Source organism: Pseudopipra pipra, chromosome 17 (assembly GCF_036250125.1).
Source record: "Pseudopipra pipra isolate bDixPip1 chromosome 17, bDixPip1.hap1, whole genome shotgun sequence".
In the NCBI taxonomy this organism is placed as follows: Eukaryota; Metazoa; Chordata; class Aves; order Passeriformes; family Pipridae; genus Pseudopipra; species Pseudopipra pipra.
Window position 1 is genome coordinate 6,004,394 of NC_087565.1, and position 110,426 is coordinate 6,114,819.

A 110,426-nucleotide genomic window follows, 5' to 3' on the forward strand; every position below is an offset into this window, starting at 1 on the left:
GGGAGAACTGAGTATGAACTTAATTCAGTTTGGTAAATTCCAGGGCTAAAGCAAAACACAAGAGACTTAAGGATTTAATATTAGTTTTCATTTTTTCCTGATCCTATTTATACCAATATCACTGCTTATAATGCATAGATAACTTCCCACACGTGATCACAAGTAGAAATACTCAGAATGTGAATTTAGGAGAGGTAACTACATGTTTTGCCCATAATTTTATTAGATAATTCAGGGATTTGAGTCGACCCTGCACTTTTTTGAGATTTAAAAACTTGCTGCTCTTAGGAATAAGAAGAGGTATGGACCTGCTTTCTTACACAGGCAAAGTTACTTCTAATTATATAATAATAACCATAGCTGCCAACACTGAGACTGCAGGAGGGCATCAGTGGAGCTGTAATTTAGAGATTGAACAAGACTGTCCCTTTCCAGCCACAGGCAGTCAGGAAAAAATCCACGGTTCATGGCATCAGACAGAGAGTCTTTTAAGGATGTGCCATTCCGAAGCATTAGAGATGAAATCAAGCAAAATGAGCAGTGAAAGAAGCAGAAAGAATTATCACGTTTGCTGTGGTGTATTAGGAAAAGTGGTTATAGGTTATAGCTGGTTTTTTTTTTTTTAAACCCACTCAGTAATTCCATCTACTGTTGACAGTATTTGTGTCTCAGTATTTCACAAGCCTGTTAAGGTCCCTTAAGAAAAAGCTTAATGGGTTTTGATAAATCTTGACTTTTCACTATTAGCATAATTATCTTCTATGCAAAATATAACCAGAGTATACAGAAGCAACTCTTCCTTCAGCGTGAGAGGGCAAAGATCCACTGTTCTTAAATCAAGATTTCTGAATTCCTACAGAATAAAATTTAAGAACATGGTCCAAAAAATCACACGGTTAAAAAAAAATAAGGAGGGGGGACAAAGAACTGCATTTTTCTTTTATTTGAAATATCTAAGCCTAGGATTTCTCAGAACATTGCTTGAGATTCCTCAAGGAAATGGGAAAACCCAGAAATGAGTCTCAAATGGCTGTTCCCTGGCTAGTTTATACTGCTGCTTAGCTGCTACCAGCATTTAAAGATAGTTTATATTTATAGTGATCAGGAAATGTTTCAGTAATTAATTGCAGTTGTTTTGTGCTCCTCCTCCTTAAAATTACGGAAGAGCTGTGCCTCCTCTGAGGGTAAAAACTCACACGAAATCACAGCAGAGAAGGAAAAAAAATTAAGAGAAGATGACTCAAATTGGTCATTGTATAAAAACAGATAAACATGGGACCACTTTATTTTAGAATTTTTGATTAGTGAAAATTGAGAATAAACTTCACTACAATTCATAAAACAAGCCAGCATCTCCTGCAGATCCTGAATTTCAGCTATTTCTACTAGATATCATTCTCTTCATCCCATAATTAACTATCGAATGCCAAACAAGATCCAGGTTTCCAATTCAACACCCATCATGACTACAATTTTCAAATTTTGCTGTAAAACACCTGAGACACCTCCAGGTGAACAAACAAACAAAACAATCTTTCCAATGCAGCAGCCCAGAACAAATCCACACACTGTGCCCTGGCATTTTAAAAGAGAAAATAACCCAGGAAAAAAGAAACCAAGCCACAGAGATGCAATCTAATGAAATAAGATTTTATTTTTGTTCTCCTTCCAGCACAGCCCACAGCAGTTCTGGTTCCTACCACTTGACTGGGCTTTGCCCTCGTGATTGTTCTGTCTTCACATAAGTGTCATACAGTTCTCTGAGATGCCACAGCAGCTCCTCCAAGTTGTCTCCTGTCAGTGCAGACAAGGGGATGACCCGCTCAGCCACCCGCTCCCTGAGGAGGGGCAGATTGATCCTGGACTCAGCAAGGTCAATCTTATTCCCGATGACAACACAGGGCCTCTCAGACAATCCTTTGTCATACTGTTGCAGTTCATATTTCAAGTCTTGCAGCTGAACCCACGGCTGAGGCACAGAGAGATCCACCACGAACAGGAGGAAGCGGCAGCGCTCGATGTGCTTCAGGAAGGTCACCCCGAGGCCCCGGTTTTGATGAGCACCTTTGATTAGGCCAGGAATGTCAGCAACTGCAATGGGAGAAATTCCACAGTCAATCCACCATATCCAATTAAAAAAAACCCCAAATAACAAATCCCTTTTACTGGCCAGTGCAAATACATTTAGAGTTATGTCTCAGTGCATCAATATTAAAGCACGCCTCACCTTAAGTTTGCTGCTATTATCTTTTAAAACACTTAAATTTAGGTTGTTCCAGACAGAATACAGATTGCTAGTTAGATATTAAGGGTGGTACCTACAAGTGAAACATGACATGGGCTTTCAGTATAGTTTTGCTTGAAGTTCTTTAGAATTCTACAGGAACTGCTAAACTTGCTTCTGCAGCATTTCAAAGCATTGCCCAGGTGACACAAACTGCCATCAGGGTACACACAACACGCTCCAATTCTTACCTGCCACTTGCTCATAGTCTTGATAGTGGACAATGCCAACATGGGGGTTTAGGGTTGTGAAGGGGTAGGCAGCCACAGCTGGCTTTGCACGGGAGATGGCTCTCAAAAGTGAGGATTTGCCAGCATTGGGAAAGCCCACCTGGAATACAAACACTTACATTTCTGAATCTTTAAAGAAATATGCAAAATTTCACTAGACTAGACAGTTATTCTGCAGTTGTTGAAGTACAGTAAGAACACTCTGCAGCAAAGCATAACTTTAACAGCTCTACCAGCTGCTGTTAAAACATTTCCATACTCCATTATGAAAAAAGTTTAAGCCCTAAGTTGACTTGGCATTCATGTCTAAATACATTTTTCGTTTCAGAGGATGCTAAACTTGGATCTAACAAAATCAAATGTTTACTATCTTTAAAAAGAGAAAGACAGGGATGAAATATAAATTATATGAACTTTATCAATTAAAGAAAACAAGAAAACAAACTAATTTAGAAGAATTCTCTATATTGTCTTGTTCATCTGCAGAATCAACAGACAAAGCTGCTGTACCTCATCACCAATCACTGACGAATCTTGCACACTGCTTTTCTATATATAGTGTGGATTTTAGCAGAAGCAGGGCAACATCAAGTTGCAAGAGAGTGACAGCTCTGTGAATCATTGTGGACACCTTTCTACCACATAATAGCAAGAAAGCATCGAGCTGCATCTCTAAACAAGCAAGCCAGAGGCTAACGAAAATGTTATCACCCATTATTTCTTCAGTCAGTCAAGTGTCATCCTACAATGATAAGGAAGCTGAAGAACCACAGCAACTCACCAATCCTGCATGAGCTGTTGTCTTGAGTTCCAGATGAAGGACCCTTTCCTGACCTGGCTCTCCCGGAGTAAATAATGTTGGAGACCGGTTTTCATTGGAAAGAAAAAAGCGATTCCCTTTCCCTCCAGCTCCTCCATAAGCTGCAACATACTCTTCACCATGCTGAGTGAGGTCAGCCACAACTTCCCCATCCTCCTTCACCAAAGTACCTACAGGGACCTTCAAGTGAAGAGAGATGCAAGCGTTACATGGAAGCTCAAAGCCTGCAGCAGAGCTGGTGGCAGCAGGTCCTTTACCAGACAATTTCAGATCCGCTGAAAATCACTGCTCCATGTTCTCAACCTGAAGAATCCAAAAACAGAATTGCATTTCATGAAGCTCACTTTCTGAACTCAAAAGAGCACTCTCAGACATCTACCTTTCATTAAAGTGTTAGCAGAACCACAAATGTCCTTTAAGAAGCCTGAGAACAGTAGCAAGGTAAGAAACATTGCAGGTGTGCACCAAAACAGGCCAGCTGAAGAAAAGTTTGCTCCTACTTAAGAAGCTCTGTGTTCAGACTGCTCTAGGTATGATCCTTAGAAGTAAAGCAAATTGTTTTCACCAGATGCACCTTCCAAAAAAGTCTAATTTTTATGAACAACTTAAAGCAGGTTGATCTGCCCTGTGCCAACCAGCCCTGTCTCAGCAGACAGCACACAAGGCTCCCTGCAAACATGCACAGGAGATTTGCTCACAATAAGGTTCTCCAGCTTGAAAATCAGGATTGTACCAAACTAACACACGGCAGGCAACACTCATTTACTTACTTTAACATACACATATGCACCATTAGCTCCATAACAGTTTTTTCTTCCTCCTCTCTCTCCATGAAAACCCTGATAGAAGGGGAGCACTGAAGAAAGTGATTTTGTTTGCCGGTCAGCTGTAAAGCAAAACACACATATTTTGAACACAGTGTTTTGGTAAAACAGACACAGAAGAGCAACCTCTTGACTGTTCTTTCCTTTTCTGAATACTGCATGAATGCATATCTATTTACTGTCTCAATAATAACATAGCAGGGTAGACTAATGCTAATCTAAGTTGTGATGAAGTTTAACTGCCTTTGCTTATCTACTTAGGTTTATTAATGATGCACTTAATATACTGGTCATTTCAAAAGCAACCATTACAAAATACTCTGGAAAATTAATTTGCTAGATTAGCAAATTTTGCACCAGGATAGAGGCAGAAGCAGCTTTATTCATTTTAAGAGGAAAATTTAATCAGATCCCAGCCTTATCATAACACAGTCAGGCAACAGCCACTAATATATGTGCAAAATACGTTGACTTTTCAAAAGCTTTCTAAGGCTGTCAGTGTCATTTGTGCCCCCATTACCACAGCTCAGGACAAAGCTTAAAAAGCAAAGATACCTCACACAGAAGTAACCATTTTAACATTTTTGACATTTACCATTTCTTACCATCCATGCAGGGCTGGTTTTGCCGGGGTGGGATGTTAAGCAGTAAAACAACAACACGAGACAAAACAGATTTAGTGAGTTTTACCTTTCAAAATGACGTGACCCCCATCACCTCCGTTTCCACCATCAGGACCTCCAAATATTTTCCTGGGTTCGCTGTAGAAGGAAAAACCCCCTGCTCCTCCTTGTCCTCCGACCACGCGCACTTTCCGGTGATCCACGAAATATCGTGTCTGTAACAAGGGTGGGGGTTGCACACTTTAAGTACAATTTATCAGAGTCATCTTCCAAGAAGTTTTAATAATAGGCAGGCCTGCTATTTTCAGTCATGATGAGTTCCATTCAATGATAAAAATATATCAGAACTCTGCTGCCGTTCACAGATCAATGAAATGCAGTGTGCTAAATGTAATAACAAAGAAAAACAGATCTCATTTTCCAAGTATTTTTAAGAACCCCCTTAAAAGCAGATGCTTGAGGCTATGTTGATATAACTTAACGCAGCAGCTCAGGCACCAGAAATATAAAATTAATGTTAAGGGAACTTATATCAGGAGAAGTATCCTTTTAATACAGTTATACAATGCTGACAGGTAGCTCAAGACAGCTACCACACTATAAATCAAAATCACTTAAGTAATTGTGTCCCTACTCATGAAAAGAAAAAACAAATTCATAAGCTTTTTGCTTCTTAAAATTGAACTGAAATTTGCAAAAAGGGCACGGTGCTCATGTGGGAGGGATATTCTCACACCAATTCACTGCTTTCCATGCCAGGTGATGAAATTAAGGCAAACTACAATCTTCTGACAGTATAAAGTACTTGTAAACAGAATAAGCAGAGAAAATCTTAGTATATGCCACACCAACTCTTCAGGAGCTAATATATATATATATATATATAGAGAGAGAGAGAGAGAGAGAGATACAGTGTAAAGAGAATTCCAAATCTTGGCTCTATTTCTGGTATTAATTTAATATTTGACTTCTGGCAAACTAATTATGCTGCACTGTGTTTCAGCTTTTCTATCAGAAAAACAGGTTGAACGATATTTACCTATTTCCAAAAGTGGGCTGAAATTCCAGAGGGAAAATATTAGAGAAGTACATTTATACAGGCAGGTGGAATTGTTTACATAGAGAGAGGAAAAGAGAAACTCATGGTAACATTCAAATTCTGTCAGTTACTAAAGGGACTTCATGAGAATGGGCAATAAGGGTCACTTTAAATAAACAGACCAAATAGTATCTGAGGGAGAAAAAGTCTTATTAGTGTTTTGATACCAAAGAGAAGCAACTGAGAGAAAAGAAACCCTCAAAACCGAACTGTTGATAATTAAAGTTATACTAAGACCAGTGATGCCTTAAAAAGCCTCTTTTAGAAAAGTATTTGGCACCACCACATGGTAAGATGGGAAACTATGGCTTTGACTGGGAAGTGATTTATGGATCATTAAAAAATAAGAATTTCCACAGACGTGTAACTATAAAATTAAGATGAAGAGTAAATTCTAGGACCCTGCAGTCTGACATAAAATGCTACCTGTTTGGCAGCTGGCTACTATGCACGACTTAAAAAACAGTGAGAAACAAAACAATATTTTAGCTCTAAAGCTAATTTTTAAAATGTTTTATTATTTATTATTGAATGCTTTACAGCTTTACCTAAAAAAGAATTTTTGCTTTCTCGACCCTCCCCAAAGAGGCATAAAGGAAGGGTGACCGCTGCTGTGACCCCTCTGAACACCGTGATGTCGCGGGGCAGCCCCATTTCCTCACTATTCCGAGAGTTTATTATATTTTAGCCGGTATTTCCCCACAGCAGCAGCTCGGTGCGAGGAGCCGGGAGCTGTAGCTGAGGCGGGCGGGGGGTGCCCGCCCCGCAGCCCCCTCGGCACTCACCAGCTGCCGCTCCGTAATGGCTCTTTTCTGCCTCAGCCGCCTGTCCTTGGCGCACCTCGCGCAGGTCGTGGAGAAACTCGGCGGGCTGAGGAGGAGCAGGACGGGCTTCCACAGGGCGCGGCCGCCCAGCGCGGCCCCGGCAGCGCCGCGGCCCAGCCCGGCCCCGAGCGCCGGCACCGCCATGGCCGCGGCAGGGCGGGCCCGCCCCGCGCCCGCAGCGCAGCCGCTGTGGGGCCGTGAGGGCCGGGTCGGCCCGCGGGTCGCTGAGTCGCGGCATGCTTTGGGTGGGAACGGACTTTAAAGGATTATCCCGTTCCAAGCCGCTGCCTCTGGCAGGAACGCCTTCCACTAGACGGGGTTGGTCCGAGCTCCGTCCAGCCCGGATGGGGCATCCACAACTTCCCTGGGCGACCTGTGCCGGTGCCTCGTCACCATCACAGCAAAGAGCTTCCTCTTAGTATTTAATCTAAACCTGTCCTCTGCAGTGTGAAGCCGTTCCCCCTTGTGCTGTCACTCCACACCCTTGTAAATAGTCTGTCGCTCCCTGTAGGTACCGGAAAGCCACAATTGGGTCACCTCTTTTCCAGGCTGAACAATCCTAATTCTCTCAGCCTTTCCTCATACCAGAGGTGCTCCACCTTGGTGGCCTCCTCTGGACTCCTTCCAGCAGGTCCATGTCCTTCCTGTGCTGGGGTCCCCAGAGCTGGAGGCAGCAGAGGGGCAGAAATCCCCCCATCCCTGCTGCCCACGCTGTGGGATCAGCCCAGCACACGGGGGTTTCTGGGCTGGATCATGTCCAGCCTCTCACCCACTGGCACCCCCAAGTTCTTCTCCTCAGGGCTGCTCTTCATCAGTTCATTCCACAGCCTGGATTGATACTGGGGATTGTCCCAGAGGGGTTCAGGGATCCCTCCTCTGGCCACCTCGGCCTCACCAGTGCTAACAGTCGCTGTTCCCACAGTGATCCCCGAGTAATGCAGGTGCAGGTGTGGGTGGTGGCTCATGGTGTCCCTGCCCCATGAGGAGGCCCCGAATCCCCCCACACCATCACTCAGTGTGACCCACTGACAAGCTTTTGTCATATGTAATTGCCCAGAGAAGCTGTGGATGCCCCATCCCTGGAAGAGTTCAAGGCCAGGTTGGGTGGGGCTTTCAGAGAGTCACAGAATCATTAGGGTTGGAAGGGACCTCTGGAGATCACCCAGTCCAAACCCCCTGCCAAGGCAGGGTCACCTGGAACAGGTGACACAGGAACACATCCAGGTGGGTTTGGAATGTCTCCAGAGAGGGAGACTCCATGCCCTCCCTGGGCAGCTGTTCCAGGGCTCTGCTACCCTCAATGGAAAGTTCTTCCTCATGTTGAGGTAAAATTTCCTGTGTTTTAGTTTATGGCCATTGCTCCTTGTCCTGTCACTGGGCACCTCTGAAAAGAGTCTGGCACCATCCTCTGGACACTTCGAGCAACCTGGTCTAGTGGAAGGTGTCCCTGCCCATGGTGGAACGAGATGGGCTTTAAGGTCCCTGCCAACCCAAACCATTCTATGATTCTATAACCATCCATATCATAACCATAACACTTATATAAGCACTATCAGAGAAGCAGGGCAGAAGGCACAGCTCAAAATAGTCTCCCTTTACCTGTTGTTTCCATTCTATGTGTCATAACAAAAGTACCACCAACTTCATTTTCAGATAATATTTAACTTAAACAGTTTTCAAGCATTTCGTATTACAAAACAGAAAATGATACAATTCATGGAAGAAGTCAAAATGCTGGCATCACTTTGTTTCCACATTAATACATAAAAATGGACAACACATTAAATAAACATTTTGTTATTAACAATTAGAAATATTAACACTAAAAATCATGTATAAATTAGGAAATAAATGTACAAACTATTTCCAAAGTGCTCTTTCAAATACATTATATACACAACATTCACGAAGTTCTTAATGTAAGACATTTCAGATTGATGTAATGTTGCTGTTTCAGTTTAAGTGTTGTTTATATTCTCTCAAAAGCATTTCAGCACTTTCAAAAACCACATAAAAGGCATATTTCCAAGCTGGCAAAGAGCAATATTGCATTCTTCTGGCTACCTATAATATTAAATATTATAAGGAAAACAATCTCACTTCCTTTCTGTTCATTGCTATTTGAGAGTACTTATTTGTATGAAAACACCAGCAGGAAAGATGAGAGAAATGAGGACTGACTAAAAAAATGTCTTCTATTTTACCAGTAATTGAAATTATTAACATAGGAAGGGCAGTGCTTGGACAACATTTAACAGTAAACTCTTCGGTTGTCCGGTTAAAGACTTTCCTATAAAGGAAAAAAAGTAATGAATTGAGAGATGTTCTGTTTTTCTTGTGGTCTTGGTTTTTAAAAATATAAAGTACTTGAACTTGAAATCCCATAAATATACCAGTTCAGACAAAGAACAAGGAGAAAATCCTACAGAGATTACTCTAGATTGCAAATTTGCAGTTAATCTCATATTAAAAAATGCTCGTGGGGTACAGTCACCCCAGCTTTTTGCCTCAGACAAATTTGGACACAGTATTTTGTTCAACACTTACATAAGCACTTTAAAAGTGCTTCTTTTTTTTTTTTATCAACACTTTATAAGAACATATAAAACTGAATAGAAGCGACTTACATTGTTCATACTGATTTTTACATACCACTAGTTTTTATCTCTAAATTCTCCCTCTATAAGTATTCCCTCACTGGTTGACCCCATTAATAGCTCCCCTCTCCATATGCATAATAGTGTTTCACAATTAAAGCTGAATTTAGTTGCTCATCTGCAATAAAGATGGATTTTTTTTTCTTTTACTTCTGAATGATTTCTGTCAAGCTACAAGAGGAAAATAAAGGTGATGATGAACTGTAAGAACAACAGACCAACAAATCCGACAACATTTACGGTTACAATGCTTGCTGGGAGATCTGAGCAAGGGCAGCAGAACCAGAACTAAAGGATGCCAGCCACCTGCTTGTGAAATTTGGCGTGAAAATGTATATCCAAGTTACAAAATCTGGAGTAGCATACTCAAGACGGGACTTTTGCCAGATGTTTTTCTCAGCTAAGCACGATATGAAGCAATATTGACGTCGAGCAGGCGGACACTGAAGATCCCAGAGCTCCCTTCTATTTTTCTTTCCACGACAGAAATACCTCCGTTTACACGGACAGATAAAAGGTGCCTCTAATGATCAACATTTCCACAACCATAGTTTTAGGTCCTCTTTCTGTACCTTTTACAACAGAAGTGTGGACTTATGCGGATTACTGAATTATAAGGTTTCGGTAGGTAGGTATTACAGAAGTTGCAGTTAATAGCACAGAACTGTTTTTATAAAAGGAATGTATCCATCCACTTGTTCTTAAGAAGTTAAGAGCCATGGATTTTGGAGGCTGGCAGGTAATCTTCAATGCATTCAGTTAGAAAAAGATCAATAAACCTACCACAGTGAACTTCCCTGGACTGAGATGTGAGTGATGAGCTTTGTACTGAGCCAGACTGCAGAACAACCTGGCTGTTTTCCAGAACGGGGCACAACTGTGATCAAATGATCCTAAAGCTATTTAGAAACATCAAGAATGGGGCAAGGGGGGGGGTAAATGGAAAACTTCTGCATTGTATCAACATACAGTACTATACACAGCACCAAATATCAAACCATTAAAGCATTGTCTTGTTACCAGTAGTGCACTGCTTCATATCCAGCATGAAATGAACACTGTTCACATACAGACGCTGCTTTGTGCTAAGGGGTAACCAACATATTACAATTAATCAAAACTGCCTGTACATCCAGTTCGAAAGATGGAGAAGATACCACTGAAATAAATCTGACACAGCATCGTATTCCTTTATTGCTGGTAATTTCCATATTGTCCCTGTAAAAAAAGAGAAATAGAAATGTTGAAGGATTATATATTGGAGGCTTACAGTGAGTTAGGCAATTTCTTTTGGTCTGTGAATTTTACAAGACCCACTGAAGTATCACCAATACGCCTGCACCAAATTATCAGACAGATTTATATGCAGAGCTGACAGCTAAATCTGCTTTTTCAGAGCACAGATTTAGACAATTTACCTGCTCATAGCCATAAGGCCTCTGTTGCTGAGCGGATGGGCCTGTCTGGGAAGCTCTGTAACTTCCATATTGCTGCCCCTGTCCCTGTTGGTAGCTGGAATACTGTGAAGAGGCTCCTTGTGCAGGACCTGAGAAGACAGTAAACTCCATTACTAAGGCCTGATTTGCTGGGGGGATTCTTACGATTAATTACCCCTCAGTGTTAAACATGATGCCAACAAAGTAAGTTCTGTGAGTATGAACTGTGAGTAAATTCTGCCTAGACCTCCCCTCTAGCTTTACACCAGGAGGTGTTAATACTAATAAGAATGTAGTTGCAGGACTGTAAACTTCAGGTTTTACACTTTGCTCAGAAAAAGTGATATACTTCTAAGTGATTTACCTCTCTGAAACCTGTGTTGGCACAGCTCAGTTATTAATTCTATGCAGCTACCTGGCCTTTATTTTGGTAACAATTGCATGTTTAAGTTCCTATCTAATCTGGCTGTGCCTCGAGCGAGGGAGGAGGGATTCTCTGGACTGCTGATGTTCTTCATGTCAGTTCTGAAGGACTAGGTGTGTAGGAGGCCCGGGAACCCAGGCAGTGACATCCTGATAATGTTTAACACAAAGTCCCCATGAAGTAAATGTCTATTTTCTAACTTTCTTTCAAAAGAGAGAGGGATTCAGGATGCTAATATAACAGTATGGAATGCAGTGCTACACTAATGTATGTTACTGCCTTGAATCCCTTTACTAGCTTTTTGGCTAATTTTGATACATGGATGACCAAGGTTAATCAAGGAAATAGTTTACAGCCTATTTTAGCTTAGGAATGAGGCATCAGGATGAAGCACTGCAAACCCTTGACCAGCCAAGGACAGTTTTCTTACCATATCCTTGCTGTTGTCCTGGGTAACTCTGTTGATTTGGGTATTGCTGCTGGGAATATGTTTGCTGTTGTGCAGCTCCCTGTTGGTATCCTGCCTGCTGCTGGCTGTACTGAGAATTTCCTAAGGAGGGGACAATTGAAATAATTTGGTTAGAGATGAGGCAGGTATTTCACTGTACACACGAATCATAAGGAAAACAAAGGCAGAAGGAGCCTTGGCCTGGAATTCGTACTCTGGAACTTTCTTTTCAGAAACAGATGATTGCATTTTGCCAAGCAGGATGTTTATTTCTTTGGTAATTTTTATTTCTTTTGAATAGGAGAGTTATTTTTTTATACACATCACTAAACAAACAAATAAGAAGCCTGTTCCCCAAAGGATTTTTTTTCACCCCAGAAGTGTTTCAGAAGAAAAACAAAGTCACAAAGATAAGGGTGCCTGGGTAAATAGCCAGTTTCTCAAGAAGCCCTCCCACTGTATTTTCTTCTAGATAATGATGTTTATTCATATATCCCAGAAAGACCACTTATCTAGTTGTCACTGGCATCTCCTTGAAATGCCTATGATGGAAATTCCATTTGTTGTATCCTGAAACAATAAAATGAATAGAGGCTCTATAGACAACATTGCTTCTCCTAAATGCCACCTTGCTGTACCATAATTAATATCTCCAGTTAATTTAGAGTTCAGATATCTTAATAGCACACTGAATTGACTGAGGTACTACTGTTAAGATTTTGATATATTTTCCTACCTCCTTCATAATAGTGTTGTGTGGAGTCATCAAACGACCGGTCGTAGCTCTGCTCAGTGTAGGATGACTGCTGATAGGCATAATCACTGTGTCCTGCAAGGAGTCACAAAGATTTATCACATACATTGTTGATATAACTATACACATGTTGTTGAATGATACACTGTGAAGCTGCTTACACACCAAGGTGAGGCTGAGAGGAAATACAGACCCCTTATGTGGGAGGTCAAACACATGGCAAGGAAAGTCACACCTATGGATAAATCTACTGCATTTATTAATCCAAACTGGGCTTTGGGCTCTATTTGCAGCAGTTTGGATAGCAGGGTGCACTGATGAGTATGTTTTATACCAGGCTGCCATGCCCTGGGACTAGAATTTTCTAGCATTTAAACTGGAAATGAATCATGATAGGTTTGCCATGTCCTTGGATGTGGCAGTCACGGTGCTATGCACTTTATCAGTGTCACAGTGACTCCAGCTCAGAGGAATTACCATCTGGGTAGTACTGCTGATTCATAGGTTCTGATGAGCCTTGGCCATGGCTGTACTGTTCACTGTAATATTCTTCCTGACCCATGTACTGCTGCGAGGAACCTGCAAGGCACAGACAAGACAGAACAACCTGAGCCTGTGGACTCCTAAGGGATGGGTTTCTCTTATCTATGTTTTTTGAAGAAAACAGAGTTCATGTCCAGATAAGTAAACAAGCTATGTATATTGAGAAGAGCTATAACAATGTTTTGCTCACTGGAAAAAGGAAATAAATTTGTATTCTCAGAAAAAGCTGGTTGAAATTGAAATTACACAGCAGTCAGCAACACATCCTAGAACCACTCACTTCTGCGGCAACACTGAAAGCAATGGCTACATTTCATCTACTAATCTGAGTTATGAGAAAGCACAGGAATGGATTTCCATGCTCAAGAAAACAGTCAGAATTAAATATATTTTAATTAATACATTGATTTGTTTATTAGCAAAATTCAGCTTATGTTAGAATCAGTCTAGCAGCTTTATTACCTCTTAGAACTTTTTCCAGAGAGGTCTTAGAGCATGATAGTTATCCTCTGGTGTTTTCCTTTCCTTGGCCTAATTTTTCATTCTAATTGCTGGCAAACTATATCTTCTTTGCAGAAATGTGTTCCTTGTTAACTGTGCCATGTTACGGCTGATCCAACACCATGTGAAAGAATTGCAAAGATTCCCAGTGCCTTCAATGAGCTGTATATGAAATTGTTCATCTTTTCTTTAGAGATACATGATCCCTTTTAGACAGAATTATTTTTCTAAACACCTGAAATAATTAAATAGATAAATCTTGAAAATAGATTCAGGTTCATCTCATTGTCATGACACTTCCACCATTCGGGATCTCCTGTGCTCCTGGATGGGATTCCCTGTTCGTAAGCCTGACTAGGAAATTTTGTTGACTCGTGTGCCCCACAGGATGGACTGGATATCATCAATCTAACAACAGTTACATCAATGATCTAACAGCAGATTTTACCTTGCTGTGATGCTCTGTAAGGGCCCATGGGTCGCTGCCCCATCATGCTGTTGCCTTGGTTGCTCTGGCTCATCATGGCAATGGAGGACTGTCCCTGGTAGTGCTGGCTCCCTCCTTGTGCCGAGTTGTAATGTGATGTTGCTGCTTGCTGGTGCATCATGGAGACTGCAATGTACATGGAAAATACTGTTTTCTAAAAGGATGTGGCAGTTCTCTCCCTAGTCTCTTTGGAAGCAAGTTAAAACCTCCAACTAACGTGCATCCTGATAATTCTGTGAATTTTCCACAGGGGGAGATGTTTTCCTACTCCATTTATTTAACTTTGCTTATTACACGGTCAGTTCTTGCCATTTGCTTCAGTCAGATATCTAACACTACATACAGCCTTGATTATTATTAGTTAGTTTATTTAAAAGAATGTAAACCTTATTACAGTAGGGTTAAAGAAACAAGAACTGATGCTTGTTGCTCTCTACCTCCTGACCATTTCGTTGCTGTATTGCTTTTCTAATAAACTCTTTCTTCTGCCCCCATCTTCTTGTCTACTTGATGATTATACAGTCTGAATAAATTGATATTCTAGGATTTATTCGATCCCTAAATTTACTGTCAGAAACAATTCTAAAGCCTGAGACATCTCATTCAATACTCAGGAGCAAGCTTTTTTTAAATTTTAGATTAATTTTAATTTAGATTAGGAGATTAATTGAATTGTCTGCTAGGTTCTCTATGCCCTGCAAGCAGTGTGAAGTATCAGTAAAATAACAAAATAGGATGGTAATGTACAAACAGTAAATGTGTTATACTCATTGGCAGGCTCTGTCAGCTTGGATAAAGGGGCTTCTCAGATCCCTCAGATCCCTGGATTTGCTCCCAGGGGTATCAGATAGTGCTGCTGCACCTCTGTCAAACCCTCTTTTCCCCAGCTCATCACTAACCATGGTAAGCTGGCGTAGGTTAAAGCAAGTCTGAAACTGTTCTGACTTACACTGGCGCCTGACACCTTGAAATTCAGAGATGTCTTAAAGCTGGCTTTTCCTCTGGTATGTTTGTCACTGTCTACAGAAAATATTTACAGAACAAATTCATGTGGTGGTGGTAAACCTCTGAGGTCACTGAGAAGTCAAGCTGGCCCAGAAGGAGGAAGAGGGAGGTTACCTGGGTTAGACTGCATGTTGATGTTTGTTCGAGAGACATAATTGCCTATTGACCCCTGGCCTTGCATTGGCACGTTCTGAGACGCAGGCACTGTATGGCTGTAACCAGGGCCAGTCCCATGACTGCTGACAGTCATACTCAGAGAGGTCGTGGGCATAGTGTTCTGGCCTGACTGCTGCATAGACACGTGGTTGGGACCTGGAAAAATCAGAGAGAGCAACAAGAAAATCTGTGCTATTATTGGCAGTGTACAGTGAGCGTTAAAGCCCTCGCAGCCTTTCTGAAATACCTTATGGCAAGACAAAAACACCTCCCAATCTTCATTATTAAAATGCCCTGTTATCTACAGAGGAATTAGAACTGCCTACTGCACAGTTGGAGTGATCCTCCTCTTCCTGGCAGCCAAATCCAGGCTGTACAGGATTGCGGACAGGAAGAACAAAACCAGCAGCAATGCCCTACAACCAGTTCCTCGGAGGCAGCAGAATTAACAAATGCCAGTAATTTCAGGTACTTCAGAAAACTCTGGAAACATCCAAATGTTGACATGTGTGTAGGGAATTATCCAGCTACTCTCCTACTGAGGTGATTCCTGTCAAGTCCTGACTGAGACCAATAAAGAATAAAATGTAGTATATTCCACGGCTTCTTTCCTTTTCTTCCCTCCCTTACAACTCTGCACCTGTTCATTACACACTTCCATCTCCATTCCCATTAGATGAGAAGCTTTCACAAGTCCCAGAGCCCACATATTTGAGTTGTTTCTACATATTTACTCCTAATTTCCAAAAAAACCACTATCAAGCAAGGGTGTGAGTGTCCTACTCTCACAGCAGGCACACACCATCACTGCTGCTGTTACTCAGGCTACTCAAAGAGGCACTTTACTGCTTTCTCAGTCACACCTTCAATTTGAAGTGTAGCTACATCCTCAGTCAGCTTTCCAGTGCACTGATACTGCTCATGATAAAATACCCTGCACTGCCCAGGTGACTGGGCAGAGACGGAACTACCCTGAAACCCCACAACTCAGGCTGGGCTTAGTACCAGGCTGGAGCAACCTGAGGGAACTGCCCTGTCTGGTCTGTCCTGTGGATAATTCCAGTCTTCAGGACTGCCAGTCTGGTTCTTTCAATCAGCACTAAATTATTACAAAGACCTGGAATGTGGGGGGCAAATCAGAGAACCCAGAAACAGCAACACTGAGAACATTAATTCTTAGTAACAAAAAACAATGTTCCGACTGACTTACTATATTACTTATACTAGGTATTAAATCTTTCAAAAAGAAGGCCCTAGAAAATTTAGTAAGTTCACTTTATAAGTTGTAGCTGTTTAAAGAAGGTACCTCATCCATTAGTTTAAAAGGTACAATCATCTTGATCACAAATGGATTTTTAAAAACTCAGAAGTAATTTCATAGCTTGCATCTGCTCTTGAGTCCCCCTGCCAAGGTCTGTGATTTTACAATCAGGTATTTCTATTTATAGAAACTGGTTTTGCTCTGTTAGTCTGGGAAAGACCCACAGCAATAAGAACTGACTAGCTATGAACTATGAAATAAACAGATAATTCATAATATAAAATGCACAGATTAAAAAAAAATTTTTTCAATTATTGTAGTTGTGTGAACAAAAACACACAAAATATATTATCTTATTAATACAAAATGTGCAAACTCTTGGGCTATGTAGTACAATCTCTGCAGACTTCTGTAGAGGACAAAGGCTAGTGCAACACCAAATGATTTATAAGAAGGCATATATCCTGGAAGGTCTGCAATTTAAAGGTTTGGTTATGTGGTTAGTCATGCAATTAATTCCATTTTACCCTCGCCAACCCCACCAGTTTCATGAGAAAAATGCCACGATATATAATTTTTCTTACTAAGAACCTGGATGCCTCTCGGTGATTTTCATTATGCGTTTTTTAAAAAATGTTTTTAATTTCCTCTGCAGAAATACAAAGCACACTGGAGTCCTTGCAGAAGCCAACACCATTACTGCCTGTAGCCATTTTGTGGTGATTTCAGCATGTGCCTGAAATCCCCATATGCCTGAAAGGTGAGTTAGGAGAGGTCTTTTCCAGCTCTCTAAGTATATTCTGCATTAATGATTTTGTTGCCAAGCAACAGCAAAGCAGCACAAAGGGGACCAAAGCTCACCATTGCTAATCTGACTCTGCATGAGGGAGGAAGGAGGAAGGCCCGTCCCAATGGCATCACTGAGATTGCTCTGGGAATGGAGAGATTGGTTGGATGCGCTCTGACTCATCCCTCCGGGGCCCAAGTTTATATTTTGCGTCGGTGGCTGCAAACAACAAGGAGGAGAAGCAAATTCTTGGTTAGGTTTTTAATTAGAAAAAGAATAGCCCCCAAATTAGTCTGACTGTGACTAAGAACTGCCTCAGCTAAATATGTGTTTCCTTCACGTTTTGTGTAAACCTTTCTTCATGTGACTCCTCCGTGTGAGCGACATTGAGCACGACACAGAGCAGCCGACAGGCAGCACAGGGAACGTCTGAAAATTCTGCTTGTCACAGATTCTGGCTTCTGTGCCCGTCCTTCCCTACTTACACGGATTTCAGAACACAACCACTGCAGGGAATGCATTAGCAAAGACAATACAGAAGTGTGTTGACAGATTGACCTTTGCCAAGCTATGCTGTAGTTTGTGTTACGTGTGATACCTCCCAAATCAATTCACTCAGCAAGAATAACACAATGTTTAAAGACAAAGCCAATACCCAAGTGCTGAATTAGATTTTTGACATAAAATACTGGCACTTTTTCCCCCAAATAAGAACAGATAAAGAATAATGAATCTGGAACAAACGGAGCTGTTCAGATCTGTACCACTGCACCATTTACAGTATAGAGAGTATTGTACTCTATATATTATATTGTATAGAATACTCTTACCCTTGGAGACAGAGATTAACACAAATGTACCAAAGAACGTATTTTAAACACAGTAAAAGTAACTTCTGATTTGCTTGGTGGCCTCCTTGGCCACTTCAAGACTTTTAGCTGGAAAAATACCAAAATATGGTTCATTGACAGTGATCAGTGACAGAATCAAAGAACATTTCCCTCTGGCATAGTTAATTGAAGGTAGACTGGTACTTACAGCAGGAAGCAAGGACTGCATATTCTGGTTAGAGTCTGCTATTGTTGCCAAGTAAACCAGGTTTCTGTGCAAGATTTGTTGGTATCTACAGAACAAGGAGTAAAGCTTATTTGGAAAGGATTAACAATACAGAAAATTCCAAACCTCTCTTTTTTTTTTTCCTATTTACAAATGGTTAGTTAAATTACATTAGCCCATTTTTGATCTGTCCTAAATAAATAGCAGCAGTAATGACCTCTATCTGTGCTGTCATGTTTTCCATCAAGGATCAGTGTGTTCAACACCTCTTTTACAAAAGGATAAACCTGGGGGAAGGGAGAGGTAAAATACATTCTCCTTTGAAAGCACTTTGAACTGTGGAGCTGGAGCTCAGCCTCTGAGGACTGACACCCAGTCAGCTGCTCCAGCAATCAGCCACTTTCCCTCCTCTATCTAACAAGGATCCTCATAGTAATGAAATTCCAGAACTCTAAAAACCAAAACCTGTTTTCCCTGCCAGCAAGCTGAGAAGAACAAGATTTTTTTCAAGAGTGCTCTAACTGGAGTGTTTGCTCAAGTAAGCAGCACCAGGGCCATTTGTGCTCCTTCACAGTTCTCCATGAACTGGAAAAGCTCGTAATAAAGAACAGGAAGGTTTCCAAAGCAAACTGACAGCTGTGCCACTGAGCAAAGGGAAGAGGCAGACTTCTGGAAACAGAGACCGTGCCAAGAAGGCAAAAGAAAAGGGGGTTTTAGCATTTTCTTTTGACAAGGGGAAAATATCTGGGAAAGTGGCGAAGTAGAGCAAGTGGTCCAGTAACCATATTTGTTTATAATTATTTTAATAAATGGCCTGTTGAAATATTGTAAATACTAAATACTCAAATACTTCAGAAATAAAACTTCCAAGAACAATATACATTTCTTAATACAAGTGAATCTAAAAGAATATGCCAACTATTCTCTCAGTGATCAGTCACCAGAACTGTTCACAGTACTCTTCTTGAAAGGAAGTACCAAAAACTTCCAACAAACTCCCAAACCCATAATACTCACTGAGTACATTCTGCAGTTTTCCCCTTGCTCTGATAATCCATAATACACTGTATTAGGTGGTGATTTTCATCTAGCATCTGCATAAAAGAAATATGATCAAAACATGTTACTACAAGAATCGTATGGAAGTCCTGTGTTTTTGTTATCCTCCACCTTCCCTGGCACTGGATGGTGTTTTGTGCAGTTTTGTTGCCTTGGGATATTACAAAGTACTTACACGTGACTTTATTGAGCCACAGGATTCTGCTTTCAAATCATTCACTTATGAACAGTTACCTCTAAAGCAGTTAACTGAAATACCCAGCATAGAAGAATGAATGGACTTACCTTTTTTTCCCTTCAATGGCAGATAAATTTTGATGCTGAAGAAGGAAAACGCTTTCACGATGAAACACCTCTGCCTCATTCTAAAATATCACCCAAACCTTTCCAAAATGTCAGATTTTACTGACATGGCTACTTTTAAATAAGAAACAAACTTTCAAATAATTAAACCTACTAGTTTTCCTGCCCAGGACAAGTGTGTGCCAACTGCTGAACTTGGTGAAGTATAAAATTTACATTACTGGAGCTACTGAAACCATGTTTAAGAGAATTACATCCCAACATGTCCTTTGGGGTAGTTCAGTCCCAATATAGGGAGGACTTAAAATGAAAACACAGAGTAATTATAGATCATACATATATATATATATCTCAATCACAATATATACATTGTGGTCCTGCCCATGGCAGGGATTGGAACGAGACAATCTTTAAGGTCCCTTCCAACCCAAACCTTTCTGTGATCAGTTAATTTATGATCACTGACCTTTATTTAATGAACTCATAACACAATTAAAAGCTTAAAATATCCTTTGATTTGGTTTAAAATTTCAAATATAATAGTTTCTCTCTCTCCCTCAGATTTCTTGTGATTGTGACAAGCTTTCTGCAGGTGAAGGAATAAAATAATAACACCAGCATTTAAAAATTTAGATTTGCCTCTACATGACACTGTTTGCAGGTACCACTGCTACCAAGTGCTTGCAAGACTGGGCCTTTGAACCACTGTGTCATCAGGACAGAACTCTTGAGGAAAGAACCATTACACAGAAGACACTGAAGTTCACTGCCCTGTAAAAGTTAATTGATGAACTATTTTAGAGCACCATCATCACTGCTCTATTGCCAAAAGCTCTGACTTCCTCTATTTTAGGAATAGTTGATACTGGAATAAGAACAGCTTTGAAAGACTATAAAAATTGAGTTAATAAATAAAAACAAGCTGCTTATATAATAAGAATGCAAATAAGAATATTCTTCTTCTTCATTGAGATTGGTATGTGTTCTAAAAACCTCACTTTAATGAGGATCTTTGGAGTTCCTGCTCAAAAAAGGCAGGAGCATCTGCCCCTCTCTCTGCCCCATTTCTATCCTTGACTGTAAATCCCATCCAGTTCCTGTGCCTGGAAGCCTCTTCCTCAGCATTGCCACTTGTCAAAGAGAAAATCACTGCCAACAGCCCAGCACTGATAAACAGCTCTGAAGTAACCTGCCATCAAATGTACCTGGGATGGGAAAGGGTTTTACTCATTATTTGTAAAGAAAAAACTTCCGTAAAGTTTCTGAATATGCAAAAGGGAAAGGGCTTGAAAATCAAACTGAAGATACTTTATCTGCCCTTTGTCTGTGAGAGGTCACGGGTTTAAGTACAAACTATCTGAATTATGAAATAACTCCAACTGATGTGGAGGTTAGAGAAAAACTTCTTCACTGAGCCTGAAATATTTCAGTATTTAAAATGAATCGGTTCAAAATACCACGTGAGCTCCACAAAATGGGATGTTTCCAAACAGTTTCCTGAGATGCAAGTCATCCCTTCAGCCTCTCTCGTGGCAGTCTGTTCTGCCTGAATCTCTGCTCTGTCACAGGCTTCCTCTGAGGGTTTTCTTTCCCCTTGGAGCCGTGAATTGGCACCAGCTCATGGCTTGGCTGCACAGCCCCTGGTGATGGGTTAATTGCTGTGTTTGCAGTGGCACTTTTCCACTGGTCAGCCCTCAGGAAGGGACCACACAGAACTCACACGTGGCTGCCACCACAACACACCTGGGCGGTGGGAACGGCCAAAATCAGGACAGAAACACAAATGACAAATAGCAGCCGCAGTAAAAACATGCACGTTTCTTTATTGACATTTCCAGCCTCGTCGTTCCTGGCCGTCACCTTCTGCAGGAGGAGGGGGGTCAGCATGTGTGCAATAGGAAACAATAACTTCCCAACTCGGCACCCTCTGCTTCGGCCTCCACACGAGACCCATGCGGGGATCTCCCCTCCAGAGAAAACCTTCCAAAACCTTTGTTTGTCATTAAACATCAATAAGCACATCGCAAATAATAATAATAATAATAGTATATGAAAAATACCAGTGGCTGGTGCTCCCTCTATCTTCTGAGAGATTAAAATTCTGCATCCAGATACAAAAGAAAGCCCCTCTAAATTCAGGATTTTATTTCTTTTTTATTTTTTTAGGTTGGATTCTTTTTGGGGCCAGAAGCTGACACACCATCATAAATTAACCGCATATTTGCAGATTTTATTGCCGTTTCCCAATCCCTGCTTGGCAGCGTTTCCCCTTGGCGAGCAGCGAGGATAACGTGCCATCCCGATTTTATTCCCTGCGTCCTTCCCTCGCTCTCTTTTGCAGCGATCTGAACACCTTTGCTTTGTTCCACCTCCTCCTCCTCCTCCTCCTTCCCCCACCTCTCTCTCCAGCTGTCCATCTCTGCAGCCCTCGCAAATTCACGAGTTTTTCCTGATCGCCCTAGAAATCAGCCTCCAGCTGCAGGAGCGTGGACGGAATAAACGTCTAAAATTGTCTGTATAAAAGCATGCTCTTTTACCTTCTGGATAGTTTGCTGGGTGACCTCCCCTTTGCCTCTTGGGCGAGCAGAAGCAAAGGCAACCGACATGGTGGGGGTGTTTTATGTGCCTATAATATATCGGTCCCAGGCTCTAATAATATTGTTATTATCTGGCTGCTATTGCCGTGCGAGGATTCTCCGCAGTGCACGGCCAGGGGGGCGGCCGCACATGGTACGATCTGCGCCCCGCCGCCACCCGCGGGCACCGCACCCCCTGCGGGCGGGCACGGCCCGCGCCTCGCCCCCCAAAAAACCCCCGGAGCCTCGTGGTGGGAGGGAGCGGCGGCGATTTGGGGAAGGGACGGGAGCGGCCCCGCCGCCGCCTCCCCGCCGGCCGCACATGGTGCGTCCCGGCCGCCGGGCTCCCTCAGCCTCGGCCGCGCCGCCCGCTGCGCCAACTGCGTACGCCAACTGCGTACGGCGGGCGCGCCAGCGCGGGCAGAGCCGCGGAGGGCGCCTACGCAAAGTGCGTAACCGCGCGCGGTGCGTACGCAAAGTGCGTACCGGCCCCGCTGAGGGGAGACCGGTCCGTGGGGCCGCGTCAGGCGCCGGGATCCGGCACGGCAGGGACAGGGAGCGGCTGGAGCGAGTCCAGAGGAGGCACCGAGGTGATCAGAGGGACTGGAGCAGCTCTGCTGTGAGGAAAGGATGAGAGAGTTGGGATTGTTCAGCCTGGAGAGGAGAAGGCTCTGGGGTGACCTAACTGGGGCCTGATGGTGCCTGAAAGGAGCCTGCAGGAAAGATGGGGCAAGAGAATTTACAAGAACGCGGAGTGACAGGAGAAGGGGAAATGGGTTAAAATTGAAAGACAAAAGGTTTAGATGAGGTGTTAGGAAAAAACCCTTCCCCTATGAGGGTGATGAGGCCCTGGCACAGGTTGCCAGAGAAGCTGTGGCTGCCCCATCACTGGAAGTGTCCAAGGCCAGGCTGGACAAGGTTTGGAGAAACCTGCACTGGTGAAAGGTGTCCCTGCCGTGGCTGGAACGAGATGAGCTTGAAGGTCGCTTCCAACCCATGGCGTTCTATCATTCCGTGAATCCATGAAAACCCCGCATAGCCCCAGTTACACCTACGGCTTCCTCAAACCACTTAACAGCGTCTCTTACTTTCCGGTGTACCCTCCGCGGGAAGGAAACGCATCTCACATTATTTTAGCGCCACAAGTCGCTCGGAACGGCGTGATCTCCAAGGCGCTTCCCAACCCGAGCCATTCCCGGGTCCCCCGTTCCGGCCCCTGCGCCGTTTGCGCACGGCGGGGGCGCAGAGTGCGTACGCCGAGAGCGTGGCGGGGACGCAGAGTGCGTACGCCGAGAGCGTGGCGGGGACGCAGAGTGCGTACGCCGAGAGCGTAGCGGGGGCGCAGGGCGGGGGCGCGCGGCCCCGCCCCCGGCCCTCCCGCATGACGGTGCGGGTTCTGCCGGAGCCATGAGCTACGACCGCGCCATCACCGTCTTCTCCCCGGACGGCCACCTTTTCCAGGTGGAGTACGCGCAGGAGGCCGTGAAGAAGGGCTCCACCGCGGTGAGTCAGCGCGGGTTGCGGGGCGGCGGGTGAGCGGGGCCCGCGGCGGGGCCTGTGCCGCGCTGCGCTGCCGGCCTGGCGGGCCCCGGGCATGCGGGCCCGGGCGGCGCTGGAGCGGGACCGGCTCTCAGTGACATTCCTGCGGTCCATCGGGCTGGATACCGCATATGGAGCTGCCTTACAGCCCATCGCTACCTCCTCCGCGGTGTGTGGGGCTCAGGAGCCCTGACAGGCCTCTAGGGATCCTCTCCTGTGTTGATCTGTATGTGGTGAAAATAGTGGTGCTTTGTGCTTGTTCACGATGCAGATTCCCAGTGGATTGGGAAGCATGTCGGTAAAGGCAAGCAGAAGTACTTTTCTGCCTCGCAGTTTCCACTTGTCCCAAGCTTTTGCTCAGTGGAAGTTTTATTTCATCTGGGGGAGAAGAAAAAAAGTATTAATTTGCAAATGACATTATATTAATAATTTCAATATATTGTAATAATAATTGTATTATTAATAACAACTTGTAATTGTAACAAGTAATAATTGTATTTTTAATTCTAATAAGTATTAATTTCCAACAGCAAAAAGCAAACGTACCACCTTTGGGATGGGAATGAATCTAACAAGACTTAGTGCCAAACAGGCTCTTCTTTCCTTTCCCACGAATTAAAAATACTTTAAAAGTGGAACCGACATCCAGTATAACCCACTTCTGTCTTGTCTCTTGTTGAGCTTAATGTTTTTGGAAACATCTGTAACATGCTGACAGTAGGGCCATAAGAAAAAATTATTCCTGTAATCTTATGAGAAACAGTGGGAGTGAGAGTGAAAGGTGAGGCGGTTTTCTTCTTCCGTGGTGTTGCAAAAGGTATATTCAAAGTATAAATTAGGACATTAGGGCAGCTACTGACAGGCAGCTACAGGTGCTATTTCATCTGATGTTCAGTGGTTTGGGCTCTGAGTTGAGCTGTGCCACTGGACTGGTGGGATTTTCCTTGTTGGTCCTGGTACTGTGGCTGTGGAAACACTGATGGTGGAGTTGGGGAGGAGAGTTGGAACATACCTCTTGGGAGTCACAGGGATTTAAATTGGTATAAACTGATGATGAAATTGCACCCTGAAATCCAGTGCAATATTTGTTACATCAGTTCTGCCTCCTGGTTGAGGCAATGAATGGGAAATTAAATCCTGCCTTGGTTACAGTGGGGGATTTGTGTTGGGTATTTACTACTCATTTAGGTAAAGCCTACTGGGATTTCTGGACCTGCTTGACTCCTTTTACTTCTTCTTTTCATGCATTGAAGGTTGGAGTAAGAGGGAAGGATATTGTTGTCCTTGGTGTGGAGAAGAAGTCTGTGGCGAAACTCCAGGATGAAAGAACTGTACGGAAAATCTGTGCTCTGGATGACAATGTCTGCATGGCTTTTGCAGGTAAATGGTCCCTTCAGGGTTTTTGGCACTTATTGGGGCACCTTTGGGTGTGTTTGTGGATTCTAAGAATATAAAATACTGGGCATAACTGGCCAAGGACTGTAAGAAGCAGTTTATTTCCACGGTTCCTAATTATAAAAGTAGCCTGGTGTATGGATAGAGGCTGGCAATTATCTGATGACAGGAAATGCATAAACCAAAGTAAAAGCTCCTCTGTTTTAGTTCAGAAGACTTCTTCTGCATGAACAGCTCTGGATTTGAAGCATAAATATTCTAGTTCCACATTCCTCCTGTTCCACATGCCTTGAATTCCATTGTTCAAAGCTGAAACAGGAGGTCTGAAAATTTAAAAAAAAACATAGATTGAGAGAAAATGTGTTTCAGGAGGTTTCTCTTCAAGTAGTTTAGACTCTTTGTGTTAGTAATACTTTTAAGGGAAGATCTGATTTAACTGAGTAAAACAACGGGGTTTAGGTTTATTGTGCAGGAGTGAGAGGCTCAGCTCCTTCCCCTGCCCTGCTGCCTTAGCCAAGGGCTGGGATATGTGCAGGGGGGGTGTCACAAACTTGAGTAAAAGTTCTCTAATAAAAACAAGGCTGTAAATTGAAAATGGCAGCATTAGCTAAAAAGTAAAATAAGAAATAAGTTTCTTTTTAATGTTTTTTCAATGTTAGCTCCTTTTTATCAGCTAGCATTGTGCTGCTGTAGCCTTGTCAACTAGACAAGATTTGCTGAGCAGATAAAACTGGCTGATGGGGGACTGCCTGAGGAATAAATGTGTGTGAGAATGGAGGTTGCTGATTTGCTGGGATATGGAATGCTGTCAGTAATATTCCCATTGGGTCAGAATTATGTGCATCTTCTAACTCAAACGTGGAAGCTGTAAACTGAGTCCTGTAGTTATTTTGGTACATCAGCCACTTTCTGTTGCCTTACAAGTGCTCCTGCCTAGCAAACCTGAGAGTGTGAGCTCTCCTTTGCTGTTTTCACTGACCCCATGGGCCTTGTGGGGCCAGACTGGTTGTGTTACGGGGTTGTTTCATGACTCTGAGGACGTGCCGTTGTTCCAGGGCTGACAGCTGATGCCAGGATAGTCATAAACAGAGCCCGTGTGGAGTGTCAGAGCCACAGGCTCACCGTGGAGGACCCTGTCACCGTGGAGTACATCACACGCTACATTGCCAGCCTCAAACAGGTACTTTGGCCTGCACAGAAGTGCTTAAAAATGTGTCCTGGCCTGTTGTGTTACAGATGTTATGTGTAATTGTGAAGTTAGCTGATGTTATGCATAATATACAACTTGTACGTGTAATGTGTAGTTTATAACGTGTGTAATATCTGACACTTCAGACTAAGTGTGTACAATGTCTGTCCTGGCCTCATTCTACTCACCTGGTAAAAATGAGCACAAAAAAACACATTGTGGATGTTTATTGGGAATGGGTCTTGTAGCAATAGAAGAGAAGGATTGAGTGCTGTGTGGTTTTGGGGGTTTGTTCGTCCCAAGATAAAGAAATTCATTAGTGTTTGTAAGGAGAGCACAGCTACTTGTGTTATGTCATCAGAAACACTCTGCTCATCTCCAGTTCACTCCCAGAACAGTGGGACTGGGTTACTGTCAAACCTTTTCATGGCTCCCTGGAGTTTTTCCTCCTGCTAAGCCATTGCAGGGAGGGGCAAGAGGGGAGCAAATTGGTGCAGTACTTAAATTGTTTTACATTTGATATTCATGAATTTAAAATGAATTGCAGTGTCAAAATATGCCCAGCTGCATTCTGTGAGAAAATGATTTATTTGCCAGTGTATTAAACTGATTTTCAGCCACTAGTGGGGATTAGATAAAATCTAATTTACTTATGCACAGCCATGTGCTGGTACAGTGGTGATGGTAATAGTGTGATTCTTGTAATAATCACTGGTCTGCCAGAGCAGGGCACCACTTCCCAAAGTTTCACTTTGTTCCTTTACAGTAAATCTCACATTTGTGTCTTTGTTCTGGCACATCCACCATTTCTCTCAAACTGTTACAAACACACACTTGGCCCAGTTCCTGCTGCCACAGTGCTGCAGGTCAGCCCTCCTGCTTCTGGTGTGTGACGTGGCAGTGACTTTGCTGACAGTGTCACAGGAGTGCTGTGCCACAGGCTCCAGTGTAACCTCCGTACAGCCACGGAGCTGCCCTGCATGGAATTGTCGCAACTTGTTGGTGAAAACTGCCTTTGTGTTCAGGTGTCCTCATCCTTTCTTTTGGCTTCCTAAGCATGCTTGTGTCACAGCAGGACTTGCAGAAGTGGCTCTGGCTGTCTCAGCACCACCCAGCAGCCGGGGAGATGGTTCTGGTAGCTGTCACCAGGGGTGGGAACAGGGGCTGGACAGGAACCACCCCTCACTTGCTCCCCTTAAGGTTCTGTGAGGTAAAAAGTCCTGCCTTTAACAGGGAGATTGGTAAGAGAGCCAGCTAAAAGTATTTCTGGTTGTGACTTCTCCAGTGTCTGCTTTGCACTCTAGAAATGTTTTCAGAACTGCTTCTGAGTGAGTGTCTGTCCTTCCTGCTCAGAGGTACACGCAGAGCAATGGCCGCAGGCCCTTCGGGATCTCTGCCCTCATCGTGGGCTTTGACTTTGATGGGACCCCACGGCTGTACCAGACCGACCCCTCTGGCACATACCATGCTTGGAAGGTGAGTTGGTTCAGTCTCTTGTAGACGTGGGATGAAATATTTGTGACTTAATGTTCCCTTTAAAGAGGGACTGGTGTAGAAAGGAGATCTTGCTGGCCAGATGGTACTGGCTCACAGCTGCAAAAACCCTTAATGATCAAATGTACTGAGAGTTGCAGTCTGCAGTTCAGCTTTCCTTGGGAAACCTTTTCCTGCTTCCCAAAAAAAAACCCAAAACCAACCTACCTGTGTGTGACAACTCTCTTTGTGTTTGACATGAGGGAAGCAAGATGTTCAGCCTCCTGAAAAATACACTGTGATCACAAAACGGCTTCAGATTATGTAATTGTACAACTTGTATTTCTTGCTTATACTATAAATGAAATCTCTAAAATCCCATTCATTGTCTTTTTCCCCTTAATGTTTCCAGGCTAATGCCATTGGCAGAGGAGCCAAATCTGTGCGTGAGTTCCTGGAGAAGAACTACACTGATGAGGCCATTGAAACGGATGATCTGACTATTAAACTTGTCATCAAGGCTCTTCTCGAGGTGAGGCTCCTTCACATCCCTTGTGTGGCTTTTCACTGGGTGTCCAGATTCACTTCTTACATGTGAATATGGGAAAATCTTCGTGGCTGTCCCAGGGAAGTACTGCAAAGGATCTGTGAGAGCTGTTTGCTGTGGGTGTGGAATTAAATTCAAGGTTCAGAATATCTGGCGTAACACTATCCATAGTTTACACAGAAGAACTTACCAGCAGTTCTGAGGAGGAAAACAGACTTCAATTCTGGGCACCAAAGATGTGTGAAACCACACACTAAATATTATAAGGTATAGAAAATATCCCAGGTCAGGTGGTGGGCTGAGGTGTTCTGGTGTTCTCCAGCCACTGAGGGCACTGGCACCAGCGTGAAGACCCTCGTGTTTTGAGAGTCACACTGCTGCTGGCATCAAGAGCTTAGAGCTAAGGAGTGAAATACTCCCCATCCATATCTGTCCTCCTTCCAAGGAGACCTGAAAGGGCTTTGTTGGAATGAATTACTGGCCATGCTGCTAATGCCTCCCTGTGCCTCTCAGGTGGTGCAGTCTGGTGGGAAGAACATCGAGCTGGCAGTCATGCGACGGGAGCAGCCGCTGAAGGTAAGGCCTTTGTTTGCTTCTCTCCCTTTGAGCCTGCCTCTGATACTGTCCTTGTTGATCTGCCTTAACTCCCAGCCCTTAATCTCATATTCTGCACTGACAGATACTTCAGTTTATTCTTAGTGGCCAAGGAATGTTGTTGTGTCTGCAGCAGGTACCTGCCTCCGGGTAAACAGTTAACGTTCTTCCCATCGCAGAACTAGAATCGCTTCCATAAATGCCTCTAAGTTTATTGGTATCTTGAGGGTCACCTGTGTTTCTCTTTTAGATCCTAAACCCTGAAGAAATTGAGAAGTATGTTGCTGAAATTGAAAAGGAAAAGGAAGAAAACGAAAAGAAAAAACAAAAGAAAACATCATGATGAATGAAATGCAACCGCTTAGCTGCTTGTTTTTAATTCGAGTGATGGGTTTTTCTGTATAGACATGTAGGCATTGCACTTACTCATACTGTGCCCTCTTGAGACCTACAATAAACCTACTGATTTTTTTTTAAAGCTGTTATTTAAAAAAAATCTGTCTGTTCCTTGGATTTTAATTACCCAGGATGATTTGCTTGGCTACAGAACAGCAGCAGTGACCCATTAAAGGACAGAGACTTTGCTTGCATGTTTTTCCCTGGACACTTCACTTTGTTTAATGGATCTTTTCCACACTGTCTCAGTTCTCAGCGTCTCCCTTTATGTTTTTTTAAGCAGCTGTCTTGAGGGTTGTGTTATGGTCTTGACAGAACTAATAAGGAGTTAGGGAAGAAAAAGCCCAAATGGCATCAAGGTGAAAGGGCTGAGTCTGGACACAGGCCTTGCAGCAGCCTGTGACAGCAGGTGTGTGTTTTACTGCTGAAGGATGGGACAGAGATGGTGGGGCTGTGTTTTGGGAGTCAGCAGGAGAAGCCACTGCTGCAGGCACATCCCCAGGGCAGAATTGCATGACTTGGTGCTTCCATCAACTGTGCATGGCTGGTGTGGGTCAGAATAAAGCATTGCTGTTGTGATTGCCCACGAGGGGATTCATACACCGGGAACTAAAGAACTACACCCACTGTTACATACAACAGAGCTGAACCACAAAGCTCTACTCCTTTCATTTTTGCCTTCACATACTTCCTCTCTACCCCTTACACCTGGACTTGGTTTTAGCTCTTTTTTCATGATTGTTCCCAGTCCCAGTGGTTGTGTGAGCAGGGCTGCAGGGACCTGCTGCTGTGCACTGAAACCACATTGCTCTTGAGGCAGGATCTGTTCTGCAGCCATTCACATATATAATGGCATATGCTCTGGATAAATGTGAAGGTGTGAGGTGGCAGCTGTTTACTGAGATGCTGTATAACCAGCCCAGAAGAGATGTGACTGGGAACAGGGAATTTTATTTCAGGCAGGTGTTTGCATTGTGGCATCTCCACTGCCCAGCTCTGGTCACTGAGCTCTTTCCAGCAGGTTCATCAGCTGCCACCACCTCTGGGCTGTGGGAGGACTGGTCAGGAGGATTCTCTGAGTACAGGGACCTCAGTGGCACTGAGGAGGGAGGAAGGGGCCAGCTGGGAGCTGAGGCTCTTCCTGCAGGCAGGGTTTGGCAGGGTCAGAACAGGACCCAGCTGGCAGCAGGCACAGCAAGGACTGAACGTGGCCCAGGAGCCTGCGAGAGGCAGCTCAAGGACTGGAGGAGCCAAAGGCAGCAAACACAAACCTGCAGCAGCACTCACACAATCCCTGGGCTCTCACACCACTGAGCTGTTTACAGAGAGGCTGCAGAGCAAAGTGTAGGCAGAGGATCCTGCAGGAGTCAAGGACAGGGAAGCAGCAGCCCTGCTACTGCTCAGGGAAGCGTTAGACCACATCAGCTGGAGAAAGTGAGATGCTGGAATACTGTGTCACTTTGTTCATCAGCCCTTGGACTGGAACTTTGAAGTTAAAAAAAGCTGCATTTGATTCCTTGTACAAGTCACCACAATCATTCCTCTCATTGGGAATCCTCCCTGGGGAACCCCACAGGGCTGCAGCCGAGCCCCCAGAGCAGCCTTCAACAGGGATGAGTGCTCCTGGGGAGAAAGGCTCAGGGGTAACAAGCACTGGGGCTGAGCCACAGCAACCCATTCCCTCACTGCTCCCAGACAGCAGGACACTGGGTTCAGAGGCTGGAACACATCCATCCATAGGACACAAACTTCAGCAATGTCAGTAACAATGACGTGTCTTACGCCTGGGATCTGAGGCTTTCCTGTGGAAACACGGGAATTGCTGCCATTCAAATAAAAAGGCACAGTTACATGGTGATTACACAGGAGCAATGATTTCTCAGTTTGCCTCAGCCACCTCTGGCAGGGCAATGGACTGGCAGCACGATTCCATCTCCACACTTGGAGCCACACTGGCTGCTTCAGCAGCAGAGAAAGCAGAGGCTCTCAGCAGCTCCAGAGCCCCTTCAGCACCCCTTGTTTCACAGCTGAGCCCAGGTCCTGCAGCAGCAGCACTGCACTTGCAGCAGGCTCCAGGTGAGCCCCAGCAGCCCAGGGACTCAGCTCCACACAGGCTGGGGTAACAGAACCCTCATTAAGCTGATCCCCCAGCACAGGAACCAGGGCAACATTAACAAGGAGCAGTGCCTGGATTTGGGTGTTTTGAGCCCTTTTCCAGTGCTGTGTAGCACTTCCCAGGCTTGCCAGAGCTCTGCAGCCAGGTTTTCTCCAGCTTGGCACAGAGCCCCAAGGACAGGCACCCGGCAAGTTGGAGGGAGTGATGTTACCGAGCTATGCACAGAACAGAGGTGGAGGGAAACATTAAACATTTACATGTTTATTATAATTACAATTTACATTACTCCAAAGAGCAGCCCCACTGCTATGTTCTAATTCTTAGCAATAAAGTCCTACAAAAATAAATCCAAGCTTTTACAGTAACCTAGGTCAATGCATAACTAAAAAACTCGAGCTATGTAAGGGGTTCAGTCATCAAGGTGCTTTTTCAACAAAATTCCCTACCAACCAAAAACGGGACACATGCCTATAGCAATTTAACCCACTTAATCATGCAAACAAAGGTAAGCCCTCCCTCCCAGCCCTCTCCCCACATACAGATTTTTAAAAACAAAAGAAAAAACAACTAAACTATTTACAGTATGGGGGTATAGAGGAAAGAAATTAAACATGCCCATCTGTTAAGCTTCATTATAATGGACTTCCATCCCTAGCTGAATGAAAACATTCCAAAGTGTTCCACCACAGTCTACTAGAGTACAGAGAACTGTTTGCATTTGGTGCTGCCTCCAGCGAGGTACAAACCGAGGCAACGGGTCAGAGCTTTGGGTCTCCACTGCCAAAAACTCTGCACTGAGCACACGAGGGGACACTCACTGCTCCCGTCCCACACACTATCCCCATGCTCCATCCAGGAGCTCCAAGCCCCCGAGGCATTCCCAACCCCCTTCAGCTCGAGGGAAAGCCTCGGTTCTGCAGTACCTCCAGCCCAGCACCAGCCCACAAACAGCTGTACAGTCAGTTACACTACTACATGATCAACACTCCAGTATTCCCAAGTGACAATATACACAACTCCTCAGCACCAGGAATTCATTCCTTCAGATACCAAGTGCTGCTTCACACCTGCTGCCAAGAACTGTGAGACCAGCAGCACCAAAGAATCCATTTGGTTACTCAGAACAAAACGAATTGTAGCTGGTTTATTTTGAGTGAGCTTTGGTTCCGTGTTAAAACAACATGATTTATCTTCTCCAGGGTTCAGAAAAGGAGTCTGACTTTGAGCTTAGACTACAGCAGCCTTTGAGAGACCCAGAAAGAAGAACTGTGTAAGTTAGTATGCACTTAAAAAATACACACACACACAAAAAAAAAAAGACACCCTGAAGAAGGTACCCCTGAACACATTCCCTCTTCCAAAGAATATTCCAGCTGACTGTTGCTGGTCCAAAAATAAGTCCAGAATATAAGCAGTAGTACATGAAGTTCTGTCACTTGAGCTGAGACAGTAAACAATATGAACCATTTTCCCACGTTAGTGCAGCAGTTGGTTGTTTTCTTTCTATGTACAGTTTCACCCTCTCAGGAGAGATGTTCAAACCTATTTGGAAAAGAGGTAGAATTAGATTTGATATCATGGAGATCTTCTCCCAAGAGAAATAAAAGCAGCAAAACTCACACCCCTGTATCAAATGAAATGCTTAGCTAGAAAGGATCAGCTCAAGCAGCTCCTGCTTTCTCAGACAGGTGAGCCCAAGAAATCAACAGCACAATCAGCATGTTAAACACCAGGTTAAATCACTCCTATCCTCCTCAGAAAGATCAATCAGATCCAGTAAGGAACAATTCTTGATATATCCACGAGACTGGAGAGCAAAAGAGGCTGCACAGACAGTTCAGGTAAGGAATAAGAGACAAACCTGGCTCAGAGACAGTATTTACTCTTGCTAGAGCACTTGCCTCTGAAGTTACACTCTGCCAGTACCAGCTCTGTGAGTGGTTTGGTTTCTCCTCGCTGCTCCACTCCCCCTTCCACCTCGAAATCCACCTCGAAAGCTGCGGCCACGAAGGAACCGTCCAGACACTCCGAACGTCTCTGTATTGAGCTTCCTTTCCTCAGCCCACGTGGTGCGCCTGGAACTGAACAAGGCTGTGTTCAGGTTCAACACAAACATTCAAGAGCCACCAGCTCACTTAGCCAGGAAGCCTCAACTCCCCAGTTTTGTTGAGCTGAGTTGCAACAAGAGCCAGCTGCAGCACACACATTCAAGCCCCCTGCAGAAACACTGCCAAGGGAATCCCTCGTGCTGACACTGAAGGGATGTCTGACTTCTCCAGGCACTTGATAACATCAGTGTCAGCAGTGAAAGCTGAAGCTTTCCCTTCATATTCCCAACATTTAACTTAATGCATTTCCACAGCCAGACCTGACCTCCTCCCTGCCCCAGCTCCAGGCTTAGCTCACTCCTGTCTGCCAGCTGCACCTTCAGCACAGCATGACCCTGATGCCTCCTCTCCCACGAACCAGATAAGGAATTTGTTTAAAATCAATGGGTTCAAAGTCAGTACTGGGAAACAAAACTGGAAATTCCTGTATCATCGTTTAGGCAAGTGCATCATTATGAGCTGAAATGCTTTTTGTTTGCTCCCATTGCATGAAGGCTGGTTAGGATTACTTGTGAGCCACCAAATGCACGGCAATACTCCCTTTTAAATCCTGTTTTGCTGAATTTCTTGCATTCTGAAAATTTTAAATACTTTTAAACCATGTCACATAGATTATGTTTAGAATTTTATGCCTAAAATTCCATTTAAAAACCAAGCCTTTAGAAAACACTCACCTCGACTTCAGTTCTGAAGAAATGTTGTCAAAGAAAGACTTGGATTTATCATAATAGCAGTTGGGCCCCAGCAGATCCTCCTCTGCATTACCATCATTGTTTTGGGTTGCCACTCCAGGGTCCCCTTTTTCTTCCCCCGTCTCTGCTTTGTCATCTGAAGATAATGAAATGTATTACACTTCCTTGAGGCACACTGCAGAGCCATCTGTTCTCTTGCTCCCTCAAACAAGATTTGAGATGTAATCATGCAGTTTCTCAGAATGAGTTTGTCTATGCAGTGTTTACTATCTCAGCAATTCATATTTAATGAAGACACAAACCTTTAAAGTTTAGTTTCTTCTTGAATTCTTTATCAAGTTCCTCTCTGTTGAATTGTGCATTTGCACTTTCAAAGTCAAAGTCACCTTCAAACTTTATTGTATTTTCCTTCACAGTAGTTGGTCTGTTTTGTCCTCTAGAACGGTTTCTGGTTCTCCTGTTTCCTGAAAGCAGGAGAGTTTAAACACTGGGTAACGCACAGGGAGGTTACATGACTTGCTCAAGACCAGAGGAAACCAGGGATAGAACTCAGGAGTTTCTGGCTTCCAGTCCTGTGGTTAGGCCACACCTCTTTGAAAGCAACTTCTGAATTTGGCTGTAGAAGACATATTACAGCAACACTTTAACTTTCTGAGCAGCATTCCTGGATGTCAGTCTTACCATTAAGACAGAGTGCACCTGACTCTCCTTCCAGAGCACAGAGAGGAAGTCAGGACAGCTATTACAGCAGGAAAATCTGAGGGAAGTGGGGAAAACTATCTTTCTTGTCTGCCTTTCACCTGCAAGCACAGCACTGTAACCAGCCTACAAACTTGTCATGATGGCAAAAAGGAGGAGCTTTCAGAAAATTCACCCAAGACTCATCTACCCACAAAGGGAGCTTGTACTTCTGGTTTCCAACTGAAACACTATCCACTCCTTTTAGGAAAAGCTATAAACTGTTCTACACACAAATTAGTTTGAAGACCTGAGAGTCTGAAGTTTTGTTTCCTGTCTTTTCTCATTTTGCTTGGGCAGAAACATCTCCTTGAATTTCACTTTCTTCTGACCTGTGCTTAAACTGCCATTGTGAGATAAGATCTCTGCTCCATGGAAGTGAGAGCTCCATAGTTCCTCCCTGTTATAAAAACTCCGGAAAGTCTTAAACAAGACTGGCCTTTCCAGTAAAAATACTTGAGGTTTCAGAGAAATCCAGTTGCTGCTGCCAACTCACAGCATCGATTTTTACAACATAACTTCAGTTTTCTAGAAAGACCGCTAGAATTCTGTCCCTGAAACACTCTGAACTTCTGAACACTCCAGAACTTGTTTTGTTAAGGAAGCATCTCTGGATACCCAAAGCCTTATCAAGCTTTATTTTGCTCTCAGTCTTCTGTCAGATAATCCTTCCCTGAAGTTAACACCACTTGCCTTTAGATGATAACATGACTGTTCAGTGGCAGCTTAACCTACCCGATCTTCTCCTTTGAGGTCTTCTGTTCTCATCATTCACCTGTCCTTGGGTTTGCACAGGTGTTGCCTGAACTGTATCTACTAAACAAGAAGGATAAACTTAATAAAGGAGCAGGAGAACAAACCCAAACCAGCTCAGTCCTGCAGTGCACCTCTGCAGGATGCCACGATCCAGCCCTCAGAGCTGAGGTGGTGCTCACGTACCGCTCGCCTTGCTGTTGGCCGGCGGAACCTGCCGGGCACCGCGCGGGATCCCCGGAGTCACCTTCACTGGGGGCAGCTTTGGGGAATTCACACTGTCCACTGGGCCGGTCTGAACAGCCTGTTCCACCATGGGGCTTTTGCGGACTGGGTGAACAGAAGGAAAGCCAGCACCTGGAAAAAATCCCAGTGACTAAGTGCCTCTTGGAAAACGTGCCAACACCACTCAAACCCTGCCCACTTCTATGGAGAAACAGTTTGGTCAAGAATTACTCAAAGCCTTGAGTGTGAATCATTACAGGCTAAGTTTCAGTGCCACATACTCTAGGTAAGGCACCACTGCCACACAAGTCATGGCTCTCAAATCCAGAGCCTTAGTACCAGGAAATCTACCCCTTTATTTCTTAAACCAAGTTAGACAAACATCAGATAACCAAGCCAGGTCAGTCTCTCAGACAGTTTATACCAAAATATAATTTCTAGGTGTATCCTTGGTTATGCAGGATTGTACTTTATATGATAACAGTTAAATCTGAAACAAAAAGCCATCATTTTGAAACTGTTCAAGCAAGTTCCCCACTTTGTCAAAAAAGTCTTGCAGCAAACACTTAAGCACCTCAGCTATATCCCCTTTTGTAAGCTGCTTTTAGAGGTTCTTCAAATTCATTGCTTATTGTTAGAGCTTTCAGACAAAGAAAACCTGAAACCAGACCAGGATCTCAAAGTTACCCTTTTAAATTCCTTCTTGGTCAAGGCCAAAGTGTTACCAAGACTTCTGTTGCTCTTCCATCCAGGCTTATTTATTCACACTACAAAACATGTAAATACTTTTCATGGTTTGGTATACCTTACACCAATTATATTAAAAAGTGACAGTCTTCAGTACTCAGAAGAAACACTGCATTCTAGGTTTAATTAGAAGGTTTGGAGTACTACAGGTTTATGTAATTATGCATAAGAACCGCTTGGAAGCAAAGTTTAACTGAATATATTAAAAGAGCAAGAAAAGTGAAAAGCTGAAGAGTACACACAAACCAAGCCACTGACACTTCTGGGTCACCCAAGTCCACATGAGATATACCCAGTAGGTTACATCATGCAGGTTCCCAGTTAATGTACACCTGGAAAACTTGCAAGGAAGACAGACATATCCTAAGGATTATTCAGCAGGACAAAGCTGGTGTGCAAGTTTAACATGACAAAGTTTCAAAGTTTAGCCAGAATACTGAGAAACGGATAGATGGCCAAAACCAGAGAGCAAGTAAAAAGCTTCATGCCAACACAAGCATACATGCTTAAGCTAAAAACAGATGAAACTAATTACCATGTTTAAATGCAGGCTGCACCTGGTCTCTCTGCTCTGAGGATGGTCAGTCTAGTATTTCTACTCAGCCTCCTTTAAATGTTTTACACTCAGAAGCAAGCACCCAGAACTGTTATCTCAGCTACCCAGGACTCAGGAATTGCTTACTGTTAGTCATGCTTTACTAACTAGGAGTGTGGACAAGGTACAATGCCCCATCATGCAGGAAATCTATCCTGATGTTTCCTCAGTCACAGAAATACTCCTGAATTTTCAAACCACCTGGGTCTCTAACCACAAGACCACCCACAATTTAAGCAGTGTGCTTGTCTTTCCAGGAAAGGTTAATTCATTCCTCACCCAATCCCTATGGTGACACGTGTTCCTGGACAGGATGCAGCACACTAACATCACTAAACTTCACCCCTCTCCTGATACTTACACAAGAGGATCCACTGTCATGGATTTTTCCTTTCTCCTGTCTCTCTAATTGGTAATTCTAGGACAGGAGGAGTAATACTTCATGTAATGGAAGGCAAAAAAAGCTGAGAACTAGTTCTACTGGCATTACCCATATAAGCACCATCATTCTAGGAGGGGTTAACAAGAACAGTGTTTGCAAGTGCCATGCAGTTCTTCCAAATATTTGGAGTCCTCAAACTGCTGTTACCCTTGGAAGAGAGCTGATGGGGCTCTGAAGACATGTCAGGCTCTGAAACAGGTTGTGGAGACGGAGAAGAACTAGGGCTGGAAGCAGCTGCTGATGCTGGAGGGCTTACCAATTTCTCTGAAGAGATAGAGGGAAGAAGAGAGAGCAAAGATATATGGATAAGATACTAGGTAGTGAAACATCTGAAGGACTTGGAAAGAGGTACAAGAATCTCTAGAACAGGACCAGAGCAGCTTATTTACAGTCCTCTCTGGGAATACAAGTTCTTTTTACATGTGATGCACACGTAAGGTGTGTCAGATTAAAAATGAACTGGCCTCAACTGTTAGGTATTCACATTACTTTCAGAAAGAAACTTGAGCTATTTATTTTGTTTCTTTCCTGTGCATGTGTGTGTGCACGTGTAAGTGAAACACAGGCCTCCTTGTAGTACAATCATTGCACAAAGTTAACTACTTATTCACAGCCTGACACTTGGCAAGGAGTAGGGTATAAGTCACTGTTGTTTTCACAGTAGGTGCATTACAAGGACTGAACCTTTATTCTAGCAAGTAAAGTTGTTACTTACCTAAACCTAAGGAAGCTGCATACTGCTGGCTAAGCAAAGAGGTGGCAGCAAGCTGGCTGTAAGGTGGCATACCTCTAAACGGGCTGTAAGGCACATGTGGCTGAAAGGATGATGTAGAGGCAGAGCCCAGTGAAGACTGTAACAAGACAAAGTACATTTCCATTTACAGTGTCCAGAAGTCAACTTGCTTTGGCAGTGATTCTCTACTTCACGTACAGCAATACTAAAGCTTAAGCAAATGCTCAGAAGGGTTAGTTTACCTCTTTATGATTTTCCTGCATTCTCAGCTAGTTCTGGCTTTTGTTGACTGAAGTCTTTAATGCTGCTGCTATTTTAAACATTACAACAAAATTCAGGATGCTTCAAACAATCTGAAGATTCCTGGAGACACTGACTGGCCTTCATTTTTATAAGTTTTCACCAAAATCCAGTCCTCCAACACCAATGTTTTATCACAGCTTTATAGCAACGCTTTGGGCTAACTTACTTGGACAATGGCAGGATCTTGTGGCAGAGTATGCTGAGCTTTTGGAGGTTCACAGACAGTGATGTCTTTGATGTCACTTCCTCGAAAAATAATGTATTCATAGATTTCTTCTCTCGGAGGAGCCGGTCTGTCTGTGGGCCGGTCCTCGGTACCGAAGGATCGCACTGGAGCATTGGGAAACGACTGTTAGTGCAGGGTTACCACTGCAGCACTGAGCAAGTTAAGATTTATGCAATTAAAAAGTACTCCTGTAACACTTGCCAAGTGTAAAAACAACAACAACAAAGGTTACCTCCAGAACCCTGAATCTCCCTTTCCAACATCTGTTCCCTCAAATGCCAACTTTTTCAGCAGTCTGCATAAACAGTTTTGTTTACATCAAGCTGTGAAGGTAAAGACCATAGACCAGCTGGAGTGAAGAATCCTACTCCACACCCAAGGACTCACTCACAGTGCTGTACTGCCATACTCCCCTTCCCTCCCCAGCACCTGTCTCATGCAGGCATTCAGCTCCAGACAACTGCAACACACCAGGGGAGAGGCCCCTAAAGCAGCAGGGGGAAATCTTAGAAGGCTTTAGAGCTCAAATTTGCACCTTTGTTTTCATATATTTATTATGCAGATAAAGTTTTATCAATGATTAAAATTCCCTCTCTACTCCATGTCACCATTTTTATGATTAATATGACTATAAAGCAAGTTTTTAGTGATAAATCTAAAACCTCAGTGCCTGGGGAGGCTTTACTGAGTCCCAGCTATCAGGACACTTGAGCAGGCAGTAACCAATGATGTTACACTTTAGAGTGGAAAGAAGGTTTCAGCTGACTGTGGCAGCTACCAGGTAAAAGCATAAATTAATTTGAGCCATTAATGGTGAAGAAGTCAGACTGATTTACTGGACTGTTGGCACAGGAAAGTAGATGGCATAGTTGTATTAAACACTGACATGTGAAAGCTTGAAACTTCAGCCCCAAGTTACAGAAGCTCACCCAGTTCACCAGTCTAGCTGCTTTGTCTTCATGAGGCCTTGCCAGTTTGGATAAACACCAGCACATATTGGTTTATGCCCACTGTCTGCCAATGGAAGAATTCTGCACTGGAGTTCCATCAATTGCTTCTAACAGGTTACCACAGAAATACTGAAACCTCTCTGCCAGGACATGCCACAATTCCTGCAGTACCTTTACAAATTCCATCCTTAACAGACCTTTCACAAGCACCTGCCATGGCACACTCTGTGGTGACATGCCAGCCAGCTGCCACTCCCAGTGCACAGCTGGAATGATACAAGTACAGACAGCCCTGCCATGTGGATGACAGGGGACACCACAGCTTCCCTGGAAAAAGGGCACTAAAAGTGGATCCACTGAACCCCGGTGTGCTGAGCGTCCCTGGCACACCATACTGCTACTAACTTACTAGGAGTGTTGGCACTTGTAGGCAGGGATTCTCAAGAGTCCTGTTCTGAGATGAGCAGCTGGATCCAGGTGGTGCATCCACCCAAGCAGCAGTTAGTGCTGCAAGTGCTTTTCACCCCTCTTAGTATGTAGGTGAGCTCCCAAGGAGCAGGTCAGTGCCAGACTGTCCCTACCACACTGCACAGCACCTCAGCTGGCACCTAACAGGAAGGGCATCTTCCCTGGTGCAAGGACAAGCTGTCAGTCACTTCCTTTGAATGGCCATCTTCCATGAATTCCTAGGGTAAATAACTTCTCCAAGTTATTTTAGATCTCCAGCTGCTGTTTGATCATATTACCGCTGTAACCCAGTCAACTAGAAGCAGATTATAAACTGAAATAAATGCTTGTGGCCTTTTGGACATGAACTGTACCACTGACACCCCGGCTCAAGATCAGATTATTACAGCACACAGCTCATGGCAAGACATGCTAAGGGTATCCAGGGACTACTGCAGCATCCCAGGGCAAACTTGGAAAGCACCACAATCAGCCCATCAACTTCCACATGAACAAACACATGACCTGCAAAGCCCAAGGCTCTCCAGGCAGCCTCTGACTTGGCTGGTCCCAAGGTTTCTAACTAAAAAGGTGGAAAACCATGTCCTCGTTGTAGACAAAACAGCAGTGAGGGCATGTGAGAGAGTTGTAGGAGTTGAACTTGCCTGTCCCTGCACCTGAAATGTTTAACTGTTTCTGGGACAGCACAAAGTGCAGTTTTGTGCAGCTTAAGTTCCTGCAGAGGTGGGAAGGACTGTCTCCCACAGAGTTAGTGACTATTGCTTACAGATGAGCAGGAAATCAATCCCACACCACTGCAGCTCGTATTTTACAATGCAGTTACTACTCATGTAGGGGCTGTTGAGCTAGACCTCTGAAGGGGCAGCATAACAAGAGTGACTGGATGTCTGGAAAGCAGAGCTTACGTGGATATTTCTTGCTCAAACAGTCCAATTTCTTCAGACTTCTACAGGAGGGGGAGGAAGTTTCTGGTGTTCACTGCTGACAGGACAATAATGGGCCTAAGCTTCCTTTGTTTGCAATTTATGTTCAGCATCTAACAAGACAGATGACTTTCTGGTAGTGATTAATTAACACATGGAATCTCCAGCACTTAAGATACTGTGCATGTGTTAAGATTTAACAAATATAAATCAATTGAAGTTAGCCTGCCTTTGAGTGAGGAGCTAAACGAGATTCCTTCCTGAGGTCTCTTTCAACCTAAATTTTTCTTTATGTCACTGGAATGATAGAAGTCAAGACAGTGGCACTTATGTCACACACTGAAGCTGTTTAAGCCTTAAGCAATTGCACCCAGGGCTTAAGAACAATTTACTTTACTTTAACTGCATGTCAGTAATTCATGGCTCTTCTAACCCTTCAGAGTTTTAAACCACTGTCCCCCACCCCCCAGGGCTGATACTGCTGTTCCCAACTTCAACACTGTTGCTGCCTTCATAATTCTGACCCTAATTTTGGTACAGAGCCTCTAAATTTGAAAAACCCCTCTGAGCTAAAATGAAAAGCAGGGTTTGTGCTGTGAAGTTCATAGAGCAGCACTTCAAGTGGGGAGAAATTATATTCTCCATCTATCGTAAGAACTACTTCTTAGGCATTCCAGTTCATCAAAAACTGAACACTAAGAAACCAATAAATACAAGAACTGCCAGAAATCTTATCCAGAGCACGCACTTACATCACAAAGCGCTTTAATCACACATGCTTTTGAAACACACCACTTCAGCTCTGAAGTAGCAAGTGCTCTGTGTAAGGCAGAACTATGTGAGGAACCATTTCTACTTGCTGCTGGGTCAAGGTGAAGACCTTCCTGCACGTACAGGAAAGGAACTGCATCCTTCCAGCAACCTCTCAAGTACTTTGAGCAAAGCACTAACATAAACAGCTCCATTTGTACAGTTAAATAAACAGCTGCACTCCTAGAGCAAAAGCAAACTTGAGAAAGCTCACGTTTTTAACTTCAGAATACACTCTAATAGGTGTCAAATAGTGCCTAACATCACATAAACATCATTATACAGGATAAACAGTGCGACAGAGGCTGCCTTGAGGGTAGTTGTGAATCTGGCAAGTCAGTGTCTCCTGCCACCAAGCAGCCTTTCAAAACAAAAGGTGTTTGTTTTGTGGACAACCCGGATGGGTGGTTGAAGGCAATGAAGAACGCGTGAACTTCCCGGCACAAGGAAGGACAAAACTCAGGGAAAGAAAGGGCCGATGCACGTTAGCTGGAGTAGCCAAGCTGGACATAAAAAGCAGCGCAGAAATAAGATCATGTTTGAGAGACTGAACAAGACAAGACAGGTTTTGCTCAGAGGAAAGATGGGAGTTCCCAGCACAGGTGACGACTGGATCCAAATGACACCACTTAAGGAGAAGATAAAGATCAGTATTTCTACAGGGAAACAAGATGCAAAGCCCCGATGAGGAGCCTGCAAGGTCGGCAGGGCCAGACCCATGTGCGGGTGCCCCGCAGCGCTCCCACTCTCCTCACCTGAGCAGAGTCCAGCTATCGATCACAGCACGAACAAAGACACATCCACACCAACTCCGCTCTCCCCAGCGCCGGCCTGGGCCCTGCTGGAGCCGAGCCCCGACATACAGCCAGGCACGGCGGAGCCGAGCCCCGCACGGCGATAGGGAGCGTCCCCTCCCCGGCCCCGACAATGGCACGGGGAGCCGGCGCTGCCGGCAGCGCTTTCCCCGGGAACCCCCCGTGCGAGGCGAGCACCCCGGGCCCTGCCCGCCCCTCTGCCGCGGCCCCTGCCAGTGCTGACTCACGGGGAGCAGCAGCGCCGGGGGCTCGGGGCGGGCGGGCCCCGGGCCGCGCTCATTGTTCGGGGCACGGCGGCCCCCGCCGCGTCCCCTCCGCCCGCGCCGGCCTAGGCCCGCCCGCGCCCTCCGCAGGGCCCCGCCTCACCCTTGGCCAGCGCCACGGTGGAGTTCTCGGTGTCGATGGTGTAGAGGATGCCCTCATAGCGGATCTGCGCCTTGGAGATGAGGCTGATCTTGCTGCCGATGTAGGGGGTCCCCGAGCTCATGGCGCCGGCGGGGCCGCGGGGGGTCCCAGGGGCGCGCGGAGCCGCCGCGCCGCCCACGCGCACTGCGGAGCGGGGACCCCGCCGCGCGCGCCTTATATAGGGCGGGGGGAGCCGGGCCGAGGGGGGGCGCAGGGGGCGGGGTGCGCTGCCCGCGCATGCGCCGCCCGCTATTGACCAGACGGGAGAGACGGGGTCAGACGGGGAGGGGCGGGGGAACACCCGGGGCCCGCGTCACGTGACCAGCGCGAGCGAGGGTGCCACGTGCGCTGCGGGGCGGGGCGGGGCCAGAGCGGGGCGGGGCTAGGGCGCGCGCGCGGCGCTTCCCGCGCTGCCGCCGCTGAGGGGATGGAGGGGGGAGCTGGGACACCGACAGTGAGACACCGACCCTTGCGTGGCACTGCCCGTGTGACACTGCCATTTGTGTGACACTGCCCTTTGTGTGGCACTGCCCTTTGTGTGGCACTGCCTGTGTGACACCGACCCTTGTGTGGCACTGCCCGTGTGACACTGCCCTTTGTGTGACACCGACCCTTGTGTGGCACCGACCCTTGTGAGGCACCGACCCTCGTGTGACACTGCCCATGTGGCACTGCCCCTTGTGTGGCACTGCTTGTGTGGCACCGACCCTCGTGTGACATTGCCCAGGCGTCACTGACCCTCGCCCCTGTGGCACTGCCCCTCAACTCGTGTGTCACCGTTCTTCACCCCTGTGCTGCTGCCCCTCATTTCTGTGGCACTGCTCCTCCCTCCTGTGGCACTGCTTCTCACTCCTGTGGCACTGCCCCTCGCCCGTGTGTCACTGCCCCTCACTCCCGTGGAACTGCCCCTCGCGTGTGTGTTACTGCCACTAATATGGCACTGCCCATGTGGCACTGCCTCTCACTCGTGTGTCATTGCCTCTTGCTTGTGTGGCACTGTCCCTCACTTGTGTGGCACTGTCCCTCATGTGTCACTGCCCCTCACTTGTGTGGCAGAGCTGCTGTCACATAACCCATGGAGTGGGGATCATCCCTTCCCCTGACAGAACAACCACGGCTGCCTCTGTTCGAGCCCCTTCTCCCTCCGGTGCTGTGGCAGCCTCAGGACCCGGTTGGCGCTGGCAGAGCCCCGGGTGCCACCAGGCCCTGCCCTGTGCGGGTCACACCGCGCCTTTGTCCGGCTGTTCCTGGTGCAGGTCACCCTGGCGCAGTCACTCATGGCCAGGCCGCAGCTGGAGCGTGGACCGCTCGGCGCGGTGTCCCCAGGGAGCCATCGTGCTCCCCAGCCATCTGCGGGTCAATGAGAGACAACCGGCAGCATCTGGCAGACATGGTCACAGGAGGTGAAATCACTCACCAGCGCCAGGGTGGATGGGGATCAGGCGGGGCGGCTGCCTTTGGGGCAGCAGGTCAGAGTGCACAAATCTCACTAATTTGTGTGACGCAAATGAATAAGATTCAAACCCAGCGGCCGCAGACAATACAGCAGAGCCATTGTCTGAGTGCGGGGAGGTTCGCTGGAGCTGCAGGAGCCCATGCCTTGGTTACATGTCTTCCATCAGCGATACAACAGCGACACGGGAGATGCAGTCCACAGGTTTATCCGCATGTCAGGACGACCTGCTTCCCTGCACACCACGGCTCGGAGAGCTGTTCTCCCAATGCCCCAAGCTGTCTGCCCTGTGACCTTTTGTGTTTTATGGTGTTACTCTTCATGCTGTTTGTGCAACCTGGAGAGCAGATCTCCCTGCCTGAACAGGGCAGACGCCTTCCTTTCCACTCTCTCTTAAAGACACATGTGTGCAGTCTTTTTCTTGTTAAATTGTCACTGTTCTAACGTAGAGTTGCTAAAAAAATATAAAGTAAATAATCTATACATATTAATTGAGCAAGCAGTAGTTTTTGACTAAGAAAGCCAGCCTTTAAAGTAAATAATTTTAGATTTTTAGCTCAGCCTGAAGTATAACCTACACAGGAAAAGAAGAGATTCCTTTTCTACTGCAGTAAACAGTGCCCTTTAGCGGGCAAATTACTGCTTAGAAACTTCCTTGATGAAAAAACTCATCTAGTTCCCCTGTATGAGGAGTGTCTAGTTTAAAAATGTGGAAAAGTTCAGATAGAGAAAAAATAGGGCAAGAAATAATAAAATGCTCGAGACAGCCAGAATAATTATTTATAATGAGCAAAATGATGCCAGTATAGGCAATACAACCAAAGGAAGAGAAGCAGTACTCCCTCTTTTGGTTTATAACCTCCAACTCCACAGTATGTCTAATTTGATGTTTCTTATTTCCACTCTTAAAATATTTTTTAGAAATAGTAAATGAGACTCTGGGTTTTGCAGTTCAATTATTTTTTTTCTTTATGCAAATCAAAATATCACTGGTTCATAAGTACCTCTAGTCTCAGAATTTTGCTATTTATTCAAAAAAACCTCTGACGGTTGTTTTATCCTTTCATTTTTTTTTTCTTTCAATACCAGAAAGGAGGAAGGGACAATCACATGTACTGATACAGTGGTGTGGGTCCTGCAGGAAAGCTAATTAAACCAGTGTGGAAAAAGAGAACTACACCAAAGTGGCATGACCTATACACTGGTAAGGAGAGATATACAAACATACAGAATTTTAGTTATAATCATCCTGGTCATAAATCAAACTGCTTCTGGAAGATACTCTTATTGTAATGAATTTCCTCAATATCTTTTGTTTGACAACAGTCAGAGATAACAAGTGATCAGCAAGAAGAAATACGACACTTGACATTTTAAATGCCCTGTTAGTGTTATTTATTCTGCTAAAAAATGCAGTTCTTCATCCACTAAGTGTTGAAAGGAGGAAGGAAAGAGCATCTCTCACTGCGTAAATTCATGACAAGTGTGTGATCCTGGGCATCCTTCATATGAAAAGGGAATATTTGGTTTCATATGGAGAAGCTGACTGCAGTTCATCATGGCACTAGGAAGAAACCTGGTGGAGAGACTCCTCGTGATCACAGCAGACATAGGATTCACAAAACAGCAATCTGGACTACAGGGAACTGTGGTTTTTGGAGACTGGAGGTAGGGTACAGTAAATGTAACCACATGGTTAATTCATTTACAGAAAAACCTGTGTTGCCAGAACTAAGGAGGCTCCCGTGGCAGCTGGAAAGCAACTGTGGTGTTTTGGAGAGTCACCCACCCATATATATATATATATATATATATATATATATATATATATATATATATAATGATATTTCACAGCAGTTAAAAGAGAAACCTGTGACTTGCAGCACTGATGGAAATTTATGGGGTGCATGAGGGTGAGAGAGGAAATGTGGGGTGGCTGGTCGCTACATCCATGGCAACGTGAGCTGAACTGACTCTGGCAGAGTTAATGACAGAAACCAGCTGTTGGCAGGACACCTCTAACAAGCCCCAACTGCTGGAAGAAGGGAGCCAGGCTGCTGAAGCATCCCCTTTTTCACGAGGGGACAGTGAGATATGTTTGCAGTTGGTGGTGAAGAAGAGGAGAGAAAAGAAACAAGCATGGAAAATGGAGGAAGTTAAAGTGGAACAGAGATTTGAGCTGGGGTATGGCAAACAAAACAAATGATACAAAGGAAGGGAGAAATGAGAGAGCCCTAGAGGGAGAAAAAGTTAGAAACAGAGCAGCAGTTTCAAAGAAAAATTGTGGTAGCTGCGGGAAGGAAGGGAAGGTCACCAAGTACAGAACACAGTTTCTGTAGTAGTGTGGGAAATGGGTAGTAGAAAAGAGACCAGGAATGAAGGAAGGACTAGAACAAGGTGGAGAAACTGAAAAAAATTCAGGAAAGATGAGAAGAAAAAAAAAAAATCCACCCTTGTAAGTGTTTTTTATTCTAAATAAAGAAATGCAGAGGAACTAGAATAAAGAAAAAGGCAATTGAAGGAAACTAAAATAAAGGGAAGAGAGAGGGAAGGTAAATGGAATAAGGGAAAGAAAAAATGGAAATATGAATAAATAGAAATATGAAAAAATAGAAAACTTGGTAATCTTTATTTAGACAATGTGGGGTTAATACAATTAGTTTCTATATTTCCCAACAGTCTAAGAAAAAGTGATACAATTATGTATGTAGGAAATAGTGTTTCATCATGTTAATTTGTCTTACATCTCAGCAAAAGGGGCCTCTCTTCTGAAAAAAAAATCCATCAAACAATAGGTGTTGGGGTTTCTTTATTTCATAAATAAATACAGAGACTGTAATAGCTGTAATGTTGATCTGTCCTCTCTCCCCTTCCTCTCTTTCTCTTTTTCTCAGTTTTGAGTCTATGCCTCAAGCACTTCAATTTTGACATCTTTCATTCCACCCCCATATATCAAATTTAAAGTCAGTTTAAATCCTGGTTTTAAATGAAATATTTTATAAAATGTCTTAGTTTTAGTCTTGCGTGGGTTTGGTTCTCTTAATTAGTACCTCGACTGTGTACTCAGTGGCACTGGCATAAATCTGCATTATTCCATTGCACTTCTCAGCAGTCCAAGGGACTGTAAAGCACAGTCAAGACAAAATATATGTTACCAGTAAGGAGGAGATGGCAGAGAGATTAAACATCTTATTCAGACCCACAAAGTTTGTGAGTGTGAAAGCAAGACCACACTGTGGGCACTGCTGTTTATTTGAACACTCCAACTGTATGAAATACAAACATAAAAGGACGAAATATTTGCATGAGTTTGGCTGAAAACAAACACTGTTTTGTACAGATACACAGTGTTTATAAGGTATGGTGTCAGTATCTAAGTCTTTACCTATAGAGATTAAGTAAGTAGCATTTTATGTTATTACAAAACAGGCTCTAAATCTACACTGTTTAACCAGCTTTATTATAAACTTGCTCACGTTAAAATGATACATTTTTACCTTCTTGTTCCATGTATGCATTCAATCCCACTTTTCATACTGTAGCCAGTTACTCCTTTCCTTGATAAATCAACCATTTTCTAAAGATAAAGGTAGTCCCTTGCTCTAATACAAAATAATAATTTCTTTTGTACTTGTGGAAATCCAATGGTAAAATGACAAAGACATGCTGAAGAATTGTTTTGTTTGTGTAGCACTTCCATGTGGAAGATTCAGATTACCCGTCTGACTTGTAAACTCTGTTTTTTTAAGATAGGTTCAATATGTCCACTAAATGTATGGGATAAGCCAACAGTGCTTTTCTGACCTGCCCAGTCTTTGCTGTTTGCACTTCATGAGTCTACTTATAAAAGTTGTGTCTGATTGCCTGAGCCTATCGAGGTTAGAAGCCATTGGGACACCTTTGGTACAACGGAGTACGGAGGGAACAAACATTTACTTATTTTTATAAAACTGAAATATCTTGGACACGCCTAAAATCTTTTATTAGAATGAACACAAACTGCTGTTGCAGACTTTCTACACTCACACCACTACTCCAGTGTCTGCTTCATGGAAAGAAGACTAAAAATCCACACTTGGTACTAGACATAGTACCAAGAACATAACTCAAAAATCCTGCCTGCTGTTGGAGTTCATTTCATCACTGAAGCACAGAGGGGAATGGAACTGTTAAGGAAGTGCAATTACCTTTTATATTGAGGCTTTCTGGATCACAAATGGCAAGATGAAGTTATCATCACTGACCAGGAGGTGATTTATTCATGGATATGGAAGCTGGAGATAATTTTAAGAGAACCTTTTATTTCTTAAAGTAAATGGATAATGTTTGTGATATATAAAAGGTTGACAAAGCTGAAGTTTGCAGTTTGGTCACAAAAAATTGAAAGATGAAGACTTATAAGCCAGGCCTAGATTCTTAAACAGGTGTTTATGCACTTATCTCCCATTCAAAAGAGCAAGAGGATTCAGACTTAAGTTTAGAAATAATTAGGGCATAAAGAGAGATAATTGTCTGTCTAGGACAGGGGGGAGCACTGAATGTAGCCTGAGATACGAAGTTCCATTAGGAAAAATTCTGGTTTTGTTTTTTTTTTTTTTTTGCATAGGCTGCTTTCCTTGGATAATTTGCACTGAAGTCAACTACACGTGTATCCTTCTCATAGAGGCACTGATGTGAGGGCATGTGATGAGAGTAGGATTTCATAAAGTTCTTTAAGGCATGAAGTGAGCAAAAGGTGAAGAGCACACTGAAAGAAAAATAGGAGATAATAAAAGGAGAAAGGAAGCAAAAAATTGTCTTTTAGGGATGAAATGCTGCAGAGGATTAATCTGCAGGTAAAGATTTTGTAGAGGTTCACATTTATGCATTAACTGGGAGAATCAGAATCTGTACATGTAGTCTCGTGCCCAGCTTTCCTAGAGGTTGAAGAGCTGCAGTGATAACCAATGATCTAAATCCACTTGTAGGCTGAAAAGAGCCCAAGGTACAGCTAGACTGTCACAACTGACCTACTTGGTACACTTGACAATGTCTCAGTGGAGAGACCAAGGAGCAGATGGGAGTACAGCCTGATGCATCACTCTGTGACCAGTCTTTTCTGAACAAAATCAAATGGAGAGTACAAGTTATATTCACTGCAGTAATACAAGTTGTGTTCACTTCACACCCCTGGATGTTGCAGACAAGCAAATGTCACCATTCCCCATACAGAAATCTGGCTTCACTAGCTGGGTTTGGCTAAAATTCCAGAAAGCTCGACAGCAGTGTTTCTTTAAGAGCTCCTCCTTCTTTCTCTGTACTTCTTTCTCTCCCTACAAATTATTGAACACATTCCAGCCATCAGAACTGAGCACTGTTTCTTTGGCACTGAGACCTGAGTGGGGTTGAACCAAGACCGCTGCACAGCTCTTGCTCGTGCAAATCAAATCATAGGACAACATACATCACTGGGCTGAGAACATAGAGGAAAGAGCTGCTTTATTAGATGCTTTAGTTTAGAGACCTCATTTGCATTAATTCTTTACAGTGGACTCTGTTCTTCAGCCAAAGAAATGAGTCTCCCTCTCTTACCTGTTTTACAAATGACTTGTAGATTCGGCTTCTTTCTGTTCAGTGAGGTAACGTATCATTTTACCCAGCCTTGGCAGTGAGCTGTTCTTTCCCTGCATAACATCTGCTGCAGTTTTCATGGCTTGAACTGTTCCTGGACTTGTTTGAAAAGGCATGTTTCAGAAATGTCTTCGAGGACGTGAATTATTAGTCATTGTTTTATCTTCTAGGGTGTTCTTCATTTATCTTCGTTATTTTCCTTTTTAAAATAAGACTAAATAGGCTTTGGAATTTAAAGGTTACAGGTTTTAATTCAGGTTTAGGTTAAAGATATCAAGAATGGTAAAGTAATTCATAGCAATAGGATTGTAGTGCTGTTTCAGAAAGTAATTTATTTTAGTATGACAATACACTGGCATTTAATCTCCTTCACATTTTAGAAACTAAACTGTAAATCGATCTTCACAGAAGACAGTAGGGTCTCTCTGGATGGTGAGTTCTAACTCATACTTCTCCTTACTGTTGCAATATTTGTGTACACACTTTTCACATAGCCATGAAGATTCTGACATTTACTGTTCCAAAGCCTTTACAATATTTGTACTTTATACCTCATTTCTCTATTACTTGATGTACGACAAGGGGTTTAATAGTGTACTTTTATAAGCCACCTTTTTGTTCTGTACAGTAACCAAAACATTTGAGATTTGGCATTTCAATTTTCTCACTTAATTCTTATTAATATGTTTTGTTGTTTTTTTTTTTTTTTTCCAGAGTCCCACAGCTTCATCTTGGACTCCGCATTTTACTCAGCAGCATCCTCAACATTTACTCTGCCCATGACATCCCCTGTGCCAACTTTCTAAAGGCTATCTGGGAGGACATTTTGAAGGCAAAAGGTTTGTGCAAGTTTAACTCAGAGCATAAACTGGTCTGAAGAATCTTAATTGTTGTTGATGAAGTAGAAAGAACCACAAGTAGAGTTGAGGGTCAGGTTGTGAGTTAGAAAAAAATAATTGTATTTATTCCAAACTGAAAGAAATTTGATATTTGCATCTGCAAGAGAATGAACTGGAAGCGCAAAGTTATGTAGTAGTGCACAACTTTTCAAGGATCTGAGCTGCAATAGGATAATAACTCATTCTGGCCTTTATGGGGCAGGAGTCAGTGATTCAGGCCCTGTGGGTTGCAGGTGCCTCACTGCTCCACCCAGTTATAAAAGAGGATGGTGTGATTCCTGAAGGGAGACGATCCCTCTGAATTGAAAAGGTTGAATTTCAGAACAGTTAAAAGTGGTCAGACTGTAAGAGAAGGTGTGAGGGTTCTGTTTTCCATGAATCTCTTCCCATGACAGGAAAGCTTTAAGAAGGGGACAACCTGACACTGTACAGGCTTTCTGTTTTCTCTTTGAGTCAGTGGAAATGCTGGTAACAGTCCAGGGGTAAGAGCCAGCTTGTTGTATGATCACACCAACATATGTACCAGTCTCCAACTTCACATAACTTTGGAAGTCACAGGGATGTTACCTTTGATGGGCTCTTGCTGGGGATGAGCCTGAGCGGGGATGGCTTCAGCCTGCCAAGTCATACAATTCTGCTTGCACAGCTTCATGTCAAGGAATAGTAACAAATGAACAAACTTACTGGCCCACTGAACTTCACAGAGCAGCAAAAATACCTCTCTCTTTTGCTCTGCTGAAAATAATTAAGAGAAACAAGTTTTATAATTTCATAAAAACAATTTGACTGCTTTACACAGGAACATACAAATTGTCTATTGCTACCCCAGCCTAATCATCTTGCCTAATCAAGAAGTTACATTTGTTGCCTGCCATTTAGTCTGGTCATTAATACATGGTTTTTGTACACAGACAGAGGGGGTTACTGTCCTAGCTAGCAACTTAAATAATAGTGACAGCAATTTTGTTATACTTCTGTGGTGATGGAAGAATATTGGAAGGTACCCCATACAGACAAAATTGACAGTAAGGAACAACTTAACATAAACCCCTTGGCCATTTATCTGGGTGTGTTGTTTCCTTTGGGTTGGAAGCTTTGCCCATCTTATATTTGAGAGATAAAATCTTTTGTCTGACTTGCTTCAAAACATGTACTAGTTTCTTCAGGCAACTGTGGGAACACATCCCATATTTAACTGAGTTATTAGATTTGTTTGCAGTTTCCAAAATGGGCAAAAGCTTATTAAAGGAATAGGGGCAAGTCCTTGAACTCTGATAGTGAGAATATATTTTAGGTAGTGTAAGAAAATAACTTATAGTCTGGAAACACATCCCTAACTAGACTGTTGGAGATTCCAAAAAAAAACCAAACCTGTCTAATAGCCTTTCTAGCTGTGTTTTTATTAAATCTGAGGCAGCTCAATAAAGAAGCTGCAGCATGATTTATTCTAATCAGTTATTACAGAGAAGTCATTAAAAAAAAACAACCCAAAACAAAACCAAAACTCGGCAAAATCTTCCTTACGTACCTTTTGCATTCCAAATCCACAAAACATTTAGATAAAATCTCATTTCATTACAACCAAAACAAACCTCCTTTACTAGATTGCTTTCATTTTTTCTTTAAATTATGATGTTTCCATACCTCTTCTGTCTACATAAGATTTTGTCCTACGTATTGAACATATGCTGAAAGTTTTACCAACTTTTTAGCCTGTAAGTCATTTGATACTATTAATGAGCTAAAAAATGTGTATTCAGGCACACAATCCCCTTTTTAAATAACTCCTTTATCTTAAAAAAGGGGTGCCATGGGGCCACTGAATGATTTAAATAGGGGCACAGAGACAAAGAATGTGTCCAGCTCTGCTCCTGTAACTTACAGTCTCCAGGCATTGTGATATCAAATTCCATAGGACAAATGTTTTCAACTACAGCAACTGCTGTTTCAGAACTGAGGAACTGCCTGTACCTGTTATTGGCACTGACCAAGAGCAAACAAGATGAAGATTCATCTTAAGTTCTTTCATTTATCTTTATTTATGTATTTTTGAAGGTAAGTGGAGAGAAGCATATAAAGAAGGAGGGATGATAACACTGATTGCCATAACTGGTCAATTGTTAAATGTGTCCAGTAAAGTCTTTTTGATGGGACAAAATGGCAATGATCTAAGAAAGCTGTATCATGGTATTGACTGGAAAAAATCCATCTGTCTTCAGTTCTTTAAGCAAACAGGAGAACTGGTGGAGTAAATGTTCAGTGTTGGATGATGCTGGAAAGCTCAGAGAAGAATTAGAACAGTTCTGAACTAAGAGAGCACAAGAGTCCAGAACTGGAATATCCATGGTATCACATACCATTTAGGTTGTCTGAGGGTATATTTTTGATAAAACATCCCTCGCAGGGTCATACTTTGCCCACAAAGGATCCCAGAACAATAGAAGCAAAACCTGCCAAAGTCAGCACTCACTAAAAAGAAATATTTCAAACATATTCTAACAAATCCTGACTGTAAAATGTGCAAATTGGATTTCCAGTAATGAGACCCATCAGTAGGCACATTTTCTTGACATATTCTGTCTTGGAAATAGTGATTCAATTTTCCAAAAGTTCTTTAATTTGCTTGGAGAGGAAAGCACTTTCATTTTGCCCGGTCAGTTCTAATAATTTGCTAAATTCAAAATATGTGAAGTTACTGAAGCTGGTTGTAGTTACCAGAAGGACCTCTAATCTTCTAATAATATTTTTTCCCCATGAATCCTGTAGACTTGCACAAGAAATTTTTCAGAACAGATAAAACGCAAATCTTTGTTGACATGCCCGCTGCTTCCCTCCTCTGTGGATAAAATTCTGGACATTTACTAGTAATCTCCATTCAGAGGATTTGCTTGAAAAGTCTCTGCCAGCTGCTGGGGTGTGTGGTTAGAAACTCCCATCTTCTTATACAAGTGCTCCTTTTTCTTAGTAAAGTTCCCCAGGAATTCCCGCACAGATGAGCCTGGATATTGATACTTCCTATCTTGGCAGGCAGTAACAAGCATGACTAGTTAGATGAAGAGCAGTTGGGAAGGAAAAATAGTATTCCACAGCTCTTTTATACTGTAAAGCCTTGAAGGGTTTTAAACAATAATAGTTTATTTTACAGTATATTCTCTGGGCACCTTCTTTTGGGCACAGGATGTTGAGTTGCACGGACTTTGGAATGCCTTGGGACAGCCCTACTGAAATAACTCCTGTGTGAGTTGCATGTAGCATGTAATAGTGACACAATCTTCTGTCCCATAAACACTAGGGGACATTGCCAAGGCAGTTGTGTGCTCAGCTAACCTTTCATTTTGAAAATCAAGCTCACAACTAATTTCTCTCTAACAGGTATTTTCTGTGTATTTCCCACTTAATAACTAGGTATCGTTAAATACCTTGTGTTTAAAAAGAGGACAACCCCTCATGCTGTCATGCAAATATATTTTATGAAAAGAAGAGCTGGTTTTTTTCTGCTCTACTTCTGGAGTTCCAGTAACTGTTATGTAGATATAAACGTTTAAAAAAGTGGATGCTTTTGCCATTCCTCTTCCCTAGAGAGGTGTTCAGTCCAGAACACTGATTTGCTGTCAAAAGTGGTGCTTCTGTAGCTTGCAGAAACAGTTCAGTACTCATGAGAGCAGACACTGTCCTTAAGTGGAAATAGGAGTGTAGAGAAGTATGATTATCACAAAATAAAAGGGGACTTCACACTTCCTTTCCAAATCTACTGTTCATCTCTTGTTATTTTATTCTGCAAGGGTTAAGACTTTTTCCTGGAGCATACCATACTTAATTTTGAATATTAATCCCTATTAGGAGTATTAGACTTCTTCAGGGATTCACTTAAGGACAACTGAAGTACATGGGATGATTTGAAGATCAAGACTTTAACAGTGTTTTGAGCTTCCAGAGAGAGGACAGTCAAGTGCATAAACTGCAAAGAGGTATTTAAGTTGTTTTATTTATTTCCAGGTATATGTATGTAGTAAGACTGCATTTGCCCCTTATTTCAAAGTAAAAAACCAGGAATATTTTTCCTATAGATTGTCAAACATTTGTATTCCAGATGCATATGAAGTCTTGATGGTTTTGCTGAACACTTATTAAAGGAGACTGGCACTGGCTACAAGAACAGTGACGCTTTCTAATAAACCCAAAATTTGTACTAATTTCATCATCTTGTTTGACTGAACTTGTGGATTCGAGGTATTACCAGTTAAATTCCACCTTTCAGCATTTGAAATGATCGGTGGCTGGGTGAGGAGCAGAGAAAAGGGCAGGAAACGTGAGCAAAAAAATCACCAGTCAGAACTATCACTATCAGTTTTTCGTCTATTTATTGATGGGCCCTTAGTCTTCCAAAGGTCAGTTAAGACTAAAACCATCTGCAGGCTTCTCTGCTCTGTCCCTTATCACCCCAATCCATACCTCTGTCAGATATTCCTGTAATGAGTTCTAGGCTAACTACATTTTAGAAAACAAAAAGAAAAAGAATGGCATTACCATAACCTGAGACACAGTCTCTGGGCCATGATCTACATAGGCTAGTTCTGGGGGAAAAAATGAGGATTTAAATAAGAATATCCTAAAGGGAGCAGTTTGAAACAAATGACAGCTCTCTAGTTTTCCTGTACAGCTCCTGCTAAGTTCTGCTCTTTGACACATGGAGAATCCATATGTGCTTGTGATATTCAAGATCTTTTGATGTTATTGCTGATGGGTGAAGTCCACAGCATTCATTGTATATTGAGTCTGATTATTTGTACATCAACATCAACAATTACCTGTAACCCATTATTAGAATTCTTATGCAAGTTGCTCTTTTATATAATTTAAAACTTTAGCAGTACAGCACAGAGGAGCTGGAACTCTTGTCCTGAAGAATTCAGTGCAGAAACTTACTTCGAGTGTCAAACAACAGACAGAGAGTATGAAAAGATAAATTATTCGGTAATGAATCCTACACACTTATAATGCACAAGTTGTAATGAATCTCAGTTGCTCTTGTAATTTTGTGAAGTTGTTTACCTAATATGGTAGATGTGCCATATGGTACACTAAAGAGAGTGTTAGAATGAGGACGTGAAGATTTCGAGGTTTTTATTTCTAGTTTTGTAGGCATCTGTAAACTACATTCAAGCTGTCCTAGAATGCGAGCAGAGGAAGAATATAGGCTGCTCTGTCCCTTGATGCTGGCTGCTGCTGCTGCCACTTGATAGCATCCTCCATCTCTTCCTGTCCCTCTCTCTTCCCTCAGGCACTGTGGCCCAGCACGGGGCTGTACCCTGGTTAGATGCCATCAAAGACTTTCAGCCACTCTGCACCTTTGGGCTGGTTTAGCTTAAAGTCGAGCTTTTTCACCCTTAATAAATCATTCGAGCAGCTGATGTAGATTAACTCTTCTGCTGGTTAGGGAATGTGACAAGGCTTCTATTCCAGAGAGTTCTTTGGTATGTTGCTTATAGAATTTCACCATAGCTAAAACTAGCAATGTGCTCGACTGTGGCAGCAGCAGAGGTTGGGACTGTCCTGCTCGAAGCAGCATTCCTGTCTCGTAAGAAACGGGCAACGTGACCTACAGCAACGTCTGTAAAATCACAGCTACTTTGTAGCATTGTAATTTGTCAAAAATCAATAAAAACGGAAGTTAAAAATCATAGTGATGGGAAGGGCAGTTTCTCTCCTTGAGTTTCAAATGATGACTGAGAAAAGTATTTGAGTACAAGAATAAAAGATTAATATATAACTTCTCAGAGGACTTAGGCAGTCCCTCCTAGTCATGCCACCTGGTGAAGTGAGTGGAGCCTTGGGAAAGGCTCAGTGTTGTAATTTTTAGTCACCAGCCAAAGTTTACTGCAGGTTAGAGGAGGACATAGAAACTAAAAGAGCAGTATTATTTACTATGAACTGAATTTCTAAGATTTTTGATTTAAAGATACTTATACTATTATTTGAGGCCTATGTGCTAAGAACAAATACCCATCAGTTTTAATGGTTTTTCGTGTGAGCTTTTTAAGGTACATTTGCATATTTGGGGGCAGGGTACGACACGGACAGTACTTCAGCACTGTTCCCATTGCTCACAGGGTCAACTGCCAAGCAGATCAATTTATTTAATGTCACAGCATTACAAGTGAAGTGATCATCACAAATATGCCACGGGGAAAGCGTTGACACCCACATTTGGGCAATCCTAAGCAGACAATACTCTGACCTGTTTAAAACAACCCCCTTCTCACAGATAACTCATAGCTCTTGTTCTTCCAGGTCTCCATCAGCCTTCAGGCAGCAGCTTTCAGGCCAGTCAATTCTAGGCATCACCAACCAGCAGGTGCTGAGCCCATCCCACTAACAGCAGAGTTCCAGCCTCTAATGCCACCCATTCCCAAAACATAAGAGCAAAGCTTATTTTAAAATACTGATATAAGAGGTGCTATTTTAAGCTTGTTGCCCCTTAAAACTTAATTGAAAGTTAAGTTGAATCAGGCACTGGAATAGGTTGCCAGGGAGGTGGTGGAGGTGTTTAAGGGGCATCTGGACCTGGCGCTGGATGATGTGGTTTAGTAGCTCAGGGGTTACAATGGTAGTGCTGGGTTTATGCTTGGACTTTATCTTAAAGGTCTCTCCCAACCTTGACGATTCTATGATTTTTATTCCCCGAAAGATAAATCGTAGCATCTGGCAATATTGTTCCAGCAATCCAGCTTTTCCGGGGAAACAGCGCTCGGCAAGAAGAGCGCGCTTATTGAAAGGCGGGTTGTGCCTCTTTTTTTTTTTTTTTTTTTTTTTTTTTTTTTTACGTTATTTACTTCCTTTATGATGGTTGCACAACAAGGTCAAAGTGCAGCCGCCTCCCGTATACGCGACCGTGTCCCACCTGCCGGCAGCGCCCGGCCCGATGCCCGCGGGCCGACCCTCGGGGGTCAGCGCTGCCCGCCGGGCGCTGCGCGGAGCGCGGCTCCCCCACAAGGGTTAAGCGGCGCCGGGGGTGTAACGCGGGCTGACACACGGGCGGGGATCGCCCTGCCGTGCCGGCTCGCAGCTGCGACTGGACCGTTCAAAATCGCCGTCTCCCTCCTTCTCTTCTCCCCCCCCGCCTCCCCTCTCTCCTCTCCCTTTTCCCTCCGCGGCGCCCGGGCTCGCAGCGCTTTCCCCGGCCGTGCTGAGTCAGACCGCGCCCGGCACCCGCCCCCGCGGCCCAGCCGCGCCGAGGGGCTGCGGCCCCCGGGTCGCCCCGCCAGCGGCGGAGGGAGGGAGGGAGGGAGGCAGGCACAGGGGCTCCTCCTCGCCCGCTGCCCCCGCCCGGGGCTGGGCGTGCACCCCGCCCGCCCCGCCGGTGGATCAGTTACACGCAGCTGGCACAGGTGCGGGGCGCCCTTCAGACTCGCGCCGGCGGGGGAGACCCGGACGCAGGGAGCAGCAGGGAAAAACATGCAGCCATTTTGGGCCGAGGCAGACAAAGAGCCGCCGGCGGCCGCGGCCGCCCCCCCGCCCTGCCCCGCACGGGCCCCCCGCACCAACCCGCGCCCGCGGCGCGGCCACACCGAGGGGGCCGCAGCCCCCGCCCGCCCCGCGGCCCGCGCGGAGCCGCCGCCGCCGCCCGACTCCCAACTAAGCGTTCGCAGCCATTTGCACGGCCTTTTATAGCGCGGGCGCCGGCCAATCAGCGGCGGGCGGAATCCCTGCCCGGCCCGGTGATGTGAGGGCCGGGCGCGCGCGCGTGCGCGGTTGGTGCGGGGGGAGCGGGTGCGAGCGGGGCGGGGGGAGGAGGGAGGAGTGAAAGGGGAGGGGGGGGAGGAGGGAGCGCTCACAGGAACCCTCCGAAAAAAAGATGGCGGCGGGCTCGGATCTGCTGGATGAGGTTTTCCTGAACACGGAGGTGGATGAGAAGGTGGTGAGCGACCTGGTGGGCTCCCTGGAGTCCCAGCTGGCGGCCTCCGGCCACCACCACCAGCACCACAAGGCGCAGGAGCCCCTGAGGGCCGCTGGGGGGCTGCTGGGGAACCATGTTGTGAGCGGCAGCAGTAGCAGCAGCAGCCCAAGCCCCAGCCCTGGAGGAGTAGTAGTAGGAGGCAATGCTAATGCCCAAACAGAGAGCGGCAGCGGCAGCAAGATGGGACTGAGTGCCCCAGAGATCACAAAAGCAGGTAACGTGGGCAGGGGTGGGGGGCTCTGAGGGAGAGGGGCCCTCCCCTCCCCCCACTCCCCAGCTCCCGCTGCCTCCTTCCCTCTCTGCTTTCCCCCCTTTTCCCTCTCTCCTCCTTCTCGTTGTGGCAGGAGCGGGAGTGCAAAGGGTGGTATCGATCATACGGGGGAGAGCCTCCCCTCATCATGCCCCCTCGGTGTGTATCCGCGCCTTGCTCCCTCCCCTTTATTTTCCCTCCTCGCCCGTGCTTACTCGAGGGTGTTGGATCATGTGTGGGGGCAGCCGCCCCGCAGAAGGAGCCGGCAGTGCCCGTCCGTGACTCCGCCGGTCCCCTCTGCTTTTCCTGTCCTTGTTGCTGGAGTGTAAAAGGGCTCTGTTAATCCCGGGGGCTGAGGGGAGGCAGAGCCCACCCCCTCGGTCATGGCTGTGCCTCCTGTGCTGCCTGTGACTGCTCCCCTTCCCTCTCCAGGGGTGGAGGTTATGGGGGGGATTCCCTCTCGATAATGCCGCCTTAGCTGTCTGTGTAAATGCTCCTTCCCCTCCCCCTTCGCTGTTGCTGAAGTGGAAGGGGGTGTTATTAATCATGACACCTATTTCCTGTAGAGGAGGAAGCGAGGGGGGATTTCAAGGGGAGGAAGTCCCTCAAAATGCTTCCCCCCCCCAATATCTGCCTGACTTAATATTCCCCCCCGCACCCCTTCTCTTGTTCCAGGGGCTTGGAGGGGGCATCCAACACTCCCGTTCCTCCTCTGCCCTCAAGGGGGGGTTGTCACAACGCCGGGTCCCAGTAAGGGGGGGAATTCAGGCCACAACACCCCACCTTGCACAGCGCCTTCTCCCACCCGCCCACCCCCGGAGCTGCCTGGGAATATTCCCCACTTCGTGCTGGGAGGGTTGTAGGGGGGCAGTGTGAAGGCTGGGACTGAGGGCTCACTAGGTGGGAATGGAGGGAAGCTGTTTTTTCAGGGGGATTGGGAGAAATGTCTCCCCAGAATCTCTCTGCAATTCCTCCCCTCCCCCCCTTTTTTTTTTTTGCTTTCTACTTGCTGAAGTGTAAGAAGATACTACAGACCCTGTGTTATGATTGATGAAGCTCTTCTAGGAGGATCTCCTTGACCCTTATAACGTGCATCTCAGTGTCTCTCTGTCACTATTCTTTTCCCATTTCTATCTCCTTAGGGCCAGGACCTGGACTGTGTGTGATTGTACTTGTGATAACACCAGGCCTCATCAAGGGGCACGAAGATTATTCAGGACAAGAAGCTACATCATCTTGTCCTTTCTGAAAGCCAGCTTTGCTTTTTATTTATTTATTTTTAATTGTCTCTGGCTGTGGGAACTTCAGGTCCATAAGAACAAATTCTATAATAAAGAGAAGGGATCTTCTAGCAACCTACTCGAGGTCCTGCAGTACCTCTTATCTTGCCAGGGCAATGTTTTGCTTTTCTTTCACTTTTCATATTTTACTGTTGTTGAACCTCCTGATCTGACTGACTTACTCTGTAGGTGATGACAGGATTAGAGGGTAATATGTGCTGGATGTAGGGAATATGTCTTAATAATGTGTCTTCCATGGCCATTTTCTCTCCTTGCAGTTGCAGTCCTTTTGCTAAATGTGATATCAGGCTCTAGAATGGGGAAGAGGTCTAAGATGATCTTCCTCCCTTCCCTTGGTTCATATTAAATGTTTTCCCTGTTTTGTCTTACTGTAGTGTCAAAAGCAGGAGCGTTACAATTAATATTGAATCTGCCAGAGTTTGGTGGGAAATTGGAGGCTTCAAGATAATGTCTTCAAAGCCATATTCAGTTTGTACTCTGTCCTGTTTTCCTGGCTCCAGGCAGGCAGCTTGGAAGATGGAGAAGACCTGGTGATGAGGGAGAACATTCTGTCTTCTATTCTTGCTCATTCTGTCTGTTTACCCTTATTGTTGTTTTGCAGGAGCAGGAGGAGTGCAGGGGGGTGTTATTAATCATAACACCAGGTCCCAGACTTCAGCTCTGGATGGAGCCACCACAACGAGCACCAGCACCACCACTGCAGCAGCAGGAGGATCTGAAGTCACTGCTGCTCCAGGGACCCTCAGTCAGGGCAAATCGGTGGTTATCAGCACCATGGCAACTGCCTTGTCCACCAGGAATGGCAAGATTGGGACCACAACAGTGCAGACTTTGAATGGGAGTAACGTGGTGATGAACTCTCACCACACAGGAAGTGCTGCTTTCTCTGGGACTCCTGTGACTGCCAACCCCACTCCCGCACCTGCTGTTGCCCCTCTCGTTAACAATGGACCTGGATCCGTGGGGAAAGGAAACGCTGTTAATGCTGTTTTGCCCTCAGCTTCCAACACTGTCATCCAGACTTCTTTCCTTAACACTGCTGTGTCCTCTGCATCTTCCTCCTCGCCCACAGTTATCTCCTCACAGCCACCGCCGAGCGTCGGGACCGGGGCGCCCACGGTGACGCTCGTGAGGCCCCCGATCCACACAGCAGGACCCACGGTAGCTGCAGCTGGTGCAGCCACTCAGAATGGGAGCAATACTGTGATCAATTCAACCATCAGTGTGGGGAGTTTTCCTGCTGTTGCCACAGCCACTGTGGGATCTGGAGTTTCCCTCCAGACATCGCTGGTGAACAGCCAGTCTGGTTCCACTGTGGCAGCAGCTCCTGCCACACAGGTCATCAAATCTGAGTCTCCTAAAACTATAGTCCAAGCCGTGTCCCAACAGCAGACGCTGGCTACTGGTGGCCAGCCCAGTACTACAGGGGGTAACATGATTATTGGGCAAACTATGCAAGCTGGGCTCTCAAATGTTGCTCCCAATCCTGGTGGGATACCTCCTGCGGCTCCTGGCACCCCCACAGGAATGGCTAAAGGCACTGCCAATACGGTGGCACAAAGTCTGCCAAGGACTCCAACACCAACTACGAGTGGAATCAGAGCAACTTTGACTCCTACAGTTTTAGCACCTCGTTTGCCTCAGCCACCTCAGAATCCGACTAACATTCAGAACTTTCAGTTACCACCAGGTAAGTAAGAGGATTGAGGGGTTTTGTTTTCGAAGTGTATTTCTTGCAGGGAGGAGAGGTTCCAAGCAAGATTCCTTGCTGTTTAATTGTCAATTGTGGAAAAGGCATTACATGTAACAATGAGAATCATCTGGTGTTGAGTAGTAGCATAGTAGCATTCCACTGCTCAGAGTATGACTTTGGGTGACCAGAAAGTGTTTTCAGCAGTAATAATTTGAAAATAATTCTGCCTGGTATCTTTGTTCCAGTGTGAGTGTAGATGAAGCTGCAAACTGCCAAAATGTGACAATGGAATATTATGCAATGAAATGTTGATATTTCATTTTCAAGAAAGGCATTTTGACTTTTCAGGCTGTTTTGTCAGTAGCTTGTAACCTTCACGTGCTGCTCAGTTCCCTCTCTGTCCCTGCATGCCCTCAGTACCACAGAGCTCTGGTGAATAGAGAAGCAGCAGATACAACACGAGAAAACTACCTTCTTTTTGCTTTAAATACCTTCAAAGTCTGACTTAAAAACTCACAGATTTGAAGCTTATTATCATCTTTTTAGTCACTGGCATTCTGATACAAAAGGCAGACTTCCTATGTCCTTACCTCACCCTGTTGTGTCTAGGGCTGCAGCGTTTGTAGTAGCTAGTCTCGTGCTTAGTGCTGAGCATCTCTGGACAAGGAATCTAGTCCTGAACTCAGTGGGTGAGTAAAAAGCAGGATGAGAAGCATTTCTTTGCTGAGAACTGTTGTGTCCCTCCTTAAATATCCTAGATTTGGAGATTTAAGGTTATATATTTGCTATTATTTTGAGCAAGGCTTGTTACTTTTATCTGTTTTGCTTTTTGACTGATAATACTTGTGTGAACCTACACATTGCTTCCTGTCTTCCTAATAATACATACAACAGCTGTATTCTTACTCTTCAGTGTTTTCAGGGCAGTATACAAAGAACAGCTAATTAAATTTTGCTACTAGTACCGAGTGAAGTCAGTGGTGGTTGTGTATCATCTATTTCAAGTGGTCTTGGTAAAAATACATCTCTTGGAGCTCCTGACCAACCTCAGAGCAATGCACCTGTCACATAAAGTAGATCAGGAACTGTACCGTGTTACTGCACACTGTCTTTTTGTGTAATATACATAGTGGTGTATGATGCCATGTAGTTTGATGAAATCTGTCAAACATTCTGGATATCCAAGTTCTAAATGGCATAAATATTTCTCCTTTTTTTTTTGTATAGAAGATTATTCCATATATGAGTAATTTGAATGACAATGTTGCTAATTTAAAAAATAGCAGTAAAACTCAGATCTTGAAATCCCAGTGCTTCATTTGAAGCTTGTAAATTGATAGGCTGGAAAATCCTTATTTATTTATTTATTGCCATAACCTATCAAAGGATTGTTCAGGTTTACAGTCTGTTGCCATGTATACCTACATTTTTGTTAATACTGCATTATAAACCTGATTATGGGGAAAAATACTTCTGTGGAGTCCAGTGGGACCTTTTTTTAGGTGACTGATGTTTTCAAACTGCCACAACATACTGAAATGTGTTACTCTTAGAAGCAATGTTGCCAGTTCTTAAGCAAAATTGGACTATAAATTTGCTTCTTTGGAGGTCTCGATAGATTGAAGTAAAACAATTTAAGTTCTAAGCACTTGGGTTTTTATTAAACACTTTTCTTGTCTGTCCTGCACTTTAAGAAATATTTATAACTTCAAAAGAATAAGCATGACTCTTAAAATAAGCAAGTGTTATGTGACTGGATACACAGAAATTGGAAATTGGGTTCTTGAATGACAAGACAGTCTTAATATTGAAAAAGTGTTTTTTTTTTAACAGATTATTTTTCTTTTAAATTGTTTTGGCTTGTTTGTTATACTTTCCAAAGCAGCCAACTTTGAAAATGTTTTGCAAAAACATTTCTTTCAAAACACTTAAGAATTGGTGGATGCTGAGCTCTTACAAATCTCTCACAGGTGCAAGGGCCAAGCACCTCTGCAAGTCTGGCCACATGCAACTGCTGAGAACTTTAGCAGAGTGCAGGTACATTCCTACTGAAAGGAGAATAGGTGGCTGTGCTTTTGAAATTGTATTTCAAATGGCAGCATCACAGGCCAGATTTTTGGAGGCAGTTTGGTAGGATGAAGGTGCAGCTGCAGTGCCTGTGTGCTGTGCACCTACTGTATACATCACATTTGCATTCACAAGTTTGTTTTTAAAAGTTAGTAATGTGTGCTAGTAAGAGTTTCTAAGACTTAGTGCTTGAAATCATACACTGCACACACAGCTTTTTACACCAAGAATTACAAACACTTAGAAAGCAAGTTCTGATAGAAAGTTTGACCAATAAGCAGCACATTTTACAGTTATTTTCGTACCCAGAATCACTGTTTCTAGCTCTCCAAAGTACAGTGTCACATGTATGGGAAGCAGAATATAAGATGTCAGTAAGTGTTATTAACTTGGGACTTGAAAACTGGAAACCTTTCAAGGTTTCAGATGTTTTCTTAAAAAGAGCATGTGGGAAATAAGCTCATTCAATGGTCTTTAAAACACAGGACTTTTAGAATAATGCTTTGTATGGCATCAAGGCAAATGTGCAACAAACCTCAACTGACAAACTGGAGATGTTTGAAGAGCCAACGGGCCATAGTTGTTGTGACCTTGCTGGATTTTGGTGTATTGATTATCTAAGCAACTGGACTGTTGAGAGTATCCGTGCATTAGTAGTGGTTTTCCACTACTGACATCTTTGAGGAAGAGGACTCTTGCACTTAGTCTTTTCTTCAGGAGCCTGTGTTTGAAACTTTGTGGTCCAATTGGACAGATTTGGGTAATGAAGGTCCCAAAATAACCTTATTTATATCTTAGCAAAGACATGGAAATATTGTGAGATGATTTTGTAGGGGGCAGGAACAGAAATTTCTCTTTATACAATACTGCCTTAAGGATGCAACATCTACTGAAACTGTGGCTGAAAATAAATTGGATGAAGTTTGTTGTTTCCGAGTACTTCAGTAATGTGAAACATGTTTTGTACAATAATATGGGAAGAAATGGGAAAATCAGTTTGTTAAAGCAGTAAGTCGGTGTTCAGCTTTTACAGGTGCTTAGAAAAGCCTGCAGAAAAGTATGACTGGGATTTATGCCCTAAAATTTATCTTTTGCATTGTGAGAGTTTGTAAAGTGTTTAGAGGTCACTGCTGACACAGAGTGGAATCATCTTGTAAAATGGCAAAACTTGTGTACTTTAAAATCACTTTTGTAAATACCATCTTGTCCAGCCAATGCTGTAGTACAAACCCAGCACTATGAGGTTGTGCCTACTTTAGCACTACTGTCAATTTGGGGTTCAAAGATTTGGTTTCTCTTCTTGCAGTGTTGTTACTCTGCTGCTTTATCTTTATGTACAAGCATCTCATAGTGAGTTTTTAAGGTGCCTGCTTAGAGAAAGGAGCAGATTGGCGAGTGCTGTGGGTATATAGTAAGGACAGTTTTCTCTACTAGCTTAAGTAGAATTGAAATCTAGAAACTTTCACTTCCTCCTTTCCCCTCTTTTATTTTACCTACTGAGTGATTGTTCGTACTTACAGAAATTTGGTGGCTTGATCCTAAAGACTAAGTCTTTTTTTTCCTAAATAAATACAATTTTGTGACAGTCCTGTTTGAAGAGAGCAGGTAGGATGGGTTGTCCTTGTGGTTTTTTTTTTTTACTTCTGCAATCATGACCAGTGTTCCCGCTGGCAGTAGTGCAGCTGTAGTAGAACTGTTGTCACAGAGTTGTTTTGTTTTGTATCTAAAAATAAAACATCTTTATTACTTTCCCAAAACTCAGTTGGATCTGCCAGTAGCTGAAGACAGGGAATGAGACAAGACTTCTTCGTTGGAGGGCATCTCATGGGCCATTTCTGGCTGAGGACAGGATGGGCCCTTTCTAGACTGAGAAACTGCTGGGGCCCCTTTAACGTGGAACGTTCCAGAGCTCTGAACGTTGCCAGTGGTTAAAACTTACTGTTGATGCTTTCCAGAAGCAAAGGGTACCTGGAGGAGCATTGGTGCTGTACCTCTGCAGATCCTGGAAGATGTGCTATGTGAATATGCACCCTCATGGTTTTCTTCATGGCCTTAGAGGCTCAAAACTTCACTTGGTGTTAAACAGGAGCTTCTTTTGTAGAAACCAATCAGTTTTTAGCTTGTGTTCACTATCCAAGAAGGATTTGGATTTAGGCCTTGGTTATAGTGGCTTTAGGATGGGAAAGCATGGGTTCAGGTAGTTTTGACTTGAACCAGTCATACATTTTGGAGCTGGAGTAACTGAAAAATAACTTCTGCAGGAGTAGTTCCATTTCTTTCAGTTGGGAGTTGGGGTGGTGGGTGATTGGGCAAAGGAGGGTGTATAAAAATGGAGAGAAGTGGCAGCTGAGAAGAAAGAAACAAACAATGTGTGTTACTTTTTCATACTGAGCTCCTCATTCCTTGGGTAACTTTGTACTTGAAACATGTACTCCAGAAGTGCCCAAAGTAACTAGGATGTGGATAGATGAGGAAATCGTCAGACTTCCCTAATGTAAGAATTACAGAAAGGAATGATAGAAATACTATGAAGTAGTGGAATGTGGTTGTTTCTATTTCTCACTGACTAGTAAGCAAGTTGAAACATATCCTCCTTATAGTTTCCCTGTGTGTTGCATGTGCTGCCAATATTATGCCTGTTAACCATGTTGGCATGGCTTGATTTTGTTAAAAATAATGTCTGTAATGCACCATGACAATAGGAGCTCCTTAAAGTACTTACAGGATGTTTTACTTTCAAAGCATTTTACAAAACTTAATCCTTGCAACATGCCTATGTGGTTGGTAAATAAAGTAGTATGAACTCTGCTTTAGAGCTGGGGGAAAGAGCAACTTAGAGAAGTTCTGACTTGCCCAAGGCCATGCAGGAATCAATATTTTGCCAGGACTAGAGCTTGGGAGTCCTACACTTGGCGCAGAAAGTGGTATCTCCCTTTCTGAAAGATAACTCTGGATCTCCTCTGCAGAACTCTTCTGGGTGAGGGGTGGATTTTATGTTCAGATCATGCATCAGCAAAAGGAACATTCTGCTTTATTTGGAATCTGCTACATCAGATCTGCCATATGTCACCAGACCGAAAGTTGTGTTTGTTCGCATTGCAACTTCCATAACTGAGGAATCCTGCATCCTTGGCTTTGTACCCCAAAGGACCTGAGGCTCAGAGAGCTGTGCAGTAGGATTTTTTGGCTCTGTTAAAAAGTGTCTCAGTGTTTTGCACATCTGATAAGAGTGGCTCGTTAAGTGATGGGATCTAATGGGAATATAATTGTGATTCTGTTAAGCTGTGAAAGGTACTGACTTTGACTACATATTGTTCACTTCTGTTATGGGAAACACTCTTGCTCCCAACAGCCTTTGGAAGAGCATGTGTGGATATGTCTGTATACGCTTCAAATTGTGATCTTCTGGGTTTTTTGGGTATCACTAGGCTTATGATAAAGGTTGTTGGTCGATGACCAGAAGTGAGTGATTTATTTCTTTAGAGCTGTTTCACACTCTGCAAGAAGTTAGGTGTTTTCCATCTCTGAAATCCGCCAGGTTACTTATAAAATGCAGCTTCTTGGTTTGAGGACCTCAAGTTTGGATGCTGCCCAGGACTTGAATGCCTTACTAACACAGGATGCTGCAGCAAGGTTAGCAAACTGAGGGGAGAATGCATTTTGGGCACTGATAAGACACAAATTAGTAGGTATCACAAACTGTCTTCAAATTAAATGCTTTGGTGTATGAAAACTCTTACTATTGTTTGTCTTCCCTGTTTTGGGAAATAGGCTATAAATAGAACTCTAAAAAAATTTATGAAGTAGTTCAAGAACACAGTTGAAAATACTGATATTTAAACTACCCGGGTTTTGAGCGAAGAGGAGGTGCTGGTGTGTGGAAAGGTTGCTTTCTGTTCTCATAAAAACTGTGTGATCAAAAACTGAGTCTGCTCAGAAGGAACTGGATATAGAAGTCACTTTACACATTAAACACTTTTTGTTACTATAGGCAGTTTTTGTCAGAAATACTCAAAATCAGCATTTTTACCTGAAAATAGCTACTGTTGTCAAGGTTATTCTTTGTGCTGAAACTTTCTGAATGTTTATAACCTCATTTATCTGTCTGACTCCGCTCCTTGAATTTGATGCCATTGCTTTATGTCAAAAAAAAAGGCTTTTGCTAGTTGGAAGACTTAGCAAGTTTAGCTTTATTAGGCAATGTTATCTCTCCTGAAAGAAGATTTGAAAAGGTAGTGGCATGAAGAAAATAATTCTGAAAATACAAGAACCAAAGGCAATGATAGAAAGGAGATTTAGTCATAGGTAACAGACAGTTATTTCAAGTGTATTATGAACTGTAAAGCTCCGTGCACGGCCACAGGGATGTTCCTGTGTACAGAGAGTTGTGTGATCCTTGAATGTTGCTGAAGGTTCCCTGGTGCACTCCTAGGACCGGACCCTCGGGGTGCCCCTGTCTCATTGACAGGTTGCACACAGTTGTTGTACAGAGCTGGTGACTGTGGGGATGTTCAGGCTTTGTTTTTGTGCTCTTACAGGTTGTTAATCCATTAACTTTAATTTGTTTTGAAACTAATTAAGATCTTGCCTAAATGCGAGAAGTTGTGTATTTGTACTGATAAAGGTTTCTTCAAAGTTGTAAAAGCTTTCTTGTTTGAATCCAGTTTTTGCTGTATCAGCCCTCTTGCATCTGGTTCCTCATAAGAGAAGCAAAATAGCTCATACAATAAGCTACTTCTACAAGGACACAGTTGTGTTCACACTGGAGATTTTAAGACTAAATTAGTGTGGCGAAATATCCAGCTCAGATGTTGAGAGAAGCATAAAAAGTGTGCACAGACCAGGCTGTAATTAAGCAGGTGTAAAGACTGTGTGATCACTCATACTTCAGATTAGATGAGGCTTTGTTTTTCATTGAGGCTGTGGACGCACAAATGGAGCTTGTTGGTGGTTTTAAACCTTTTAGGACAGTTTTACCTCAGCTTACTCTGAAAATTTTTACCCCAGTTCCGTTCTGTGGTAATTTCTTTCCAGAAATGCTGGTTGTCTTCTGGAGGTGTGGGTATCTCAAGGAACTGAGAGCCAGTTTTTTACCACAAAGCCTCCTGTCTTGGAGTAATTTTCTTCAGGTGTCTTTAGCATAGTACTTAATGTGAAATGAAATTGTCCTTGAAGCCTTATTTATGCCTTTAAGGATTTTTTTAAACTGTAGAATATTTTTTAATGAGAACAAAACTCTGATTATCATCACTATGTGATGGTATAGATTATCAATAGTCAAGAAGGAGGTGATAATCATAAGGAATTGATACACCTGTGTCCTCTTCCTGCAGTGAGATCTGTTCAGTACCTCAGTAGAGCTGTCTTAAGGCATTGTACAAATGTAGCTAATCTTTTGTCTGTAACTGTTGGAAGGCTAGAAATAAAAATATGAGTTTCTGTACTTATATTACCATGATCAGAAAGTTACGACTTGAATATCAAAGGTTGATTCTCAGCAAAGTGCATAAATAGGTTATGAATCCTTGTACCCAGGGGTGGTGCTTTTGCTGTATATTTATACAGGATTTAGTGCAGGGTCTGACTGGGATATCAAGCTCTTTTTGTGGGATTTGGAAAAGTATATTGATAAAAATTAAGTAACTTTTTGCCATTGCAGAGCTCTATAAATTGGAACTGTAAGTTATGAATTATGTATGTCTTTTGGTGCATTTTTCTTTAAAATGCATTACTAGAATAAGTTTTTCAGTAACGTGTTGTAAGCAGCACCTAGACAACGAGTAACATAAAACTCGCAGCAGTGTGTAATGTTATTTTACATGACTGGCATGACTGTTCTATGACTTCTATTGAATCAAGTAAGCCTCTCTAGTAAGAATGGTCTAACTTATGATTATAACTTGATTAATATACGCTTCTGAGAATAGCTGAACTGTTAAAAGCTATCACAGTGCTTTTGTGCAGAATAAAGCACGTGCTGGATAGACTGTGCTGACAACCAGTATAGTTGAAAAATGTGCGCTCCAGATACCAGGGTATAAACAAAACCAAACAATGAGGTGTGGTGCCATGCTCAAGCCTTTCTGAAATGGTTTGAGGGGGCAGCAAGGCTGCAGTAAGTTGTCTGCACACCTTCCTTCAGTTTATTAACCAAATATTTCTGTGAGGGAGGGTTAGATTGAGAACCTCTCTCCGAATGTAAAATAACATCAGGTGCACTCGGCCGAAGTGGTGGTGTGGCAAGAGGGACCAGTTGTGCTCACGTGAGTCAGAAGTACCAACTCTGAGGAGTAACACTGAGGAATTGCAGCACTGGTGGCAAAAGAGTTGATGGAGGTGACCAGAAGAGTGTTTGCTGAGGGATCAGTGGGGGATGTCAGGAGAAGAGATCTGGAGCAGGGAGGCTGAGAGTGACTGAACTGTGTGGAAGTTAATAGACAGGCCTGAGGAGTTGTTGGTTTTTAATAGACATATGTGCAGTTGTGTTTGCAGTGGTATTAAGGGTGGATTGGGAGAAGATACAAGTGTTCATGACCTGAGCTTCAACCTCTTATTTCCTTTCTTTCTTCCTTTTTTCCAGTGTATCATTTGGATTTCTTTCCTTCCCTGTCCTCCATGGGGGAGGGGGAGAGAAGGCACTAATTATTTATAAGTGTTAGTCATACCCAGTCATTAAGCTTAGTCACTACTCAGGACTGTGCATTTGATGGTTGGTAAAAATCGAAACGAGACCTGATTTTGTTTAAAAGCTTTCTGAATTCAAGCTTACAGGTGTGAAAATAATTCTGTTTCTGTGTGCAGACTAACTGAAAAAGCAGAGCTATTTAATAAATGTTGCTATCAGCCAAATGACATGTAATATCATGTCCCCTTGATAGTTTGTATTGAACTTGCAGGCGTAGTGTTTGGCATATTCTCAAAGCAGAATAATTTCTGTATGGGCAGTGAGAGAGGCATGAAATCCCAGAGGAGGATGTGGAGGGAACCTTTCCACTGAGGCTGCCCTGGGGAGCTGTCAGTCAGTGGAATTGTCCAGTGTCAGGTCTCCACAGCTCTGGGTGAAAAGGTGACATCAGCAAAGGGTTTTCTCACTGCTAAAATTACAAAGAGTGTATACCTAGAGTAGGGCATTCACAGTGGGGACAAATTAAAGAAATGCATTTTTTATGGGGTTTCGTGCACTTAGTTGTTGTAGGGTGTTGCTTTTTGAAGGAAGAAAACAATAATTTAAAGCATTTAAGGCATTACTCCTCATTAAGTATGTGTGTGCAGACTGTGATAAATGCAAAGTAGATTGGCCATTCCCATTCAGCACCAACCTTGATATGCCTTGGTTTAGACAAACTGTTTGTCACAAATGAAGACTAGCTGAGTTTTAAAATCTATTTAAAATAACAGAGGAAAAGAATTAGTGACACTTAATTTTGTGTCTTCCTTTCTGAAAACCAAATCTGATTTCGGTGTAACTGCATTATTGTATGATGTAAGTATATTGAAACTAATGGCAGAGCTAAATCTGAATCACTTGGAGATCAATAATTAAAGCAATTGGTTTAGCTCTTGATAATGTTTTTCTTAGCTCTTTCTACATCAGACTAAAGACAGATTTGTGTGATGATTGGGTTGCAATTTAACAGAGCGCTCTGGTGTTTTGGCTTTGTATGCTTGACTAGAAAGGAATGTTAACACACTTTCAAGGAATATAGCTTTCCAGAGAAGTCAGAATAGTTTCAAATCACATTGTTGTTGAAGCGTTTGTCAATCGTTGCTATATAAATTGATGTATTTCCCAGAACAATTCTTACACACCTTTTCAACTGAGCAGGTAAGATTTTTTCCATGTGGGATCACTGTTAAATTCAGTGGCTTTTTGGCACTCCAGCATGACGTTATTCCTTTAACCATATTCTTAGACAACCTGTGAATCAATACTTTACAAATGATTCACTTCTTTACCTTTTAGACAGTACAATTGAGTTCTGTAATTTGAAACTGAGTTCTTACCTAGTAAGAGTAAGTGAAAGCTGTGTGTGCAGGTTGGGCGTGTGCAGAAAGGTGTGATGGCAAACAGTGGAGTGCTGTAGTAAACTGATGCTGTACTAAAACTTTTAGGCATTGGATCTGGGTAGAATTTTACTTTATTCCAGAGTGGCAGGAGTTGAAAAGTAAATCAAGTTAGGTGCTTTTGTAGTTCTTGTCCAAAACTCTTTGCTGTGCCAGTCTTCACTGTGTAATGTTTACTGCCTGTTGGGAGAGACTCCAAGTGTTTTGTGTTAGAGATGTTCTGAAGCAACCCCTGACAGTCATGGCATGTTTTTTCATGCTAAGTTGTAGCTCACCTTCAGCACAGCAGGTGCCTTTCAGATGTGTGGGCACAGTGTGCACTGTGTGCTCAGTGCAGCTGTGCAGAACCTCATCTTCATGGCTTTAGGGTGCCCATTCCTCTCAAACAAGCCGTGAGGGAATCTGGTACACACTCTCAGGTTGCTCCAGTGTGCTGGACAGCTCTAGCTCTGCTGGCAGTTTTATGGCCTGCAGACCTGCAGCTGAGCAGGGAACGTATCTGCTGCTAACTCGTGTTTGTACAGCCTGACCTCGTCGTGCCAGCACAGGGGAGGCACTTCTGGAGCAGCTCAAGTCACACATAGTGTTCATTTTGAGCTGGCTGGTTTGCAGGACCTGATACCTGCACTGTGGAGACTTCTCTGTCAGCACTGTGGTTATCCTTGTGGAGCTGAGATGCCTTTGTAGAAGTCACGAAACAACCACGTTTGATGAAACTCGAGAGCTTGGATCTCTGATGGTGTCAAAAGCTTCAGCAAGCTCAAGTAAAAGCTTTTTCTGGATTTCTTGTGCAGCACAGGTCACCTGAGGTTCTAAGCACCTAAACTTAAGCCAGAGCACCTAATGCAGCTGGTGCACACCTCTCATGGGGTGTGAAATAGTGTGTCTTCAGTGACATCTAATCCACAGCTGTGTTACCATTTACAGTTCTGTGTTACTCATCTTGATTTGTAATCCCTGCTTCTCATGAGCTGGTGTATAGATTGTCCTTCATGAGCTGCTACACATGTGCTGGTTACAGGTGCTGCTTTTTGACACATGCAAATAATTGTAAGTGTGCTAGAAGTTGTCTGGTGTTAGGAAAGATTCCCTTAATTACCCAGGTTTTCATGGAGCTGCAGTGGACCAGCAGACTTCAATAGGTTCTTTCTGCTTTTCCTGGCCTTTCATTCCTGTAGAGTTAGAACTTTCCCAGGTGGGTCAGTTACTGTGAGAGAAGGAATAGTTGGACAGCGTTGATGTCAGTACCAGGTTATCCATTTCCTTTTCTGGAATAAGGGACATACGTCACTTCTGCTAAAGCTGTTCCTGTAGTTTGTACAGGCAGCTGTCTTTTTCTCCAGCTCTCTACGGTATTCCAACTTTTTTGTATTGGAAAAATCATAGAAACTTTGTGCTTTTATAAAACTTCTTTCATCTCATGGCCCCTGTTTTACCTGGTCCAACCACCTGCAGAGCCTGGACTCATCCCCTTTGCTTTAGATGGTTTTTGTGGTGTGTATGGCAACAACTTGCATAACCTTACAGACATTTGCTTTCCGTTTTGTTGCAACAGAATCTCTTCTGACAATTCCGTAGGAATACTCTCATGAAGCTTTCTCCTGCTAATATGGCACAGCCCACATAGGATTACTGTCAGAATTTTCTGCCATGTCAAATGTTTGCAGCATCTTGCCACAAATGAGTGTGCGCTTGAGAGCTTAAGGCCCAAATGCTTTGACGTGGAGATAACCTCATAGTGAACTTCCCTGGCAAATCTAGTTAGGATTTGAAGATTTGTCAGATGTCAGCGGACTGTATGATCAATAACTTTATTTTCTAGAGGTGTTTGTAAGGACTTTGATTTCCTACACCAGAAGCATCAATCCTCTAGTTATTCTTTCAGTCTTGGACATTCTTTCTGAACACCAGCATGTGTGTGTATTGATTCTTTGCTGCCTAACCTGACCCCAGCTGTTTTTTCTTGGGAAATAAAGTTCAGTTACCTTTCTACTTTTAAGAAGAGAATTTCCTCAGGAGACTGGAAAAGGATATTCTCCATGCACTTTCAAGATCATACACCCATTAATTCTTCTGTCATGTCTCAGCAACTGAAAAAAACAACCTATTAAAAGTCTAGGTTCTTAGTAATAGTTCTGAATTGATCTGGATTAGACCATGAGCTACACTGTGGGTAATGAGCAAAATCTGTAAGCTTGAACCTTCTGTTCTTCTGTTCAGTGTCTGCATTAGGAAGAGAGATGTTGTCCCTTGGGATCTGATAGGATCCTGTCTAGGGTTTGTATTTCACAGATAGGCAGAAGTTTTGTCCTTGCACACTGGTATGAGACAAGCATGGGCACACCTTTTTGTGGTCCTCTTGTCACCTGTGGTATGGATGCAGTCCCTGAGACATGGAGCATTTGTCCTGAGAGGTGACACCCAGATACTCCTGCTGGTATGGCAGTGAGAGGGGACAGTCTGCTGGACTGGGGATTTCCTCAGAACATTGATCTGAAGGTGCCTGCTATACCTGCAGCAAGTTTTAACTCTCTCCTTGAGAAGTCCAGCTCCTATACATATTATTAATTAAGATTTACCAGCAAAAACTGGTAACAAAACAGGAAACTTGTGTGCGTTTTTTTCTTTTTGGATGTAGAGGTTCTCTAGCAAGAATGTCTTGGGAATTGCACAGATAATCAGAGTAGTCTGCAAAGGCTACAAAATATTTTATTAGTCTTCTTTATTATTCTGTTATTTTTTTTTCTTTAGTCGTTGCTAAGCCAAACCATGTTTCAAAGAAATAAGGAAGAGGGAGACATTTGAAAAAAGCCTGGTTTGTGTTTTTCTGACATGTCCTATGGCCAGAGCTCTTCACTTTTGATTCCAGTGCGTAATTTCACAAGTTTTATTAATTTAAAAAAAAAAAAACCAACAAAGAAACAAACCCCCAAAGCACAGCACTTTGTAAATGGCAATGCCAATAGCAAATGGAAACACAAATAAGCAAGAGGCAAAGATGACACTGTAGAATCCTGCAGCTACATCCTATAATAATGACATTTTCCCTTCCAAACACTCTGGTAAACAGGAGAGATCTGGGAAGGTCTCCACAACAAGAACACATGGGATGACCATTGTACTGGTCAAGAGCACAAGTCCCTTTGGCTTAAGGAGCAATCCAAGTCAGTTTTGTTAATCCTTCATTTGGAGCCATGATGAATTGTTTAATTCAAACTAAAATATGAGCCTCTTTCAGGATTCTCTTAAGCCTCTGACTTCTAACAAAAATGGTAATTAATTTTAATTTTAATTAGTTTTTTAATGAGAGACTTGGAAAGAATGCTTGAATATTTGCATTTTTAATATTGAATATGATTTTAGAGTACACGTGATCAGACTGTCTAGGAAAAATAAGGCAGAGAGATATTTAAAATGAACAAGTTTTATTGTCACCTTTTTATAATTGAACATTTCCAATTATCTTTATTAGCTGTTTGAGCTTAAATAGTAATTTATCCATTTGTGGAACAAACCCCTGGATGATAAACTTGAAACAGAAAGATCTTTTTCATCCTTTTTCATCCTACTTTAAATATGTTGCTAAATTTAATTGAAGCAGTGAGATACCTTATAAAATACTAGCTATCTGCTAGTACCTGCTGGTCAGTTCTGACCTGGTTCCTTCAGCATTTGCAGCCTTATGCACTGGAGTTTGAGGTTATGATACTCATCTGTATTTAAATATTTAAAATATAAGTTTTGGAATGCAGGAGAAAGAAATTTGTTTTTCTACACGTGTGTCTGTCAGCCCTTCCTCTGTTCTACTGCCACAAATGGATCAACTGAGGTTCACGTATGGATGGAGAGAGGGGGCTGTTACAGTCCTACACTGACGTTGTTTAGAAGGAGGAGATAAATGGGACTTTCTTATTAATTCTTAATCGAGTTAGCACCAATGAGCCTTCTGAACTTCACTGAAAATCCACTTAGTGCCAGCCTGGGTGTAGTTTTGGGTTAGTGAGTTCCTTTTTTAGCTAATTGGGTTGGAAAAGAGTCTGTAGTTGGGCTGGGGGGAGAGAAGCTGAGAGAGCAGCTCCACCTCCCTTTGTAAAGAATTCTCAACAAGGCTTGAGGGGTGTTATGTGTTTGTTCAGTCAAAACTTACTTGCCTGCAGACTGTAGTACTGGTGAATTGCTGCACAGAAATTTCAGTAACCAAGTTCATCACAATCTGAATTTTTACACCTTGTCCGAAATCACTCATACACCAACATTCCAAGCAGGTAAAATGTCTCATATCATCATACCATGATTGAAGCTTATGCAAGACTAGTCAGATATTAGTAATTGTCTTTATGTTTGTATATAGCCCAGTGCGTGTGCACAGGAATTTATCAGGGGTAGACCCTGAGATAATGACACCTTAGAAACTCTCTAAGTTGAAAATAACTGTGTATCAAATTTGAGTGGGAATGAAAGAACAGTTCAAATGTAGCTTTGTATGAGTTACTTTTTTATTATGACTTCAATACTTGAGGGAAAGTTCAGACTTCCCATAGTTAGGAATCTAGCAGGGTAGTACTTAAAGTCAGGGTTTGAATTACAAATGATTGTTTTATCTGTCTGCTGCCAAAAATTGAACTTTCTTGATATGTTTTCTAAAGCTCACATTACTGTGCTTTTCAACTGTCTGTTTGAGCAGTTGTGCTATGTTAATGTGTAGGCATGTTCTAATTTTGCATGTAGCTCAGGGAGAATATTTCATTGTTCAGACGTTGTGCTTGCACTCCATGGGTATCCAACCTTCATTTTGTGGTTATTTCCCCTCTTTTCTCTCTTCTCATTCATATTTTGGGGAGAAAACCAGTTAGTTGACAGGACTGCTGTGCCGAAGGGTAGTTGTGATGTTGCAGGGCATTAGTGGGTGGTGCACACCCATTCCTGAGACTGATGTGTGTGTTGTACTGGAGACAGGAGCAGTTATCACAGAGCTCTGATGCTATAAAAGTTTATCATATGCAGGTGAGGAGTTTTAACTTGGTGCTTTCAAATAATTTTAGTCACATTTCACTGGGAGAGAAGTTTAAAAAACAATCCCCTCTTCCCAAACTACAGTTAGTGTCTCTTATGTTGCTTCTGTAAGGAAAAAATATATAGCTTTAAAGAATTTGTATGGTACATTAACCTTAGAATATCCTAGGGAACCCCAAAAATGGTGAGTTTTAAGAAAAAAAGTTTTCTGTGGGGTGTCAGTATAATTCTGTGATGTTTAAGGACTTGATGAAGGCACAGTCATAGATAGTTGCATTGGGCCTTTTCCATTGCTAGAAACTAAATAGTACCCAACAAGCCTTAATATTTGATGTTGACTTGAAAATAGCTCGTCTAATCAGATTTTCACTGTACTGATGTTTTCAGTTATAACAGTATTGAAGATTTCCATTGATTCAGTGTTTATCTGCTTCAGCTGATTATTATGAGGAATGACAAAAATGGGCAATGTGAGTTCATTTCCCAGGATTTTGTTTGCACATTGGAAGAGGATGGCAGGTTCTGTTTGTGCAGGAATGAGCTTGATGTAGTAGTAGGTCACTCTTTAGTCTTTAAAATGTTGAATTTCTCTTTTTTTTTTTTTGTCAGTAGCCCCCTCCCTGTAGCATGAGGCTGATTAAGATAAAGTAGTGATGGTTCTGATAAGCAGCTGACAGGATCAAGCTCTGTGTTCACTATTAAGGCTTTTAAGGTTCTCATAAGCTGTGGTGATGGTGTGTGTGCCCTTGCTGTTTTAAGGAAAATACTTCTTCTTACATAAGTTACAGGAGAAAATACATTACTGTTTGGAATGGCTTGGAAAATAGTTTTTTGGACTTGACAGCTGAACAAAGAGCATTTATTTCTGTAGACTGCAAGACTATAAATAAGTTCCCCCCCCCTTCCTACAGAAAACCAGTCTGAGAATATTTGTTTCTAGATGTAACTCTTGTCCGTAGCACATTGTGGGTCCCTCCTTAACATTTCTAATTAAGTTGCAATAGAAAATCACCTTTTGGATGTAAACTAGTTTAATGTCTCTATATGACTGCTTCATTAAAAGAGGGTTAATGCAGAGAATGTATGGAAAAATTAGGGGCAAATCAACTAAGGCTTTTCTTTTGAATGCGTTTTTATAGAATAAGTATATGGATTTTTGCAGTTTAACTTTCAAACAGTCCAAGAAAACTGTTTGAGGCATTGTCTGTAAACATTTTGGCACTTCACCTGAATAGAAAAGCAAATAAAAGCTTGACTCTTTTGAAGTAGTCATGCTCTGCGATGGCATAGACCAGATCTCCAGATATTGTTGGGGAGCGTGTGTAGGCTTTTGATTCACTGAACAACACTTCAGAAAAACTTTCTGATTTCAGTAGTGCCTCTTGATTTTCATGGTGAAGGTTCTTCCTGTAGTTGCTCACAAAAGCCAACTAACTGAGTGCCCAGTTTGTTTCCTTAGGTGGCTTTTTCAGAGCTGATGAGGTCTGAGGCTCTCCTGGGCTGACTGAGGCATGAGGAATGAAGGAGCTCTTGGAAAACAGTTCATGTTGTCCAGATCCTGTTTGCACGTTCAAGGAAGAGAGAGTCTCATCTGAAAATCTGCCTGTTAAAAGCTGTTTCCCTCCAGCTGCCCAGTGGGGTTAAGTGTATTGATCTGAGTGACTGAGCAGGGAATGACGGCCTCATTTCCCTCTCTGTTTTATTTTTCTTTTGGGGTGTAACATGGCACAATGCAGCCTGTTGCTGATGCACATGAGAGAGATTATGATTTTATAGCCACTTTCATTACTGAATTGGTTATGGGAAATTAATTTAGAACTTAGACAATTGTGTTCCTGTTGATGCTAAAGCTTATGTTTGATTATTTTTCTTCCCCTCTTAACAGGAATCTTGCCTAATGGCAGGATTTTCTTTTATTTGTAGTGTTTCATAAAACAAATTTCTTGGTAAAGAGCAGGTAGGATTTTTACATGTTGCTAATTTTAATGTTGAGTCACATGGAATATTTTTTGTTGGGGCAAATGCACCTCACTGTGTTGTGATGCACAATATACTGAGCATTTAGATAGAGAAGGAGTATTTCTGATATTAAGCTATTCTACACAAAATGTCATAATGCAGCCGGGTATTTTGATTTTATTCTAAACCTCTTTTGTTAGTTGCTTAGTCCTTCAGCAGGACATTAATTCCATATGCATCCAACTTGGATAAAAAGATCAGAAAAAGATGTTCTTTCATGTTTGGAAAGGATGTGTGTTGCTTGACCAATATCTGTTTTCCAGGCATGGTCCTTGTGCGCAGTGAGAACGGGCAGTTGCTGATGATCCCCCAACAAGCCTTGGCACAGATGCAAGCACAGGCACACGCCCAGTCCCAGCCTCAGAATACTCTGACTCCTCGTCCTGCTACACCGACCAGTGCACCCCCAGTGCAGATATCGACGGTGCAGGTCAGCTCAGTGATTTGTAGGGCTAAAAACTGTAAGATCTATTTTCTTTCTGTGAAGAATACGCCAAAAAGTAAGGAAGGTATGGTGTTAGGGATTGAAGAAACCATAGATCTAACAGGCTTTTCATAGATTCATAGAATGGTTTGGGTTGGAAGGGACCTTAAAGCTCATCTCGTTCCAACTCCCCTGCCACTAGACCAGGTTGCTCCAAGCCCTATCCAGCCTGGCCTTGAACACTTCAGGGATGGGGAGTCCACTTCTCTGGGCAGCCTGTGCCAGTGCCTCACCACCCTTATAGTAAAGAATTTATTCCTAATATCTGCTCTAAATCTACTTTCCACATGGTAAAGGTGATGTATTTTGGTCCTAATTCTGTTACAGCTTGGCTGTTACTCATAAAAAATATTTTTACCTATCTGGATCTCATTAAGTTTAAAATTTTGATACAGAGAAGACCTCATATGGTTGATGTGTACAACTCTTTTCCCCAGAGAAAATGTAAGACTAAAAGAAAAATGTGGATATGGGTATATATACACTGAGATTTTGACAGGTGCATTAGGTTCAAGTCTAAAATTCCTTCTCACAGTTTTCTAGTGGTTTCGATGCATTCTTTGGTGTCTGTAGCAATATTAACTGTCCAGGGACAAAATACTAGATAAGGTAGAGGATATTTAACTACGGGCACTGATGTATTTGTTTCTTTTTTTTCTCTTCCCCAGGCTCCAGGAACACCCATTATTGCACGACAGGTGACACCAACTACTATTATCAAGCAAGTGTCTCAGGCTCAAACAACAGTGCAACCCACGACAACGCTACAGCGTCCCCCGGTTGTGCAAGTGAGTGTGTAGGAAAGTAATGTATAAATGAGACTGCCAGACAGACAGGAAATGCAGTTGCTAAGTGCAGGGAAGAAATGCCTCCTGGATTATCCTTTCTAAAACACTGGCAGCTCTCAATGTATATTTTGGATGTACGGGTATAATTTTTTATATCTGTGTTATTATTATTTCATGTTATACCGATATGCATCTCTGTTTAAAGGTATCCTGTTAGTAGTTTGTATCGCCACAGAGCTGACTAAAACAAAATACCTTTATGTCTTCTGCCTCAAGAAACTGACAGGAATTCCCTTTGGATTTGGAGCTGTGGTGTTATTCCTATGATGGATCTGCAGTCCTCTGAATTCTGCAGCAAAATTTACAATTGCAAAGACAACTGCACTGGCAGCCTTCTCTTCCCCAAGCCTTCTTCCTCTCACACAGGTCTCTTCTTTGGTCTGTGTCCTTCTAGAGACTGATAACTGAAGGACAGGCAGTGGTGTCAGTCTGGGCTGTCCTCTCATAGCCTGGCCTCTGGTAATCATGGGCTTGCCTGGAAATGTTTTTTGAGAGATGGTGCCGTGAGTTTAAAAAACACTGCAAGAGTGTGAAATTCTCCACATGGCTTCCAGGCAGCACTGATACAATATGATTGCTGTCGCCTAATCTGTCTCATTGTGCTTTCTTCATCCTTTGAGTAGACAGGATTAGAGAGTTTTAATTTAAAACATGCAGGTTTTGCTATGCATCCAGTTAACCTTTTTTCCCTCAGAGAGCCTTTGCCTATGCCCGTGATCTTTCCAGATCTAAGAGTTAATTTACCTAACTGAGTCCCCTTAATTTGCACTGCTGTTATACTGGACAAAAAAAAAATAAAGATCATTCCATCTGCATATTTTATGCTGTAATGAGCACACCATGGACTTCGTTTATCCTGATTTCAAAAAAATGAGACAAATGAAACCCTTGTCTCCTTTAGTTTCTCTCAAAATACCAATGAAAGTTAGCTTTGGCAGCACTGGAACCTCTTTTCTTGTGCACCTTTATATAAAGAGCAAGTTTACAAATGATTTGTTAAAATTCTGAGTGTCAGCTGTAACTTGATAGGAATTGCTGTCCCGGGGTTGTTGTTAATAATTAGACTGTGTTGGAAGTCCATGAATGAGCTGTGTACGTGAGAAGTTCTTGTTTACAATGGTGATTCTTTAGAGGTGATGTTCCTGCTTTGAGCTGCCGATCTGTCTACAAAACTAGCACAGTGTTTTGTCCCATTGTTCATCACAAAGACCTCGAGAAGATCCGAGCTTTTGTCATAGTGCCTTTTTAGAAATTCCTCCCTTTGGAAGTGGCATTTAACAAAACAGGTAGGAAAAGCTATTGCATTCACAGGGATTCAGCACTCGTTTAAGCTGTGTTTTTAAACCACAGTGGCTGAAGATATATTTATGGTGTTTTATTCAGTGACCAAAAATCACGCAATTTTTCAACTTTTGGGATTCCTGTTTGGAATGTGTTTAGTGCCATCTGGTGGCTCTTTCTGTTCACTGCAACCGATCACACATTAGTAACTTATTTATAGTAGCTGAGAAAGGTGTTCTACTGTCCCAGAGCTCGTTTTCTGTTTTGATGGCTCAGGAAAACAGCTTTTTGATATCTTTCAAGTAAAATAATCTTGTGTTTGTGTTCTCTGCAGCCTCAGATTGTTCTGGGTGGTACTGCACAAACAACCACGCTGGGGACAGCAACAGCTGTACAAACTGGAACTCCTCAGAGAACTGTGCAAGGAACAACGGCCACCTCCACTGCTGCCACAGTAAGACACTGCTAAATTTAACATCTCTTTGTTTATTCACATATACATATGTGCATGTATGTATATATATACACACAAAAATGTAAATATAGAGAGTGGAGAGCAGTGAAGATGCAGGAATTCTGTGAGCCACTGGTGTTGAAAAAGTAAACTTTAGTAGAACCATATAACTAAAACGTGTGGATACAGGTCTCTTAAATTTTGAAAAGTGTCAAAGTATTAATTTTTATTTCTGTAACAGTTTTAAAGCACTCATTTTTTTAAAACATGTTTGATGTATTTTATAGAACAGTGAATCGTTCAGTACTGCAGAGTAGAATCAGTATGACAAGGGATAAGAAGTTGGCACTGATTTATTCAAGCTGCATGTTTCCAGGACTGCAGAACAGGGAGAATCCACGCACTGTGAAAGAAAAGCTTTGCTATTTGTTGTCCTGCTAAAACACTTATTCTGTCATATACAATGTGCCATTATTAAAATCATTGGCGTTTCCTTACTTCATGAAGAATCATACTTTCTTACATTTTGATAACAAAAATGTACAATACATAGATATATGTGAAGTAAAACCATAATTTCAGTCTGGTTATATCTTAATAATTGAGGAACATAAATCTGTAAATAATAGTCTGCATTTATGAACTTTATTTCTCAAAGTATATGGTCAGATCACATATGAAAGAGTTTATCTTCATTTCCCTATTTCCCTTCTACTCTTCCTCCTAAGGAAACTATGGAAAATGTGAAGAAATGCAAAAACTTCCTGTCCACATTAATAAAACTGGCATCATCTGGAAAACAGTCTTCAGAGACTGCGGCCAATGTGAAAGAATTAGTACAGAACCTGCTGGTAAGAAAAATTGAAAAGTATTTGGGCAAATTCAGACTCAAAACTGAGTCTGAATTATTTTTCTTCAGAGGAGGAAGTTTATAAAATCTGAGATAAATTAACTTTGCTTCTTCTGAATTAAAATAGATGCATAAATTTTCCATTGAGTTTGTAAATGAGATATTACTGCTTATATTCATGCCTGAGAACATGAATTAAATTGAACTGTAATGTGAATAATGGCTCTTTAAATTCTATATTTTGATAAAATGGTGAATAAAAAGATTTATTATGTACTTGGGACAAGACATTACAACCAGTGCAATAGCTGACTGTACAAAATCACAGGTTTTTAGAAAAAAAAACAACTAATGTTATATGATTCAGATGTAAAACCTTGATATAGTTAATATTTATGGAATGAGTACTAGTATTCCTTAGCCTCGTTGTTAGCAACCTTTAGTGTAAGGTAGAGCTGTATATTCCAGATGTTATGTGATAACCAGAGGTCTGTAGGTCTTCCTAGTTGGAATTCATAGTAAAATTAGTTACTATCATAAAGCTATTGGTGACTAAAAATAGTGAAGGATTATAAAGCCGCTTATTTCCAATAAATTGTTACCTTTTTTTTTTGTATTGAATGTTTGTTCATTTGGTTTTTCCGTTTTAAAGGATGGAAAAATTGAACCAGAAGACTTTACCAGTAGGCTGTACAGAGAACTTAATTCTTCACCTCAACCTTACCTTGTGCCTTTCCTGAAGGTAACTTGTATGCACTGCTTTTCTTTATTTCTGTGCTTATGTATCAGCAGCAATGAACACAAGCACATCCTTTACCAGTGTAGATAGAATTCCAAAATGATGTCAAGGGAAGTTTTAAATGGTGCCTGATTAGGCTTTTGCTCCCTTAAAAAGTATTTTTACCTCTGAGTTCCAAGAGTTTGTTGGTGTGATTCTTTGGCACAGTCAGTAAGTAATGTAATTTCTACCAGTGTCACATCACAGCTCTTTTGAGAAATCTGAAAGGTTTTCTTTCTCTGACTTAGACCAGCAAACATATGAATTGATTTATTATTCTCTTTTTAGTCCTGGAAAGAAAACAAGGGATTGAATTATACAGAAAACTACCTTATGGGCAAATCTTTTCCCTGGGCTGTATAACTCTTTGTACGGATAAGCAAGAAATTTACCACCTCTTAATAATAAATCACATTTGTCTTAAATTTTGTAGTAATTGGACACATCTCAAATTAGTGTTTATTCCACAACATTTACCATCAGAAAATCATAGAAAGTACGACAGCATTGAATAGTAAGAGTGTAACTGCTTGACTAATGTATGATTAAGGGATATAGTTGTAGGTGTGTGTTGACATTTCTGGGTTCTTAAATGCTTGTTCAACCTTGAGCTGTTCCTGAGGATAAAAATTGTTGCCATAAGAAAACAGCTAATTTAAGAATCCAGTAAAACACTGTGGTCTCTGAGCTATTCTGAAATCCTCCTTGGTGTTCCAGTATGTCTTTTAAGCCTTCACATGTAGCTGGGAACGTGTGGAGAAGCACAGTCAAGGAGGGCAGCATGGGCTTGAGTTGTTAAGTATGTACCAGGGTTCCAGGTAGGCTGCATAACCTAGATGCCCTTGATATCCAAAAGGCATTGTCCCTCTGTCCTGCTTATGAAATGTGAGCAGCCTGGTATTCCTGCCTGCTCACTTGCCATCTTTTCTCAGGTGCACACGGACCGATCCAACAGATTGAAATGAAACGCAGTGTTTTTCTCCAATTCATATTTCCTTGTGTGAGGACTAAAAAAAAAAACCTAACGAAATTCTTTCCTTTCCTCTCTTCCAGAGGAGTTTACCTGCCTTGAGACAGTTAACACCAGACTCTGCAGCTTTCATTCAGCAGAGCCAGCAGCAGCAGCCGACGACGCAGGCGACGATAGCCACGATCCCGTCAGCGGCGGCCGTGCTGCTCAGCTCCACGCAGCAGCGCTCGGCGGGGAAGGCGACTGCCACTGTCACAAGCACCCTCCAGCAACCTGTCATCAGCCTCACTCAGCCCACACAAGTTGGTGTTAGTAAACAAGGCCAGACCACGCCACTGGTACGTGAGCTGAAGTGCAGCCTGAAGTGGTTTAGCTCAAAGATCTTTGAGCTCTTCAGAGAAACTAGCTACTAGGAAAAAAAGTGTAGTTTAAAATCCATCTTGATTAAAGTGCTGTTAGGGTTCGTTCTTCCCACTTGATTGTCAGATTATTTACAGTGCATTTTTTCCTTGTTACTTGCAGGTTATCCAACAGTCTCAGAAAGCAGGGGCATTGATAAGGCCCCCCCAAGTAACGTTGACACAGACACCCATGGTAGCATTGCGGCAGCCACACAGTCGTATTATGCTCACAACTCCTCAAATTCAACTGAATCAACTTCAGACAGGTAAGAGGTCAAGATACCTGGTAAATGCCCTATTTGATGGCATTACCCGAAGTGTAGTTTTGGGATTGCTTGTCCAGAGAAGTTGGCATCCCATCCCTGGAAGTGTTCAAGGCCAAGTTGAATGAGGCTGGGAGCAACCTGGTCTAGTGGAAGGTGTCAAGGCCCTGAAACTAGATGATCTTTAAGGTCTCTTCCAACCCAAACCATTCTGTGATTCTATGAATGTCAGTTCTTAAATGCCCTGGAGCTGCGTGATGGCTTTTGTACTACTGCTAAAATCTTCAGTGTGTAGTGTCGTAGTGGCTGGGGATACACATTCCTCAGGGCATTATTTACAGTCAGAAATGGTTGTGGGTGCTGGAATTGTGTGGGAGGGTCCTGCTTTTTAGATGAAATGCTGTCAGAAGCTATTGAGGTAAAGTATTTGTACCAGATCTATTGCCATAACTACCTGTGACTGGCTTGTAAATCTGAACTCTTACTGATGTACAAATCTTGTCTGTCTTGCAGTACCTGTGGTAAAACCAGCAGTATTACCTGGAAACAAAGCTATTGCCACTGTTTCAACACAAGTAGCTGCTGCTCAGAAGAATAAACTGAAAGAACCTGGGGGAGGCTCTTTTAGGTGAGGCACTGGATGTTTGTGCTTGTGCTGCCTGGGCAGCTGAACTCTGGGCCTTTCCTGGGTGCTGCAGTGGTGCTGAATCCAACTGGGGAAACTCACAGTAACCTAGAGGTGGATATTCTGAGGGCAGGTTTGCTTCTTCATTAAAGACTTCAACAGACAATGCTGGACATATTTGTGCCAGACTGGTTTTAGCATTTAGCTGGCACTAAACCTCATAAACAATTCCTGCCCAGACAAGCTAATGGAATTCATTCCTTCGCTTCTCTCAGCTCTGCTTGAATTATTTGGATGTACAACCTGTCTAAGTGATGAGGGCAGATTATTATTGTTTTGTGGTAGTGATTTGTCTGGTCTCTTGTTTCTTAAGGTGTTGAAACAATTCATAAGAAGGGATCTTGAAAAAGCAGGAACTACAAAATTAGTGCTCTTTGAAATGGAGTAATTTCTCATTTGCAATTAAATTAGTTTTATCATGTAAGAAAAGCAAATCAAATGCAAAAATAAAAATATTCTGATTTTGTGGAGTTGCTCAGGAATTGTGGAATTCATTCTATGCAGCTGTGATATTGTAGCAGTTTGCACAGATAGGCACTAAATATTATAATACAGTATTATAATAAGTTTTCCTTTCTTTAAGGGATGATGATGACATTAATGATGTTGCATCAATGGCTGGAGTCAACCTGTCAGAAGAAAGTGCTCGGATATTGGCAACAAACTCTGAGCTGGTGGGCACATTAACAAGGTCCTGTAAAGATGAAACCTTCCTTTTCCCAGCACCTTTACAAAGAAGGATATTAGAAATAGGTATGTTGTTTTATCTTGAACATTAATAAAACAAATTTTACTACTCTTGGGTTTAATTCAAAGCATTTTCCATGGAAATTGATTTGAATGGTTTAAAGCTGGAGTTGTTACCTTCTGATATTTTCTGGTATATTCTGATGCTTGTGGGCAATCACTTGGCTTATGTAAGTAGAATAGTGTCAAGAGGTAGCAAACCTATAGAATTGTCTTCTAAAGTGATGGCAATCACCACAAAACTACTTGACCTGGTTAAAATTCTGGCTGTATAAATTGATACAGTGTAACAAACATGACATAAACAATTAAATAAACTCAGAAACACTTTTATTAGGTTTACTTAGTAATTTAGAGTTGATGGTGGAACAAAAAGCAATCTTCAGTTATTTGTTATGTTGTAATATTTGTTAATATATAGTAACTTTATGTTAACAAATGTTAAGCATTTGTTAATATACAGTAACTTTTGTTAAACTAATGTAAATTTTCATGTGTATGCCATTTCCTATTTGATGCTTGTCTGAGCAATACCTGAAAGCATTATTTTGAAAAAGGCATTTGAATTTCCATGACTGAGAATGACCTCACGTTTAGTTCTGTTGTAACGTATTTATTTACAACTGACTTCTGTCCTGATTGTAGGTAAAAAACATGGAATAACAGAAATCCATCCTGATGTAGTTAGCTACGTATCGCATGCTACACAACAAAGACTACAAAACCTCGTGGAAAAGTTATCAGAGACTGCTCAACAAAGGAATATTTCTTACAAGGTAACTGTATTTTATTGCACAAACAAAGTGACAAAATTGCACGAATTCAGCAGGCTGTCGTGCTGGCTGGAATGCAGGAGTTCAGGTGTTGTTTATTCTCTTTGACTGATTCATCTGCCATTAAGTTATTAATACACATGGGTGACTAGAACTTTTCAACTTGCATATACAAAATGGTTTTAAGACAAATGCTGAGAAACTGTGCCCCTCCCCTTTATTCATTATGTCAAATGTTTAGAGTCTGAGTGATTGTACAGTCAGACAGACAGATAAAAGCACTACTTTGAATTCTCAAGAGACTGTTATGTGACAGATGTGTGTTCTTAATAGATGCAAATGCCTGAGCAGCGTTTAAAAAAGCCACACAGCTCTGTGAAATATGTTTGAGAGGTTAAAGCTGTGATGATATTAGTTTAGAAGTCAAAATCTGATGATTCATGGACTAGAACAAAACGCTTTTAAGAGTTCTAGCTGGTTTGACTGGTGTAAATATACACCTGCTATTTGTCTGAAAAGGACACCGTGAACACTGGAGCTTTGAATGTATATGTTCTCCCCCAGTACAGTACAAGTTAACAGCTTTGTTTTTAAGAAAGTAATGAGAAACATATTTGCTGTATTTTCAGGATGATGAAAGATACGAACAAGCAAGTGACGTTCGGGCACAGCTCAAGTTCTTTGAACAGCTTGATCAAATAGAAAAGCAGCGTAAAGATGAACAAGAAAGGGAAATTTTAATGCGCGCGGCAAAGGCAAGTGCTTGGATTTCACACGTGGTCGCAAAGTGTCATTTTTGACATCAAAACAGCAGAGTTTCTTTTCCTTCTAAAACACTTGCAGTGAAGGGAAAGACTAATCTTCAAAGATGGGACTTGATGAATGTGTTCTTAACTAGAACTGTTTTGCTTTTCGTGGTAAAGCACATGAAATAGCTTCTTTAGCAGTCCCATTGCATGGTCCCAAATTAAAGTAGGCCTTAAAAGTTAGTTTTTGCATTTTGCATTGTGAAAAAGATGAATTTATAGCTTGGTACTCTTAAATGCAATAGAGAGGTTATAGGTGTTTTGGAGACTAGAAATAGAACTCAGAAAGATTTTTACAAGTTGGAGAAATACAATAAATAAGAAGCAGTTGATGTAAACATTAAACTGTGGGTTTTACTCAGTGAATATAGAATGAATATGATTAGATAAGAGCGCCCTAGAATAATTCACAAAACAACCTAAGGCTTCTGTTGATTTCATGATCCAGTATGAATTGATAATGTCAAAATCCAAATTTATTTTGTTGTTGGTCTAAAGAATGGGTGGGATTAACAAGAGTCAGGATTTGATAGGACAAGAGGAAATGGCCTCAAGTTGCGTCAGAGGAGGTTTAGATTGGATATTGGGAACAGTTTCATCACCGAAGGGGTTGTCAAGCCCTGGAACAGGCTGCCCAGGGCAGTGGTTGAGTCACCATCCCTGAAGTATTTAAAAAACATGTACATGTGCCACTTGGGGACATGGTTTAGTGGTGGGCTTGGCAGTGCTGGGGAAATGGCTGGACTTGATGTTCTTACAGGTCTTTTCTAACCTAAGCAATTCAGTGATTCTAAAAGTATGACACACACAAGGAATTGCAGGTGCCCAGTGAAATGGGCAGTTGCTGATGTAAATGGTCTGTGGGTCAGTCAGCTGCAGTTTGTTCACACAGGAGCCTGACTTGTATGTGTAGGTGTAGCAGAAAGATCTATTCTGAATAAGTGCATAATTACACAGCAAGGGGAAGAATTTTTCCAAAAAGTACAGGTCTTATTCCTCTTTTCATATGCAAAGTGTCTGTACCCAGATCTGTGTAATTTGTCTCTTGTAATGGTTTTGTTTAAGGTATGAATGCCTGGCTATTCCTTTGCTATCTTTAACAAAGCAGAAAAAGGGGGTGCTTTTTAAAAAAACCATAAGAAACTGGAAAACTTCTTTTAATTTTTAAAAATTGCTTTCCCCTGTTGCCCTCTCAGGGAGTGGTAGGTATTCCCCACTTCCTGCTGGAGTTTAGGGAAAGCTTTCATATGCTGTGTAAAACTTAAAACCTTCAACTACTTATGTAACTGAATTAATTTTTCTTTCTTTTCCTCCAACCATTTCATGTTCATCCTTTGTCAACACAGTCTCGATCTCGACAAGAAGATCCAGAACAGCTTAGGTTGAAACAGAAGGCCAAGGAGGTGAGTGTTCACCTTAACAGGAACTTTTATTTTGAAAATTGAAAGGAAAGTAACGAACTGTTCTTGTTCTGGCAAATGATGCAGATGCAGCAGCAGGAGCTCGCCCAGATGAGGCAGAGGGACGCCAACCTGACTGCGTTAGCTGCCATCGGCCCCAGGAAGAAAAGGAAAGTAGACTCACCGGGATCTGGATCAGGGACAGAGGTACAGTATCATGGTCATCTCTGGTTTTGCTGCCTCTGTGCAAACCTCTCTGTTCAGAGCTTTTCCCCGAGTTTGTGGAAGCTCCCTGAGCAGCACAAGTGTATTTTGAGTTCAGATTTGCTCACTCCAAGGGTGGGATTGGTTTTTAGCATCTGCGAAGTGGCATCGGGAATAAAATCTGAGTAGTCACAAATCTCTGTGTTTTAGACCTCCATAGTTTTTGGGAAGATGTTTTTATGGTTGTAGCCAATCTAACTAAGAGTGCAGAGTAATGCTGCTGAGGTAGGTGGGGTGATAGAATTGAATCAACTGCTAAGTTTGACAGCAGGAACTTCAAGTTGTAGAACTTGCCTGATTTCTTTCTTCAGCAGTTGAGTTGCCTTAGTTTTAGTGTCTTCACAGCAGATCAGTTTGACCACTTCCATCTGATTATGGTGTTCTTGCATATCCTTGGTGTATTGTACTGTTGAATCTGGCTTTTCAAACATTTCTCTGCAGATTAAATATCAGAATGCTCAGTGTCTGATTCGTTTAATATTAATTTACATTCTGGCAGAGGACTACCTACTGTATTTCTAAACAAATGAATAAACATGAAATGATATAAAATTGCTTTCTGCATGAGACATTCGATGTGGGATTTCTCCACTGTTTAAAAAGAACAAAATCTTCTTGAAAATTGTCATTTGTTGGGCCGAAAGCTCTCTTCATAATTTGAGAATTTTTCCCTGTGGGGCTTTTTGCCTGATGGCAAGTGACAGGATAGTAATAGTTTAATAATTCTGTTTATTATTCCTTGAGCATTCTGAATTTTCAGTGCTACAGCATTTATACTGTAGAAAAACCTCAAAAGAGTTTACCTTGGTTTATGCTGAATTTCTAGAAGCAATAATTTACATGTGCTTCATATAAAATGTTAGGGAACAATCTGAATACTAGTAAATGTTATTTTTGTTTGTAAAGAAATCAAGCCTCTTGAGCATCTTTTAAAGTAATTTTTAGTTTTGAAATATCCTAAAGTGTCTGTGACTGATAATAAGACTTATTTTTATATAAGCTGACAAATAACTGTATTAAAGGTTTATAAATGTGGTTTAAAATTATGAAAATTGCCGAATGGGGCACTTTACAAAGATAGATGTGTACACAAATGAAGTTGTCTCAGAGGAGTATGCTGAAGTACCTCATGCAGAGTTAATGTTGGCATTGCTTCCTCCTGCATGCTCAGCTGTGCCACCTTAATGGTCTGTTAATGTCACTTAGGTTATGGGATGTATTTTACATCTACTGTGAACACTTGTTTGTATTTCATCTAAATCTGACTAATTTAGTTATCCTGGATTAATCACTTACTGGTTAACCAATTAACTACAGGTTCCCTGGAAATCTAATCTTTTTGTCTGTTTAATTAAGAACCAGCTGCCTTTGATCTGATACTCACAGCTGTGCTTTTGCTGCTGTGTCACTTGACATTTTTAAATTGGGCTCCACTTGTCACCATTTGTATGCAGTTTGTGGTTAAGGCATATTACAAGAAGTGTGGAAAATAAGGTTTGTCATTACTTAGGCACAGATTTGTAAATGCAAGCTTTTGATGTCTAGGAATACTGAATCTTAATTACATGTAAAATCACTTCTAAGTAGTAGTTGCACTGTTTTGTTTCCAAATTCAACAAATCAGTTTGCTGTCAGTTTTAGAGTTTTACGTCCCTGTGATTTTACTGGAAGTTACCAAAAAGCTTCTTAACTTACTCCATGCCTTGTAGGAGTAGCATAGTCTTTAAAGATTCCTCAAATTTTGCCTTTGCATTTAAAGTATAATGGTCTAGAGAATAAAATCAGGCTTGAGTTTCAACTAAAGGATATTTGAAAACCAAAAATAAACCCCTTACAGCCATTCTTTCTATTGTCCAGTAATCGTATGTATGGATTTGAGAAAATCTAGTTAGCATCCACTGCTCTCCTGCATCTTCTAATTTCCATTGAAGTTGGTGGAAATTAGGGACCTAAGTTGTGCAGGTGCCTTAAAATATCCCTTTGAACATCCAGCCTTTAAGCAGTTCTCAGTACAGGATTTTGGTGATTTGATGTTTGCTGGGCCAACAGGTAACTTGCTTGAGAATCAAAACTCTGACTTCACTGCTGGCAGTGTGGTGAAGCAGCTTCACCTGTACTGAACACAGTGTTCTGCTAACCTGGAGTGATCATTTCTAGTGCAAGTTTAGGTTGGTTTCCTAATAATTTACACTGATTACACATTATTTTCACATGTTAAGTGTGAGCCTCAGCACCTGATTCACGTGGCTCATGCATTAATCTAAATTTTGACTTTTTTAAGTCTGGGGTATTCTTGTTCAGAAAAGTTTTTTAAAATTATCCAAGCTCTCAGGCAGATAAATCTTTTCTTTGTAGTGGAGTGTGTTTAGACCTGTTTGTCACTGTGTCAAAGGTCCATTAAAAAAAAGAAAAGGGAAAATCATTCTAGTAAATTAAATTGGAGGTAAAAAAGAACCTATACACGAGCCACAGAATTGTAACCTGTTCCCAAAAGAATCCATTACGTAGGTGTAAATAACCCGTCAGCAACAGGCGGCTGCCCGAAATATTCCCGGTTTTAAAATTGAGGGAAAAGCCTGGATTTCGGTCTGCGCGCGCCACCTGCCGGTCCCTGGGCGGTACTGCAGCCTGAGCCGGGAGCGGCAGTCCCTGATCCCTGTCCTTGCCGGGCCGCTCCTTCCCTGCCCTTCCTGCTCCTTAGTTTTAGACAAGAGTTGCATTAATCACACGTGTCCTATCAGAACTGTGTCTTCTGCAAGTGAGATTACCTTGGCGTTGGCCCCAGCAGACTTGCTTTACACCTCAGTTGCATTACACAGAGTGCATCTGAAGAGCTGAAGGATGGGGGTATCTCTAAAAATAGCAAACAATTTTTTCCCTTCTGTTTTTTTCTCCTTTTTTTAAGTGACAAATATAATAATATACTACTTGTTTATCTTACCACTTTGTGTGGGAAACTGCCAGTGTGTAGCAGAGGGATGAGTGATGCTGAGTGATGGAGAAGCATTCAGACATCATTAGAGAATGTCAGGCAAGTTGCTTCTAAATATAGTCCCGAGCTTGGTTACAGCTGTTGTCACCAAAAGGAGAGCTCGTGGCACCCTGCCATAGAGACTGGGGGGATCTAGGACATTACTCAAGGCCTCCCAGTCCAGGGAATAGGACTCTTCCCCAGGTCATCCAGAACTCCAGGGCTGCCCTTGGGATCTCTATGCTGGTGTTGTGAAGAATTCTGTCCCTTTTGTTTGGGTTGGTTGTTGGGATTGCCTGTCCTTAGTGCCTTCCTGAAAATACAAGCTGTGCTTTGTGTTGGTTTTCTCTTGTCTGTATTAAATATCACCGAAAACTTCTAATTGTTCAACTGTTGTTTATAAATAAGAATTAAATAGAAAATCTCTAATCTGGTAGCATAAAGCTTCCTGTACGTAGTCACTTACTTCTTACTTCACACATTTTCTCTGAAAAGTTTTGGAATACCTGGGAGCATGGACTGATTTCCTTGTTCTTCTCACTTCCAGGGATCTGGTTCAAGTGCAGCAGTCCCAGGCAGCTCTGGAGTTGGAACAACCAGACAGTTTACGCGACAAAGGATAACGCGGGTGAACCTCAGGGACCTCATATTTTGTTTAGAAAATGAGCGAGAGACAAGCCATTCACTATTGCTATACAAAGCATTCCTTAAGTAAAATGGAAAAGATCAAGGTATTTTTGACGGAGAGACGCCTGAGGACATTTTTTAATATATTTGCAAATTACGCCTTTTTGTAACAAGCAAATGGGATATTGTTTAAAAAACAACCACCTCTTTACATGGAACAGTTTTATATTCCTGTTTATAAATAAACTCTTCAGTATGAGAGAAATACATTTCTGTAACAGTGAGGATACTTACAAGGCCTGTGGATACTATAAAAGGACAATTAAATTTTAACTCATCTCTTGATTGAGTGGCCTTCTTGCCAAACAAGCCATATATAAAGACTGATGGAATCGTTTAGCAAATAACTAGCTACCCTTTGTCAGCCCTGTAGCAGTTTCAACATTAATTGTTCATTTTAGTTCAGTTTTATTCAACTAAATCCATGATATAGGCATATGTCTACAGCAGATGACCTCATTTCATTTAGCTTTTTTTTTTTTTGAACAGTCAGTTAGCAAAGCAAACTGATTTTTAAAGAATATTTATCTTTCCCCAAAATGCTCAAAATCTAGAGGGATATACAGTTAATTTTAAACATAACCTCAATTTTAATCACATTATTGCTTATTAGAGGCCCTGAAATCCCATAAAGGAGGGTTACTTCTGAATGTTATAGCAGCATCTGTAAAAATGCATTTTATTTGCTATAGTTTGTAAAGCTGTAAAGTTAAAAAAGGAAAAAAAGGAAAAAAAGAGAAACCTTTTCAGCATAAATATATTTTACTTGCACTGTGTTTTTTAGCTAAAGTGAAAGCTTAGATTAAATAAAATCAAAAGTTGAGAGGAATCATCAAAAGACTGTTTCTCAGTGTGAATCAAGTGTCGAAAAATGGTTGGTGTATTTTGTCAGTAATTGTACATAATTTTTGGCACATAACATAAAAATGGCTATGTAAACTATAATTATTTTGCTAAAAGACTGTATGCAAGCTGTGGGCCTACTTTAAAGATGTCCAGAGCAAAGTCCCTTCTTTGTACCTATTTTTTTATTACAAATATACTAATTGGTTCTTTATATTTTCAGAGGTTATTGTATTAAATTGTCTATTGATAGTACTTTTATGACTGTAAATACTTTGGCTTTCTTTGTGTGAACTCTCATGGTAGAATTTAACTCTCTTGCGTGTAAACTGAATGCTGATCAGTATTTTTATCAACACCTGACAACTGTTACACCCCTTTTATTTTGTCTTTTAGGAAATCCTGTCTTTCCATTTTTTTTTCATGTAAATTTTGCACAGTTACTTGTTCATATGTAAATATTTTACTTTCAAAAATGAAGTTTTTAATTGCTATTGTTTTATATAGGATTGAAAGAAAATTAACTCCTTTATTAAAAACAAATTTATCTGTATTTGCTAATGTATTTTTCTCTCTAAATCTTTTCTCCACTTGGATTTATTTTTCTTGGTAAAGTAAAAGATGAGTCTACCTGAGGGGATGCTGTTTCCTAAAGATGCACTTTGGGGTGTTTTTATATTGCTTTGTTTTGTCAGTGTTTTGGAGGTATGTGACTTTATGAATCTTGACATTTAATTGCTGTCTTAAGGGTCTTGGGCTGAGATCAGTGGATAGTGGGTTTGGTTGTTTTTTAAGCAGGGAAGGTGTCTGAAGAGATCTGAAATATTTGGGGTTTGTCTAGCGAAGGTTTAATAAAACACCCTCTCCTTGAGGGCAACCCACTCCTCAAACACAATTAACTACAATGGTTTGCAGAAGAAGATGGGACATAAAACACAATTTAGAGCACAGTTATAAAAGAATATAATCAGGGACACTTGATTATCAGCATGAAAATCTGAGAAATATTTCTGATGCTCGGTACTGAAAATTTAGCTTTTGGGTTGGTTTTCTTTAATTCCTCCTCTCATGGGCGACTTAACTCACAATTGTGAGGGCCTAATCCTGCTAATACATTAATTTGATGATTATTCCTTGCACACAGACAAATCTGCCCACAGGCTGCTGCCCCCAGCACCCTGCTGTGGATCTGGCACTCAGCCCTCGGCAGATCAGTGTCTCTGGGAAAGCGGATTAGCTCCTAAAGGGATGGACTCACCTGACACCCTGTACAACACTGACCTGAGAACTTTCATTGTTTGTAAACTCCAAACTGTCTTTCAAATTGTGCCATGTTATTAAGGGGAAAACAAACACCTTTGGCTTTTGGCCAAAACGCTGTCAGAGCCTTCATTTAATTGTAGCAAGGGTGTGGATGTAATTGTTAATCACCACTGGCACAGCGTCTGCAGAGGTAAGTGGGGAAGAAACTGGCCTTCAGGTGTTGCTTCCAACAGCAAATTGGGGGTAAGACACATTTGAAAAGCTAAAGTTAAGACATGGTGTGCTGTACTTTGCACTCCCTGTTCAGTAGTAGCTTAGAAATACCCTGGAGAGGCCAAGGGAGGAAGGAGAGATCTGTAAGACCAGGGCTCTTGATTTTGTTGTAAGTAACGTGAGTTTTAAGTGCACAGTCAGCCCTTTACTCTATACAGTTTTTCTCAGCTTTTAAAAGTTCCTGTTCTTTTAGCCTGAAAAGCTGGGAGCATCCATCTCCTTCCAGTAGTTCTAATTCATGTAATTTTGGACTGGGAAACTGGCACCTAATTTATTGTCAGTACTGGAGTGAACACTGCTTCATGCAGCCACTGGCACTTGTGAGGGGTTCTCATGGCAAAGCAGTTGCAGATTTTTGTTGATTTATTGTTTTTTTCTAATGATAGAACTGGTAACTATTTCTGAAGCTGCTCAGAAGTTTTACATTTCAAAGCAAAGTCATGACTGAGCAGAGGTGGCATTTACAGGGCAATGCACGTGTACAACAGCACTTCTCTTCTGTGTTGGTGACCTGTAAAGAGAGAAATTGTGACTCTTTCCTGGCCCCAAAGCTTGTGCAGTTCCACCAGAGGGTTAATGTGTGAGGGAATTTACTGTCCATCTTCATTGTACAAAGAATGATGCAGCTTCCCTGTAGGACCCCCAAAACTGAAGTTTGCCACAGCTGGGACATTCTCTCCATGTGCAAGTCTGAAGGTTTATTGTACTTTTATTTTATCTCACTTTCAACTCCATGCCAGGGACAGGTTGCTTCTCTCTTGCCTGTGTGTGACTTGTAGTGGGCTCTCTACCCTGTTTTACAGAAGTCTCGGTATCTCTCTTTTTTTAACAGCTTTGATTAGGTAGTGCATAACTGTAATTGATACCGTTCTTCTATCACAAAAATTGAACAGAACAAATAGGTTCTGAATTCAGCTTATTTTCCTCATTTCACAGGTTTATAATTAAATAGATACAGGAAACCTGTTGAAATATGTAGTGAGAGACGCATGCTTGAGTGCCCTGATAAATGCCATTACATTCACAGTAATTAAGATTTTGTTGGAGGTTTTCAAGTTTTCCCACGTTTTGAGATTTTCTAAATTGCAAATGATAATTTTAACCATTGTCTTACATTTACAGTTATTGTCCATCTGCAGAGAAGAGTCTTAACCTTTGAAGGTATGTTGGGTGGGGTGGCAGCTTGGCTGGATACACGAGGCGATGGCATTTCAGCAGTGACATTTCCCTGCAGTGTGTGAGTGTGGACCCACATGCCCAGGTAAGTGTGCAGAGCCCTGTGCTTGTGCAAGGTGGGAAGGCCCCTTCTCTAAAGACTTCCAGTGCTTGTGCCAAGACTTTTGCCCATCAGGGCTTTAGGCAAGTACATTTTGTTATGTCAAAATGTGCTATAAAGTGCCAAGAGGAAAACGTTGCAGTAGTATGGGTTGATCCTAATCTTTAGGTTTTTGGGAATGTCATGTAAGCAGCCCCATGTGTAAAGCTTGCTCCTTAGTATCTGGGGAGGTTTTTTAGCAAGTGATGCTTCCCTGTTTGTGAAAATTGCCAAGCTGACAAATTTGGGAGATTCTTGTTTGTTGAGGGGGTGAATCAGGAGGGCAGCACATGCTGCTGACCTGCCTTTCATTTGCCCAACACAAAAGCCCTCCCGGTTAGGATATCCCCCTGGCTGAACTCTGGGGGATTAAAACTGCCTTTTAATTGCACAGATCTGTCTTCCCCCTGCAAAGTTGAAGTGACCAAACCCTGCACTCTACAGTTGGTGTCCTGGGAATGGGTTGCGCCAGAGACAAGCCAGAACTTTATTTTGTGTGGTAGTGTTACATCCAATGCCTGTGAGGAAGGGAATAAATGCATTCTTTAAAACTTGCTTTTAGGTGTTCAGTCACGTTCCTTTTTTCCTGTGGCACCTGAGAGAGGCTTGCCCTGTGCTGCCTCAGATGTGGGAGAGCGAGCAGGAGCTCTGAGGGCACTGTGGGGCGGCTTCGTAGCCGCTGCCTGATCTTACTTTGTTCTGCTCCTTCAGAAATAGCTTTCCTTGGGAAACACGGTATATTTTCCCTTTGTTTTCCTGCTCGGCTTATTTACTGTTGCTCTCTGTAAGCAGCTGGGTTGCACCCTGTTTGGTTTCCTCCTGGGAGTTTCCCTGTTCCGAAGTCAATAGACGACTTGTACAAACAACGCGAGCAGCGTTCGGGCTGTGATATGTACCACGCTGCCGTGGAAGTGCTGAATAAATGCATAACAAATCTGGCTTTTACTGCACTGTAAAAGTGCTGTATGGTTTTACTTCAGCACTTATGTACTTTTTCAATCCAATAACAAAATTAGGTTGCCAAAGAAAAAAAAAGTCGCGAGTGCTTTCTAGTTTGCTGTGATGCATTTGGTGCTCTAATTTCAAGCAAACGTGTTGGAGTGTTGCCCAATTATGGCAGATTGGAATATGAAGAACAATATATCTAATTTCCCAGGGGAGCAACGTGCTGATGTTTAGGCACAGCCTCTTTAAGTGAAAATGAAAATCCTACTGTCTTGTCGAGTGTGTCACTGTTTAGCACCTTGACTCCTTTGTTCCACTTTGAGAGGGACAAGAGTAAAACCTAGGCAAGTTACAGGTAAGATCCTTCACCTCGAGATGGAATTGATGGAATTCATAATTTCTATTTGAGAAATAAGAGTTAAGTTCCTTAAAAAAATTATATTCTCACTGATGCACAGCAGCCGTGTGTGATTTGAGGTTGTGCATTTTTTCCACCATACAGTAGTTTTTCTTCATCCTTATTATTCTTGAGTGGTGGGAATATGTTTTGTTTATATTTGCTTATTCTTGATGCAGATATTTCAGGGTCCCTGTTTGGAGCACAGCCCTAAACCAGTTGTACTGTCAGAGCTGAGTGTGCCAGTGGAGGTGGGCACCATTCCCACCCAGGCCCCCTTCTCCCCAGGAACCAGAGGAGGGCTGTCCCTCCTGTCCCTGCATGGCCAGCTCTGCTGATGCTTGATCCCAGAAAAACTCCCCAAAATTCAATTCCATAATTGCAAAATGACTGAGAACTCCTCTGGGTAGGGATGAGGGCAGGAGCTGATGGCTGGCAAGGAGGGAATGAGAGACTTGGACAGTGGAGGTGTGAGGCAGCGTGGGATGGGTGAGCTGGAAGCTCTGAGCAGCTTCACTCCATGGGAACGTGCCCGAGGCTGCCCATAAATTTGAAAAATAAATAAATTCCCTAGAAAAATAGCTAAACCAGGTACCTACACAACACAAAGCAGGTCTGTGTGAGCACCCCCCATCTCCTTGGCAACAGAAGCAGGCAGGGAGTGTGGGGAAGGTTGTGTGTGATGGGTGAGTGGGGTCAGCTGGGTGGGCAGTGGCTGTGGAGGAGGTGAGGAGAGGATTCATGCCCCCCAGTGCCAATATCACATTCATGAGATGGGAACTGCTGTCTTGGGGGATTTATAGGCCTGGCTGGATTCTTCTGTGGCTTTAGGAAGGTGCTTTGTAAGTGTGGAGGAAGGTCAGGATGTGCTGGGAGCCCCTGGGGCTCCTCATGGCGTGGGCTGCCCCAAGGCACTGCCCCTGCTCCCAGCCCACCTAATTTATGGACAGACACATGCACACATGTAATATACGTGTCTGTATATATATATATTTGTGTATAAATACATCATACACATATAGGTATTTATAAAACTCTGCTTTATATGTATAAAGTGTCCTCTGCAGGGACATTCCCTTCTGCCTGTAGTGGGGCCGGCTCTGTGACCCACCAGATCTTCAGTATTTCTGGTCCTGACAAAAGCTGATTTTGCAGAACTGGGGGGGGTGTAAGTGTCACCCAGTGCTCCTTAGAGGTGTAAGAGGGAATTGTTTTGTAACTGTGCAGTAGGAACCCACTTGGATGTTTTGTGCTGGGTGTGGAAACTGCAGTGGGATGCTCACTGCGAGGGTGGTGGTGCTAATAGCTACTTCGAGGAAAGCTCCTGGTTTTCCCCCCCACGTATCCAGTGAACATTTCTGTTGCACAGTATTTTGTAGCTGGATTTGGAAAGGGAGTGGGGGGAGGAAGTGTGAGAAGATGAGAGAAAAACAAGCAATAAAAGTGTTGACAAAGTAGTTCAACACTCAGCATGAGTTTAATGGCAGAGCTGGGGTCAGTGCAGAGCCGGGTGGGAGGGAGTAAAGAGGTCAGTGCTGGGGTCTCCCTGCCCTGTGGCTGAGGGAGAAGGAAATAAAGATTTCTGGGAAAAAAGTGTTGAAAAAAGGGGGGATCATGGAGGCAGGTGGTCCTTGCTGTCCCATGCCTTCACCTGTCAGAGGGGATTAACACCGACCGCATCCCATCCCTGCCTCAGCTGAATTCCTGCTGAGGGAGCACGTGGAAACCCTCAGCTGGGAGACGCTCGGTAATTGCTGTTATGTCATTAGGGCACCATATCCGTTTCTCCCTGCTCAGGGAAGGGCTGGGAGCCCGCACGGGCGGTCGGCTCACCTCGGCAGGCAGCAGATGGTGCTCTGAGCCCGGTTACGCCGCGACAGAGTCCTCCATCCCTGCTCCATCTCCGCTCCATCCCTGCTCCATCCCTCCTCAGGGAAACACAGCCCTGCCGAAACCACCGGCCGCGGTGGGGGCAATGCCCTTCTGTTTAATGCGAAGTATAAATTATTGATTTGCTGAGTGCTAAATAATAGAAAGTGGGAAGGGGAGAGAAGGGGATGTAGCTTGGATGATGCGGCAGGAAAAAAACCCAAACCTCCAATTAAAACGATAAAATTAAAAAAAGGAAAGAGGAGAGCCCAGTATGCTTTGGAAGACTTTGATCAGAAGGCTACCCCGGACTACTTATTTATGTATTTAAGTCTTTTTGGAGGGCACAGTTGCTGAGTGGAGCAGATGTTAGTTGAGCTTACCAGTGCAAAGGCAGATACAAGCAGGGGGAATTAGTGGAGGTGCAGAAGAAAGTGAAACTGCCAATTAGAAACATTTACAAATAGGACAGAGATGTTCAAAGGGGACTTCTGGTGATGGCAAGATGTGAGAAAATCAGTGTCAAAAAGCATGGTACACATAGAACCAACATTTTAACCACTGCCTCCTAATTTCCCTTCTTTCAAGTGCTGCAATTCCTACAAGTTACAAACCTTTAAGGTTTCATGTGAGCTGTGTTTGGAGAGGGTGGAGATAAGCTGAGCAGGAGCTGTGGCTGCTGGAGGTAAAAAATCCCAAATATCCCAGTAATGTGCTTTGGGAGTGCTGTCAGGCCATGGAAGTGGGGGCTGTGGAACAGGCTCTTGTCACTATTGGGTTTGCTGCTGCTTCCTGCCTTTTGTAGGACAATTCCTGCATGTGGAGGAGTGGGCTGGTGTGGATTTCCCAGCTGCCTGGATCCAGCCAGGATCCCTGTGGCTCTTGGCCCTAAATCCCATTAATTTGTGTTGAGCTGAGCTTTGGTGGGATTTCTCTCCCCTCATCCATCACTGAGGGATGCAGGGATGGAGAGAGATGGATGCAGGCCAGGCTGTGGGATTGGCAGTGGGATGACCCTGCTTCCAAACCATCCCTGCTGCTGGCCTGCCCCTTCTCCCAGGTCACTGCAGACCTCCAAGATGCTCCCAAAGCCACACTTTAATGTCACCCTGTGGCTCAAGGGCTGGCCTGGCCCTGGCTGCCAGCACTGTCATGTCCCAGCCCCGACTGCTGCATTGATTCCAGGTCACACCACCCCACGGGCAGCGCCGTGCCGGGGAATCGCTGTGTTTCTAGGTCGTTAAGTCCTTTGCTCTTTAATTCTTTGCCTCCTGAACACCCCCAAGGTGTGTTATAATCACCCCAAAATGCAGCCACTAATTGTTTGGTGTCCCCGGGGGCAAGGAAGAGCAGAGTCACATTAAATCGCAATAATCAAGAGCTTCTGCAACAAATGAACTCGAACCTACTTGACAGGAGGAAGCCGAGGTGGTGCCTCGTGCTCTGTGAAGGGCTGTGTTTAGTGGTAATCTTATTTGTAATCTAATCAATATGTTTACTGAAGGAGAGAATATCATCAAGTATTACTTTAAGACACTTAGGGGATGTGAAACCGTTCACAACTCAAATGCAAACACGGCTGTTGGCTGCGTGTGCTGACAGGAAAAACACACTGTGTTTCAGAGGGGCTGGCAGAGGGGCTTCTCTGGGGAGCAGAGGGGACCCCACCTGCTCAGGATGTCAGGGATGGTCTGTGTCTGAGCCCTTCCTTGGCTCCCCATCCCATCTCCACATGAGTGTCTTGGCCCTATCCCAGGCTCACGGGCAGGCAGTTCCCTCCCTGTTGTGGTTGATGCTGATGACTGCCCTGAGCCAAGTCTGTCCCGTGAGACTTTTTCTGAGTGTGTGTGTTTTCAGGAAAGTTTGGAGGTTTTATTAAAAACTTACAGGGCACCACATGACATCCATAACAAACAATTAGGCTCTAATGCACCCTGTGGAGGAGTTTCCTCCTCATCCCAGGCAGTTAGAAGGTGCCTTTTACCCTGAAACATGAGGGTTATACGTATAAAAGTGTATAATGTTTCCCTTATAAAATTTTTATCCTGTCTAATGTATCCCAAAGCTCTTTGAAAACTGAAAGCAGAAGCTCTGGAGGTTTGGCTGCAGTTGTGGGGAAAGGGATGGCTGCTGAGTTCAACACAGCCCCTGCAGACTGACAGTGAGGGGGGACATTGTGTCCTGCCGGGGCAGAAACATCATCCAAGACAGGCAGGATGGGACCATTCCCAGGGGTCTTGGCAAGACGTGCCAAACTCCTGAAGCATATTTTGGGGTCCAGAGCCCATGGCATCACACAGGCATGCACCCAGCCCACCACTGCAAAACACCTCACATCTGAGCTGAACTGACAAGGAAGCTGGTAGGAAAATAAAAATGACACAAAAAATAAATGCTGCCTGTTTAATTATTTAAATTAAGACTTATTTGAAAGCTGTGTTTGCAGAAAACACACCCCCCTCCCTTTTATTTTTTAATGAGCTCTAGTGCATTGAAAGTGTGGGGGGGAACCAATAAACTCCCCCTTGCAGTTTCGTAACATGTTTAATTAAACAGGTAGGAAAAACCCCTTCATCCACCGCTTCCAGAACAGGCAGCATCAGCATTCCTTCCCAGGCACAATATCTCCTGCCTATGGGACAAAGCTCCAGAGGATCCAGTGGGGTTGGGCTAACCCAGGAGGGGTTTGGGATGCAGAGCAGAGGGATCAAAGAGCTTCTGCTTGTGGAATCCAAGGGTCACTGCCAACCCTGCTCATGTGAAGGTTTTCCTGCATCCCACTGATACTGCAGGGGAATGGGCTCATCCTTTTCCTAGTCCAAAGGAAAAAGTTCACCACATCTCTCCCTGTACAGACCTCGCAGGATGAAACCCAGTCCTGGGGGACCTGCTGCTGGAGGGCAGGACTCTGGGGCCAGCAGTGCCTCTGTGGGATTCCAGTGGTGGATGGACTGAGCTGGCACTTGCAGCCCAGTCCCAGTGGCTCTCGGGCATTGCTGTGGCTCCAGGGGCTTGGGTCTGGCTTTTCTGTCTGTGCAGCCAGTGAAAAAAAATCCAGGAAGGTGGGAAGGACTGGTTGAACTGCTCAAAAAATCTTTAAAATGTCATTTTCCCAGGTCAGAGGGAGGCTGTGGGGCACAGGCACCTGGGCAGAGAGGCCATGCCCACCCTGGGCGTCACCTGGGTGTCCATACAGGGTGAATTTGGTTAAGCCTTGGAACAGGCTCCCCAGGGAAATGGTGGAGCCACCATCCCTGGAAGTGTTCAAAAAACGAGTAGATGTGGCACTTCACAACAGGGTTTAGTGGGCAAGGTGGTTTTCAGTCAAAGGTTGGACCTAATGGTTTGTTTTCCAATTTTAATGGTTCTGTGATTCTATGAATGCACCCACTGCTGTGCTGTGTGGAGCTGGCACAGGGCTCCTGAGATGGCTTTTTGTGGGATTTTCATTATGGTTTTTTTTTTGCAAGTGGAATGGGTTTTTTTGAATAGCATAAAGAGTGATTTTAAATAGAGCCCACTCATCATAGATGGCAGGGTAGTTATAAAATCCAGTGTTTTAGGAGAGAAACGCCAACACAACAACCCGCAGGCAGTTGGAAAAGCCGATGGATAAAGGGTGGGTGGCTGTGCTGGAGCTGGTGCCTGGCACCGTCCAGGGCTGGGAAACTGCATCCTCCTGCCAGGGAGTGGGGGCAGAGGAGTAGGTGATGGCATTTGTGGCACAGGGAAGTGCGAGTCCGGGTGCCTTTGGCTGCCCAGGGCGGGTGTGTGGGATGTGGAGCGGGAGCAGAGGAGAACCAGGAGCCGTGGGTGGGTTTCCACCGGAGCACATTGCAGGGATTCTCTGGGGCTGATGCCTCAGCCAGGGCATCCCCTGCCAGCTACTGTCTCTCCACAAAAGTTGGGTAAATTGGCAGCTTGTCCCCCTGAACACTCGGCTGCTGTTGCTGCATCAGAAAGCTTGGGGGTGCTGGTCCCTTAACTTAGGGAATACTGGAGGGGAAAACACGGGAGAGATGTGTTGTTCTGGGATGTTTTTCCAGTGGACCTGCTGGAGATAGGTAACTCCTTCACCCATGCTGGCTCAGACAGGCTCTTTCCTCCTTGTCTCCGCTCCCTTCAAACTGAGTCTCCCCGAGCTGGTGCAATGGGGCCCTCCAATCCCGAGGAATCCCCGAGGAGCCGCTGGCATCCCATGCAAGGCAGCAGCACGGAGCATGTGTTCCTGCTGCCTGCAGGCAGGGAGCAGTGTCCTCACGCTGGTTTCTCTGCAAACCTTCGGCTGCTGCGTGGTGACACTTCCACATCAGAAACGCTGTCCCTGGACGCCCCGACCCCTGTCCCTCTGTCCCTGCCCATCCTCGCAGCGCAGATGTTCTGCTGCCCCCACACCCACTGACCGGGAGGAATGGATCTGGATCTGGTGCATTCTCCTGTGCAGGGAGAGGGCTTTGCTTTCATTCTGTTATTATCAGATAGACTGAGTCACACCAAGATAAATCCTGCAGATATTACAGCCTGTGTGTGCCTTAAAAAGATGTATGTGGATGTTAACACTGCCAGTTGTCACCGTGCTATGAGGGATGTTGTAGAAATAGAAATGGAGAAAATATAATAGATACTTCAGATTTGCAGCCTTAATAGCTTTACAGCACATCTAATTATTATATATCTATCACATCAATATACTGCAGCACTCGTGGTATTTTTATTTAGCTCCATCTGGTGTATGATAACACACTTCTGGTACCAAAACAAGCAAGAATTGGAAAGGAATTTAATACACAGTTCTGCAGAGAAGTCCCTTAAAAGACATCATAAACCAAGCACGTGCCATGTAAAACCAATCTGCAGTTTGCACAGAGAAGGCACTTCTGGGTGAAAAGGAGGGATGGGAGCAATTACAAGGACACTGGTCTGGACACACTGCTCCAAGTTTCTTGCCTGTAGCCTCCAAATCCAATGTCAGTGCTGTGTTTGCTGATCTCTTGGCACTCAGCACGTTCTCTGGGGTACAGAGATGCAGAATGATTCCAGGCTTCCTCTGGCTTTGTGAGAGATATAGGGGTGAAAAGGACAGGCACAGGAGCACTGGAGACTGAGAGATGAGAGGGGAAGGAGCCAGCAAAGCACCCTGTGGATGTGGGAATGGTGGAAAGGAGAAATACTGAACAGCTAAAGAAACCCTGCTCGCTGGGGGCTCCTTTGCCAAGAGTCTTTGACCTCCCCAGCTGTGTGGAAATGAAAAGGGCTTTACTTCAATGGCAAAACCAACAAAATAAATTCCCTGCTTGCTTCCCGCTCTGTTCCCCAAGCGAGGGGCAGCGGTGAGGGGATGTGCCAGCCTTGGTGGCCCCATTAACTGCAGATGGAATAACACTGGGGAGCATTGGAGAATTTATTTTAAAAGGGAAAAAAGAGGCTTTGTGGGGGGTAAAATCCATTCTCAAGCAGTGTGGGGTGAAGGAGAAGATACATATGCTGCCAGCATCCCTTGCTAGGGAAACCACCCAGAGCCCTGGGATGGGTGAGCACTGAAACCCTCCTTCCTCCTGCTCTTGCAGAGATTCACCTTCATTCTCCCAGAAGAGCCCTAGAAAATGTAATTGTATTGAACAACTCTGGTAACGAACTCCTGGGTCTGCAGAGAGCTGGTTTACAGCCAGGCTGGCAGGGAGCAGGTGTTAAATCCTTGGCTCCACCTGGCCCCGGGTGCCCCTGGAGCATGTTGGCACAGTGCACTGACCCTCCGGGCTTTGAGGCTGCTTGAATAGAAGCACTGAGGAAACAGGGGCTGTGTTTGTGCTGTCAGGGAACCACATGAGGCCTCGAGGGACTGCCCTTGACACAAGGTGGGAGATGGAGGTGATACAGGCAGGTGAGCAAAGACCTCTCCATTTCGCTGTCTGTGAGTTCAAGTGGGATTTTCCAGGGAAATCTCCCTCTGCCTCACTAACAGCACAACGATGGCAGCACAGACCCCACCTTCAGGCTGGAAAGGACAGTTATATCACAAGCTCCTATATAAAACTGACCTGTAGCTCAGTGCAGCTGGTCCCACACTGGAGGCAGAGACATGCTTGGCCATCCCACAGCAAATGACAGAGGGGCTGCTCTGTATTTACTGCTGGATTACTTTTAATCATATGTTTTCCTCCAAACAAAGAATTGCCAGCTCAGTACTTAGAGATCAATGCATTTTATTTATCATCTCCAGGCAGGCACTGTTTCCTATTAGCATTTTCCACACTTTACAGTCTAATTAAGGTCATTCGACCAGCAGAATGCTGCTGTGTGTGTTTTAAACTGCTATACCTAATTATTTCTTTTAAACCTTGTGTGGAGTAGCCTTTGTCAGACCAGCAGCTCCCTGCTGCAGGCCAGAGGCTCAGCATCAGCTCCCTCCTGCTCCTGGGCAGGAGTCAGCACAGGTGGGGACGTTGCACATGGTCTCTAGTGATTTTTTTTTTTGGTTTTATGGTTTGGGAGCTCAAAAAAAGCCCTGGAAACTGCTTGACATCGACCCAGACTTTTAGCATGGGTGGAACCAGTCCCATGTGAGCCCAGTCCAGACACACCTGGACAGTGGTGCATCTCCTGCAGTTTGCTTTGATGTCGTCCCCACACTGTCAGCACAGGTGTCATCGAGCTTGGCTTGGTGTCACCTCTGATTTCAGTGCAAATAACCTCAAAATCCTCTGAAAGGCACTGCTCCCCCTAAACAGATTGTGGGACCTGCACCTACCTCTCTGCTACCTTTAAATCAAACTTCTTTGAATATATTACACCACAGAGCCATATGTTCAGTGCTACTTCCCTCGGTGTGTCATGTATTTCACTGGCTATAGGCTTCCTGAGATATATGGACCTTGCCAAAAAAAGAAACACTGGACAAGCTCTCCTCCCTTCAGCAGAAACACACTTTCAGCTGGCTAGGGAGGAGGGGGATGAGAGTGGGCTTGAAGGGTGACCACTAGGTGCCACACATGGGCAAATCCCTTAAATTTTGCTCTGCAGACCCCATTCTGTGAATGCTGCAAGGACAATCCTTCAGCTGGTGCTGGTGGTCCTCCCTCTTGTAGGAAACCCCTGCAGTTTTTTGCATCTCTCACCACTCAGAGCTTTATGGACACACCACAGAGCTGGTTCTGCCACCCCTCCAAGGTGAGCAGGTGCCTCTGCCTGGCTCCCTGCTCCCCCTTGTTTGCTGGACTCCCAGGTTTGCTGGGTTCTGAGTCCTGCTGTGCCCATCCCAGCTAATACCCAATGCCCTTGGTATAGCCCTGTCCCACTCGGGATTTTTCACGACTTTCAGTTTTTCATTTCCACGTTAAAAAACACTCAACTGAATGAAGAAATTGGAGCGTGTTGGGCAAAAGGCACGTTAATAAATTTTTGCTGCCATGGGGGGACAAATGTGCTCCTTTCCCATCTGAGCAGAATAGAATCTGCTAAAGACCTGATAGGTTTCATCTTCATTAATATTAACAGACTCAACGGGGCCATCAGCTCCCTGTCACCATGGGGGGAACCATGGGTCCTGGTCTTCTCCCAGTGTCCCATCCTGGGATGAAACATAGAATAGTTTGGGTTGGAAGGGACATTTAGAGGTGAGACCCTCCCAGGTTCTATTTTCCAGTGTCCTTTCTATACCCCTTGTTTCTTTCACCCTCTGGCCATGGCTATCCCTGAGCAGGGCTGCCAGCCCCATGGGTGATTCAGGTTTTGGGGGGATGATGCTCGGTGTGTACAGAGGTGCTGGACCCCAGCACATCCATGGGGGCTGCCCTGGCTCTGTCTTGGCAGCGGCTCCAGCGCTGGCAGGACCCTGCCAGGCCCCACTGAACGGGCACTGCCGAGTGCAATTATGGCTCTGAAATGCACTTTCCTGTGAATACGTTCCAGTACCAGCTAATATATGCTCTGATATTGGCACTGCTCTCGCTAATATTCCTGCCAGCGAATTCTCTGCTCTGCTTGAATATTCATGGGAAGTGAATGTGAGGAAAGGCACAGCCTAAATGAGGTGAGTTCGTTTAAAAATTCAGGCTCCGAATTCGGTGGCTATTTCTTGCAGCACTCACCCAAGCGTTAGCTCCCACACTATTAATTTTAGCCTGTGTTTCGGACTTCTGAGCAAATTTTCTGTGTTTTTCCCTCGCTGGATCTGCAAACTCTTCCCCCCTTGAGATCAGTAGCTTTGTAGGAAAACAGCAACTCTCCTTGATGAACTTTACAGTCAAAGGATTTGTTTTCCCTGACTCTAACTTAAATTATTCTGCCTTCACCTCCCCGTGCATGGTTCAGAGCCTGTGGTGGCTCTGTGCTGAGGCTGAAATGATTCTTGCTTAGGCAAACTCTCATTTGGACTTGTCAAAGGAATTTGGTGTGCTTGTAATTAAGTGCCTCTCACACCTTCTTTAACCTCACTTACACAAAGCCGAAGTGCTAGAAAAGCCTGTAAGAGACAGGAAAGGCTCATTTGCACCTTGAAATGCCCATGTTTTGGGAGATCAATGCTGTCTGTATGGAACAAAACCATAAGCAACTTTCAAGTGCTTTTTTTTGTGCAGTGCCTCTTTTGCATATTGGATTTATGTCTGATTATATGGTGGCTAAGGTGTGAGATAATAGGAACGCAGCCTCTAATGCATTAACTCCTTCACACGTGCAGTGGCTCCAGCACGGCTCAGCTCAGCTTTCTTGTGCTTCCTCCCTCCTAAATATAATCACACCCAACCGGATGATGGAAAAGAAGCACTACTGTTACAAAGCCAAGCGTGGGAAGTTTAGACTGTATCAAAATTAGGGTAATTAGTGTTTGCATTAGGCTGTTTCTCAGCTGTACGACTGGTTCCAGGCACGGGATAGGCGGGGATGCAGGAGGGTCTGTGCTCTCCTCTTCTTCCTCCCGGGAGGTGACACCAAGGCAGGATGACCACCCGACCTTGTCCTTGCCCTCTGGCTCCATGGTGACCTGAAGCATCCCTGGGTCCATGATGAGCTGGAATTGAGCAATCCCACACTTTGCCCAGCTGCCACTCTGCCTACAGCACTGTGGGGGTCGGAGGAAGCAGGTACCTCAGTAATCGTCCATGAGCCACTCCTGAAAAGCTGTGAAATTTCCAATTAGCCTGGAAAAAGTGTAGATAAGCATGTAATTCTCAGCCTAAATTAAATCAAGCATCCAG

At 43.3% G+C, this 110,426-nt stretch overlaps 5 protein-coding genes and 1 long non-coding RNA gene across 18 annotated transcripts; 3 read left to right on the forward strand and 3 right to left on the reverse strand.

The window, feature by feature from the left end:
• Positions 1-1,629: 1,629 nt before the first annotated feature.
• On the reverse strand, positions 1,630-6,879 carry MTG2 (mitochondrial ribosome associated GTPase 2). Its single transcript, XM_064674089.1, has 6 exons — positions 6,666-6,879; positions 4,849-4,996; positions 4,105-4,220; positions 3,296-3,514; positions 2,476-2,614; positions 1,630-2,091 (listed from the first exon to the last, which is right to left on the reverse strand). The coding sequence occupies exons 1-6, from the start codon at positions 6,846-6,848 to the stop codon at positions 1,697-1,699; spliced, it is 1,200 nt and encodes a 399-aa protein (XP_064530159.1). The 5' UTR covers positions 6,849-6,879; the 3' UTR covers positions 1,630-1,696.
• A 1,467-nt stretch (positions 6,880-8,346) lies between these two features.
• On the reverse strand, positions 8,347-23,378 carry SS18L1 (SS18L1 subunit of BAF chromatin remodeling complex). 5 transcript variants are annotated; one of them, XM_064674085.1, is made up of 11 exons: positions 23,246-23,378; positions 19,237-19,313; positions 18,202-18,286; positions 17,238-17,382; positions 15,074-15,271; positions 13,916-14,080; positions 12,901-13,002; positions 12,406-12,498; positions 11,652-11,771; positions 10,780-10,907; positions 8,347-10,579 (listed from the first exon to the last, which is right to left on the reverse strand). In XM_064674085.1, the coding sequence occupies exons 2-11, from the start codon at positions 19,311-19,313 to the stop codon at positions 10,553-10,555; spliced, it is 1,140 nt and encodes a 379-aa protein (XP_064530155.1). In that variant the 5' UTR covers positions 23,246-23,378; the 3' UTR covers positions 8,347-10,552. The 5 variants fall into 5 exon arrangements, with proteins under 5 accessions (XP_064530155.1, XP_064530156.1, XP_064530157.1 ...); XM_064674086.1 differs by having other exon boundaries at positions 23,285-23,372; XM_064674087.1 differs by having other exon boundaries at positions 23,258-23,280.
• A 127-nt stretch (positions 23,379-23,505) lies between these two features.
• Positions 23,506-29,372, forward strand: PSMA7 (proteasome 20S subunit alpha 7). Its single transcript, XM_064674090.1, has 7 exons — positions 23,506-23,660; positions 24,950-25,076; positions 26,147-26,271; positions 27,634-27,756; positions 28,166-28,285; positions 28,814-28,876; positions 29,145-29,372. Exons 1-7 carry the CDS (start codon positions 23,565-23,567, stop codon positions 29,235-29,237), a joined length of 747 nt encoding a protein of 248 aa, XP_064530160.1. The 5' UTR covers positions 23,506-23,564; the 3' UTR covers positions 29,238-29,372.
• Positions 29,373-31,651: 2,279 nt separating this feature from the next.
• Positions 31,652-43,530, reverse strand: LSM14B (LSM family member 14B). Of its 7 annotated transcripts, none has more exons than XM_064674076.1 (10): positions 43,301-43,530; positions 38,909-39,072; positions 38,422-38,557; positions 37,854-37,970; positions 35,884-36,054; positions 35,680-35,760; positions 34,509-34,670; positions 34,189-34,342; positions 33,308-33,487; positions 31,652-32,948 (listed from the first exon to the last, which is right to left on the reverse strand). In XM_064674076.1, the coding sequence occupies exons 1-9, from the start codon at positions 43,419-43,421 to the stop codon at positions 33,316-33,318; spliced, it is 1,278 nt and encodes a 425-aa protein (XP_064530146.1). In that variant the 5' UTR covers positions 43,422-43,530; the 3' UTR covers positions 31,652-32,948; positions 33,308-33,315. The 7 variants fall into 7 exon arrangements, with proteins under 7 accessions (XP_064530146.1, XP_064530147.1, XP_064530152.1 ...); XM_064674077.1 differs by having other exon boundaries at positions 35,680-35,757; positions 43,301-43,493; XM_064674082.1 differs by lacking the exon at positions 43,301-43,530 and adding an exon at positions 42,875-43,040.
• A 557-nt stretch (positions 43,531-44,087) lies between these two features.
• Positions 44,088-55,499, forward strand: LOC135423630 (uncharacterized). Of its 3 annotated transcripts, XR_010434863.1 has the most exons (5): positions 44,088-45,996; positions 46,119-49,627; positions 51,117-51,241; positions 55,142-55,269; positions 55,392-55,499. It is a non-coding gene; the product is annotated as an uncharacterized LOC135423630 (long non-coding RNA). The 3 variants fall into 3 exon arrangements; XR_010434862.1 differs by having other exon boundaries at positions 44,088-49,627; XR_010434864.1 differs by lacking the exon at positions 46,119-49,627.
• A 3,585-nt stretch (positions 55,500-59,084) lies between these two features.
• On the forward strand, positions 59,085-94,876 carry TAF4 (TATA-box binding protein associated factor 4). The gene is made up of 16 exons (XM_064674091.1): positions 59,085-59,472; positions 61,411-62,499; positions 79,929-80,095; positions 80,818-80,937; positions 82,613-82,732; positions 83,461-83,583; positions 84,235-84,324; positions 85,414-85,668; positions 85,853-85,997; positions 86,508-86,622; positions 87,263-87,432; positions 88,072-88,202; positions 88,829-88,954; positions 90,352-90,408; positions 90,493-90,612; positions 94,188-94,876. The coding sequence occupies exons 1-16, from the start codon at positions 59,157-59,159 to the stop codon at positions 94,353-94,355; spliced, it is 3,312 nt and encodes a 1,103-aa protein (XP_064530161.1). The 5' UTR covers positions 59,085-59,156; the 3' UTR covers positions 94,356-94,876.
• The last annotated feature ends 15,550 nt before the right edge of the window (positions 94,877-110,426 follow it).

Coding starts and splice junctions, on each gene's coding strand:
- SS18L1 (XM_064674083.1), bottom strand. CDS start 22,187: ATGTCGGTTGCCTTTGCTTCTGCTCGCCCAAGAGGCAAAGGGGAGGTC. Junction 15,272..17,237: donor GCAGAGTCAGATTAGCAATG/GTGAGCTTTGGT, acceptor TGATTTTTCCAG/GTCCCAACCACGTGTCTATG. Junction 10,908..11,651: donor AGGACAACAGCAAGGATATG/GTAAGAAAACTG, acceptor CTGTCTTCTCAG/GTCCTGCACAAGGAGCCTCT.
- MTG2 (XM_064674089.1), bottom strand. CDS start 6,848: ATGGCGGTGCCGGCGCTCGGGGCCGGGCTGGGCCGCGGCGCTGCCGGG. Junction 3,515..4,104: donor GTGCATATGTGTATGTTAAA/GTAAGTAAATGA, acceptor CTTCACTTGAAG/GTCCCTGTAGGTACTTTGGT. Junction 2,092..2,475: donor AGACTATGAGCAAGTGGCAG/GTAAGAATTGGA, acceptor CTCCCATTGCAG/TTGCTGACATTCCTGGCCTA.
- PSMA7 (XM_064674090.1), top strand. CDS start 23,565: ATGAGCTACGACCGCGCCATCACCGTCTTCTCCCCGGACGGCCACCTT. Junction 25,077..26,146: donor TGTCTGCATGGCTTTTGCAG/GTAAATGGTCCC, acceptor CCGTTGTTCCAG/GGCTGACAGCTGATGCCAGG. Junction 26,272..27,633: donor ACATTGCCAGCCTCAAACAG/GTACTTTGGCCT, acceptor CTTCCTGCTCAG/AGGTACACGCAGAGCAATGG.
- TAF4 (XM_064674091.1), top strand. CDS start 59,157: ATGGCGGCGGGCTCGGATCTGCTGGATGAGGTTTTCCTGAACACGGAG. Junction 83,584..84,234: donor AATTAGTACAGAACCTGCTG/GTAAGAAAAATT, acceptor TCCGTTTTAAAG/GATGGAAAAATTGAACCAGA. Junction 85,998..86,507: donor ACTGAATCAACTTCAGACAG/GTAAGAGGTCAA, acceptor TCTGTCTTGCAG/TACCTGTGGTAAAACCAGCA.
- LSM14B (XM_064674076.1), bottom strand. CDS start 43,421: ATGAGCTCGGGGACCCCCTACATCGGCAGCAAGATCAGCCTCATCTCC. Junction 35,761..35,883: donor GGCCAACAGCAAGGCGAGCG/GTACGTGAGCAC, acceptor CTTCTTGTTTAG/TAGATACAGTTCAGGCAACA. Junction 34,671..35,679: donor ACCTCAAAGGAGAAGATCGG/GTAGGTTAAGCT, acceptor TCCTGCTTTCAG/GAAACAGGAGAACCAGAAAC.